Genomic DNA, 138,095 nt, shown 5'->3' with positions numbered 1-138,095 from the left:
ATGTGTAGTTTTAACAACATGTGATGGAAATACATTTTATCTGAATAAAGTATGTATGGAAAGAAAAAGGGTTGGTAGAATTAGGTGGAAATTGCATAGATTATCATAAAGTGTTTGAAATGTAAGTTAACATGATGTTTCCTTTTAATTTAACTCACGTAAGACATTAAATTCATGAGATGTCACAACATTGTGTACATACCTGTATGTTTTGAATCAGAAATGTGAACTTGAATATGAAACTTCAGAACCAAGTAAAGTGTGTTTATCTATATCTTTTATATTCAGCAGCTTTGGGACTTGGGTGTTTTAAGAGTCTTTGAGGACATAAAATTTAAGGAGACATGCATATTCTGATGCTTAGTCAAGGGAAATTTTCCCATCCAGAAGTTATGTGAGCTTCAGAATCCTCACCTGTAAAGAGAAGACAGTACCTACCCCCATACCTGCCAACCTGACAGCTATAACACTTCCATGCCAGGACACAGTGTAGGCACTAAAAACAAAGTCCTATGGGTCAATGCAAGCTTCCAAAGGTCATGTTCACCTGGATTTGAAGTTCTAAAAGTTGAAGACTTACTTATGGAAGGAGATTGTATAACACCCTGCTTGAAGGGAAGAAAGAGAGAGAAGTGCCGAGTCATGCTCTGTAGAGGTCATGGTGGATGTAGGCCCATATGTCCAGGCAGAAAGAGGAAGCTGTGTGGAAATGGGGGTAGAAAATGCTGTGTACTCTAGAATTAGGTTCAAATCGCAGCTCTGGCATATGCTGAAGTTTTCAGGAACTATAGGCAAGTCATTTCCTGTCTAGTGCTCAGAGAACACACATGTAAAATGGGGTTGGTAATGACAGCTACATCCTAGAGATGTTGGGGTACTAAATGGCCTGGTGTACTTACTGTGTTCAGTGCAGGGACTAGTGTGGAGTGAGAAGGCATTAAATAGTCCTTATTATTAAGGAAGGTTAGAAAAACATTACCTAGGATATAAAGTGTTACGGTGGTCTCTAGCTTGTTTTTCATGTTATCCAAGGTTCTTAGTCACATGGAGCATATTCCTAGGTGACAACAAAGATAGGATTCATGACAAAAAATTCTACCTGAGTCCTACAGTGAGCAAGTCACATCACCTTTCTGAGCCTCAGTTTTCTCTTACATAAAATGGGAATGACATTTTACTTACCTCACTGAGAGGATATGAGATTCAATGAGAAAATGCAGGGGGGAAATGTTAGGAAAAGTGTGGGACAAAGGTGAATTATTGATGTGGTGTTGGTGATGATGACAATGACATGAGTTTTTCAATTCTCATCTTGTAATTTGGGGCAAAAATAGAATTTCATAAACCTGGCTCTACTTAAAATGCCCTTATGAAAACTGAGTATGTAAAGGAAACCTATAGCAAATATTCAAGGTCAGTAAAATACCAGAATACTACCTAGCAAAGAATAGCCAGTGTGTAAACAAATATAAGAACTGCCAGCAGAGGGAGGCAGATACTGACACAGGTACAGTAGCCCATTCTTCTCATCCCCAGAGTGGATTTGACAATACAGACGGTGTAGCATCTCTAGGCTGTTGTTTAGCAAAGGGAAGGAAAATTGGGGCAGTGTCTCTGTCTTTAAGAATAACAGGAAATTGCATGAATCATACACACTCATATCCCATTGGCCATACCCCACTGTAGAGCTGAGAATGTATTCTGTGGACAGAAAACCAGGTTTCTAGTTTAAAATGGGAGTTGATGAATTCTGTTTATTTAACAAGAAGAACAAGAAAATAATAAATACTAAGCAAGAGTCAGTCATCTCCACTACTCCTCTTCTGTGAATCCCTCCTTGGCCACCCCATATATGTTGTACCCCTCCATTCTTCTTAGAGCCTTCTGCCCCTTCTCTGCATTAATTTTCTCCTATTAATTAATTTAAAACTTTCATGGTACTTCCTGTGTGTTAAATACAATCCTGAGTATTTTAAAAATATCTTGCTTACTTCTCAAAAAAATCCATATGAGTTAGGCATTATTTTTATTTGCATTTCATAGATGAGGGACAGAAAAGTGTGTTGCTTGACCAATGTTCCAGAGTGAATGTTGATGGAGTCTGGCTGTACAAACCCCACTCCTCAGTCTACTCAGCTACCTCTCATTGCACTTAGCCCAGTGGAACACAGAATTTCAGTATTCACTTATTTATTTTCTGTCTCCCTTACTGGAATGCAAGCTGTAAGAGGGCAGGAACTTTGTTAGTTCCTGGTCCCCACCTCCAAGACACAGTTTATAGTAATGGTCTCCTTCTTCTTCGTCTCTGAGCTTTTAGAACAGTGATTCTCAACCTTCTTAATGCCGCGACCCTTTAATACAGTTCTTCATGTTGTGGTGACCCCCAACCATAAAATTATTTTCGTTGCTACTTCATAACTGTAACTTTGCTACTATTATGAATCATAATGTAAATATCTGATATGCAGGATGTATTTTCATTGTTACAAATTGAACATAATTAAAGCATAGTGATTGATCACAAAAACAATATGTAATTATATATGTGTTTTCCGATGGTCTTAGGCAACCCCTGTGAAAGGGTCATTCGACCCCCAAAGGGGTCGCAACCACAGGTTGAGAACTGCTGTTTTAGAAGACAGGCCCTCTGTTATTTTCACTACTTAATTACAATACATAGTGCTTATTGTTTGAAACTTGAGTATAACAGATTAAAAAACAAAACTAACTCAGAAAGATTGAAATAAAGCAGATCCTAAAATCAATACAAACAGCAGAAAATTAACCCAACCGTATGTTATATTGATAACTCAACCATCCAGACACAGGGAATTAATTCAAGTCTTATTTGAACATAATACCCACTGTGCAACATTAAGGGCGAAAACCATCACAAATAAATCTTGAACTTTAATTAACAGTAAGTATTAACATTTTTCATGTTTTCTAGGTTAGACCAAATGAGTACATAGAACACGTATACAAAATGGGAGACAGTGAGAAAAATACCGTGGTGTTGGCTTCGAGTTGGTGGGATCGCTATGGACTCATACATATTTGCAGGCGCAAAAATCATTAGCTACATTGCTATTTTGCTGTATTTATTTTAATTCCTCTGACATCATAATTCAACAACCTTTGTTGAATGCTTGCCATATTCCAGACACTGTTCTGAGCACTTCACATGATGAGCTATTTTACTTAATCCTCGCCTGTGCACTGTGACATGTACACTTGTTATCGAAGCAATGAGAAGCTTGCCCAAGGTAAAGCCAGAGCTGGATTTTGTCTGACCCCAGAATTGTGCTTATAATCACAATAAGACAAGTTAATATTAAAGCCTTTTAGCCCCATCTTAATGCACTCTCATTCATTTGTGACGCTGAACGAGCTCTGACTTCTGAAAAAAATAAGCTTATTGGGGGAAGAAGACCCACTGGAATCACTTAATTTATCAATAAAAGTATTTGTGCCATTTGGCATAGAGCATATTCTAAGTTGCCTGGGAGGCAAGAAACCTGGTTTGAGACCCTCCTCTGCCCATCCCAGTTGCACAACCTTGTGCAAGCACACTAGGCTCTCTGCATCTCTTCCTTCTTTTATAAACTAAAGGAGCTGGGCGACACAGAGAAGCACAGACTCAGATGTCTACAGGAGTTCATGGGTGACACAAAAGAGGAAAGTGACCTGATGACTTGTGTCCTGTCTGTGGTGGCAGTGACCCAATGTTGCCAGGCAGGTGTGTAGGCTTGAGGTCATCTGATCTTGCAACTCCTCAAGAGAAGCCAGAAATACAGACTTATGTGACTTTTCTCAAGTCATAAATTAAGAAAACATGACATTATGACATATCAGTACGTGGCCCTCAAGCCAATACCTTGTGATTTTTAGATCAGATGAACTCTGACGTCCCTTTAAAGACTAGTTGTAGAAAACAAAATGATCTCTTAAATTGTGATGCTCAAATGCAATTGTCTGGTTTATCTTCTCAGGATTTTTCAAGGTTTCATTGGGATAGTGGACAAGTCCTGGGACATCTCTTGGTCCAACACCTTCTTACCTGTAGAATGAAGTGGCCTCTGGGGAAGAGAGAATGGTGCTAATATATATTGAGCACCTGTTAAATGTCAGGGACTTGTCATGAATCATGTCAATTGTATTAGTCATATTAGTCAGGATTCACCAGAGAAACAGAACAATAGGATGTATATACACAATCTCTTGGCTGTATTCTGATCTCTCTCTCTCTCTCTCTCTCTCTCTCTCTCTTTCTCTCTCTTCCTTAAACCATAGAGTCTATAAATCATCCATGTGTGGAAAGCAATACTGTTTTAGGGAGATTAGTATAGCAACAGCTTGTAGGATAGTCTGAGGAATCTAGGAAACCCCATAAAAGAGAAAACAATGCAGAAAGCCATTTAGGATCAAGGAAGGTGACCTTGGTTTTGACCACAATCCAAGAGACCAAAGTACCCAGCGCCTCCCCTTCCCCACCACATGCTATCCGATACCCAATTAGCTTCCAGCAATTCATGATAATAATTTCCACCTTCCCTAATAAGGGAGGCCCAACTTAAGCAATTTTCTAATGAATACTCTATGATTTCTTTGAAAGTGATGAACATTCACTATTTTCCCGGAAGTCTTTGCTGTGATTTTGTTTGTTCCAAGATCAGAGAAAGTTGAAAACACCATTGAAAGGGGTTAACTCTTTTGGCTTCTCATGACCCATCTCCTTAGTTACACCATGTTCAATTAGGTCAGACAGTGCCACTCTGGATGTGATTTGGCATGGAACCACAATGGCCAGACTCATAATTTGGAAGGCATCAATTTATCTTTACATCTTATACTTTATCTTGGCTTGGCAGAAAGTTATTAGCAACTGGAGAAGTTTACATTAAAATGTCCACATTTTAATTAACTTTCAAGTACCCTTGTTTGAGTTCAGTTAGAAGTGTTTGCCAGAGAGAGGTAGTTAAATACATTTATTTGAGCCAATATAGTAAAAAGCCAAACAAATATGTTTTGGAGGAAGGAATGATATTGTAAAATATTTGGCCTATAATTTGTCCTTTTAGCCTGAGAGTGACAATATGTTGACTTTTTCTCTCCAGTCTGAAGACCAAGTACAGTCAATTAAGAATGAATTCTAAATACACAGGTGGCAAAGAAAAAGTAATGGATATAATTTTTGGATGACAGATTCTAGATTGGAGTAAATAAAACCTCAGGATTTGGTCCCAAACTCTCAAGTCCAGGCTCTGCATTTCTTGATGTGCATGGTGATTTTGTCAGACTCAATTTGGGGAAATCTTTAAGTTCCTTTTGTTGTGTAATCTATCTGAGGTCAGTGAAAAGTACCTCAGAGTTCCCTTTTCTCAGTTTCAAAATGAAAATGATTCATAAAATACTCAAGCTATCTTTTTTTTCCCAGTACAAAAGAATTAAATAACAACTCTGCATATCCCAAATCTTGAAATTCACAACTTGCTCTTTAAACTTCTGTTGAACTGATATATCTTATTTTTGAATGCCTCGGACTTTGCAGAGTGGAGAGAAAAATTCGAGGTTACATGTAATATAAATATTATAGCAAATGTTTTTTGAAATACTTGGTAAAATAAACATCTATTTATTGATAAAATAATTTTTATAACTTTATATAGAATCACAGAACAGCCCTAGCCTGTTTGGCTCAGTAGATAGAGGGTCATCCCCCAAAATGAAAGGTCCTGGGTTTGATTCACATCAAAGTCACATACCTGGGTTGCAGGCTCCATCCTTGGCACTGGTTGGGGAGTATGCAGGAGGCAACCAATCAATGTGTCTATCTCACATTGATATTTCTCTCTCCCTCTGTCTCTCCTTCTCCCTCCTACCTTCTACTCGCTCTAAAAATCAATGGAAAAATATTTTTGGATGAGGATTAATAAAATAAAATTTGGAAAATGTGCTAATAAGAGGAAGAAGAAAATATAACCACTTCTAATTCCATCACTTACAGTTAATTGCCATTTTCATATTTTTTATGTAATGTTGAACTTAATGCCTAAAAGCAAGTCGTTACATGCAAAGTATTAGTTCATTGACTATGTCCTCAAGTCTTCATTATTATGAAATGTATGTACTTATAAATGTGTTTTTAATTGCAATCATAGCATGTGCACTGTTTTGTAACTATCGAGCTAACATATACCTCAAAATTGCAAGCCAAGATGAGTTTTCTGTTTCAAAACAGTGCCCTTGGAAATACTTTCATGACTTAAAACAAGTTGGTAGATGTTTTGCTTTGAACCAACCTAAGGCATATGTGTGCTGTAGGTTAGGTTCCTTAGGAAATGGACTTTGGAAAGGTGATTTGAGAGCAGAAAGTTTATTGGGGTGCTCTGAGATAAGATCACTACTTTGGGAGGGAGACAAAAGAATCAGATTTGGGCAAAAGGAGAAGTCTCACTGAGGAATGCTACTCAGCCTTAAGAAAGGATGAAATCTGATTTTTGAGCAACCCGGTGTTTACCAATTATAAGAATGATATTTTATTCTTCATCTGCCTTAATTCTTTGAATATTCTCAACCTGGGTGCTATTTCTCAGGCCCTTAAAGCCTTAAGACATGTTTATAGAGGAAATTTGGAAACTTCAGAGAAGCGCACAAAAAAAATAACATCCATAATTTCACCAAACAAGGACTACATTTAATATATTTCCTTCTGCTCATTTTTTTAAGAGCCCTATAACAAATTACAATAAACTGGGAGGCTGAAAACAACAGAAATCTGTTCTCTCACAGTTCTGGAGGCCGGAAGTGCAAAATCAAGGTGTCAGCAGAGACATGCTCCCTCTGACACTGCGTAGAACCTTCCTTGCCTTTTCCCCGTTCCTGGTCATGGCTGTGATCCTCGGCGGTCCTTGGCTTCAGCACTCCAAACACTGTCTCTGTCATCACACGGCATTTTCCTCTTCTTATAAGGCCATCAGGCACATTGGATTAGGGCTCACACTAATGACATCTTAATTTGATAACATCTGCAAAGACCCTGTTTCCAAATAAGGTCACATTCTTAAGTATTGGGGATTCTGATTTCAACATTATGAAGGGAACACAGTTCAACCCATAGCATGCATGTAATGGTTACCTTCCCCCCCACCCCAGCACTTAATTTGGGTCAAGAACTATTCTACGCCCTGCATAGAATTTCATCTTTTAAAGTTGTGCCAAATTTTAAGAAAATATAACATAAAAATATCAGCTTCCGGGATAGAAAATGACTCTGAAGTGATTCATAATCTTAAAAATGATTTAAGCTCTATAAAATTTCACTGCTGATTTTCTTACAGTGGAGACTTCTATTTGGTTCAGATAGGATTTGACTTACACAAGTGTTGTTTACACAAAACTTTAAAAGATGGGATCTATTGTGAACAGTAAGGCCCACTTATAATAAAGTTAATGAATATATTGTCTTCTTCTTTCAGGAAGCATGTTTCCTTTTACTGACTTCTGAGAAATTATCAATTGAAATATGTCTGGTCAAGTAATTAGGGAGCAGAGTAAGAGTTGGTATATAATTGTGTGCTGAATTGCGTGGTACTAACTAAACATGACTATGATTTGAAGTCTACATGTCTGTAAATAAAATCTAGAAATTCAAGTTCTATATGCAACTAGAATGGAGTATGAAGAGAAGGAATAAGAATTTTATTATCAATTTAGGAGAACCTGGGATTGTATTCTAATCTCAGCTCTGCCCTTCACTCTTTTTGTGAGCTTGGGGAAGGTAATTAACTCATCCTAACCCTGTTTTTTGTGTGTATTTTTCTTCCCCAAATTTAGTGCTTTAGAAAAATAAGTATTTTATTGGGCACGATTCTGTGGGCTGGGGATCTGATCAGGGGCCACTGGAACAGCTTCTCACTGGCGCCATGTGGTCTCAGCAGGCCTGGAAGATTCGAGATGGCCTCGTCTGGTCCTTAGCTGGAACGGATTGAATGTCTGAGGACTGTTAGGGTGAGTGGACCTCACTCTCCCTGTGGTGTCTACTGGAATCACTCAAATGTCTAAATCTAGATTTTCCTCCAGGTGGTCTTTTCTGTCCACACAGAACACCTGGGCCTCTTTCCGTGGTCGGCTGGCTTCCCCTCTGAGTGCAAGAAGAATCTATGTGGCTTCTTACGTCCAGGCCCAAAAGTCCCAGAGCATCAGACTGGCTGCATTCTATGGGTCATACCAAGTCACAAGGCCAGCCCTGGTTTCAGGGTTGGGAAAACCGACTCCTGTCCTGATGGGAAGAGGGAACCTAGAGATCATCTTTGCGGGCAATCTGCCACAGAAATCACAGTGGGAAGTCAGCCTTTGCCACACTTCTCTACCAGCCTGTCTTCTTTCTGGGTTAAAGTTTAAAATTAAAGAAACTCAAAGCTATCTAAGGAGAGGACAGGGACTTAACAAGGAGAAAAGGGATAATGAAAGAAAAAGAAATGGAACTGAAAAACAATTCTGACAGGCTTGTGCACATTTAAACCTGGGATTGCAAACAGCCACAGCTACCTGTCACTAATCCTGTATCCATCACGGACAGTGCTAATCAACCCCTAACTTTCTAATGAAGTCCATGCACGTCCTTATCATTCTTCTCAAGTCAGGGCTGTAGGCAATCATTGCTGATCTAACAGTTTGAAAAAAAAGAAGAAACCTATTGCCCACACTGGCCCACCTGCTGAGGGCTGGGGGAGACGTGACTATTTTGAATACACTCCACAGGTTGATCCTGATACTCCCTGCCCTCTCCTAGATGGAGGTCACTGCTTCAGCCCCTGAGCTTGGAATTGCTGAGTACCCTTAATAAAGTGGTTCTCCTACAGGACTGTACTCAGTTTTCACAACACAGCTGAAAGATGAGGAAACCGAGACTAGAAAAAGTTGAACAATTTGCCCAAATTCTACAATAGGATAATGGTGGCCCCAACCAATCTCTTTCTACTGTCCATAAAGCCTTTCATGATCTCAGACTCTCAGAATCACAGGCCCTGAAAGCTGAAGTGATGTCATCAAGTCCAAATCTTTGTTTTATAGGTTAGTAAACAGAAGCTCAGAGAATTAAAGGTCTTCCCAATGGTCAAGTCCAATTGGACAGGTTAACTTCAGGGTTAGAGCCCAGGGCTTCTGATTTCTAGGGAATTGATCTTTACCTCAGTTTCAGTGGAGTGAACCAATCAACCTGGCCAACTTCAAACCTTTGGCTCATCCATTTGGCTGATCTGTGCTCTGAAATCAAGTGAGGAAGGAGATGGTTTCTCATGGATACTGACCCACAGCCTGAAATGGCCCCTGTACCTCAATTCCATGATAAAGGCTGTGGAACATTTAAATAAATCTTTAGGTTTAAAATTGTTTTATCCAAACAGATGACAAAGATGTGAAATATATTACTGTGACAAATTTTGTTATTGCCTTTGCTGTAATATTTTAATAGGAGGCATTTCATGCAGTACCTGAGGCATTTTATTATTAAGAATAAAATGTTGCCCTAGCCAGTTTGGCTCAGTGGATAGAGTATCGGCCCAAGGACTGAAGGGTCGGGGGTTCAACTCCAGTGAAGGACACATGCCTCAGTTACAGGCTTCATCCCTGGCCCCAGTTTGGGTGCATGTGAGAGGCAATCAATTGATGTGTCTCTTTCACATAGATGTTTCTCTCTGTCTGTCTCACCCCCCCCCGCTTTCACTCTCTCTAAAAATTAATGGAAAAATATTCTTGGGTGAGGATTAACAACAACAAGAAAAGAATAAAATGTTTTTAAAAATCTGATGAGTATTTATGGATAAACATAACTTCACTAGCTTCTCAAATTTTATCTATTAGAAGTGCAACCTCACAATAGAGAGGTTTCCAGCCTGAAAATTGTAACTAGGGAACAAGGAGACCAGTCAGAGATTGTCGTTTTTGAGTGCTATCGGGAACTGAGCACTCGCCCACTTAACTCATTTAGCCTTTACAAAATCTGGGTGAGATGAGCATTACAAGCCCCAGTTACAAATAAAGAAAATGAAATCCAGAGACGTTTTCCATCTACCTGCATCTGCACCCACATAGTTCTTTCCCAATTATCACCATAGATGATATCGAAAACCACTCACTTGTGCACCAGATCCTATTCCTCTAACCCAGTGGTTCTCAACCTTCTGGCCCTTTAAATACAGTTCCTCATGTTCTGACCCAACCATAAAATTATTTTTGTTGCTACTTCATAACTGTAATGTTGCTACTGTGATGAATCATAATGTAAATATCTGATATGCAGGATGGTCTTAGGCGACCCCTGTGAAAGGGTTGTTCGACCGCCAAAGGGGTCGCGGCCCACAGGTTGAGAACAGCTGCTCTAGCCTATTCAGGGACACCCCCCCCCCCCCAAAAAAAAACAAAACAATAACCCTCTATTCTCTATAACATCATTTTTTATTTGTTTTGCTTTTTGCCATATTATTCTTATCAGCACCCAAACATTCAGTCAATTCTTCCATTTAATCAAAAACTGACATATAAACAGAAAAATTCTTTTCTAGACTCTTGCATTGGTGACCTCACTTCCTAACTCCCCTTTGCAACAATATTCCATGGAAGAGTTGACTAAACTTAATGATTCCTATTCCTTTCCTCCTATTCTCTCTTGAACTCATCCCATCTGCCTTTTGGTCCATTTCTCTACCAAGAGAGAGCTCTTGCCAAAGACCTAATAACCCCCATGTTGCTAAATCCACTGATCCTTTACCTTCCTTGCATTTGACACAGTTGATCATTGCGTTCTCAGTGATACACCTTCTCCCCTTGTCTTCCAGGACACGACACCATATTCCTCTGGTTTATGCCCTGCCTTATTGCCCACTCCTCTCTGTCTCCTTTGCTGCTTCCTATCTTTCACCCAGACTTCTTCACATTGGAGGCCCAGGTCTCAGTCTTTGGACTTCATCTGCTCCCCTGTTTGCCTCTAATCTCATGGTTGGATACCATCCATATACGGATGATTCACACAATTAGTTCTCCTTTCCAAACCTCTTTCCTGAACTTTAGGCTCAAATATGCAGCTGTCTCTTGAAATCTCCACTTGGCTATTGAAGAGCTATTTCAAAATTTGATGTATTCCAAATGGACTGATCCTTATCCACGTCCCCTAAAACTTAAGTCTCAGGTTTTACCTCTCTCAGTTGTTGGCAACTTTCTCCTTCCAGTGGGACAGGCCCAAACCTTTGGCTTTCTCTTTACATACCACACCCTACATCAGGCAGTACAATCAGTTGTACTTTATATATTACCTGTTGTCCCCATGATCCAAGACACTCTCATTCCTTATTTGGATTCTGGCAACCATCTGCTACCTGGTCTCCCCCTTTTGCTCTTGTTGCTTTATAGTACTATATCTTCCACAAAATAGCTAATGATGTCCTTTTAAAATATAAATCAGAACAGGACATATTGGCTCAAAACACTCCAATAACTCCTTATCTCTCTCAAATAAAAGCTGAAAGCCTTACTGAGGGTCTCAAGGCACCAATGTTCTTTTGGACCTTGTTTCCTTCTTCTTCATGCTTGTCCCTTCACGAGTTTCACTGAGCTGTGTACTAGTCCTTAGTACACAAGGCCCTGCCTCAGGGCCTTGACACCAGCTCTTCCCTCTACCTGAAATCCCTTTCTCCCAATCAAGTTTCTTCCATTTTCAAGTTTTCCCCAAAATGTCACCTTCCCACTGAGGCCTACCCTGATAACTCTTTCTAGAAGGGCAACTCAAGTCCTCATCTCCCTCACCTAATTATTCAATGCTTTATTTTTCTTTATGTATTTTTCAGGACAGTATAATTTATTTATTTTTTATGATATTTATTGTCACCCTGCTCACAGTAGGATGCAAGCTCTTCAAAGGCTGTGATGTGACTCTTGTCTGTTTAGTTCTCTAATGTACTCCAACTTCTGGAACAGGGCAGGGCACATAGTAAGTGCTCAGTAAGCCTTGGTTGAGTGGATAAATGAAGTCAATTGTTCTCGTTATCAGCTGTACTCTTAGTAGTGAGTATTGAATCCTAGTCTACTCATCTCCAATGTACTTGTACTTTTCACTTTGTCATAGTGCTCACAGTTCAGCTTGCTACAGCCCAGGTAGTACTGAAAGTGCATTCTATGTCTCTTTTGATCCTAAAAATGATTCTGTGAAGTAGATACTAATACTCTTGATATTTCCATTTATGATACTGGGTTATGACACAGGTAATGAGATAGGACTTCTCTTTGATTTTTGAAATTTAGTTTATTCTTGGGTTATGGGATTTCCTCTCTTGGAATAGATAGGGCACTGACATCGTTCAATAGCCAAAACTATTTAGAAAGATGGACATCAAAAAGCCTTGTTTCCTAGTTATTTAACTTTGGGCCACTCACAGCCAATTTCCTCATCTGCAAAGTGGGGATGAAATTTTCTATCTCATCAAGTTTTTGCATGGGTTAAATAAGGAAACCTATGTAAAATGCCCATCTTGGTGCTGTTCCAGTGTATGTATTCAATAAGCAACAGCGATTTAAACCATTTCAACATGGCTTCCACCATTGGGGCTTTCCTACATTCTAACAAGCTTTCTCCTCTGGATCCGAAACATCTAAATGTACTTGGTGGATGAAAGGAAGACCTTATGTATAGACCACCTGAGATGAACTTGGGCTTGTGTCAGATCCCAGGAATTTAAGAGTGCTCCCCCAGATTATTCTACATGAACAGGGCAGCCAGAGGTAAGGAAGGAAGCGTTAGACCCTTAGACCCATTCCTCCAAAGCCTCCAGTCTAGTGTTTCATGAGGAAAAGTGGAAATGAGGCAAGAATAAGAGGTCTTCACATTGGAAAAGGACTGCAGGGTATAATAGGGTCTAGTCCCCTGCCTTCAGGTAAGCCGAATGAATATGCATTACCTCCACTTTACAGGCATCATGGTCCATTTGGGCTAAATGACGTGGCCTCGTAGGGTGAGGGCAGTGCAAAGGGGATAAAACCCAGGTTTCTGTGAGTACTCGAAGCAGCAGACCCATTGTCACACCTTCAGATGCCTGCAGGGGTGGGCGATATGAATGAATGATACAGGCTGTGGGGACTGTGGCAAAGTAGGGGCAGCCATACTCTGTTCCAGTCCATTGTTGCCATGCTCCCTGTGGTGTTTCTTATTATCTTCAAGTTTTTAAAGAGAATTTAAAATTTTAAGAGATTTTTGGAATGGGAGCAAACAGATTTGAATATGGTGTTTAGCCAAGAGGGGGGTGGTATTTATCTAAGAGGGATTTTCACCACCAACAACAATAATGCTTGACAATAATATAGTATTGTATGCCAACTATACTTTAATAAAATTTTTTTCAAAAAAATAATGTCCTATGTCTCCTTTTGCTCATCTGGCAAAGGGTTGGTTCTGGAAAGCACAGCAGCACATTCTTCATTCAGAACATCCAGGGTTGAGAGAATATTGAACGATGCTCCAGGCCAATGTACAGATGAATTCTCTTAATCACAGCAGTTACTCAGTGGCCACAGGAAAAGGATTAAAACAGATGAGTCACTACTGGGTTCAGTGAGAAGTTGTTTCAATCCTGCCCTAATGATCTGGTGGGCAGAGAGTTTGATGTCCTCACAGCTGTCTTCAGGCTAGAACATTGTTAACACAAGTTTGATCACTTAATGTCTCCCTTCAGATTTCTTAAATAGGGGAGCTCTCATAATCCAAGAATCACCTATGGAACAGTGGGCTGCCAATGGGTCCTCTGATTCACCTTTAAATGTCATAGCACCGTGATTCTTATTGAACAATAAATAAACAGTGATTGGCTCCAGACTAAAAAGTATTGATGGATGGTCCTATCAGCCAGACTTTAGAAACACTTCTCTGAAGTAGTTGCCAACCAATACCAGTGATGTTGGACTAAAACAGCCGTGGGCAAACTACGGCCCGTTTGAAATGAATAAAACAAACAAAAAAAAAGACCGTACCCTTTTATGTAATGATGTTTACTTTGAATTTATATTAGTTCACACAAATACTTCATCCATGCTTTTGTTCCGGCCCTCCCGTCCAGTTTAAGAACCCATTGTGGCCCTCGAGTCAAAAAGTTTGCCCAACCCTGGACTAAAACATGAAGATGAAACCTTGAATCTATGACCCAGACAGAGCTGTCAGGTTGATTTATCCAACTTAAAACAACCAGGATTGGTCGAGAGAAAATGATCTGTTAGTAAAACTTTCATTATAGTTGTTTTAAGAACATGCTATTATTGTAAAATGATTTTCTTACTAAAAATTATTTTTTAAAAGGAAATAAATAAATAAATAAAAACAAGCAAAATACTTGTTTTTTTCCTGTGGGAGACCACTGACCCCCACCATGTCCCTCCCACTAGTATGAGCTGTGAAATGGATGGAACCCATCTTCCCTATCTATTCTTTCCCGAGGTGTGGGCCAGTGCCTGGGTCTACTAGATGTCCAATAATTGTCTGAATGAAATGGCATTTCTCACCCATATATTGACTATCTCTGACTGCAGATTTTGTGTTTGCTCTGGAGCAACTTTGAAGCACAACTCAGCATATTTTTACATTCATAAGAAGACACTGCATTAGATTTTACTGAGAGGTTTTTAGGGAAAATAAGGAAAATTATTTACCTTATAGAGCATTCAGCATTTCACCCTCCAATTCCCCATCAAACAGCCCCCATCCTGATGATTCAGGGACCCTCCAAGAGTCACTTCATTAACACAAACTCAGTTATGGAGCAAAGGGACTTCTTATGAATAACAAAGATTCCTATCACCTCTATCACTATGGAAATTTCAAATGCCAGGAACCAAGAACAAATACTGAATTATTATTAGTAGTAGTACTATTATTATTATATCACAGCCTCTCTCTGCCATCTCCCCCTCCAGCCACATTGCATCAGAAACTCTGCTCAAGCTCTTTCCTTTATCAGAGGTGCACAGGTGTGTTCCCTCACATCACCCTGGTCTCTGCTCAAAGGTTAACTTCACAGGAGGCCATTCTGACTACCATGCTCTCTAGCCCCTTCACTTCACTCTATTTGTCTTTGTAGCAATTATCACTGCCTGACATTCTCTTTTTCCTTTTTTAAATTATGTTTTTATTTTTATTTTTTGCTAATTTTCACCCAAGGATATTTTTCCATTGATTGTTTAAAATGTATCTTTATTGTTGAAACTATTACAGTATCCCATTGACCCCCTCCACTCTGCACCACACCCCCAGGCCTTCACTGTACTATTGTCTGTGTCCATGGTTTATGCCTATATGTATATAAGTTCTTTGGTTATTTATATTTATATGTATTGATTTCAGAGAAGAAGGCAGAGGGAGAGAGAGACAGAAACAACAATAATAAGAGAGAATCATCGATTGGCTGCCTCCTACATGCCCCCCATTGGGGATCAATTCTGCAACCCGAGCATGTGCCCCCGACCAGAAGCAAACCATCAAACCTGGGACCCTTCAGTCCTCAGGCCAATGCTCTATCCATGGAGCCAAGCCATCTAGGGGTCTTTAGTTATTCTTTAGAGAGATAGGAAGGGAGGGAGGGAAGAAAAAGGTGAGAGGAAGGGAAGGAGGAGAGAGAGAGAGAGAGAGAGAGAGAGAGAGAGAGAGAGAGAGAGAGGTGAGAGAGACTCATTGTTTGTTTGTCTCTGGCACATGGCCTGACCACTGTACCACACTGGTCAGGACACTCCCTGACATTCTTTTTTTTTTTTGTAGCAACACAGATCCATCACTCTTATTTAAGAGTATATGGGCCCTCACAGAACCTACCAGAAGGGCTAATTTCCTAAGATCACAGTCTGACCAGCTGACTAGCCCCACTCTGCATCCAGGAGGGAATGGAGAGACTCATCCAGGAGGGCTCTGAGACACCAGCGGAGCTGACAAAGAGGCCCGAGAGAAGTATGGGGGTTCCTGTGCCCACAAAGCTGTAGATATTATGCCTTTGAACCTGCTAGGCTGCAGACCTACTTCAGCCTGTGCTCCAGAACAAGCTGCCAGTTGCCTAGGAAGGAGCTGGAGGGCACATACAGTCTGGTTACTCAATGTTGTCATAGACCTGGATCACGTCCTCATGGTTGCCAAGAGCCTGGATGAGGTGGGCGGCCAGCCGCACCTTTGTGTTGGGGATGAATTCTTGTGCACAGGACACAGGACACAAGCCCAGGGAGTCCAGCTTCTTCCTCACTTGATGCAGTGAAGAGGCATCACAAATAAATTTAAAAATGTTTTGTTCCTCTTTGTCTTCAGTTTCGTTAACATCCTCAGCTCCTGCTTCAATCGCCAGCTGCAGGGCACGCTCTAGGTTCACTTCTTTCTTCTCTTTGTCCTTCATTCCAATCACAATCACCCCCTTTTTGTCAAAGGAGTGGCGAGCTCCTTCAGCCATCATTCCCCCATTCTTGTTCAGGACATGTTTGATGTCTGAATGGCACTTGGGGCCACTGTTAGATAATGCCTCAATGAGCAGAGAAGAGCCACCAGGGCCTCGACCCTCATACAACAAATAAATGTCCTTGGTTTTCTCCGTTTTCAGTGCTGCCTCAATCGTTGACTTGGGCATGTGCTTGTTGCGACACACCTCTAAGATGTGGGCCAGGTGGCTGTTGAGCTCAGGGTTGGGGCCTCCTTCTTTAACCGCTAGGCGGATGCTCTAAGTAAGCTTGGAGAAGATGTGACTCCTTTCAGTGTCCTTGGGACCCTTGATATGTCGGACTTTGGACCACTCGTTGTGCCCAGTGGGGGCTGCGGTGGTGAGGTGCAGCGTCTGCCCCGAGCGGGGCTACAGCCCGGAGGGTGGGGCTGAGAGCCTGGGGAGACGCACGGAAGAGCCGCCTGGGCTCCAGGGCCTAGAGCCCGCAAGCATGGTGCAGCGGTCCAGCTCAGATAGACAGTGGTCCAAGCCGCCATTGGCTCCGACCCTGGGCCAAGGTCAGCAAGAACAGAGAAAGGGCAGCGGCCAAAGTCATCAGCCAGTCCGGTCACCGCCGGAACAAGCAGGTCAGGAGCCTGCGGTCGCCTTCACCTGCCACCGGTGACTCAAGGGGTTAGGCCCACTGGGAGCAGCTGGAACTCCACTATAAAATGGGAATACAAACAGCTGATTGTATTGCTGATTGGTTATTGCTGATTGGTCAGCTGCACTGGAACTCATCTATAAAATGGGAATACAAACTCCCGCGCCCGAGCAGCGGGAGTCCCTGACATTCTTATAGACGCTTTTTCATTTGTTTATTTCTCATCTCCATCCTCACAAAGAATATAAATTCCATGAAGGCAGGTTTTCACCACTGTGTACCCATAGCATCTAGATCAGCTCCTGATACATGGTAGGAGTTCAAGAAACATTAGTTGAGTGGAAGAGTAAATATTTTCCTAGCTCTGACAGACGGATGGCCTTTGGGTCAAGTGACCTGCTTGATGCTACTAGGATTGAGGCAAAGTTCAACTTCTCAACTTTGCATTTCACAGTTGTGGGGATAAGGGTGAGGAGCTCTTTCTAATTCCTTTCCTTTCTCCTTTGCCAGGGAAGGCAAAATTGTAAAGTTCTCTTTTTGCTTCATTCAAAAATGGGTGTTTCTTACTCCAGGTTAGCCAATTGTTCAGAGCTCAGTGGGAAATTTCAACCCTGGCATTCCCTTCCCCCAAGAGGAGTTCTCTCTCTGTGACCTCTTGTGCCTTAAATCAGGACCTAAAAAGAGGAGACACTTGATGCATGCTTGATGATATATAAATGGAGAAATGAACAGGTGAGTGACACATGAATAGAAGACCCTGCAAAACACATCACACATAGATCAACCCATCTACAGTATTTGCTGGAGCAGGTGACTCAGGATCCACTTTCTATCTTCATATTCTCCATCACTCAAGTTTTGTTATGAACATTTTCAAATATCCTGTCCTCTTTCTTCATAGAAAAATGGGTGACTCTTACTTGCCCAAGTTTGGAACCCAGCCCTTCAGGAAACAGTTGAGGGATAAGAGGTGGAAGCTCGTTTTCTTGAACTCCTTCTGAGGTCTGGCCTCTCATGGACACCTAGGAGGTGGAGTCATTTCCCAATTTGTCAACAGTCACCAGCAAGAATGAACATGCAGGCAGTAACAGTCTGAATGGGTGCGCTTCCTCAGGGAAGTGGTCCCTGAAAAATTTCCTCCCTTGGGGCATAGCAGACTTATTCACCCAGGTCATCTGCAAGAAAAAAAGGGTGACCAGACCTCCTTGCAGGTTTTTTTGTGTGCAATATTTAGTATTTAAATTATATGAATATATTTTGTTAACTAATTTTGTCAACTAAAAAAGTAATAGAAAAAATTAATCTATGTTTACATAGATAATCCTCCCTCCTCTGTTGTCTGCCTCAGATACAATTGCTGCTATCCTTTTCTTATGTATCCTTCCAGAGACATATTATGCATATACAAACATATTTATGTAGACATGTCCATTTTTTCTTATGCAAATGAGACCATCTTGCACACACACTGTTACCTTTCTCCCTTGGACTTGATTTCACATTAGCACACAACATGATTGCATTCCTTTTCACAATGCACACCTTGAGTGGATGACTATGATATACCTTGATTCCCTTTCAGGTTGCTTCCAGATTTCACTACAACAGCAATCATTCATTATGTTGATATAATGACTAATCTTGGATAAATGCTGTTTCCCACACATCTGAGTCTATTATAAGGCGAATATCTAGAAATAGATTTTTGGGGTTAAAGGGTTTGTTCACTGACCAGTTTGATTAAATATTGCCAAATTGCTGTAGCAATGATAATACCAGTAAGAGAGTGTGAGAATGCCTGTTTCAAAACACCTTCTTTTGTATTCACTCTTAAGCAATTAGAGTCTCATTTGGAGTCTGTTTTAGGAGACGCCCAAGGCCCAGTTTTTGAGAGTGGGGGAATGATCACCAGTCTAAAAATCAGAGCCACTATGTCCTAGTCCTGCCTCTCTAATGCCCTAAAAGACCTTGAACCAGTTACTTCCCCTCTGTGGGACCCAAGTTTCTCAACTGATGACAAGTCCTTTGAACTAGAGAAGTACTGACTCCAAGATCCCAAATCTGTGAATCCCATCTAGTATGATAATGGTCATTCACCACAGTGTATCACAAGCTCTGATGAAGTCCCATTCAGAGCCAAGCTTCGTGTATTAGGTAGGTGCCTGTGAGCTACAGAGGATAAAGCCTGTGCCTTGACCTTTTTTTTAAATCCCCACCTGAGGACATGCTTTTTACTGATTTTAGAGAAATCCAAAGAGAGAGAGAGAAACATCGATGTGAGAATGAAACATCAATCGGTTACCTCCCACACTCACCCTGACCAGGAACCAAACCCACAATCTTTCAGTGTACAGGACAACGCTCCAACTGAGCCCACCAGTCAGGGCAAGCTTTGACCTTTTTAGATCAATAGCTAGCAAGCCTCAAGGAAGTAGTGAACCACAAGTTACAGCTTATAATCAATGTCACATTGGGAGGTATGGGCCATAGGGACTAAAATTGTTCAGAGGAGGGAGGCCTGACACTATGTACTTGGTGTCATCATAGGATTCACAGAAAGGTGCCATTTACCTAAGATTTTAAAGGTAAGTAGAAATTCACCAGGCAGTGGTGCTAGAAAGGAAGCTGGGGCATAATAGAACAGGGCTCTGGGACACCGGGAAACCCCCATGGTAAATGTGGTTGTGCCTTATCTCTTTGCATCATTGCCGAGAAACAAAAGTGAAGCCCTAATCCCCACCACCAATATTCCTTTTTAGTCTCAGATAATGGCGACTCTATTCTTTCAGTTTAACCTTAAAATCACCTTTGACTCCTCTTGTTCATGACCCATATCCAGGTCATCATCAAATCCTATTGACTCTACAAAAGAGATCCAAAATCCAACTCCTTCTTCCTACTTTCACTGCTCTCATGCAGGTCCTTAGTCGCCATATCTGTCAGCTGCATTGCCATGCATGCCTCTTACCTGGTCCTCCACTTTCACCATGACCCCCTGCATGCTGATCTCAGCATGGGGGTAGAGCAATCCTGATAAAATGGAAGTCCCATCGGATCACTCCTGCAATGGCTCCCCATGCCACCCGGTATGAAGTTCAGTCCTTATAATGACCTATTAGATCCTATAGAACATGACCCTCCACTCCCCTCCTTCAGATCTCATATCTTGTCATTCTTCCCACTTCACTTACATCTTCTCTTCTCTCCAGCCTACCAGCTTCCTAGCTGCTCCAGGTACACTCCAGCTTCAGAACCATTGCACTGGCCATTTCCTCTTCCTAGAAAACTCTTTCCTAAGAACTGCAAGCTCATACTGATACTGTTGTAAGCAAAGGGAAGGCCAAATACTAGAGGCATGTCATCTGGACAGCTTTGCCAGGAAGCTGCAGCTTTACACTCCCCAAGGAGCCCCACAGATCCCTGGGAATGGACCAGGGACGACAATAAACAGATGACCAGTAAAGTTGGGGGGAATTAGGGAACTTGCTTGCTTCAGTCACATCTGGGAACAGGTCATTGGCCAGAATGGGCATGGCCACTCGAAGTGCATGATGATTTGATATATTTAATCCCCTAAACAAAGAAGTTAGCTCTTTTGGCTTTTGGGCTTTTGTGCTCTTGGTTGACTCCTGGCTTGCAGGACTCTCACGCTCCTGCTTCCTGCATTCACCTACATGGCCCACTGCCACAATGGACTACTGGACTGTAACTAGTCTGATGCTGAACTGGACCCAGCTACAACATGGAATGGAAACTCTGGACACTGGTTTTGCTTTTAGCTCTTTTGAAACCCCAATTACACTACTTCCAGGACTGGATTAAGAAAAATGGGACTTTGGAAACTCAGGGATGTAATTCCGGGCAAATAAAAATCACTCATCCCCCCATGTGACTCCCAGAAAATTCTTTTTCTTGAGATATCATAAGGCCTCCACCCCCAGCACTCAGTGGGGAAAAGGATAGCCTACTTCTACCAATAACAATACCCTTGCTATCTTTTCAATGACCTAACCTGAAAATCCTATTATTGTTGCAATCTGCTTTCACCTTCTCTGCACTCTCAATCCCCCTTATCATGCTCTACTTTATCTCATAGTACTTATTTTACTATATAATTAAATTGTTATTTTCTTACATTTATTTTTCATTGCCTATCTCCCCCATCCCCACCCACTAGAATGTCACTTCCATGAGATACAAAGGATAAAGCCTGAGCCTTGATCTTTTTTTTTATCCTCAGCCAACTCATAGATGAACTCAACACATGTTTCTTGAATGAATGAATGAATGAATGAATGAATGAAAAAATCATGAGATTTTCTGATGAGCTGCTATGAAAAGAAAATAGGCTCAACAGTTATCATCAAAATGGGTATTTTCCCTCATTCTGTTTTGCCCTCTGTCAAGGAAACTAGAATGTTCTATTTGACTCTCAGTTGATGTCAACTAATCTGTTATGGAGTACGAGAAGCAGAAAAGCAGAGTGGTTACACCAAGAGCTTTGCTCCCTGCCTCTCTGGCTCAAGGTCAGATGGAGCTCCTGGCTCCAAGGAAGCCAATGGTGGAATTGGTGGGGTGGCCTGGCAGTCACCCTGAAGACCCTTGCCTGGACATACTCCTCCACTGTTTCCACACCAAACCAGCAATTTCCCCCAGGTTTCCATTTCCTCTCTGTGCAGTTGCCTCCCTATGACAATCTTTGCCAGTAAAGGAGAAAAAGCCAGTTTGTCTTAGGGAACAAAAAAAAAAAAAAGCTGGGCTCAAGGCCAACCTTGTAACACATGCCTTCTTGCCTAGTGACTCCCTTCTCCTCCCTTTCCCCCCATAGGAATTAAGGTACCTCCTTTTAAGGGGAGGGGGTTTAAAAAGGAATGAGATGGGTGAGATGAAGGCAAAGATGGGGGTTAAGAGTCAGTGAAGGCTGGTGATGGGTGAGGGTAGAGGTGGCAGCGGGAAGATCGTCCTCCTGCATCCCACAGTGGGCTGAGCTCCATGGAGCAGGTGAGAGCCAGGTACCTGGTGAGGGCAGCAACTGTGCTGACTGGCTGGAGCAAATGGGGCAACATCAGGCTGGTTGTAGAAAGGGGCCTGGGGATGGGAAGGGCAGGAAGGACTGGTCTTCCTTTCCCCTGGTGCTTTAGGCAAGCATGTGAACCACCAAGCCCAGGCTGATGCCAAGTGGGTGACTAAGTCAGCCCCAGGCTGGAGAGGGAAAGGGAATTTAGAAAGAATGATAACTGTTTCCTGACTGAGGAATGATAAAGGTTTCTTGTCCCTGTACCCCCTATCCCATCTTCACAACAGCTTTACGATATAGGGGCTGTTTGTATTCCCATTTTATAGATGAGAAATGGAGGACCAGAGAGGCTAAGAACTGCCCACCCACTATAAGCCAGAAAGTGGCAACATCAAACTTCCATCCCACAGTACATTGCCTCTAAAGGGACAGAACCACTATACTATACATACATATTTTTAGAGAACTATAAGTTTCCATCAATAAAGCATTTTAAAAATTGAAATATAATTGACATATATTAATTTCAGGTATACAACATGATTTCACACTTGTATATATTGTGAAATGATCACAATAAGTCTAGTTAACATCCATCACCACACACAATTAAAATTGTTTTCTAATCATGAGAACTTTTTAAGATCCAGTCTCTTACGCATCTTCTCATCTACCCAAGATTTGCTGAGGGACCCAATTTATCCCAGATTTGCTGAGGGACCCGAAACCAATTTCCCTCATTGTAGGTAGTGACAAGGGAGCCCACACACACCTCCACCTCCACCTCCACCTCCACTTTGGGTCATTCTACCCAAAGCCGCTTCTCTTGCATTCTTTGTCACTGAATCAGCAAGTCAGAAATTTAGAAAGTGTCCTCACAGCCCACCCTTTCCAGACTGTTCTGGGGGCAGAGAGAATGGGGCCCATGAAACCCTTCTCTAAACCACCTTGGGGGTTTTCCTTGGTGGGCTGGGGGATCACTCTTCACCACTTAACTCCCCCCCACTGCCCCGCCCCCCACCCAAATGAACAAGCCAGGACTGGCCAGTCCTCAGCAGGCCCTCTGTGCCAGATGTGATCCACCCTCCGTAAGTTTCCAAAAAGCTGAAAAGACATAAAACAAATGTCCCTTAAATCACCAAAATAAGTATTATCTGGACACTAAAGCTCATATGTCCTACTGGCAGATGCGGATATGCTTCTGGCTTTCACTAAAAGCCTAAATGCTCCTATTTCGGTTGCCTAGTTCATGGCCCACACGTCCCCTTGACTTCACTTAAGAAAGCAAGGACCCTGTCTGGTTAGCTCAGTTGGTTAAATATCATCCCAAGATGCCAAGATTGGGGGTTTGATCCCTGGTCAGGGCACATACAAGAATCAACCAATGAATGCACAAATAATTGGAACAACAAATCGATGGTCTTTCTCTCTCAAATCATTCAATCAATCAAATAAAGCAGGGATATGTATAATCTATTTTCAAATTCATTTATTCAAATGGATTCAAATTTCATAGATTATATCCTGTGAAATAATAGGAAAAATATATTTTGGTCTCTGTCCTCAGTTCCTGGCTCAGAGCTCCTAAGACTTGTGAATTTCTAAGTGAAAGAAGCATTAAGAGCATTTTTTTGCTCTAACATTTGTTTTTTTTACCCCAGTTTCTGACACAGGGCTCCTAAATCCCTTGGAATTTCCTGGGTTATAGGAGTGTCTTTTCTTCTAATGAAGTGGACTCCTGGATGGGGGCCGGTCACCAGAAAAACCAAGACGGGATTAGAAACTTGGAATTTTCAAATCCTCCCCTCCTTATTCTCCAGAAGGGGAAGTGGGACTGAGAATGGAGTTAATGATCAATCAAGCTATGTATGGAAGCTTCCATGAAGTCCCAAAAATATGGGGTCTGGAGAATTTCCAGGTGAGGGATCACATCCACATGGGGTGGGGGGGGGGGGTGACACACCCCAACTTAATGGGGATAGAACCTCCTACCCTAGGGCTTTCCCAGACCTTGCCTTATGTATCTCCTTAACTGGCTGTTCCTCTGTGTCCCTTATTATATCCTTCAATAACCTGGCAAATGTAAGTTAGTGTTTCCGTGAATTCTGTGACATGTGCTAGCAAATTAATAGACCCGAGGAAGGGGTCATGGGGACCTCTGATATGTAGCCAAGTCTGACAGAAGCATGGGCACCTGGTGTGTAGAAGCAGAGAAAGTTACAAATCCCCAAGGCGGGCAAGTTCACTAGAGATGCCATGCTCCCTTGGTGAGGCTGGGCTGGCCCATGTGGGAGAACAGGCAAGTGTGTCTCTGCTCTAAATGACAGGGCAGTGCCAATAGGAAGGGGGGTGGAGGGTGTCTGACTAGGAGTGTGAGGAGCACAGAGTGAATGACCTGCTTTGTCCCCTGGGAGAAGGTTAGGTAACGGATTGGCTGAAGCCACAATTATCTGCTCTGTGAAGAGTGGCAGGAAAGGCAGCAAGACTGAAACAGAAAACACGGATGATTATTTTCACCACCTGCTTCCTTTTGGAAAGAGGGTGATTTCTAAAGGGGGCGGGGATGATCATCTGCCTAAAACCATGCTGTGTGCCAGACTGCAATTCTGAGAGATAAGAGAGAGAACTAAGATGCTTTGCAAAAAGAGAGAGATTTAGAAATATGAAGTGGGGGACAGGGACAGGTTGGAGCCATAGAACAAAGACGTGAGCAGACTATGGTCCAAGGAAGGGGAGATTAAGGGGACTATCCTTGAATGTGGACTGGGAATGCATTTTGCCGGGTGGTATGTGATGCCATGACTCTCCCTCTCGATGACATCCTCAGTAAAATGTAGACCCTCGTGAATGGGATGTTGCAGGTTGACTTTTTTGGAGATTAATCTAAGTATTGAGTCTTACTCTGAGGTGGGCACAGGGGTGAGAACAGGCTGCCCAACGACATGCTCATTTCCACTTCTTTGGCCAAAGAAAGTCCAGAGGCCACATCCAAGTTCAAAGTTTGTTAATTCTACTTTTTTTCCAAGGGGAGGAGTTGTTCATATCCATCTCACCTGCAAGGACTGGAAGCCTCCACAGGCAGGTGGTTCCTATCTATCTCAGTGCCTCTAGTCTAGTGTCTTGGGCCGTGCTTAGTGCAGAGAGGGTACTTGATTAGTATTTATTGCATAAAGGCATCTCTGCAGATTTGCCTCATCATCCCATCACTGCCATACTAAGTCCAGACTGTACCTGGACTATCCCAGCATCTTTTCCATGGCTCCCCATCTTTTCAGGTTCTCCCATTGCAAATGTACCCTGCATTCAATCACCATAGTCATTGATCCAGCACCACTTTGGTGGTAGTTTGCGTTGACTTATCAAACTTTAACTCCTCTGTTCTTCCCTCTTTGGAAACCTTGAAAACCTTAAAGGGCTCCCCACTGCCTAGAATCATGACTACATTCTTCATCCTGAGGTTCAAAGTCACATGGGGTTCTAAGGATGAAAAGAGCTGAGGTTAGTGAAAAGCTTTTGCAGAACATTCACAAGGATACAGTTATTAGTCACCTGTCGTAGTCATTACTCTTACCAGTTTTCTCCCACTCACATATATACAGTAAGAGGGCATTTTTCTGCCCCCCTTAAGCTTGGGTGCAGATACTGGATTTGCATTTGCCAAGGAAATGGGAATGAGTGTCACTAGGTGGAACCTTTAAAAAGCTATGCCTGGTTTGCCATGCTCCTTCTTTTTTGTGAGTAAAGTGACAATGATACTTTGTCAGCCCATCCCTGAAGGAAAACCCCTGGGCTGATCTGAAAGAGGTTCATGGTAGAAGTGGCCATTCCCATCACCACTTCATATGACCAAGGAAGGAAGGAAGGAGGCTGAGAGGCCAAATCACTTGCTCAAGTTACCCTGCTCTTCAAGGGTAGAACCAAGGTCTCCCCAGTTCCAGTGGGAGACCTCGTCACCAGTGTAGACCCATTTGGCTCCTCCAGGAAGACATAGACAGAGTGAAAAACACAAAATCTTTGTTGTCAGACCTGGCTCAAATGCCAGCTTTGCCATATACCAATGACCCCCAACTTCCCCATCTATAAAATGGCAACAGCAGCCTGTATCATACATGTATAGGAAGGGTGGAGAGCCCTGGCAGGCTGTCAAGAAGGACTCGACATAGGTCAGCTCACCTTGTCTCTTTCCCACAGATTGGCTCTCCTCTTTGCCCCTGGATTGACCACACTTGACCTCACTGCTAATTATAAATTCCTCACCATCTCCTCCTCTTACCACTCTCAAAGCCCAGCTTTTGCACCAGCCTTCTCCTGCATGCCTTCCTGCTCACATTCTTTCCCTCAACCTTGGAATTACACCAGCCACTGACATTTAATTAGCCACCCATTTTTAACTGTTTCTCCGGCCGAGTGCTTATTTCCCTAAATATATTAGACATAGAGGGCGTTGACCAGCCTCATGCCTCTTGCATCCTTCCCTGAGCTTGGCCCAGCCCTGGTTCTGACTGTCTTTTATTGAGTGAGTGGCTCTGGACACATCACCGGACCTAATTCAGCATGTGGGGAATAAATGGAGGAGCTCAGAAGGCTGCCCCATTCATGACCACTGGGTGAATGAATTCAACTGCAAATAGGAAGTTACCCGTGAGAATGGTTGGGTTTCCTGAGTAACCCTATGGACCTGGCATTACATTCAGTACCTAGCATTTTCTCTAGTTGTCAGGAGCCGAGGACATGGTGTGTTTGCAGAGGAAGAACACCAACTTTGGAGGGATTCAGTAGCTCAATTGGCAATAGTAGGTTGAGAATGATTTCTAAATAATAACCAAATATGTACCTGCAAGGGACTGTGCTAGGGATTCAGAGATAATCACGGAGCTCACAGCCTAGCTGACATGAGAGACATTCAGCGATCATTTTGTCAACCCTTCTCTTCTCACACATTGTTGCATCACTATTTTCTGTGTATGTATGAGAAGCACCATCATCCTTGTAGGTACATTTGACTCAGCACCTTGCATGGATTGTCACCAGGTAATTCCATAGGCATTATCTCATTTACTTCAGAACACGTTCTGAAGAAGGGACATTATGATTGTTCACCCGAGGCTTGGGTTTAAACCCTGATCCTGCCTCAGTTTCCTTCTCTGAAACACAGATGTCCGTACTTTATAGAATTGCAGCATGGGTCAAGTGAAGAGATGTATGCTCCCAAGAACAAGCCCAGACATCTATCCAAGGACCTCCAGTCCTTGGCAGGCTCTGAATGTGAAGGGCTTTGGGATATTTTTCAAAGAAGCTGTCAGGATTGCTTAAGCGGCTTTTTCTCTTTCAAAGTGAGGAAATCTGTACTGAGGTTCTGGGAACAGGTAGCTACATGGCTCCTCAAACCTTGGCAAGGGGATAATTTGTTTCCTAGTTTGGTTTGCCTTGTGCCTCAGGCAGCATTCGGAGCTGATGGAGAAGCATGCATAGCCCCAAGCTGCCTCCCAACTTGTGTTCATTTGAAGCCTCTTAAAAAGTCAATATTAAGAATCAAGGAGCCATTCTTGTCAACTCTCCTGCTAGATTCAAGTTCATGAGCTTTTCTCATTTAATTCTGAGAAGACATGAAATCACCCTGACACTCAGGGGAGAACACATCATGGGTCACCTTCTTACTTTACTGAAAATACCAACTCCAAATTCATGTCCCAGTGAAATAGATCCCTGGTTGGTCTTTTAAAAATTAGTTACTTCTTTCATTGATAAAGAAATGTTAGGTGGGGCAGGGGCTAGGGCAGCCGTGGGCAAACTACGGCCCGTGGGCCGGATCCGGCCTGTTTGAAATGAATAAAACTAAAAAAAAAAAGACCGTACCCTTTTATGTAATGATGTTTACTTTGAATTTATATTAGTTCACACAAACACTCCATCCATGCTTTTGTTCCGGCCCTCCGGTCCAGTTTAAGAACCCATTGTGGCCCTCGAGTCAAAAAGTTTGCCCACCCCTGGGCTAGTGGGAGAGGAGCATAAGTGTGGTGATGCGGGACATCTGTAATATTGTCAACAATAAAAAATAAATTAAGAAAAAGCAATGTTAATTTGAGAACATATGAAATTACTGTTTTATGGATCAAAAGTGATACCATGTTGACAATTTTATACTGTTCATCCTAACACAAAGCATAGAGAACAAATATTAAAAGTACAAAGGGTACATAGGTCGCTCTCCTATTTCATTCAATCTTCTGTTTTCTCTCCCCAGAGGCAATAGCTACTGCCAGTGATTTGAAAAACAATTTTATACAATTTGAGACATATTTTATACATATATTAATGTATAAACATATGGAAGCATGGTATGCACACTTTTTTAAACACATTTCTTTAGCGGCATTTCTTAGAATAATGCCAACTAACCCCTTCATGGTTTCAACCAGTCCTTATGTATATTCCTGTTGCTTCCAATGTTTTGCTGCTATAAATAATACCATAATAACACATCTTTGTTATGTGCGAATATATGTACATAAATCTCTACAAGGGGAATGAATAGGCTGAAGGGCTTGAGATTGTAAATTCTGAGAAATGTTGACAAGTTTCCCTCAAAATGGGTTACACTAATTTACATTCTCTTCAACAACGCGTTCTTCTTGCTCTGTAGTCGACACTTGATATTTGTCAATCTCATGCCTTCGCTCATGACTTGCGGACATTTGGGGGCTCTAAATAGCTCACATCAATGAACAAAGCTGAACAAAATGGTGATGCTCAGAGTGCTTCCAGTGGCTGCTGGCCCTCAGAGCATGTTCCATCTCTCCTGCATTGTCATTGCATTTGTGGGGTGGCGCCGGGGGTGCTGATGCAAACTCATTTCCCAGACTCTAGGTCGTTGGCTTCAGGTTGGGATTAGCTAGTGGAACAGTGGGAGGGAGGAAGCCAGGACATTTTCTCTCTGTGTGTCTGGTGGCATTTCTAGCCTCTTTGGTTCTTGTTCCCCCAGAGGGTTCCTCCCTCCAGTGTCCTGGCTCCAGCTGCATGCTCTGGCCCTGGGGTCAGTCACACACCTGCTTCCTTTGTCTCTCTAGCACTGGGCTGCGAGTAGGAAGCCCCTGGCTTGAGGCTGCCTCACTGAGCCCTTTTAGCTTTTCTAACATCATTGTAACTGGTTCCCTATCTGCAATCACCACTATTGAACTTTGTGTATTTAATTCCCACCCCACCCCCACCACCTGAACTGGTACACCTGCGGTTGATAAAAATGAGGAGACAGGGCCACATTCTTATACTGTTGGCAGGAATATAAGTTTTGTAACTTTTTTTTTTGGCAGACAGTTTGGCAATATGCTCCAAGAGCTTTGAAAACGTGCATGCTCTTGCCCTGTCTTAGAGGTACAAGTTGAAATATTTACGAATGAAATGATGTGTGTCTGGGATTTGTTTCAAAACAATCCAGGGGAGAGGATAATTGGAACCTTTTCTAGGTGAAGTGAGAATGGCCATGAGTGGATAGTTGTTTAAACTGAGTGAAGGGTACTTAGACATTTACAACATTCATCTCTTTACTTATGAATGTTTGAGTTTTAAAATAATAAAAAGCTTCTTTCAGAAGCACAGTGTTGGGCCTTGCAGTCTGCTTTCTAGGAATTTTCCCTAAAGAAAAAAATCCTAATGTTAAAAAGATTTATCTTTAAGGATGGTTCCTAATAGCATTGTTTATAATAAGAAACACTTAACAACAATCTAATTTTCCAACAGTGGGATGATCCTACCTTAATTTATGTTGCTCTCTTCTCCACATCTGCCAGTCCCAGCTGTCAATTCATTTTTGGCCACATTGCTTAATAATGAAGATAAATAACCAAGCATTGACCTACGGGCTAGAATCCCTAAGGAGCTTCATCAACTGGGTTTTGGGTTCGATCCCGAGTAGGGGGTGTGCAGAAGGCAGCCGATCAATGATTCTCTCTTAGCATTGATGTTTCTATCTCTCCTTCCCTCTCACCTCCTCCCTGAAATCAATAAAAATATATTTTTAAAGAAGAACATAAAAGGGACTGATGCACCCTGTTTACTTAATGGCTTGGCTCCTGCCTGAAGACCACACATGCCACTCTTCTCTCATCAAGGGAAGAAGATTGTGAGCTGTGAAGGCAGAATGGGCTTGGAGACCTGTAGACCTAGGTTTCCCAGGTACAGGCTGTGCCTCTTATAGGCTTTGTGACCCCGGCAAGTTGCTCAGCTTCTCTGAGCTTCAGTTTTCTTATCTAGAAAATGAGGATGATAATATCTATGAGACAGAATTGTTGGGAGATTAAATAAGAAAATGGGCAAAGCCTCCGGCACATAATAGATGATCAATAATGGCTGTTCCTTGTTGCTTTTTGTATTAGAGAAAAAAACCTCACACTTTTTAAAGTTTACATAATTTTTTGGCCTCCCTCCAAAACCAGTCTTACACTTTGGACTTTAGACCATCATTTGTGTTGAAAACTCTAGGTGCTCAAGATGTATTGACCAATATGTGTCTTACAACAACCCTTAACCCTTTGCGGTCCAATTTTATTTTTGGAATTCAAACAGTCTGGTCCAAATTAATTGACGGGATTGAATATTGAACCGGTTTGCGGTGTTGACCTCAGCCTCGACGTTGGGCCTGCTCCTAGCTCCTGGTCTGTAGAGTCAGCCTCCACGTTGGACCGAAAAGGATTAAAGATGGTTTCATTATCCCCATTGTTAAGATGAGCTCATTGGAGCTCAGAAGATTTAAATAATTGACCCAGGGATCTTGGTTGAGAAGCAGCAGAGAGAAACCTCTAACCCAGATCCTGCCAACCCCACTGTGTTAGAAACAAGGCTCCTCCCAGTTCTGCCATCGGCCAGAGCCATGAGTGATTTAGAAGAATCATTAGCTTTATGGGCTAGAAGGGACCTTAAGAGGGCTTTCCCTTTGGTCTGGTCTGGTCTGTTTTCCAATGTTTACATCATCCAGACCAGAGCAGTGTTATTGTTTAATGACCCCTGGAAATGTTTTCCTATTTCAAGACTATGTAGAATTAATATGTATGAGTGGGCAGGGGGGCAAAGGACTGACAATCTATGTAGACTTTAAGGGAAATGCTCCTGTTGTGTGGCCAGGAGGACCATGAGGAGGGCCTGTGATGTTGGGTCCATACTCTTGGGTGTGGGGATAAGGTTTATATGTCAGTTGTGTCCTAGAGTGAGTCTGTAATGTTTGATATTTCTGAACATGTCATGCATGACCCAGTTATTGGAATATAAACACCATAAAAAGAAGGATAATTTTCTTTTTTGTTTGCTATTATTTCCTTCCTCTAGAACCATGCCTGGTACACAGTAAGAGCCCACAGCTTATTAATTAATGTCAGAGCACGTGTACTCACTGTCCCCACTATTTAGAACATCCTTACCCAAAAGCATCACCTGATTTAATGCCTCACTTAATTTAGATCTAGACTCAAAAGTCACCTCCATAGATAGGCCTCCCCTAACCATCTCATCTAAGACAGGTTGTCTTCCATCACTTCTACTCCCTTCTCTTTCTTTACTTTTCCTCTTTGATGCTTGTGTATTTGTGAGCTTACCATTCATTTCCCCACTGGCCCCATGGGGGCAGAGCATTCATCTCTTGTAGATCGCTGTATCCTGAGCTCCTACAGGAGTCTGATAGTCTATGATTAATAAACTGTGTGTTAATTGAGTGAGTAAATGAATAAATACATGTATACTCCATGGGGAAAGGTTAGTATGGTGCCTGGACATAGAAAATGAGAGATAAATGTTGAGTTGATGAAGTTGATGCTGATAATCAAACGGAATCTGAGACTGTCAACTCTGAGGCTGACAATGCTCAGTGTAGGTCCTGGTAAAATGACATTCTTCCACGCCACTGGCCATTCCTCCCTGCCACCAATCCTAAAGAGGCTCTAAAGAACAGTGCTTTTACCAACTCCAACTCCTCACTTTTGTTCTTTGTGGAATTGTGACAAGGCATTGGGGACAGTTAATTCTCTCTTCCCAGCTATAGCATTAAAACACTTTAAGATTCTTCATACTAACATGTAAATTATTGACAGCAGTGTCATCCCTGAACCCCACTACATTCCAGCCATGTGGCCTCTCCCAGCCTCTATAATTCTCTCCTGTCTTTGCCTTTATACATGCTGTTATATGTCTACAGTGCCTCCATTCTACCCTGTTTCCTACCTAAAGATACTCTCTCCAAATTCCAGCTCCAGTATCATCCCCTCCGTGAAGCTCAAGCTGAGTTCTTCCAGTAGCTTCTTCCTCTTCTGCTTTTTTCCTTTCCATTCTTTCCATGGAGCCTTTATCACAGGGCACTGTTCTTATGCAGATCTCTCTCCCTCAGGCTAGAAATGAGCTACTCAAGATCAGGGGTCCTGCATATGGTGGCTGGCAATGGGCAGCTCTGACTTTGCCCGTAGAGGGTGTTTATCCAGCATGTGGACTTGGCTTGGAGACCTCCTACGTTCAAATCCTGCCTACTATCTGTGAGACCCTGACAGGTGTCTCACCCATCCCCAAGGTGTCCCACTTGAAATCAGTACAGTGAGCATCAAACACCACAGAGCAAGGCATGAAAGTGTAAAGATAGGAGTTTGGAGTGGGTCACCTTATGGGATGACTTGGGATGAATGGGGAACAGGAAATCGTTCCTTAGATATTTTTTGCACTGACACGTGGAGGCCTGCTTATGAGTTTGTTGGAACTAGATGCAGAGACACAAACAATGGTTGAAAATTTTTGAAAAATGCACAGAGCTTTATTAATTTTGTTAATTAAGCAAAAGTGCATCACACTGAAATCATCCCTCTGGCTCATTCAGCTCAAAGAGTGGTCATTACTGCTCAGATGCACACAGCTTTGTGGGCCATGGAAACATTGCAGTCAACAACCTCTGAAAATCACACCTAAGGAAATGAATATAAAGCAAATTCCAAAAACAAAAAAATTACAAATTCTGTTTAATTCCTGCACGCTCATAGAAATGTTCGTTTCACAGGGAAATTGGAGAGCTTTACAGCATCCTGAAGGCTTGGACATGCACCTAATGGAGCTCTGTTCTCTTTTGACCTCCTTAACATGATTCACTCTGCACCATGGTGAAGAAGAATTTGCAGAAAGAGCTCCAGGACTCCCCACAGTATTCCAGGGCTGCCTTCTTCTGGTTCATCATGTCTGGGTCCTCCAGACACTCGGGATTGATGGAGGAGTCTGCTGGGCCAGCGAGGGTGTTCTCTTTGACCTTGTTAGGCTCCATGAGGGAGGCCTCATTGGTCATGCTCTGCTCCCTGGGAGAGGGCTCCATTGTCTCCTGGCTGGGTTTCTTCCCAATTAGAGTAGAGTTCACCAACTTCAGATTGGATTCTGGGAACTTCTTTCTGCACACCCTGGTCTTCAGGATGCTCTTTGAGTCCCCACAGATGACTTTCTGAGTGCGCAGGCTCCGGCCGATTTGTTTCCAATAGGCACCCTTTTTGGTCGACTCCAGGCACGAAGTTGGGTTGCCCGTAAAGGAACAGGAAAACTTGTTATCCTGTCGGGTGCAATCGACCTTCAGGACAATGCCCTCCTCCTTCTCAGTCACCACCCATCTGCAGTCGGCCTGGTCTTGGGTGACAAACTTGCCTTTGGTTAGGTGCTTGGGTGGCTGGTTTCTCTGCTCATTCAAGGGCTTGCCCAGCGTCTGTGTTTTTTCTGTGGTGGCTTTGCTGCCACCTCTTGTCTTTACTTCCTTTTTGCCCTCCACCAATAACACCTGAGCGGCCAGAAGGAGGAAGGACAGCAAGGTGAGGCTGTGAATCCTCATGTCTTTAGTTTGGTGGGAACCTGTTTGACAAAAGGCAGGTGAGTCAATGCTGGGCAGCATTTTCGCACTACAGGCTGTAAGCTGACCCTCCCTCCACTCTAGGCCTGCCTGCCTAGGAGTAAGTTCAAGAATCCTTCTGATTTCTGGAATTACTAGACAAGCAGTCTGTTTATTCATATTTCTGCTTGACTGGAGTCTTGAATGTGAAAATTTCCTACCCTTCATTCCTTCCTTCACCACTCTCTGAGCCCCATTCATTCACTCACTTCATTTGCTCTTTCACTCATGCTTTTATTCACTCATTCAACAGGCATTTATGGAGCACCTACTGTATGCCACACACCGGACTATATGTTGAATATACCAAGGTAAATAAGAAAGTTTCACATCTTAAAAACTTAGAGGCAACTCTTTGGGGATTCTAAATAGTATTGATCAGGAGTCTGTCCCAATTGTGTCCCCAGCTTGATCTTGGGCAAGTCACTCTCTCCCTCTGGGTCTCAGTTATTTTATCTGGAAATCAAGGCGTTGCATGAGATAACTGCCCACTCCCCCAGCTCCAATGTGCTGGATTTCTATATCATAGTTCTACATGGAATCAGATGACCACACTATGAGAAAGGACACAGAAAATGACCTGCAAAGTGATGTTTGACCCAAGGTTAAACATGCACGAGGTTTGTACACTCTGAGATGGGTGGGTTTGTGAGGAGGGGCAATTGGGATGAAGTAAGAACCCAAGAAAAGGCATAAAGAAGGGGAGGTCATTCAATTTGACTGGGCAAAGTGAACCGGGGTAGATAGGAATGAATTTCCACCAGAGCATTTAGACTGCTTAGCACAATCCTGGGCATACAGAATGCCCTTAATCAATTATTTAAAAAAAAACACACAAAAAAACCCAAATCATTGAATGAATAGGATGACCTTAAATGCTACGCCAACCTACATGGATTATGTCAGGTGGGCAACAAAACTACACTGAAAAGGAGAAGAAAAATAGCATTTCTGTGCACTTGACCAGTGTCTGAGTCTCACCTGTTGATCCACACAAGCGTGCTCTTTGGCAGGTAATAATAAATCTCTCCAGGTAACAGATGGGGCAGTTAAGTCTCAGACCGGCAAATAAATTGTTCAAGATCCCATGAAGGGCAAGTGACAAAGCTGAGACAGGCAGCCAGAACTTATCTCTATGGTCCTTTATACCACCCTTCTCACCTTCACCTTACTCTGCCTTTCAAAAATATTGGCAAGAAATAAAAGAGCAATCATGAACAGTTCAAGATTTGGTTTGGCTTAATTCACAATGGCAAGATGAATCATATTATTGGTGCTCCGTTTTAAAAGAAAATACTGAATTTTATTTTTTAAAAAAAGGCTGGCCTAGGAAATGGCCCTGATCTCATTTCCAGCCTAGGCATTTTGACATGCTATTAGGATTGAGAAAGGGGAAGGCAGTCATAGGCATGTGGGGTCCCAAAGGAAGGTGGAGCGTGAGGCTAGGTATACCAGATGAAGACCCACTCATTCCTCATGGCAATGGGACCCCTGCTAGGATCCAGACCTCAGGAACTTGAGGTTATGAGGAAAGCTGGAAGTGGGGCAGGCAAGCACACTCTTAAAGGGCCAGGCTCTTACCTTGTTCTGAGTATGCAGATGCAGTGCAATTCCGGGTGCCAGAGCAAGTCTCATCTGCAGTGCAAGGCAGGGGAGGCCCTTTTTATAGGAGCCCAGGCAGACAGGGTGTTCACAGGGCACACATCTGTGCAGCTCTCTTCACACTCCTCCCAGCCACGCCCCTTCAGAGGGAGCCAGCACCTGCAGGGAAAGTTGTTGGTGTAAAGTGGGCGGAGGGTTACACACAGGGCATTAGACCGCGCCCTCCAAGCCCTTCCTCTTCCCCCAGCAGCCAGTTTGGGAGGACAGCTCAGCCTCGCCGAGACCCTCTTTGAGGGACTCTTTGATGCAGCAATATCTCTGGAGAAAGTTATAAACAACAAAAATAATCATAGCTGCCAAGCACTGTGCTAGGTCCATTTTACCAAAATCTCTCTGTTTGTTCTCATCACATCCATTCTATGATATGGGAAGCGGTGATTCACCCCATTTTACAGATGGAAAACTGGAGCATGGAGATATTCAGGTTTTGTCCAAGGTCACACAGCCAGAAGGATGAGGAGCCCAGAGTTAAATCTGGGACTCCCTGCATCCATTGTCTGATATTTTCCTACCTGCCATTCTCAGTAAATGTTGGGTTGATGAGTGGATGAGCTGGGAAACACATCTCAGTGTCTGAGTCTCTGTTCTCACTGAGGCACCTGAAGTGACTATTGGGCAGAGGAATCCAGGGCCTCAGAATGGCTGGTAGGGAGTGAGTTCCTGATCTGGGAATTTCTGCTGAAGAAATTCACCGTCAGGTCACACATGGGATCTTCATTCTGGTCAACCTTTGATAGGCAGTCTCATACCAGAATGACAGAGCATTCACCTAACCCTTGTCACAGCTGTCACATAACCTCTCTGAACCTCTGTGTGCATCTACAGATTGAGGACAATCACAGTACCTCCCTTAGGTTTTCCTACTAAATTATTTATGGGCATAATGTAAATGAGGATGACTTGTTTCATAGTGGGGACTCCAGCTGTATTCCTTAAAAACAGACATATTTCATTTTGATGTTAAACATAGAGAAGGAGACTCACTTGCCAAAGAAGATGTGGACCTCATTATATTTTGCCACCTCCCTTTTCATATCTGGGCACAAGAAGTTGTACTTTTCTTCTTAACTCAGCCATAAGAAGAACAATAGTACACAAATGGCAATAAATGGCAACCGACCTGCCTTTGGGGCTGAGACACTAAAGAGCAGGGAGGACTGTAGCAATCTGGGTAGGTCCTGGTAGTAAGGTCAGCACTCAGCTCCAGTTGGCTGAGAACATGTGGCATTGGGGTTGGTATTTTCAGAAGTCATAATTTTTTTTGTATATAGATTTTTTGAAACAAATGGAGAGTTCTTGAACTTTTAAGAAATGTCCCAATATCCAGATGAAAGTATATGGAATTGAGCTGCCATCTAATTGAAATTTTCTAAAAGTGCTGGCCTGGCCCACAATAAAGACACCAAAAGTCCTAATTGTGGTTGGATTCCACTCAAGCTGTGGATGTTGACTGGTTTACTCAGAGGTTCAAAGGGTCTTTACATAAATGCCATTGGAGGTGGCCATTTCCCCAAGCTCTAAGCCTCTTATAAAATCAGCTCATGAAGAGATCCATCCTCATGGTTCCTACCACCATCTTATAGAACACATACTCCCCAAATAGGCACTCACAGTGTGGTGTTTTAGGAAACAGTGCCACATTTTGGCCACAGGCCAAAGACACTCCCACCTGCATGTCACTGAAGTCAGCGTTGCCCACTCCCACTCCTACGTCATTTGGACGTAGACAAGATAAAGCAGCTTTGTTCCACAGGGAGATATAGATCAAGGTGGCCTCTGAAATAATGAGGAATTCATCTTGATCCTCAGGACGCAGCCAGCTTTTTTTTTTTTTTCTGGAAGAAGACTATAGGTCAGAACACAAAGCATATTTAAAGGAAACACGTGGACTCCAGGATCTTTTCTGAGAATGTTTCTCTAAGCTTTGACAGGGAACATGGGACTTCCCCCTCTGGCTTTCTGTGGACCTTCAGCCTTCCTGTGATCCCATCCCAACTTCTGCCTTGATCTTTCTATTTCAAGCACGGCGGGCACAGTATTAGGCCAAGCTATGTAGACCTTTCCCTGTTGACTCAACCTGTCATTCCAAACTCATTTACACACACACACACACACACACACACACAACAACAACAACAACAACAACAACAAACAAACAAACAACGACAACAATCTGGCCACACTAGGATACTCATCCACCACTTTCTGAATACTCAGTTCACTTGCCCACTTCCTGCCTTTGCTTCTCTGTTCCCCATACTTGGAATGCTCTTCCAGTCTTACTTTGTTAGGCTCACATTGGCTCATCCTTATAGATCCAGCTCAAACAGTGACTTCATATACTGACAACATTCTTTCTATCAGTGTCATTGGCCCCTGATCTTGCCCATGCCTCCACGTTTTTATGGATGTTCATGGAGAGAAATAGACGGTCACCCGAGTAAGTGCTTACAACGCACTGGCATTGTGCTAATGTGTTTTCCCTGTACTATTTCACATCTAGGTACACTGAGAAAATTTTATACTTTTACTACAGGGCACTGGGGAAACTGGACAGGGTTTGGAGCCCCAGAATGACTGTTCACAGCAGGTTCCTACAACCTCCCTATACTCCCAGGATCCAGGGCATCACTGGCTCATGGACAATGGATTACATAAAGGCGCCTCACTTTGTTCACAAGAATCCGTGAAGGAAAGTCCAGCCTGGATCCTTGTGGTACAGATGTGGAGCTGAGGCTTAGGTCACCCAAGAACATGCCTGACACACAATTCAAGAAGAATTAAATTAAGGCCTTCTAATATTTGTATTAAAAAGAAAAAGGAAGGCCCTAACCGGTTTGGCTCAGTGGATAGAGCATCGGCCTGTGGACTCAAGGGTCCCAGGTTCGATTCCGGTCAAGGGCATGTACCTTGGTTGTGGGCACATCCCCAGTAGGGAGTGTACAGGAGGCAGCTGATCGATGTTTCTCTCTCATCAATGTTTCTAACTCTCTATCCCTCTCCCTTCCTCTCTGAAAAAAATCAATAAAATATATTTTTTTAAAAAAGTAAGGATCATTCTTGGATAAATCTTCTCTCTCCCTCCCTCTCTCTCCTTTCTCATCCTCTCATTCATTATATATATATATATTATTGGTTTTACAAAATATTTTCAAGATACTAGTAGTTACGCTGCCCCACATCTCACCCAGGATTCCCTGTTGGTAACCTCTCTGTTGATAATTATTACTCGAGTCCATGTTTTGTTTAAACTTCCTTGCTCTTTATCTAATGTTTTTTAAAAATCATTTCTAAACTTTATATTTAAGAATGGTTTTTGGTTTCCAGCGCAATTGAGCAGAAAGTAAAGAAAGTACACCCCACTCCCATCCCCTTTTGCTCATTGACACTGCTTTCCACCCTGTCTCCATTGTCCACCAGAGTGGTACAGTTGTAGCAGAGGATGAGCCTTCCTGACATACCACAATTACACAAAGTCCATGCTTCTTCCAAGAGTTCACTCTTGGTGTTGTTCAATCTGTGGATAGTCACAAATGTACAATGACATATACTCACCATCATAGTGTCATCGAGAGTATTTTCACTGTCCTAAAAATCATCTGTGCATGTCCCCTCTTTCTAACCCCTGGTAATCACTGATCTTTTTCCTGTCTCCATAGTTGTGCCTCTTCCAGAATGCCATATGGTTGGAATCATACAAGGTAAGTTCATTGATCATCTCCAGGTTTTTCATACCTCTTTTAAAAAGGAAATCATTGTGAAACAGGTTAGACATGATTTAAAGATATCTGTTCCTTTTGGATAAAATTCTGAAGCACACAGATGGCTATGCCCCTCTATACACACACACACAAACATGCACTTACATACATCACACATGTGCATGCTCACCACCTCCATATTTGGGGCAGAAGAAAACATTGAAGAGTGTTCTTTTGGAATTTTCAGTCTCTAACTTATGTTCTTTATCAAGAGTGCTGGTTGCCACCCTAGAAAGTTGGAAAAGTGGTTCTTTTTCTCTGTCAATGTTGCAAGTCACCACTCACATCAGCTTGTGACTTGCTACTTCTGTCATATGAAGAGGTGAAGATGAGTACATGAAAGGCACCAGAAACAAGCTCTACAAAGGCCTGGGAGGGAATCCAGGGACAATGGCACCAGGACCAGAGAGGAAAGGACTAGCACATGTTGTTGGCTGTTTAGGGGAAGTGAGGGAAGTGGGGTGGCCTCTAATGTAATCTTTCATTCTGCTGTCATTCATTCATTTTTCTATTCATTTAAAGAGCACTCATGAAGCAATGAGCATGTCCCAGGGTCTTTCTGTAATGGACTGGAATGCAGCCAAGGAGACATGATCCTTGCCCTCAAAGAGAAGGCAGACAACAGGGGGAAAGACAAGGATGTCAACCATGACAATATACAGGTAATGACTATGGGGAGGAAAGGCTACGGTGCTCTAGGTAGGGTCATCTAATTGAGCCAGGTGCATCTCTCAGGAATTTCTTAAATCCTTCCTGCAGGGAGTGGGATGGTTGTTGAAAAGGTCAGTAATTGGCCCAGTGCCCAAATTGGCCCAACATTCAAATAATCTTTAGGTCATTGAATGTGAGAGGAGGATATGTATTAGGGATGATGGTATAGTTCAATGCAATCAGTTTAAAAGTATAAATTCAATTAATTTGACAAATATTGACTGAGTGCCTATATGAGCTCAGACAGGGTATGTGTCATTGACTAGGTCCTATAGCCTCTAAAGTAGTGGAATGTATTAGCTGGGTTATGCCAGTTGCTATAACAATAAAGCCCCAACTTAGGGGTTTAACACACTGGAAAGTTATTATATATATATATATATATATATATATATATATATATATATATATATATATATATTTGATTTCAGAGAAGAAGGGAGGGAAGAGAGAGATAAAAAACATCAACGAGGAAAGGGGATCATTGATTGGCTGCCTCCTGCACACCCCCCACTGGGGACCAAGCCTGCAACCTGGGCATGTCCCCTTGACCAGAATCAAACCTGGGACACTTGAGTCTGCAGGCTGATGCTCTCTATACACTGAGCCAAACCGGCTAGGGCTGGAAAGTTATTTCTGCTTCACCTAAAGCCAAATGGTTGTTTCCACGGTGGAATATCACCAACAAAATTCAGTTGTTGCCTCTATAATCCCAATCTTGCTAGACTTTGTTACTGGGCATGTCTAGTACTTTTTTCTCAATCTCTTTGGCACAAAATATCAAAGATCAGTTTGCCTGGAAGATCACCTGGACCTGCAAACACTGTCCTGAATTCTCCCATTTGCCACCAGTGTATGGCAAAAGTAGTGGCACGAGCCTTCTTTCCAGATGGTGACTACACTGATGATATCTGCTAATAGGCTCCAAGGGAGAGCAGGGGATAGCAGCTTAGGAGCAGATTCTGACTCATATAAAAACAGGGGTGTTGAGTCCTGAGCAGATCTGGGATCAGCCACCCAAGTCAATTCTTGGGGGTACTAAGGACTGAGGCTCAAATATTGATTCCTGAGACAGGAAAGGAAAAGTAACATGACCAAAAAGGAAAGCCCAGACTGAGTTGGACTATTTGGGGACAGGAGATAATATGTGCCTCATCTAGGTGTTATTGAGCCCTGTGTATAAACTGACCACAGTTTGTAACAAATTTGCCTGGGTAGCAGGTGTGACAGATTTGGCCACACCAAAGTAGCACTTGAGACTGAGCTCTGCCATATTTCTGGCTGTCAGGGTCAATTACAGCCATATGACATCACACCATTCCTGGCAAAGGGCTAATGAACATGCCATTCAATAGACATTTCATATTCCCTTTCGTTCTCAGCTGATGACATCAGCAAGAGATAGAGAGGACTTTGAAAGCGTGACTGGGATAGATAGTGTTGCTGGTCTGATGGCTGGATAGACCGTTTGGGCAGTGTTGTGGACTATCTACATAGCCAGATGTGTGAGAATTATAGCAGCTGGTTCTCAGAGGGGCTGCAACAGCGGCTGCCCACTTCAGTGTGTGCACCTCTGTGATGGGAAGCAGCAATCAGTGATTCAAACACACATCTCTCATAGGTGAGCGACAGGGTCCTCACCACCCATCCTGGCACTCAAAGTCTGTGTGCAAGCTACTCTGGGAACACATGGACTAGGGTCAGGGATGGGTAGGAGCAGCAGAGCTAAGGGTTGAAATTGAGCAAAGTTAATCATTTACCATGCAAGCCTTCCCCTGGAATTTGCAAGCCTTTACTAGACACCAGAGTTCCAAAAATAGTTACTTCAGACAGATTCTGTCAGTGCCATTCTTGTCGAAGTGGCAGACAGAGATACTCCTACTATACCTATTCCCTTTCCTTTTCTCTTGGAACCAAATGGAGACTCCCCTTCTGGACATCACACATGTAGGCTGACTAGCCTTTGCTTGAAGCCCTACTGACAAGGAGTTACTGCCTCACAAGGAAACTCGATCTGCTATTTATTGAAAGCCTACCATGGGTGAGTGACATGGGCTCCACTGTGAATCTATCAGTGCCAGGCATCATGCTGATCATCACACCCACCCAATGAGGTGAGGGCAATCCTCGCCCCATTTACAAGAGGTGATGAGGCTAAGGGAGCTCACATTGCTTCTCAAGGGAGAGCCATATTGAACTGAGGTCCATTTTTCCTCTAACACATGGTGGGAAACCAAAGGAAATCAAGACAGGAGCTTTGTGCACAAAGTGTTAGCGATCTAGCTGGGAGACAGCAATGCAATAAATGCTCATTTAGAATAGATATGTGAAAATCACTGATCAGACCTAGGGGGGTGCTGGCAGCAGTTCAGGAAAGGCAGGAGGGCCTGTAGGAGCCCCTACATGAGAGGAGAGGAGTGGAGACGGACATTTCAAACTGATGGTCAGCTTTGGGGCTAGTGGTTAGCCCTGGACATACTCTCAGGACTGGCTCTGCCTTTTGCCTTCCCTCCTGCAGAGGTTAAATCAGGGGTCCTCAAACTACGGCCCGCGGGCCACATGCAAATACAAATATTGTATTTGTTCCCGTTTTGTTTTTTTACTTCAAAGTAAGATATGTGTAGTGTGCATAGGAATTTGTTCATAGTTTTTTTTTAAACTATAGTCCAGCCCTCCAACGGTCTGAGGGACAGTGAACTGGCCCCCTGTTTAAAAAGTTTGAGGACCCCTGGGTTAAATAGACACAGGCTGCTTTGCAGCAATCCATTGTTTGTGATGGGGCATAGTCGCATTTCCTGGGCTATAGACCAAGACCTGTCCTTTATGGTGATTTGCAATATAGCTTGGCCAAGTATACTGTGTTTTGGACTCACCTGAAAAGCTTATTAAAATACACATTCCTGCCCAGCCAGCGTGGCTCAGTGGTTGAGCGTTGACCATGAACCAGGAGGTCGTGGTTCTATTCCCGGTCCGGGCACATGCCCAGGTTATGGCTTGATACCCAGTGTGGGGGTTGCAGGAGGCAGCCAATCAATGATTCTCATCATTGATGTTTCTCTCTCTCTCTCCCTCTCTCTTCCTCTCTGAAATCAATAAAAATATATTTTAAGAAATACACATTCCTGGGCCTCACCCTCAGTGTGTCTGGGTTGGAATCCGAGAATTAGTATTTCTAGAGCTCCCCACGTAATCCAGTTGCTTTGTGCCCTCAGGCCACACTTTGAACAGTGCTGATTCACATTGCATTTCATCATCAGAAAACACTGGATACCTATCTGGTGGTTTTAGATTGAAACGTTAGGAAATGGTCTGTGCCAAACCCACCCTAGCCTCTGCTGTCCATGTGCTAGGAACCAGGAGCCGTGGGATGGGGGGCTTGGATCCTCTTCTTACCTGGACACTTAAGGGCTGTGTGATGTTGGATCACTCGCCTCTGTCAACTTCAGGCACTCAGTTTATCAATAAAATACAACTGCTGACCTCATAGAGATGTGGTGAGGATTATATGAGGGGGCAGGTGAAAGGCGCAGGGCCTTCATAAGAAACAAATGTGAAGGGAGAGGCAGAAATCAGAGTGCTAAGTCCACAAGCCAAGGAACGCCATGGACTGCCTGCAATCATCAGGCTCTGAGACTGGCATGGATTCCCTCGGGCCCTCTAGGGGAAACCAACTCTGATCGCATGTTGATTTCAGACTTCAGATCTCCATAACCAAGAGAGAATGCATTCCTGTTGCTTTAAGCCACTCAGTTTATACACTTTGTTATAGCCACCCTAAAAAAATAATACAGTGCCTTAAATGGTAACTATTTTTTCAAGAAGAAGATATTGAAATAAGAAGTTTTTTTTTCAATAAGAAGATTGGAGTCATATTTTGGAAACCATTCTTTTATTGTTCACGCTCATATCTGCTATTTGTGAACTTCTTCCAACTACAAGTCTAACTTTTTGTGCAATGAAATGTGACAAAATTCATGTCTGGTTCCAAAGGCTAAACTGAAAATGAATGAATGTGTTACACATTTAAACTCTTAGGGAAGACTCAGATGGCGAAAGCCCCTCTTCGAAAGGTGGAAAGCAGGGGCACACTTTGTGCCCTGGGCCCATGAGGGCATGTTTCGGACGCTACCACCAAATCTGTAAACTCCTACAGGGCGGTTTCTCTTCCAATACTTGGAGACACTGCAGACCGAGAACCGTGCAGTTGGATCTGTTCACCAGCTTTGCTCATAGAGGGTTAGAGGCTGACCTGTACATACTGCAACACAAACAAACATCCCCCAAACACCGCATTATCTCTAAGACGAAGTTGCGACATCATGGATTACAGAGACAACATATAAACGGTCATGTGACCACTTGTTAAATCTACAAAGGCAAATGTGCTCCCTTTAAGAACCAAATATTAAAGCAACCGTTTTATATATTTGCATTTAACATACACTTTTCATTAATTCAGCAAGTATTTCTTCAGCATCCATATGCCAGTCCTCATTTTTAAGAGCCATCGGCATTTATTTTTATCTGGACATATCTATTGTTGTTATGTAATTTTAAGACATTATTAATTTAGCTTAAAAAGTCCATTGCATAATAATAAAGACCCCCCGATCCACCCAGTCCCATCCTAAGAACACGGTTTAAAAAAAGAAAAGGCTTACTTTTTCATGGGTATATTTTCATCACTATAAAATACAAAAAAAAATACAATTATTTCTTTTAAATTACTATCATAGCTCAACAGCTGTACCGCCCGCCCCACGTTTTTAGTCTAATATGATGTTGACGGAACCAGTTCAGGAGAAATACAGATTGAGAAGGAGATGAGTGATGTGAAAATGAAGTGTACAAGGTCGCAGATCTCAGAGTGAAGGGCAGACCACAGGGTCGAAATGCAAACTAGTGAAAACAGCTACAAAGTCAAGTGCCAACTCCCCGAGACAGAACTGCAAACAAGAAATAAGAAGGCTGGTTAAGGAATCTGAGGAGAGTAAGCAAGCAGGGAAAAAATAGTTAAATCAAGCCCGAGAAAGTTGGTACAAAGAAAATATCTGAACAGAGATGACCCAGTAATTAAAAGAAAAGAAAAGAAAAGAAAAAGAAACAAGTTTCATCTCATCAGAGCTCGTCTTTAGCAATCTCTGTGTGGGCAGCAGCAGAGGAAGTGACCCCCCAGCCTCTGCAAGTCGCCTGCTCCTACTTACTCTTCGTAGACATCCTCCGAGTCCATCCTCCGATAGTACTTGGCTAGCTTCACAGCAATAATTATAGCCGGAAGTAGCAGTATGGTAGCTTTTCCTATGCCAAACCAAAACAAATTCTAGGGAAAAGGAGAAAACCGGGAGGATTACATGCATGAAGATGGGAAATGGGAAACAACAGTTACTTGGGGAAAAGAATTCTATTTTGCAGTTTTTAGAAATGAGTTCTAATTTCATTCATTGAAACCCACTGATGAACTTGATAGGAGCCAGCCACCGGGTAACACGCTACAAATTATTATAATTCATTAACCCTTTTGAAAAGCTTGAAGAAAAAGTAACAGAGAGGGTAAGTGAGGGAGCCAGGTTGGCTTCTAGGACATGCAAAATAGCTGTGAGCCAGCCCCCTGTGCTGCCAAGGATGCAGCATGGACAGCCACAGGCAGGGGCTCCAGTCCCCTTGGTGAGTTGTTCTGATGTTACAGTGACTAGAACCTCTCTGGGCTTTGTCCCGCCTCTGAACCGTGGACAGCAGCATCCTCACCCTATGACAATACTGTGTGAAGAAGACATAGCAATGCTTAGTGTGCACTAGGTTCTCAACAAACAGTCCATGTTTATTTTTTTTTAACTTGTATGACTCTAGAGAGAAAGAGGAAGGGAGGGGGGGAGAGAGAAACATTGATTTGTTGTTCCACCTATCCACCTACATTTTTTTCATTTTTTAAATCCTTACCCAAAGGTATTTTTCCATTGATTTTTAGAGAGAGTGGAAGAGAGATGGAAAGACAAAGAGAAATATTGATATGAGAGAAACACATCAATTAGGTGCCTCCTGTACACCCCCCCCCCCCCCGCCCCCGGCCACAATCTGGTCCGGGTACGTGCCTTTGACTGGTACATCCCCTTTGGTTTGCAGGCCGATGCTCTGTCCGCTGAGCCAAACCGGCTAGGACTATCCACCTACATATTGGTTGGTTCTTGCATGTGCCCTGACCGAGGACTGAACCCACAACCTTGGTGTATCAGGACGATGCTCTACTAGTAACCAACTGAGCTACTCCATCAGGGCAACAAATGGCCCATGTTTAATTGAGCCAATATTTAAGGTAGCTGGTAAGCTGGATTCAATCCTGTTTTGTCTAAAAAGCAATGTTAAAGTATTTTTTTAAATAGTTGCCAATATCCCCAAGTCAGATTTCATAGAGAAATCTGGACTCATGTCTTTTCTTGAAAAGTCTGAAGTCATGTCTCATAACACCGAGCCCTTCCTCCCGCATGGCAGCATCGGCTGGGGCTGAGCGCTGGTTCTTCCTTCTGGAGGATGTCAGCCTCAGTCTGCCACGGCCACACCACTGACTTTGACAGCCAACGTTGTTTAAACTTGCTCAGCAATCAAAACTGAATCAGCTGCACCATCAGATGATGCTGTGTGTGCCCAGACAGGGTCTTTCATGTGTCCTGCTTTGTGAATCTACAACCCGCCAGGTCCCAGAAGAGGTTCAAGTATTCATCCTGTGCCTTAGGCTAGTCCTGTAGGCAACTCTAGAGCAGTCCTCCCAGTCCACCGTGAGGCAAAGGCAGCTTGGGTTAAACGACAACCACCCAAAGCCACCAATGACTATTCCTTTCCAACTATTCTGGACAAATAGTTTTCTTCACGCGAGTCTCCTACCTTCTGTGAACACCGTTCTAGTAAGGAACAAAGAATCACAGCTAAGTCTTGGACTTTTCTAGTGAATTAGGTACAAGAACATATTCATTTCCGTTTTAGATTTTAGGTCTAAATGTAACACACCTGAGCAGAAAACTATTTTATGTTACAGTGTGTAGTACAATCCTGGGGGGAGGAGAATCAAAGATAATGAGGTTGTCGCCTGTCCTTATTTTGAAAGATGAAATTCTCACCATGGGTTTGGTAATGTAGTTGCACAGAAAGACGTCAAAAGCAGAATTGAAAGCAGTGGCCACAGGTTTGCAGGCTGCGATTTCCTCCATGATCTGAGGGGGAAAGAAACACAGGCAGACTCTGAGCCAGAGCCACGAATGCATGAGAGCCAGGCATGCCGTGTTCCTCTGGCCTGTTTTCACAAGACCGATCTCTGTCCGCTAAGATTCAGAGCTGAGAGTTGGAGCTGAGAGCCGGAGCTGAGAGCTGGTTTCTATGGGTGAGTTCGAAGACATATAAAAGTATGTGTTTGAAAGCAAGGCACTGAGTCTCTCTGAGCCTCAGTTTCCAGTTTGGAACAACAGGACCCATCCTACTGGACCCCTGAGAGAATAAAAAAGTTCACGTGGGAGAGGATGCGGAGAAAAGGGAACACTCGTCCACTGCTGGTGGGAATGCAGACTGGTGCAGCCACTATGGAAGACAGTATGGAGTTTCCTCAAGAAGTTAAAAATGGAACTCCCATTTGACCCCGTGATCCCACTTCTAGGAATATATCCCAAGAAACCAGAAACACCAATCAGAAAGGATATATGCATCCCTATGTTCATAGCACCACAATTTACCATAGTGAAGATCTGGAAACAGCCTAAGTGCCCATCAACAGATGAATGGATTAGAAAACTGTTGTACATCTACACAATGGAATACTATGCTGCTGTAAAAAAGAAAGAATTCTTACCATTTGCAACAGCATGGATGGAACTGGAGAGCATTATGCTAAGTGAAATAAGCCAGTCAATGAAAAAAAAATACCATATGATCTCACTCATTTATGGATAATAAAGACCATTATAAACTGATGAACAAAAATAGATACAGAGGCAGAGCAGCACTGAACAGACTGTCAAACTACAGCGGGAAGACTGGGGAGGGTGGGGGGGGCGGCAGGGGTGGGTAACAGATCAACCAAAGGACTTGTATGCATGCATATAAGCATAACCAATGGACATAAGACACTGGGGGGTTGGGGAGGCCAGGAGAATGTCAAGGGGCGGGGAGGAGGGGCGGGGGGAAGGAGACATATGTAATACTCTTTGTAATACTTTAAGCATTAAAACAAAAAAACAAAAAACAAAAAAGAAAAGAAAAGGGAATAGGACTGCAGGCCTTCCTTCCTGCATGGACCAGTGAGCCACCAGCAGAAAATGAACAGCGCGCGTGTGTAAGCTGCCCTTGATTAACCTGGGCCTCTAGCTCACACCCCTAGGCATTTGCTCGGGGACTTGCATGGTGATGGAAGGAATCAAAAGTCTGCCATCCTGAAGCTGCTTTTTCAGATACTGATTTTAAGCTGTTTATTAAGAAACAAAAGACTAAGAAAGAACCTTTGACCCTCCGCACCCCCTCTCCTGAGAGTCAGACTGAGAAGCCTGCTTCCCGAAGGAGGTCTTAGGATGCTGCCTTAGCCTAATGAAGCATGGTCAACAGGAGGGTTCAGGCAGGTGCCTGGCAGCTCGGTAGCCCCAGTGCCCATTGTTTCTGAGTCAGCCAGCAAGAATTGTCCTGCCACGTGGGTTCCGATCTTCCTCAACTACCTGTGAATCGCCACTTCTGAAATCTAATACCCCATTCTCTCCCTTTTCTCCTTTGTCCAAAATGCCCGGCATACCCAATGTTGGACTTTTCATGGCTGTATCATGTCTACGTGAATTCCCCATGCACATGTATGAAACTCTGATGTTCCTCCTGTTAAAAAAAAATGTATACCTGTCCAGCGAAGTGTCTCAGTCTGAATTCTTACCTGACCCCTTTGGAATCTGACAAAGGATGTGGGAAGAAAATGGAAAGCTGGTTAACTAATAAGTGCACATTTCAGAACCGGGGCCAGCAAACTTTTCCTATAAAGGGCCAGAGAGTAAATAGTTTAGACTTTGCAGGTGAGATTGCCCAACTCTGCCATGGCAAAAGCAACCACAGACAATATCCAGACATGGGTGTGGAAGAGTGCCAATAAAGTTTCATTTACAAAAACAGCAGTACCTGCTGACCTTGTTCTAGAAGACAGAAAACAATGTACTCATTAATGAGGTGAAAGTAAATAAGTTCAGTGAATCCCAGACAGATGCTCCAATCCCATTGACTTAAAAGAGCTACATTCATTCATTCACTCAAAAAACATTGGAATATAGACAATAGAGAGTGTCTTATTTCTCTTCCATCTTTGGTTGGCTCACCTATAGACCTTACAAGGCAACCCATGTTAATAACCTTATGTCTCTCCAAGTTCAAACAACATTACACACTCTCTGTATAGGCTTCTGTTAGTTTTACAGAAAGTGGGGTAACAGCTTATATTCTGTATGTTTTTCTGCATCTTGCTTTTCTCTCCAAGTCTCGTGGTGTGGCTCTGATCATTTTGTACAAATGGCCACTTAATATTCCCACAGTGTGGCTCGCGTATAACACAGCCATTCCTGTCTAGACTCGCTTTGGTTCCGGAGTGTTTGCTTTGTATTACAGGTATGAATGTGACCCAAATGTGGTCCCTTGGTCTAGTGGAGGAGATGTGCAGTGGCGATGGTGGTGATAACAATAATGCATTTCCTCCACCACCACTCACTTGGATGCTGGCACTGAGAAGATCCCGAGGCCCTCACACCTGGGGCATGGGAGGAGGTGTCAGCACACACATCAAGAAGCTGTCTCTTAAAGGAGGACCAGGTGCATGGCCCAGCAACTGCAGGAGAGTGGGTACCAGAGGCAGGGATTGGCAAGGGGGATATGATATGCAGAAGGAATCGCATGGAGAAATGTGAACATTTGCCTGGCCAGCATGGCTTAGCTGTTGAGTATCAATCAACCTATGAATGATATGTCATGGTTCAATTCCCAGTCAAGGCTCTATCTCCAGTGGGGGCCGGGGGGGCTCAAGTAGAAGGCAGCTGATCAATGATTCTCCCTCATCATTAATGTTTCTATCTCTCCCTCTCCCTTCCTCTCTGAAATCAATAAAAATATATTTTACAAAAAGAAATGTGGAAGTTTCAGGGAATCAAGCAGTGGAGTGTGGCTGGAATGTGGGGTAGGGCAGAAAAGAAGAAGATGGCCAGGCAGTTTTGGCTCATATGGTGAAGGGTCAGGGATAGGATTTGAGAAGCGCAGGGCTTCTCAGGCGTAGCCCAAATTTTCCCGAGTTACTCAACTTCTTCAAGCCCATTTGGCTGGCAGCACCCACCCGAGTTAGTCAGCTGCAAGCATTACCTTCCCCCAATGGAATAATCCTCGAGGGAAGCCAGCCCAGAGCTCAAGATGACAAAAGGCATTTTTCAAGACACCATATTCCACAAAAGTTGGGTGCTGGGAGCAATGTGCTACCTTAAAACCCCTGGAAACTTTGCTCTTCAACTTTTCTGATATATTCATGGAGATATAACAATTGTGGAGTGAATTGCATTCCCCAAAAGTTCACATGTTGAAGTCCTAACCCCAGTACCTCAAAACTATATTTGGAGATACTATCTTTGAAGAGACAAGTCAGTTGAAATGAGATCATTAGGGTGGACCTTAATCCAACATGATGGGTGCCCTTACAAAAGAAGAGGAAATTTGGACAGACACTCACAGAGGAAAGACCAAGTAAAGACACAAAAAGAAGACTGCTATCTACAATCCAAGAAGACGGGCATCAGAAGGAACTAACCCTACCAACACCTTGATCTTGGAGTTCTGGTCTCCAGAATTGTGATATGATAAATCTCTGTTGTTTAAACCACACCTAGCTGACTACCCAACAATGTCCTAGGCTCAGTGCTGCCCATGGTGTGTACAAACCAAGCTCCAAATGGACTCTATCTTAGGGAGCTCATGGTTCACTCGGGGAGACACAGTCAAGTGTGGCAAGGATCCCTCTGAGGAAGGTGAGCCCAGGAAGCTGCCGGGGGAGACAAGAAGGGGCATATTCTCCAACCTGGTGGTTGGCCCAAGGAGCCACCCAGTGTGCATGGCACTTGTACTGTGTCTCATGGAGCCTCCAGTTGTGGTCCCTGCATTCAAGGTCTTTTTCTTTATCTCCCACCAAATTACTGGGAATTTTATTTTTAAAAAAATATATTTTATTGATTTTTTAGAGAGAGGAAGGGAGAGGGATAACGAGTTAGAAACATCAATGAGAGAGAAACATCGATCAGCTGCCTCCCGCACACCCCCTACTGGGGATGTGCCCACAACCAAGGTACATGCCCTTGACCAGAATCGAACCTGAGACCCTTGAGTCCACAAGCTGACGCTCTGTCCACTGAGCCAAACAGGTTAGGGCAGGAATTTGATTTTTATTTCCTTCTGATTTTAACCTAGAAAATGACTGTTCTAACACATGACTTTCGTATGGTCATGAAAGAGAAGCTACTTACAGCGATCTTGGCCCAGTTCAGATAATATTGAAAATATGAAACGATTATATCTGCATACTCCTTACTTTCCTAGAAAGAAATCAAAGAGTAGGAAAACTGTTAGGATGATACTCTACTGAGTCAGGTAGTTATGGTCACATATCTACTTATTGGCATACTGATTCTTTTTTTATGTCTTTTTTGGCCCCAGCCATTTTGGCTCAGTGATGAGAGTGTCAGTCCTCAGCCAGTCAAGGGCATGTACCTGGGTTACAGGCTCGATCCCCAGTCTTGATTGGTGTGTTTGCGGGAGGCAACCAATCGATGTGTCTCTCTCACATAAATGTTTCTCTCTCTGTGTCTCTTCCCATCCCTTCTACTCTCTCTAAAAAAATCAATGGAAAACTATCCTTGGGTGAGGATTAACAAAAAAAGAAAAAAAAGGAAAAGAAAGAAAAACTATTTTTTAAAAAGTCTTACTTCAATAATAATAGATGGAAGATCGTTTGTGATAAATTTCTGAGAAGAATCCAAAGCGTCAAGAATATTGGTCACTTTCACCTGGAAAACACAGCAACAATCAACATGGTGTCAAGTGATAAAAGGGTTTCATCAGATAGTTTGAGTATTGATGTGAGTGCTGTTAATTCAATCCCACGCCACCACAGCTTGTAAGGCAAGGGGACCATAGAACCAGCTCAACGCTCTGAGGTTCAGGAGGAAGGACATGGATATGTAGCAAGCATTTGAGCCAGATACTGGGCTAGGTCCTTTATCTGAATCACATCACTGAATACTCACAAGGACAAAAGGAAGGTATTGTTATGCCCCTTCATAGGCGAGGGGGCTGACTCTGCCCAGTGAACAAGCTGGGAAGCCTAAGACCTGGAATTTGAACTTTCGCTCCAAAGTCCACATGCTTTGCACTGTCACACAAATAAGAGCAAGGCCACTGCCTACCCACAGGGCAGCTTGGTGCAAATTAGAGGTGCCCAGAGACCTCAGTGAGTCGAGAGTGGATTTCTGCCCCCACCTGCCCCTCTTGAAGGTCAGTGCATAGCTGCCTGTTGTCACCCTTAATTCTGAAGTGTGTTGGGGTGGCACAGGATCTATATAAGGTCACCAGTCTGTCTTAGATTCCCTTGGCATGGGACACACACTTATGAAATGGTAACCATGACTGAAGGTACAGGGATGGTCCAGAGCAGAGTAAACCTAATAGTCTTCAGAGGAACTAAGTCAGACCTTGGTACATCAACAAAGAGGCAGGCTCAGTGCTGCCCAGAGAGAAGACCAAGGGCCACCTAAGGAGCTCACAGTTTACTGGAGCAGTGGGGTGGGCAGGTGAGACCCAGTCAAATATGGCAAGAATCCCTATGATGAAGGTAAACATGCAGAGCTCCGAGGAAAGCCCAGAGAAGGACATGAAGTTTTCTGTGGTGGGGCTAACCTTCAAAACCTTCAGGGCAGCCCATTGCATTAAATGAGGAATATTCCTGAGCTGCCCATTGACATGGTGGCTACAGTTGAATGCAACACAGCCCGGGAGCTCAGTTTCTGTTGTGGAAATGTTTCCAACTCAGAGAGCCCCTGTGGTGAACTGTATTAGTTGGTCACAGCTGCCTGGTGATGACAGGCATGTTCGTGGGGCATGCTTTGGCCAATGGACGTAGAGGAAGTGGCCATGTACTGGTTCCAAGAAATGGCTTAAAGGGCAACCTGTGTTCCCATTCATCCTCTAAATTCCTGTTCTGCACTCAGAGGACATGAGGCAACCCAGACAGAAACTGCTACTCCAGGCTGGTCTCTAGGGAAGGCAATGTATGGAGAAGCCTACAGTCCACCCAACAGTGAAAGTCTGTGGTGAGAAGGCACTGAGACCTGAAGGCTCTTTGGTAGGCAGCATTATCTTGGTGAAAGTGACTGGTGCATCTTCTAAGTCTGCATCCTACACATCCAAGTGCAGCTTTCCCATGGGCCTAACCTTGTGCCAAAATGAGGTTTGTACTGATAGAAGTACTTACCAAAAAATCATGGTAGGAAAACCCGGTTTGGCATTTAAAATAAGTGAGTCATTGAGACTTTTTAAAAATGTAAAGTACCTGAAAAAGCAACATCTCTGAAAGTCTGTATGCGCTTTATAATAAGACCCATGACTGAAAAAGAAAACACATCCTTGCCTTCAATCCACTGCCTCTTTGTTGAAGCTCCTGAATTTGACGGTGTAGTTCTTTCTAGTAAATAAACAGAGGCAATAGTTTCCAGCTTATGACACGAAGCAGCAAGATCACACACCTTTTGCACCCCCCTCACCCAAACCCAACTTTACTCTGAAATGGGTCATTCTGAAAAACAAAACAAAAAAACCAGTCTCCAGTACCGTGTGCCGCACACACCTCTATGTGGGGAACTGGGAAACCAGGATGCATATTCTAGAGCCGCAAAGGGCAGCGCACAGCATACAAGTCTGTTACTTAAAGTAAAGCTGCCCAACACGAGTGGTTCAAGGTGTATGGTTTAGAACAGGGACTGGCAAACATTATCAGTTTCGGACCAGATAGTAAAGAGTTGAGGCTTTGCGGGCCATGCCCTATCCCAACCACTCTACTCTGCTCTTGCAGCCAAGAGCAGCCACAGATCATCTGTGAATAAGGGAGCACAGCTGAGTCCCAATAAAATTTTTGTAAAAGAGGACAACAGGCAAGCTTTGGCCCACAGGCTGTGGTTTTCAGGGCCAGAGTTAGCTAACTTCTGGTTTACACTGTGGGTCATGAGTACAGAATAACTTGCCTATTTGTAGACAGGTTGCTCCAGCTCTGAAAAGACCATGGAGCCCTGAGTCTGCTTGAAGGAAGGCATTTACGGGACATGTAAAACCCAGCTTTTAATGTGAACAAATTTGGCCCAGCCAGTGTTGCTCAGTGGTTAAGTATTGACCTATGAACAAGGAGGTCATGGTCTGATTCCCGGTCAGGGCACATGCCTAGGTTGTGCGTTCAGTCCCCAGTGTGGGGCATGCAGGAAGCAGCCAATCAATGATTCTCCTCATCATTGATGTTTCTATCTCTCCCTCTCCCTTCCTCTCTGAAGTCAATAATACATACACACACACACACACACACACACACACACACACACACCTATGAACAAATTTGTGCTGGGCATAAACAAGTATGGCAGAAAATTGTGATGAGCACAGCACAAACATTAAGAAAATTCAGTAAGAGGATTTTGGGGATACGCTAATGAATTAAAAAGTTAGAAGAAAAAGAGAGGCTAGTTCTAGTAGCTTCTGAAGTTGAGGTCAAGTGAGCTAATATGCTTCTCCAAATAGCTCAGCTTCTCGGCCTGAGGCCAATCGAATTTGACCCTTGTGACATGCACACGTGTCCTTGGGCCACAGGAAAGCCCACCAGTGGAATGGGCTGTGGTCAGTTTGCAGGGAGATGCCAGAGGCTGACTGTTACCAGTTGCAGTTCCAAAGGCAGGGCCTTGATATTGTGAATGTCTTTGATCTTGATTACGTTCCTTGTCAGGGACTCTTTTAAGACTCCAGGGGGCTACAGAGGGAAGAAATAAACACAGATCAACCCCATTTTTCCAGATGGCAGAGCACTTGAATGCCCAGCCCTTGTGCCATGGTATCTGTGGGCCTGGGAGCTGCCAGGAGGGGCCTCACGAGCTATGAGTTTTAAGCCACATTCATTAGCCATCTTGAGCGCCTTGGGCTGTGTTCCCACTCTCCCACCTCCCGTAACAGAGCTATAAGTCACTTTATAGTACCCATGTCCCTGTTTTGCAATGAGAAAACCAAGGCTTGGCTGAGCCCATCTTCTTGAACTCACACCTCAGTAGGGTTTACTGTATGAAGGGGTAAAGGTCCTCCTGCCCCCGTCTCACAGGTGAGGAAATTAGGACACAGATGGGGAAATGTCTTGCCCAGGGTCCCACAGTTAGGAAGTGGCTGAGTCAGGATTTCATCTGGGTCTTCCTCCAGACCCCAGGTGCTCCCCCCATCCCCCTGCTGCCAGCCCATGCTCCGCTGCTTCTTGAAAGGGACCATTTTGTCTCCAGCCAGCAGAGCAGCCAATGAAAGGGATGCTGATGAAGGAGGCTCGAATGGGGACACTTGTTTTTTTTTCCATGTATTTTCATTGACTTCAGGGAAGAAGGGAGACGGAGAAAAAGATAGAAACATCAACGATGAGAGAGAATCATTGATTGGCTGCCTCCTGCACACTCCTCACTGGGGATTGAGCCTGCAACACGGGCATGTGCCCTGACTGGGAATTGAACCATGACCTACTGGTTCATAGGTCGACACTTAACCACTGAACCACGCCAGCTGGACCCCTCAGCCATGTCTTATTAGTGATATGGAGGACCACACGGAATCTCCTCCCGTGCCCTTAGTTAACATCCCCTGCGCTGCATGGAACACGTATGCAAATGGGTTTGGCAGAGGAGGGATTGCTGAGGAGAAACAGAGCCAGTGATAAATCCATTACGGGCACCAGCACCAAGCACTGGCTTCGGGAAGAGCTGCGTGCACCCCAAGGCCACCATGGGAGCCTTCCCACGCTCACAGATTTTTGGGCCATGCGGCTGTGGCTGCTGATGGAAACTTGAAGAAGTGTTTGTCAAGAAGGGATTATCTGCCGGGCTAGTGTGGCTCAGTGGTTGAGAGTTGACCTATGAACCAGGAAGTCACAGTTTGATTCCCGGTCAGGGCTCATGCCCAGGTTTTGGGCTTGATCCCTAGTGTGGGACATGCAGGAGGCAGCTGATCAATGATTCTCTCTCATTGTTGATGTTTCCCTCTTTCCTCCCTCTCCCTTCCTCTCTGAAATAAGTTAAAATATTTTTTTAAAATAAGGGGTTCCTTGTGGTGTGAGGAATCGCTCAGTAGCTCCCCTATCAGCCATGTTGGCATTGGATATTGACAGTGATTTCAGAATTTAACTGGGCCTTCGGGACTCACCAACTTGTCGGCGTGTTCTTTTAAACCACTTGCATATGTTAAGAGATTCACTTTGGTTAACGATTTACCTGTCTGAAAAAAAGAGATTAAAAAGAACCATGTCATGACTATGGTTTTTTAAAATCTTAATAACGTCTAATAGGCAACAGAAGGAACATGGTCCATAAAGTCGGGCAGACACTCATGCATAGTGTCTGCATTCGTCTTTAGACCCATGCGACCATACTATGCGACCACCTGGAGAACAGAAATACTGATTGGCACGTGCTGTCACGCAGATGAACCTCAAAAATGGTGACCTTAGCCCTGACCAGTTTGGCTCAGTGGATAGAGCATCAGTCTGCAGACTCAAAAATGGTGGGCTACATGAAGGGGTCAGTGAAGGCCATTAAACACAAAGGTCACATCCTGCAAGATCCCACTCATAACAAATTACCCAGGACAGGTAGATGCATAGAAATGGAGCACAGGTTGGTGGCGACCAAGGGCCAGGAGGGGGGATGTAGGGCAGCTGCTGAAGGGACACAGGGCTCTGTTTTTGGGCGATGGAGGTGTTCTCGTGCTGGACAGAGGTGGGGCCTTGTGTCCCAGTGCGATTATCCTGAACACTAGCGATTGTTCACTTAAAAATAGTTGCTTTTCTATTATGTGAATTTCATCTTAATAAAAAAGTAAATCAAAACAGACTAAAAAAGACTTGTGTTCTAATTTCCCCCCAAAGACCACTTGTGGACACATGGGTCACACATACCTCAGTCAAGTAAGTGTAATAATCGATTTGCTCCACTCCCGAGTCACTGAAATCCAGAAGGTTTCTTTTTCCTTCTTTTTTGAGGATAATGTCATCAAGGTTCACGTTCATCTTTGCAAATTCATTGTTCATGTATCCAATGTGCTGTGCAATAAGAAGTCATAAGTAAGTCCATTTTTCTCCAAAAAAGTCACAGAGGAGCAATGAAATTACACCAGACAGACCTGGCCAGTGTGGCTCAGTTGGTTGGGCGTCATCCCTTTACCACTGAAAGGTGAAAGGTTGCTGGCTTGATTCCCAGTCTTGGCACATGCCCAGGTTGCGCGCTCCATCCCCCACGGGGGCATGCAGGAGACAGTCGATCATTGTTTCTCTCCTTCTCCCTTCCTCTCTCTCAAAAAAATCTGTTTCTTTTCTTTCTTTTTTAATTGCAGGAGCCCGACCAGCATGGTTCAGTGGTTGAGCATTGACCTATAGACCAGGAGGTCAGAGTTCAATTCCCCGTCAGGACACATGCCCCGGTTTCGGCTCCATCCCCAGTAGGGGGTGTGCAGGAGGCAGCCAATCAATGATTCTCTCTCATCATTGATGTGATATCAATAAAAATATATTTAGAAAAAAAATTACACAGGACAAAAAAAATACACAGGCACTTGACTGGCATTTCTTCTTAACTCTTCCCTCCCCTTGCACCCCTTCCCTGCCTCTTTCCTTATGCCCTATGCAGAGTGCTATGTGAGGAGGTGGGGGTGCAAAGCAAAATAACAGCATATCTTTAGTCTCAAGGACCTCAAAAGGCAGAGGCAATATCATAATAAAGGCACAGGACCTTCACCAGGACACCAGGGATGGGGGAGAACCTTCTAGGAGAGGAGGCAGGGAGGGCGAAACAGAGGAGGTGGCTTCTGAGTGAGCCTTAACGAAAGAGATGCTGAAAGGGGGCAGGCAGGCTGCATCCGGGACAGAAGGCACAGGCACTGGACTCAGGTGGTTGGGGAGCATGCATTTATGGGAGCAGGGAGGATGGCCTGGGGTCGTCCTAAGAGCCAGCCGGTAGTGCCTGCGGTGTGTGGTGCCCGAAGATGCTGGGACCTCCGCACCCACCGCTACTCATCCTGGCACACAGAGAGAACGTCCAATGGCAGGCATGATGGGGAAATGTGTGGAGGGCATTTATTTAGGCTTGGTTACAAAATTACATTTTTATTTATGTATATAGGCAAGGTATATTTAGGGAATATAATCAATACAAAATGTGTATACTGTAACCCCCTTTTTAAAATTTTTTAATTTGTTTTGTTAATCCTCACCCAAGGATATTTAGAGAGAGCAGAAGGGAGAAAGGGAGGGAGAGGGAGAGGGAGACACAGGCCTATTGGTTGAGACACAGCTGAGAAACCCAGAGGGCCTGGAGGTGTAGGTAGGGAAGTGGGGATGGCCTTGAGAGATAGCACCCTGAGCCTGGGCAGCTGAAACTCTCCTGCTCCCTCTGCTGGTCAGAAGGGGCCATTCCATCCTGTCCCCTTCCATCTCTGCTCCCTCGCTGTCCTGGGCCCAGGGCCAGCCGAACTCAGGAGAGCCCATAGCTCTCGGTGCCTAGCCCCCCTCCAGGGACCTGGCAGAAAACGGTGGCCAGTCTTATAGAGCCAATCTCCCTGCAAAGCAAGTGGGGCTTGCTCCTCTCAGAACACCAAAGACAGAATCTTTCCCTTGGAGGCCCTGTTAGGGGACAATCAACTGGGGGTACTCATGCCTCAAGAGAGACACCAACTGGTGGGGAGGGATGCAAGTGTTTTGGAATTAGAACATACGAAGTGCCACTCCAAAATGGTTGATTTTATATGAATTTCACCCCCTTTTGAAGCAGCAAAGACAAGTGGATTGGGGAAAGAGCCACGGGAATGTCCTGGCTGGTTCCGAGTGCGTACCTCCTCAATGGTGAGATGCTTACTGACATTGTAGACATTCTCCAGCCGCAGGACAGTGTAGATGCCTTTGTTGTCTTTGCAGTCGCTGTGGGGATAAGCAGAGCGACCATGAACCAGCGAGGCAGCTGTGCCACCCGCCCCCCGCCCGTCCACTGCCAACGAGGAAAAGCAGGGGTAACAGTCTCTGTTTAATCTGTGAACAAAGTGGCCACTGGGGGTCCACGCAGCAGGCTGTCACCAGCGGCGGCCTGGACCCCCGTGGTGCCCACCGTTCCTGACTTCGTTCCCCACTTTACAAAATGTCCCATTTGGAAACAGATTCTGTAGGATCGGTAAATATGTTCTTCTGTCTGTCTCCCCTGTGTTCTTTCCAGGTCTATGAGGAATAACACATTAATACAGCGGAAAGAAAGAAATTCTCATTTAAAAACACCCTAGCCCAGCCTGTGTGGCTGGGTGGTTGAGTGCTGACCCATGAACCAGGAGGTCAGGGTTTGATGCCCGGTCAGGGCAGATGCCCGGGTTGGGAGCTCAATCCCCAGTGGGGGGCACACAGGAGGCAGCTTATCAGTGATTCTCTCTCATCATTGATGTTTCTCTCTCTCTCCTTCTCCCTTCCTCTGAAATCAATAAAATATTAAAAAATTACATTTAACAAAAAACAAAACAACACTTGCTATAAGTAGGTGTTACAAGGCATATCTTGGGCTTTATTAAAAGGTTCTGTCAAACCTCTGCCAGCCCATCTCTCTCTGTATCCCCAGGGCCGAGCTTCACTCGCTAAACACCTGGTTGGAGACATATTCTAATGGCAGGATGGAGACACCCAGGGGGCTACCGACAGGTCAGGATCCTTTGGCTAGAAACCTGACTTGGCCTCACCTCGCTGCGCTTCCTTAAAATGAGAAAACCACCTCCCCTGAGCCTCATCTGATGCATATTTCTGTCACCCACACAGCCACTTCCTGAGGGTGTGTCCTCCCTGTGCTGCAGCCAGAGCCCTCGAGCCCTGAGAGGTGCCTGGAGAAGAAACACTCCGCATCCCTAGGAGGTGTGATAGCCCTCTGTAGAGAGCCCCAAGTAGGCTGGTGCTGCTGGAACAGAAAGCTTGATGTCCTAACAGAAGGAAGACTAGAGTTCTGCAGGAGCCAGAATCACAAAGAACGTGGTCTTGTCCTCTCCACATAGGGATGGTTTAATCGTGCACAGAAACACCAATGGATTGATAATGTCTGCCTAGAACAGTGGTTGGCAAACTCATTGGTCAACAGAGCCAAATATCAACAGTACAACGATTAAAATTTCTTTTGAGAGCCAAATTTTTTAAACTTAAACTATATAGGTAGGTACATTGTTATTAACTTAATTAGGGTACTCCTAAGGCTTAGGAAGAGCCACACTCAAGGGGCCAAAGAACCACAGTTTGCCGACCACAGGCCTAGAACCTGCTGTTGAGAAAGATCCTGAGATGTCTCTGGGCTGAGTAGAAGACCACAGTTGATTAGCAATGTCTGCCAGGAGGGCAAAGTGAAAGGATGGTGAACACATGTGCCACTCACTCATCTGCTGTCTCTGCTAGAGGAGCTGAGAGACACTGAAATGTCATTCCTATTGCACAGCGAGGAAGTGTACCGTCTACGATCACAGAGGCCTGGTGGCAGAGCCAGGACTGGAGCCCAGGCAACCCCCGCCCCACAGACTGGCCCTTGAGCTGCATCACCATCTGCACGTATGTGGTTTGGACCCACCCACTGACTTTGTGTTACGTGGCATTTATTTGGGGCAGGGTGGTCCTTGAACCAGAGTTTTCCCAGGGTCCTGCTATGAATTTTAAAGTCACTTTCACCAGTGTGTCCTAGTGATCCCTGCACAGGAGGACCTTAAAGCACCACCATTCCAAGGTCTAGAAGGTTCTCAAGGGAAGGATCAACTTCTTGGTCTTATTTCTAGTATTTCTTTGGTAAGACTAGAGAACAGTTTAATTCTGAAACTGGCAAGTCTGATCATTAAAGTTAAAGACACTTGGAAAATAAAATTATCATTCGGAAAATAAACAACATTTGAACCAGCAAAAAAAAACCTTATACCTGTAAACTTTTTCAATAGTGAGATTAACATCCATATTGTTAAGTATCTTGCCAGAGAGATAGTATTTCCAATTCTCATTTAGTAAATATGGTGTGTCCATAATCTAGAACAAATTTTAAAACTTTTTAAAAAGAAAGGCAGTTTTCTGGGGGAAAGTCAAGGCGGGAGGGGGGGAAGGAGACATATGTAATACTCTTTGTAATACTTTAAGTGATAAAACAAAACTTTTAAAAGGGGCAGTTTTGCACTAACATATACACATATAATAAAAACAATGTTATGTTAAGTATATTTTAGGGATTTTCATGTCATGATGCTCCTCACTGATGTGCAATTTAAAACTATAAAACAATAGTGTGGTTGGAATAAATCAAACCACCACGGGTAGCATCAGCAGAAATTATTGAAATTACTTTGGAGAACACTACTTTTTAGTAAAACAAACACATTAGAAATGACAAGAACAGACCATTTTATTAAGAGTAGATAATAGAAAGGCACAAAGCGGTTGACCCAGCTCCTCACTACTTCTCTCTAGACAAAATGAATTAACACTCACACATTCTCTGACTTCACATCATATATATTTAACATGAGCTAATTCATGCATGGCTGTGTATGTGCTTGAGGAGTGGAAATGGTTTAGAAATATCCCCTACTTTTTAAGAATTATTTTAACGATTTAACACAATATGGAAGATAATAAAGTTTAGTTTGATGTGTTGTTACTATTTTTTTATCAAGAGTCCATGTGAGGATAATATGACAAATCTATGCTCTCAATTTAGCTTTTCTCAACCAATCAAATCATTAAAATACCATGACAACAACTGATTAGTTTAATAGCCATTCACCTGATTTTGTGACAGATCCTGAATTGGAAAATATATATAATAAAACAGGGAAACATAAATATGTTTGAAAAATCAGAATCTGGAGAAAAACATCGGAGATCCAAACTTAAAGGGCAAACCTGAAAACCCGAACGTCCTTCTAATTAAATGAAGCTAAATGTGAAATGCCCCCCTAGACTATGTAGAAGTTGGGTTTCGAGGGAGAAAATGAGGCTTGAGACCCACTTCCAACTGCCTCGTCATATTCTGCCAAGAACAAACTATCTTGCCAGGAGGCATATAATTTATCATCCCCTTCACTTCAAATATATGGTCTCAAACCATCTGTGTGGGCAACTGTCATCTGGGAAACTCTTTAAAATGTCAGAAACTTCCTGGGGTTTGGAGGCACCCAGGGATTTATCTTCTGATATTTCCAGCCACATTTGGGAACTACTGCTGAGCAAAATTTTCTTCTCCCCAAATATTAATGTCCCCATTGATACACATGCTTTGATTCCTGGTATGATTTCACTTACAAAAAATAATAATAATAACAGCATATATTTTTTTTTTGCTCTGATAGAAGGAATATCAAATAGAAGGAATCTCAACTTTTTGAATAAAAACAAAACTACTCATCTTTTTGCACTGCTCTTGAAGAAACCCAAAGTTTTGGCTCAAGCTCTGCCTTAATGGTAACAAAAACCTCATTTACCTGGAATAACTTCCTGTTTCGGTAAGGTTCACAGACCAATTTTTCCATATTTACACCAATGACAAAAGTAAGAACCACAAAGAGCATCGATATCCAACAAAAGAAGAAACTAACTCCAACCCCACTGCAAAAAAAGAAAATAGAGTTAAGAATTCTATAAGGAATTATTCATTATTCAATATTACCTATCAGTAATTACTGACTCTATACTCAATGTAGAAGAGGAACCTGCATCTTCAGCTGTTTACAGGTCAAATGAGTCAGCTTACCCAGGAGTGAAGACAGAAAGTGGTCAGCACAGTGGTCTTTCAGTCCTGGGCACAATATGTACTTAGGGAACCCTTAAGGCTTATTCCTGGTCCACTTGCAGCCAGTACCATGGTTCAGACATGGGCTCTGAGTTACTTGAGTGAACCAAGACTTTCTGCAGAGGACACTGTGAGTGGGGAGGTTCCAAAGCAGGAAATGTGCCCTTGGGAGTCTGAAGGGGGCCAATATGGCTCTGCATCCAGGGCACAGAGTGTGGTGGATGGCAGCTTGAGAGGCAGGTAGGCATGTACTGCCAGGGAAGGGAGGGGCTTTACGTTCAAGAGAAACACAATGCAACTTCTCTCTGGAGAAGAATACTCTTGGCAGAGCATGAAGTTTCTAGAGTTTCAAAGGGAAGAAGCTATATGACCATATAGATCAGTATCTGATAACAGGTCAATCTTTACCAAGTATCTGGTGACTATACGGATGGATGGATGGATGGATGGATGGATGGATAAATGGATGGATGCATGGCTAAATAGAGGGGTGGATGAATGGATATGAATATAGGAAAAAACAATGGGAATAAAGAAAGCAAACGTGGACATAATTTTCATAATAGCTGCTTTAAAAAGGAGCCCACCATAAACAGCATGTTTAAGCTTATCTATCAAAGTGCAACTAATTTAGAATTTTCTTTGACTTTTTTACTCTTGATGAAATTTCCCAAATTGATAAAAGTATAATCAACCAACACACCGCTGGAACGCAGTGCTCAGCCCAGAGGACCACCATGTCACCTACTCTCCTCCGAGTTTCCACCCCTCCACTGGCAAGGAAGAGCAAACACTCACACCATGAGGAAGGTGCCTCCGGTGTTTGAGACGCAGCCTCGTGTGGTTGGGGTGGCATTCTGTTTATAGCCAAGCACACCACACAACAAGCCCAGGTAATAAAAAATCATGATGAGAGTCAGAAAACAGCAGATAATCAAGCAACTCAGCCACCTGGTGAAACAAGCACAGTGCTATTATACATGAAAGAGGTGACATCCTCATAACACAAAAGCTGCCATACCGGGGCAGAAGTAATTGAGTATAATACTTGGCAATGAAATATTAGAAGCCCTTGTTAATTCCTCAGAAGGTGATGTGAAATGATGCCTTCCCACCGCTAGTCTTCCAACCCAACCAATAAGAAGCCTTAATTTTTATCTTGGTTTTGAAGTGTTCTCGCTCCATGGTCATAGGATTATTTTCTTCCTTTGCTTCACTTCTGTGGAGCTCATAAGCAGGGTTTGCTCAACTTCTCCAGGGCTACAAGTAACAATGAGCCTTAAGACTTTTACATTCTTTCAGGGTTCCTAACCCTGGATGTACTTATTAGAATAATGAGGAGGTGTAAACAGATCAAGATTATAGTCAACAGACAAAGAAATATTGAGCTCTTTTCCCAGGTATTTCTCTAAAATATTTTGTGACTGTACAGATGTTTGGTGGGCATTGTCTCCTCCACAGAACCAGAAATTCTCCTCACAGTAAGTGCATTTTAGAATTTTACGAGCATCCTAAATCAAATGCCTGCAGAAGGCAAATACCAATTTTGTAATGGTCCTGTGTGACATTTGAGGATAATGGATCCTCAATTAGGTCTTCCTGGCAGTCCTAGAGTGTACACAAAGCTTTTCCGGCAGCTGAGGCTAAAAATGCTTCCCAACCTTTAAAACACTAAAAAAGAATTTACTTGTGAGACAAAAGCCTTTCATCCAATTAAAAGCAATCTTGATCATTATAATAATAGCCACCTGCATTCCTTCTATGGCATTTGTTCCAGATCCTAGGGGACACATAATTCAATAAGCCATGGAATGTGGCCTCAGAAATCCTTTTCTGTTAATGCATGCCTCATTGGCTTAGTTAAATTTCTTTTTAAAATGAGCTGATGGTCTCTGGGCAGGGGGAGCAGATAACTGTACCCTTCTTTCCATTTGTGAAACTTTAACGAGACTGTAAGTTCACTGAGAAAGGGTCTGTCTTACGTTTGCCCTGATACCCACTGGGGTGGCCTCGCCCCACGGTAGGAAAACGGTCTGTGGATCACAGGGCAATAATGAAGAGACAGGCAGAAGGGGTTGAAAATGCACCTCTGACAATGCTGTTGCTGCCTTAAGTGAGTCACTTCCTTCCCCAGTTTTCGACAAAGCGAGGCTATAAATAGAACACAACCCAGGGGACGTTTGTGCATATTATACAACAAGTCATGCGTGCGGTGCTCGTGGGCCTGCTGTAACCGTTCCCTAATGGCTAGTGATTATTGTTATGGTTTATCTTATGCTCTTGCATAACAAATAACCCAAATAGGAATGAATGTCTCTGGAGTGTCCTTGGGTTTGGGCAGTGAGAACACTTCCAGGGGTGGGTCATGGGGCTGAGCCTTTCAGAGGGGAAAGTGCTTCTCAACAGCTCACCTGATCCTCTGAATCCCTCAAGTCTCCAAGTCCTTCCCTCCCCGGCCCTTGCTCTGATATTCTGCCCGCACCTCCCAGGGCCAAACCCCATCAGTACCACTTTCTAATGGGCAAATGGCTGCTTACCTGAGCTCTTGGAAGAACTGACTGGGTTTAGGGATGCACTTTCTGCAAGCACTGACCTCTCCATATTTATTTTATAAACCAATGATGGAAAGAATATTACCCAACTGCCCTTGTCCTTCTTAATTAAAGTTTTAAAATCCTGGTACATGCCTCAGATAATTATCACTATGATTCTAGAAGTCACTAATGACATCAAAAGTGCAACTTATTAAAAATTTGGCTCAAGAACTTCAAGTCTTCAAGTTAAATAAAATATGGAATGCATCCTGAATTTGAAGGTCAGCTCTGCAGAAACTATGCTCATGTTCTTCATGTAGTTTCAATTGTATTTTATTTTTTATTTTCATAATAAATTTACTTATAAGGTTTTATGATCTGTGATTTTTTTTTCTTTTTTTTTAAATCCTCACCCAAGGATATTTTTCCATTGATTTTTTTTAAGAGACAGTAGAAGGGAGGGAGGGAGGGGAGAAAAAGAGAGAAACATCGATGTGAGAGAGACACATCGATTGGTTGCCTCCTGCATACTCCCTGACCAGGGCCAGGGATCGAGCCTGCAACCAAGGTATATGCCCTTGACCGGGAATCAAACCCAAGATCCTTCAGTCTGAGGGCTGACTCTCTAATCCAGAGGTCCTCAAACTTTTTAAACAGGGGGCCGGTTCACTGTCTCTCAGACCGTTGGAGGTCCGGACTATAGTTTAAAAAAAAACTATGAACAAATTCCTATGCACACTGCACATATCTTATTTTGAAGTAAAAAAAAACAAAATGGGAACAAATATAATATTTGTATTTGCATGTGGCCCGCGGGCCGTAGTTTGAGGACCCCTGCATCACTGAGCAAACCTGGGCAAGGCTGTGATTTTTTTCAATTATAGTTTACATTCAATATCATTCTGTATCAGTTTTAGATGTATAACATAATGGGACAATCATACACTTTACTGAGTGCCCCCCCCCCAATGAAGGGATTAAGAAGTACAAGTTGGTAGCCACAGAATAGTCACAGAGATATAAATTACAGATAGGGAATATAGTCAATAATATTGTAATAACTATGTATGGGACAAGGGGGATCCTTGAAATATCATAAAATTTCCATTGTAGTGTATGTCCCAATGAAGTGGACAATTCAACTTTTTGAGTGAGCATCAGCTCGGGTGAATACATTGGGTTATGGTCTCTGTACAACTTGCTCTCCTAAGATTATCTTGGTTATAAGGTCAAATTTACCGCATAACAAGCTTCGCACTCCTAGTTTACCAGCTCAAAGGAGGCACTCACCTGTATGGCTCATATTTTTCCACCCTGGGCAATTCCCGGTAGATGTTACTTTCAAAGTTATCGATGGGATCCAAGAAAATTGACAGCTTTTCCTGAATGGGAACCTTTTGTGCTATCATTTTGATGTTTAAACCAATGTAATTCAAGGTCCTTTTGACAGCTGGAAACAAAAACACCTCAGTCATGCATTCCTAGAGGAAACAGAAGCTTTGTTTGGGCACCAAAATGGAAAAAACTTGAACCACTTTCCCTTTTTTCAGTGTTATGTATGCACTTGAAGTATGAGAAGTTCTGCACCGAACAGGAATGTAGCCACGACCATCAAAAAGCAATTACTTAACAAAACAGCAGGCTAGGGGCATGGACTTTGAGGATATGGTGCTTAAATCAAGCCAGAGTTTTCTTCCCACTTATTTTATTTTACCCATTTTATTTATTTATTTATTGTTTAACTTATTTTTTTTAAGGGTCAGATAATTAAAATGTACTGTGTACCTACCCCAGTCCAGGCACTTTTATCAATATTAACTCATTTATTGAGATAGGTATGCTTATTCCCATTTAATACCAGTGACCCTGGGGCTCATAGATGTTAAATACTTGCCCATTATGTCTTTTTCAGAAAGCACTGGAAATGGAGTTTATCTAACTCTACAGCTTCTGTTAAGTGACTTCCGGAAAACAACTTCATAACCTAACAATTCCTTCCACTATGTGCCGGCATCAGAAACACACCAATTCTCTGGGGCTGAGGTTGTGAACAAGGGACTCCAGGTGGTATTTTTGTTAAATTTTTGTGTGGCTCATGCAAACTGAGCCTTGTCAAAGCACATCTGTGTTTGCTACATGCAAAAAGCAAGAATATCCCCAGTGGTCAAACAGTCCTCGTTAATCTCCACCCTAATCTTTCAGAGAGGAGGTTAAGTTCTAGCTTTCTGGAAAGTGTCGCTAATGACCGGTCGAGAATAAAGGCTACCGGGGGTGCAGGGTGTCCCCTGGCCTGGCATTCTCACAAGGTGTACTGAGGACAGACAAGGCACTTAAAATCCTGTTCCTGCGATCTCCGCAGCAGCCAAGACAAGGTGCACAGTTCTCTCGAGGCCATCTGGGTCTCCTGGTGAATTCTGGGAAGATGGGAGCATGGTCCAAAATGGAACTACATAAAAGTGGTGGGAACCTTTTTCAAAGTGTGTTGCTCACAATATCACTGCATGTGGCTCAATGCCTCCTGCAAACAGCTTGCATGCGAAAAGCCCCAGGATCCTCGGCAAGGTGACTCCATGGGCCTCTTTTTACCTCTGGGATTTCTGGGAGTCTGACAGATGAGATCTATGGACTCCCCCTCTCCTATGGATGGTTCCCTAAACTAAGAAGTGGGCCCCTGTCTGCCTCCCAAGCTGTCCTGCCCTGTCACACAGCACAGCTCCCCAGCCTTGCGAGCTCCAGTGCCCTCTCTTAGCAAATACCTCCTTTAGGCCTCAGAAGTCGCTTCCTCCAGGAAGCCTCCCATCAGCCTCGCCCCACCCCAGGGACCTCAACATGTCACCAGAGTGTGATGAACAGCACCTGTACACATGCCCAGCCGAAGGGGCAGCAGTGGCCAGGCCTTAGTCACTTCCCATCTCAGAGCCCAGCAGAAACCTGGCACACAGTAGGTGCTTAAACGGTGTGCACAGGACAGGACCAAATGGTCAAACCAGGGGAGCTGAGGGTTTCTATTTGTTTTGGATGAGCAGTGAATACTGCAGCTGATGAAGTGGCGCTCGCCTGGATCTGGGAAAACTCTGGCTTGTGTTTAGGCGACGATGGTGCGTGCAATGGGCCTCGCTCGTGCACTCCACACACCGTGCTTTGCCAGACTTACAGGGGAAGCTGCATGGATTGGCAGGAGAGGTCCAGGAAGGGGAAGCAGAGAAAGCAAACAGAGATCAGTAAGTACGTGGCTATCAGAGGCACGGCATTGGTCAGCCTTAGGATGCTGACATAGCAAAGTGTGACTTTGTCTTTAACATCGGAGTATTTTTAGGCGAAATATTAGACTGAACAAAAAAAAGAAAACCCACAGGGCATCTAAAGCACTATATAATCGGGGGCGGGGGGGAGAATTTTTTTAAACCACAAGTCTTAATGGGTTGAAAGAATAGTATTAGGGGGAAAAAAATCAAGTACCTCTAACACAATATTTCAAACTACTTGGTCAACAGATAAATAGAAGCACTGAGAAAATGATTTGTTTAAAAGAGAAGATAGTTGGCCTGCCCAGTGTGGCTCAGGGGTTGAGCAATGACCCTTGAGCCAGGAGGTCAAGGTTAGATTCCTGGTCAGGGCTCATGCCCAGGCTGCTGTGGGCTCGATCCCCAATAGGGGGCGGCAGGAGGCAGCTGATCAATGATTCTCTCTCATCACTGATGTTTCTATCTCTCTATTCCTCTCCCTTCCTCTCTCTAAAATCAATAAAAAATATATTTAAAAATAAAAATAAAAGAGAAGATAGTCTTACACAGCTTCAGAGATGTCTCCTCTTAGCAGACAACCCAGGTTTATGCCTACCCTAACCTCAATATAACGTGATTCAATCATTCGCAACCAGTAGCATTCACTCAACCTCAGTCTGTCTCTCCAAACTGTGAGCGACCTTCAGAATCTAGATACCACTACGTCAGCATCAGAAGACAAATAAACATCTTCAAAGACAAAATAAATCCTTATACATAGTATTCTTTTTAAAAATATCAATTTTTAAGTTCTTTTAGGAAATATAATAATCTACAGCTTTTGCCCCAGTGATAACAATCAGAATGTGACTCCAAGCTTTGGCTTCTGGTTGCTCTGATAGCTCACCCTGAGGGCTCATCACTGCAGTGTGGCTTTCAGCCAGGCAGCTTCCCGCCAGCAGGGGGCGATGTCAATTAGTGCTCATACAAGGATTATTATTTTTTAAATCAATGTCAATTGTGAATTTGGTACCATCAAAAAACTCTGATATTCCTTTAGTTTTCTAGGTCTTAGTGAGAGAACATTTTTTTCAAAATATATTTCATTGATTTTTTTACAGAGAGGAAGGGAGAGGGATAGAGTTAGAAACATTGATGAGAGAGAAACATTGATCAGCTGCCTCTTGCACACCCCCTACTGGGGATGTGCCCACAACCAAGGTACATGCCCTTGACCGGAATCGAACCTGGGACCCTTGAGTCCGCAGGCTGATGCTCTATCCACTGAGCCAAACCGGTTAGGGCGAGAGAACATTTTTTTAAGAAGGACAGAGAACAATGGAATTCTTAGTAGATTTCTTTGTGCTAACCACCAATGCTTAATGAGGAGAGATACAAAATTATTTCAGGCTGTGACTCACCTGGTGGTATTTCCGTGGTTTGTTTTTGCACTCTCTCGGGTATATTATTAATGGATTGATAGCTCTAAAAAACAGTTCAAAATAAATTGATGTGCATAGTAAGTAGAACACCAGGAACCGGTACTCATTTAGCACAGAGCAGAAAAGCAAAATACAAATGTAACATTTACCTTAAGGTGGAAATTATCATTATGTGGTCATTAAAAGTCTCATAAGATTCACCGTAGAGGGGACTTGCTTTCAGCTGTACCCAGAAGATTATGCTAAAAGTTTTTAACTTTTCACTTTTAACTCATGTTAAGTTTACATGTATCTACACCATACCACTGTTTCTCAAGTGGGGACAATGCTCTCCCCCAAGGGGACATGTGGCAATGTGTAGAGACATTTTGGCTGTCACAGCTGAGAGGTGCTGCTGCCATTGTGCAGGACGGGGTGAGGGTACTCATAAATACCTTGCAATGCATAGGAACAGCCCCCAATGCAAGGAATTTCCCAGCCCCACACATCCGTATGCTGAGGTTAGGAAACCCGGATCCATACAACGCACCATGTGCAGATGCAGATTCACAGATAACCCACATCTGCGAATTTCGAAAATAGCATCTTCTTTTCCAATGCAATCACAACGTGAAATTGGGGGCCTAGGCTCACAGAAAACAATAATGTCCTTCAAGCCCAGCTTCTGGAGAATACACATTGTAGTGAGGCAAAAACAAAAACGAAGACAGCCTTGCCCAGCCAGATTGCTTGGAGGCTAAATCCGGGGCAGGAAAATGTCCTTATTTCCCCAAGTCACTCAAGGAACTATCCAGCCTCTTCCCTGGAAGGGGCTTAACTTGTGTTTCTGTGTGTCAGCTGGTGTGTGTCGCCACCTGCCTGGGAGCACTGCAGCGACTGTAACCTGTTCTGAACGCAAGGTCTGCGTCCCCTCTAAAATGCAAATGTTGAAATCCCTCCCCCAGAGTGATGGTATTAGGAGGCGGGCCTCTGGGGGTGATGAAGTCAGGAGAGTGGAGCCCCTTGAATCGGGTTGGGGCCCTTATACAGGAGCCCCAGGGAGCTCTCTGCCAGGTGAGGAAAAGGACCGGATGACAAGGACCCAGTGAGAAATGACCGCCTGCCACCTGGACGGGTCTCTCACCGGATCCCGGATATGCCGGCGTTCTGATGGCAGAATTCCTGCCACCAGAACTGGGAGAAATAAATGTCTGCCGCGAACAGCCGCCGGGCCTATGATGCTCTTTTATGGCAGTGCAACCCAAGATGTAAACTTGGTGAGGTTTCCGGTGCCCCCAGGTTCCACTGCAGCCTAGCAGCATCGATGACATAAAACAACATCCCAACTGAATCTCACTGCTTTTCTTCTGTTACCTGTTTTCGTACGCGTTAGTCTGCTCGTTAAAATAAGCTACTGTATGTTTCCCAGATAACATACCATTTGGACCAGGCTGGATAGATTTGTCTGAAGAACACCATTGACGTTATTAATTTCGTTATCCAACAATCTGAGCTGAAATGTGTAAGGCAAAATATAAGACAAGGTGGTTACCCCCGAATCACTTGTCATCTTATATCCAAGTTCCAAGCCTCTATATTATAGGGTATGATCTATATTTTTGGGAACAACAGAGTATTGTGTGGGGAAAACACATTTAGCACAGAATGGCCTGTATCAAGCACTAATTTTAGATGGGGGAGGTCTCCTGCCTCAGGAGGGAGAGAAATTGAACATAGACTGAATAGGTGTGACCTCAGATTTTAGATACTGAATATCCTATATAATAAAGATGTAATATGCAAATGGTCATTACGCCATGAAGTGTAACGACCTACCGTGGAATGACCGGATCACGGATCAGCAGGAGGGTGGGGCAGAGAGACACAAGTGGGCAGTGGAGAGCTACAGGAGGGGACAGGGCAGCAAGCTATGAAGGGGTCGGGGGGAGCTACTGGAGGGCAGCAGTGAGCTACTGGTGAGCTACTGGTGCATGGATTCATGCGCAGGGCTACTAGTTGTTGAATAAACAATCTTTTCAAAAACACATTTAAAAGTAATACAGTCCGTGGTTCTCTTGGTGCATGATCTGGAATAAATTTTTCATTTTACATCATGCATAGATTTAAAGTGTCCTATCTCTTACCAATACCAAGACAAATATCCTGTACCTCCCGACACGGTATACTGAAGACACAGTATCACTTTTGTGATATCCTGACAAATGTGCATACTTTAAATCTAATCATGAGGGAACATCAGACAAATATAAATTGAAGGTCATTCTGTATAATAAAAGCCTGTAGTCTTAAAAAATGTCAATGTAGTCCTAGCTGGTTTGGCTCAGTGGATAGAGCATCGGCCTGTGGACTAAAGGATCCCAGCTTCACTTCCAGTCAAGGGCACATGACTGGGTTGCGGGCTTGATCCCCAGTAGGGGGGGTGCAGGAGGAAGCTGATCAGTGAATCTCTCTGATCATTGATGTTTCTATCTCTCTCTCTCTCCTTCTCCCTTCCTCTCTGAAATCAATAAAAATATATATTTTTTAAAATGTCAATGTCATAAGAAAAAGATAGACTCAGACACTGTCTCAGACTGAAGAAACTAAAGAAACGTGAAAACCAAAGACCACATGTGATCTTGGACTGGACCTTAGACTGAAATGAGAAAAAAAGGCATTTTGAGAAAAATTGGCAAAATCTGAATATACACTGTAGGTCAGATGGTAGGATTAGGTCAATGGTATATGTCCTCATGTTGATAACGGTATTACTTGCTATGTAAGGTCAGGAAATATTTAGGGTAAAAGGGCATAATGCCTGCAACTTTCCTGCAAACAACTGAGAAGAGAACAAAATGCCTATCATTTTATGCATATCCTAGAGGCCTGATGCATGAAGATTAATGCAAGAATAGGCCTTCCTTCCCCTGGCTGCTGGCATCTCCTTTGCTCCGGCCCCGAGTCGCCTTTCGGCCTTCCCACACTCCCCAGAGGCCCAGAGCAGCTGGGGTGGTGCGGAATGCCTGCATCGTCGTCATGGCAATGTCCTGGCCTGGCCGTTGCCATCTTTGTCATGTCAATTTGCATATTCCCTCCTTATTGGCTGTGGGCTCCGCCATCCTTGGCGTGAAGTGATGGTCAATTTGAATATTCCATCTTTATTAGATAGGATATGACAATATACCTAGACAGATTATAGATACATAAGTAGATAAATGGATAAAATGATATAATCAAGCAAATGGAGCCAAATGTTGACAACTGGTGGATCTGGGTAAAGGGTGTAGACAGGGGTTCCTGGCACCATTCTAGCAGTCTTTCTGCATGTTTGAAAATATACCAGAATTAATCATTTCCCCAAAAAGGACTCAATTTATATGCCAGTACAGATCCTGAGCTCTAAAAGACTGTTTGATGACGATGAAAGTGACTGTAGTAGCTATGAAGACACAGATGCTGGACGTGAAGTGTGTAAGTAAAACTGATGCATAAAATATGAAAATGAGAAAAATGTAGCTAAATTAAAATATTGATTTATGCCAATGTGGTATGTATCTATATCACTATCTCAATAAATTAAAGACCATGAGCAGATATGATTATTTTATCTATATCCCAGAACTTTATAAATTCAAGTTGCTCCAAATTCTTTTACCTAATCTTTTTTTTGGGAATATGAGAAATTACTTTATATTTAGGCACATGTAATCACTATACCAGGCACATAATCCCAAAATACATTTTAGCTTTTAAAGGTCTATAAAAATGCATTCTAGACAAGTGCTGGTGAGGATGTGGAGACAAAGGAACCCTCTCGCACTGCTGGTGGGAATGCAGACTAGTGTAGCCACTGTGGAAAACAATATGGAGTTTCCTCAAAAAAATTAAAAATGGAGCTCCCATTTGACCCAGTAATCCCACTTCTAGTAATATATCCAAAGAAATCAGAAAACACCAATCAGAAAGGATATATGCACCCCTATGTTCATAGCTAAGATTTGGAAACAGCCTAAGTGCCCATCAGCAGATGAGTGGATTAAAAGGCTGTGGTACATCTACACAATGGAATACTACACTGCAGTAAAAAAGAAGGAATTCTTATCATTTGCAACAGCATGGATGGAACTGGAGAACATTATGCTAAGCAAAATAAGCCAGTCAGAGAAAGATAAATATCACATGATCTCACTCATTTGTGGAATATAATGAACAACATAAAATGATGAACAAAAACAGAGCCAGAGACACAGAAGCATCAAACAGACCGTCCAACCCAAGAGGAAAGGCAGGGGAGTTGGGGGTGAGAGATCAACCAAAGGACTTGTATGCATGCATATGAGCATAACCGAAGGACACAGAAAGTAGGGGCGTGAAGGCATGTGCTGGAGGGTGGGAGCAGCTGGGGAGAGGTCAATGGGGGAAAAGGGAGACTTATGTAATACTTTAAACAACAAAGAATTTTTTAAAAAATGCATTCTGCTTCCTTTTCTTTTTTTAAAGTTGAGTTCATTTTCCTGTTTTTTCCAACAAGACAACTCTCAAGGGGGGGCTTCCTACTACTTCTTCCCTCACTGCGGCCATTCCAGTGGTGATCAGGTGCCAGGAAGATGGACAGAGCCCAGGCGCTGTGCATGGAGGCAGGCACCCACGTGGAGCCCTGCCCAGATGCCCAAAGACTCTGCCTCGCACGCGACGAGGTCGCCCCCTCACCTGGCCCAGGTGGGTGTTGTTGTCCAGCTGGTCCAGAGACATTCTGATGGAGTTGCACCTGGCATGCTGGGCGGGTACGGAGCACACGGGGTCCTTGAGGGACTGCTCCAGGTCTCTTTTCACATCCCGCAGGCCTTTGTAGATCTCTTCAGATGATTTCTTTAACTCCCGTAAGTTTTTGTTCACGGACACCAGGAGTACTTTGGTGTCTCTGATCTCTGTGGGAACATAGTTCACTTCAGGGCAGAGGCACCCACAGGCTGCTGCGGCAGTACGTTTCCCATCTACAAACCTCCTAAGTGCTCCTGGGAATGCCCCCCCCCTTCCCCTCCCACCCCCCGGGAGCCTTCCACCGCTGGCTCCTCCGCCAGCCCCTGTGACCAGCTTAGCCTTCCCGCTTGGGGAACTCGATGGGGACATCTGGATGTGGCAGTAACCACTGGACAGGGCGTGGCAACCTCAGGAAAAGGTGTTGCTGCCCCAGAATCACCAGGCCTTGAAGAGGCCAGCCCAGCCCCAGCCGACATGGCTCAGTGGTTAAGTGTCGACTTATGAACCAGGAGGTCACGGTTTGATTCCCGGTCAGGGCACATGCCCGGGTTGCAGGCTCGATTCCCAGTGTGGGGCGTGCAGGAGACAGCTGATCCATGATTCTCTCTCATCATTGATGTTTCTAACTTTCCCTCTCCCTTCCTATCTCTGAAACCAATAAAATTTGTGTTTTTTTTTTAAAGAGGCCAGCCCAGACCAGCTAGCATCTCCACCCCTGAGCAGTTTTCACCCACCTTACGCTGTGGCTAGTCAAAGAGCTGGAAGAAAGTGCAGAGGAACAGGGAAGAGTATGGTTTTGGATTCAGGCAGGTCTGGGTGCAGACCCGAGCTTCCCTATGCACAGACCGTGTAACTAGAAGCTGAATCCTGAATATTTTGCCGGCAGATTCCTCAAATGCTGACACCGCCACCATGCTCATCAGGAAATGTGGGGATCAGAAGGACCCGACTGAACCTCCTCGATGACAGCGAGACCGTCTGTCTTATTTTAGGGGCCCCGCAGCCTGGAACACATCCTTAGACATGGAAATCCCTAATACTTGTTTGCAACCCTGATTTCTCTGGTGCGCAGAGCTCCGCACTCATCACCAGGGAAGTAGCAGATTACAACTCTTTTCACAGTGACTGACGGCCCCAGCAGGACAAGGTGGGGAATTTCAATAGAGGGCATGCTCTTCTTCTGAGCGAGTAGGTCTTCCAGGCTCACAAAACACATAGCGGAGCCGCATGCGGGGGTTGCTAGGAAAGGGGGAACGCCCTTGAAAATGTGTTTTTCCAACTTTCCTGGGCTACCACATGAGCGTGAGTGCTAAAATAACAGCAGCAACAACAACAACAACAACAACAACACACACACACACACACACACACACAACACACACACACACACACACATTTAAAGCTTCCATGAATCAAAAGTAGTTTGAGGTCTCATCTGATCCCAGTTCTGCTCCTACCGTGTAATAGCACCCCTGGCAAACTCCCCCACCTCTGGGGGCCTCTGTTTCCTCGTCTGTAATGGATGAAGCTGGTTGGGTCATCTCCTGGTCCCTAGGAGAGTCTGTCGTTCTACGCTGTGCCCTAGCAGGTTTGCCCTTAGGAGATGGCATTGCCCATGTCTCCATGTTGGAACCTCAGCTTTGATGAGACCTGGGAGGCTTCCAGGATGGGACTGTATGCCCCTGGGTCCCATCTCCTCATCTGCACAGCAAACCTTAAAGTCTGTCCCACACAATCTTCTCTCTTGAATGGTGCTCCCGGTGTAGCGGAACAACATTTGAGGTCATCACAATATTTAAGACTTTATCCGTTTTTCATCTCTGGGCCTCGGTGTCTCGTGTCTTCCACCTCCCTCCCAGAATTGTCAGCAAAGGATGGAACTGGTACCCGCTCACATTAGAGGCTCAATAAACAGCTACCATAGCAAAACAAGAAACAAAGAACACGGCTGCCACTAGAAACACACAACAGAAAGCACATGAGCACACCCAAACACATTCACATCACACAACACACACACACACACACACACACACACACACCTTGTCTTCACGTTGTGTGGTTAATTAACCCTCACGGTTTACCTGCGCACTTTGACTTCAAGAAGAGTTATTTTAAGGTAAGAAACAAATGACAACAACAAAAAGTGATGGATGGTAACATAAACTGGTGGCCCAGAGAACACGTGTCCGGTTGGGCACCATCCATAGACATTCTGGGTTATAGGAACCATTTTGAGGACTGAGGTGTAAATATACATATTTTTTTCCAGGGTTTCGAGGCATTTTTATGTCTGTAAAACATCCAGTGGGTTACAACTCTGGGAGTCATGCCAGGCCTGCCAAGATCACTCACATCATGTATCTGAAGTGAGTGAAAGAGATTTCAGGTTCTCCACTTTAGTTCATTAACATTTTGCCAGCTCACAGCACACTGCCTTTACAGATCCCGATGGGCAGCTCAAAATGATTTGCTCAAATAACTTTGCATGTTCCTGCTCTCTCCAGAGGCTACCAAACGCATAAGGCTGCAGCGAATGTTTAGGAAAAATATTGCTGAAGCAGTTTATTAAGCACATTTTAAATAGCCCAGGCAACACCCGAGGCTAAAGGTTCACTTATTTGGCCCGGCTACACAATAATAGGACTTTAATACTTTAATACCAATACATGAGGCACTGGAGAGGAAAATGAATGTGTTTTAATTGCCTTTGATCCAAAGAGAATTACAATTCAAATATTAAAACTTGGCCAAACCACGGGGCAAAAGTCAGGTTCCCCGCCAACCACATGGCATTGTTCATCCACTTTAAAAATATATACATATTATATTATATATATATTATACATTATATTATATATATAAAATATATAAAATATATATATATAATGTATATATATATATATATTATTGATTTCAGATATATCAAGGAGGGGTATCCATCCTGTGTCCTTCCTGCCCTTGTCCCACCCCTGCTCTCGGCCACTCAGGGTGTGGCACCTGGAGAATCATCGCTGATGGTCACTCTACCAGGAATCAAACTGTGACCTCCTGATTCATAGGTTGATGCTCAACCACTGAACCATGCTGATGGAGCCATTCAGAGTTTGGGAGCTGGAAGAGATCTTGACAGATAAATATTCCAAATGCACAATTCACAAAGGGCGTGGGACACAGGGACGCCTGGTATCCTCCCATGGCCACACCAGTTCTTGACTCCACATTCCTCTCTCTTCCTCCCATGACACTGTGAGGTCTGGCCTTGGACAGCGTGGAACAACCCTACATCTTCACACTCCGAGTGGACCCAAACACCATCTGGGCTGGTCTGGGCAACGCAGGCTTTATAACCAGACTGGGGTCTGAGTCCCAGCTCCACCTCTTCCCAGCACCCTGACCTTGAACTAGATAAACCGACTCTGGACCTTACTGTACTGAGCTGGTAAAAGGCAGGTGACAGCACCCACCCACAGAGTTGTGAGCACCTGGCACATAGCACAGACAGTTTCTCAACGTCTGGAAGGGTCTGGGAGGTTGTTTTGTAAGTTGCAGTTTATTAAAATCAGTATATCTGTTCACTTACACTGTCAACTGTGGTGACTTTGAATATATTATGTATAATTTCACTTTACAGAACTTGTTCTTTCGGGGGCAAAGGAAAGAGAGTAATCAAGCCGGTCTGGTGTAGCTCAGTGGTTAAACATTGGCCTATGAACCAGAAGTTCACGGTTCGATTCCCAGGCGTGGCACATGCCTGGATTTTGGGCTTGATTCCCAGTGGGAGCAGGCAGGGGGGCCTGCGGGAGACAGCAGATTGATGATGTTTCTATCTCTCTATCTTTCTTCCTTCCTCTCGCTCTAAAAATCAATAAAAACTGTTTGTTTGTTTTTAAAAAGGAGTAATCAATAGACCCCAAAACCTAAAATTCCATGGGCTACTCATCTTCGATAGCAGCGGCCAACTAGCTTTTCTGGGAAGGTTAGACAGTAAATCTTCCATGCTTCGTGGGCGCTGGGCCCCTGCAGTAACCACCTCCACCATCCTGGAGAGAATGCAGCCACTGATGTTGCCCAAACCAGCGAGCTCACCCGCGTTCCAATAACGTCACCAACAGAAACAGGCGCCTGTCCCTGTCCATCTGCCACTATTGTTTCAAGTGGCCTGTAGGCCATCAGTACGATGACCATGACACAAGCTTTAAAAAAGCATTATATGGAGAAGAGGTCAATGAAAAAAAAAGGGGGGATGGACATACGTAATACTTTCAACAACAAAGATTTAAAAGAAAAAAAGGAGGAAAAAATTAAACACTATTATTATGCCCAATCTGCCACTAGTATGCCCTGTTTTTTGGAACAGCACAGATGGTGGCGGTCGCCCCGGGTGACAGGAGGGGGAGAGGGAGCCTGGGAAGCCCGAGCCTTTGGGGGAACATTCCCTCCGTCACTTCGGCCTGTCACAGCACTCACCTTCTGCCATGGCCTCGACGTCATCAAGAACGGGGAACGTTTTAAGTTTTACGTGTTCCTGAATGTCGCCTCCTAGCAAGGTCTTAATATCTAAATGCAAACAGGCATAAGGGAGTGTGAGGGGCGCCCCGTGTCCTTCCTGCCCATGTCCCACTCCTGCTCTCGGCCATGCAGGGTGTGGCGCCTGGAGAATCCCCTTTGGTTTCTCCCCCCGTGAATGGCCCTGAGGCCTCTGCCAGACCAGGGTCCCTCCACCCTGGCACCATTGCCATGAGGGGCTGCATAGTTCTTTGCTGAGGAGGCTGCCGGCTGTTTGTTCTGTGCATTGTGGGATTCATAGTGGCATCCTTGGTCTCTACCAACAGAGGCCAGTACCCCTGCCGACCCCCTCACCCAGTTGGACAACCAGAAATGTCCCTGGATATTGCCAAACGTAGCCAGGAGCACACAGCCCCAGGTTGAGAACCGCTGCAGCCTTGCGTGGGAGCTGCCTGTGGGCATGCAGGGAGGAGCGGGCTCCCCCCCGCCCAAGCCCCCAGCTTCTCCGGGGCCTGTTTCTATCTTCAACAAGGAACCTGACAGAGACCCACTCCTCCCACCCCTGGGGCATGGAGGATGGGCCCTTGTGACTATAATGAAATAACAGCCTTCTCACCCTAAAGGCTCGGTTTCCATCCTGAGCAGCACACTGCAAACTGGCACTAACTCTAGGGAAGGACTTTTCCGTTTTCCCCTCCTTTCACACAGAAGTTGTAGAAACAGCATAGTTCACCTGCGTCTGTGTTTTATGGGAGGTGGCCGTCGCAACCTCCAGCCAAAACAAGCCCACACGAAAAACTCGAGGCAACTGGAAATGTCACTTACTGTCCAGATCTGAGACGGCCTTTTTCTTTGTGGTGTTGTACTGGTCCAGCACGTACTTAATTTGCTAAAATAAAATAAATAAAATACAGATGATGTGTTATAGAATTGTACACCTGAAACCTCTATACTTTTATGAACCAAGGCCACCCCAATAAATTCAGTAAAAATAAATAAAATAACATGAAACTTTCTCATCTAAAGTCCAAAACCACAATTAAAAAAAGAGATCTAACATACAAAAATTATCCTGAATCAGGCCGGTATGGCTCAGTGGTTGAGCATCAACCTATGAACTAGGAGGTCACAGGTTCAATTCCCGGTTAGGGCACATGCCCAGGTTTCGGGCTCCATCCCCAGTGTGGGGCATGCAGGAGGCAGCCAATCAATGATTCTCTCTCATCGTGGATGTTTCTATCTCTCTCTCTCTCTCCCTCTCCTTTCCTCTCTGAAATGAACAAAAATATTTTTTAAAATTACCTCAAACCAGAACATTTTTAAAAAGAAAGTAGGCTCTTGGAGATGTTTACATTTTCTGACACCCAGACTTGTTAACGACACTCCAACGCGTGTTGGTGTAAGAAACATGATTCCGCCCTGACCAGTTTGGCTCAGTGGATAGAGGGCCGGCCTAAGGACTGAAGGGTCTCGGGTTCGATTCTGGTCAAGGGCATGTACCTTGGTTGCAGGCACATCCCCAGTAGGGGGTTGTGCAGGAGACAGCTGATCGATGTTTCTCTCATCGATGTTCCTAACTCTCTATCCCTCTCCCTTCCTCTCTGTAAAAAATCAATAAAATATATTAAATTAAAAAGGAAGAAAGAGAGAGAGAGAGAGAGAGAGAAAAGAAAGAAAGAAAGAAAGAAAGAAAGAAAGAAAGAAAGAAAGAAAGAAAGAAGGGAAGAGGGAAAGAAAGAAAGAAACATGATTCCTTAGTTCTCAGGATGCTGGGCAGTGGCTCTGTGGCTGGTTGGGCCGGGACCACATGGCTGGGACACGGGGGCTACTCCCTCCATGTGGCCTCTCATTTCTCCAGCATTCAGTCTGGGTGTTTTCACTGTGGTTCCGGCAGTGAGAGAACGGGGCTGGAGGCTCGGGGCTGCGAGAAGCGTAAGCCTGACACTAGCACAAGGTCACGTCTGTCTGTCTGCTGAGTTCTTTTGGTCACAGCAAGTCTCAGAGGCAGCCCGGGTTCGACGGGTGTGAACAGTCCCGCCTCTGGAAGGGAGGGATGGGAGAGAATCTGGGGCCACCGGGCACCTGCCACACCAGGGCCCCTGTATCCAGGGCTGGTCCTGAGCTGCCTGTGAGCGCTGCTTGCTCTATCTTGGTGTCCTGGCGGTCTCCCCCCACACCCTCACCCACACCCTCACCCTATGCTGCTGTGTTAAGTAACTGCCGCCAACCTCCTCGGTGAAAATATGTCAGTTTTTTAAAAAATATATTTTATTGATTTTTTACAGAGAGGAAGGGAGAGGGATAGAGAGTTAGAAACATCAGTGAGAGAGAAACATTGATCAGCTGCCTCCTGCACATTCCCTACTGGGGATGTGTCCGCAACCAAGGTACATGCCCTTGACGGCAATCGAACCTGGGACCCTTCAGTCCGCAGGCCGACGCTCTATCCACTGAGCCAAACCCGTTAGGGCAAATGTGTTTTTAACTTTTCATTCCTCCAGCTGCTAGAGCAAGGGTAAATACCTCACTGTTCGGGGCCAGGCATGTTTCCGCTGCAAAATGACTACACATTTTCTGCTCTGTTTTTTAAAGCCTTCTTTAAAGCTCTTCATGTTTTTTGAAGTAGACACACTTCCCTAAAAGTCATATCACCACCCTCCCGCGTTTCTGAAAGCAACCCCAACGTGCACCAGCCACGACTGCTACGTATTTAATTTTGCCAACATTTTAGGGGGGAAAAGGATTCACTTTGTAGTCTTTAGAGTGACAGGTGAAAACGTTCTGAATTTTTGTTCACAGATTGGGGAAATGAAACACTTGCCTCTGTGTAATGCTGTCAAGTGATGGATAAAATTAGCTTCTCTAATCTCCATATTTAAAAATGCCTTTTAGGTCCAACCACATATTTAAAAACTGAGACAGTATTTAACGTGAGTACTTTTCAGGCTGCACTGGAGGCGAGGAACACCTGCTGTGTGAGGACACAGTGGGTTCTGCGGGCTCCCATGACCAAATCCAACGTGCACTCGCTTCTCTCCAGCTGGGACCCGGAGCTCAGCCACGTATATGAGGGCTAATGTCTGCTCAGACATTTTGTAAATCAATGTTCTGAATAGGCAAGTCAACCACGTGTTACTGGGACATAGGAAAAAGGTGCCTTTGGGCATGATGATCCCGGTCCCCAAAGACAACGTGTGTGTGTGTGTGTGTGTGTGTGTGTGTGTGCAGGTGCACATGTGGGTCCACTCCCCAATCTATATAGATATTAGCAAGTGGATGTTTATAAAGAACAGAGGTTTCATGACAAAGGTACCTTCATGCGAAACAGTGGAGAGTTAACTACACTGCCAAAAAGTGAAGGATAACGGTACCCAAAGATATTTTTCTATAAAAAAAAAAGTCATGAGACCCTTAGAACAGTTAAGCACTTTTATGATGTGTACTATATTTTATGTTACCTTAATAAAATAAAATGACATCAATTTTGAAGTCATGCTTTTGAACTGTTTTAGACATCACGTTCTGGGCGTTTATTTCTTCATCTACAACATTAAAAGATGACACCTGTCTACACTGATGCGTGGGTTTCCTGAAGGTCTGAATGAGATTTCAAATAGACACAGGAACTCCGCAAGGCCCCGAACGCTACGCACGGCGGGATACACAGACGGGCTCTTACCGGTACAGTCACGTTCTGGAGAGTCCTCAGGTCTCTGAAATTGCTTTCGGCCAGTGTCCGGGCCTTTCTGATGTGAGTCCTGAGGTAGTGGTTTGCCATGAAACCATAGATGATACCAATGCTGTGGGGAAAGCACGGGAGAAGGAAGAGCGTTTCCCAGGTGCCCGCCCTCGGCGGATGGCCAGGTGCACGCAGCACGCTGACGGGGAGGGGCAGGACCCTGCTCCCCACCCAACACCCCCCTCCACTGCTGCAGCCTCCCGCCATGATCCCATGATGCACCCACCACCACCACCACCACCACCACGTGGGCCCCAGAGCAGAACCCCGTCTGCTCAGGGAAGACACAGAGCCACGTAAAATGCACTGCTCTGGTAAATAGTGACTCGAATAAATGGGACAACGTTCATGATACACTGTGAGGGAAACAGAAACTGACAAAGGGTTCAAGGCAGTAGTGTGTGCAATAGTCACTTTCATACAGATGTGATTGCAGGTACACACCCTCCGGTGCAGCGCGCATACACACACACACACACACACACACACACACACACTCACGCCTCTGCTCCCCCAAAGAAGACTATCAAGCAAAATACCAAAATGATAAGACTGCTTTGGGCTTTCTATCAGTGTGGTTTCTCTAATTATCTCTGGTAGCTTTTGTATTGTCTGGGTTGAAAAGAAACATGAGTCACTTTAGCCGTAAAATGCTGTATGAAAGCTGTGAACAATAATGTACGTGCTGTACCATCCCATTTCACGTAAAGCACGGAACCATGCAGGGTGATGCTGCTTAAAGTCGTGGTTATATTTGGGGAGAGGTAGATAATGATGTAATTGGTGTGTCCACTTCATAGAAACTCATGAATATGTATTTATGCCAGGGACTCTTTTCATGGTGGAAAACATACTTCAATAAAGACTTTCAAAAACAGTATCTGAAAGGCTCCTCTACTTGAAAATACAACACATTTTTCAAGCCAAAAAAGGTCTACATTTAATCGTTCTTAGGGCTTTTAATGTTGACTAGTTACTAACAATCTCCTGACTTAAATTAACTTGACCAATCAGTTTGTTTTTATGTCAAAGCCTTAGTTAGAACATGAAAATGTCACATTTAAAAATGGCTAATTACCAAGGCTTTGCTAAACGTAGCCACTAGGTGGCAGTAAAGAATTATATGAACATAACAACAGACCAATTTACCTACAGAAGTCAGTAACAAAACTGTTAAGTTTGCCCTAACCAGTTTGGCTCAGTTGATAGAGCATCGGCATTTGGACTCAAGGGTCCCAGGTTCGATTCCGGTCAAGGGCATGTACCTTGGTTGTGGGCACATCCCCAGTGGGGAGTGTGCAGGAGGCAGTTGATCGATGTTTCTAACTCTCTATTTCTCTCCCTTCCTCTCTGTAAAAAATCAATAAAATATAGTTTAAAAAAACTGTTAAGTTTGTAACCATTCAAAATAGAAGGTAAGGATAGAACAAAGTCTTGATAGAACAAAGTTTTGCAAATAATGGACAAACTTCGGGGAGAAAATCCTGATGCAGAATATCAATACCCTGAGTCTGCACCAAAAGCGATGTCTCCGGCTTTACGCATTCATATATTCACAGGTAGGGAGGCCAGGTGTCTGTGTTTGCATCAAAAGTTCCGTGTCCCCAGGGGACCTCAGTCTTGGGAACATGGAGACAGTCATTCACCCAGTTTATAGTCATCATTCATTCCAATTGGGGAGCATCCGTTCATCATCGGTCTCACTTAAAACATTTCCCCATAGCAGTATCACATTAGTTAGTTTCCCAAACTATTCCAAAAAAAAAGTCTGTAATGCACAATATTCAACAATATTTCTCAGGTTTACCGAGTCCCAGTGGAATGTGTACTAGAGTAGAAACACAAGATTTTGCCACTATTATTACCCGTAACTCGTACTGTGTGAGCTAGAGAAAGCCACTCTTCTTCTGTGAGCTTCCGTTGGTATCACAAAATTGAAAACTAGAGAAGTGCTTGTCAAGCCATGGGGAGAGGGGTACTGGATGTCTATGAATTTTATTTTTAAGTGTGAGTTCGTGCTGATGGTAATCCATCCATCTATCTATCTATCTATCTATCTATCTATTTATCTATCTATCTTCGGTGCCATTTGGAATGACCACCTTATAATCCATTGCTGTCAATCTCAAGTCTGCATTGGTATTTATGAGGCCTACTTCATACCATAGCAATAACAGTTAAGTGGTGCACTCATGCCAACTAAAGTCAAATGACCCCAAATAATGACTTTGGAGCAGCGTGGTCAGAAGGGGAAAACAAGTTGAGTCATAACCATGTATTTGGAGCTTTATTTATCATGCCAACTTCCAAGCATCCATGACAAGTCAGGGTCGTCACCTACATACACCTGCCCACGACATGGTTTCCGACTGGGGCCCTTGCTGTCTCTCCCCAGCATGTCCGAATTATTTGTCATTCATCATGCTCCAGACCCATCGTGCCATAGAGGAAGTCAAAGTGGACTTGAGAAACAACAGCAAGTCCAAGTCCTCTTGGCTTTCACTGGCTCCCCACCCCCATGGAACCTGGAACTCCCAGAGGGCTCTCCTGAAATTCTGATGGTCTGTTTCTCACTTCATACTCTATTTTGTCTTTATTTTTACCTGTGCTTAATTTCTCTAAAAAGAGATGAAAACTGCTTCTTTGTCAATTTTGCATAACCCGGGGGCCTCTGACCTGTGGTGGGTTCTCTGTGAAGGTGCTTTTAGAGACTGGACTTTGTTTCATTTGGTCCATTTAGAAGATTAGCCATAGGTCTGGAGTGTCCAAGTCAGAAACTGTCTTTGATCCTTTATTGAATAAACGCCTTTACTTACAAGATCATCAATCAGTAAAATGAGTTGCAATATGACACTGAATTTTAATGCAGCATGCAGTATTTCAAAAGATCCACATTTCTGCTGATCAATGATGGGCCCAATGAAAATGAAAGCATTGGTCATTTTTAAAAAACTGTACTAAACAGAATTCTGGGATAGAATTCAGCAACTGTCAAAGCTGACTTTTAGACCCATGCCACATTGTAAATTTTATTTGTAAATTAAGCATGGAAAATTCAGATGCCTACCTGGGCAGGCAGGAAGCGGGAAGGCACGGAGTGTGGCAGAGACCTTTGGGAGCTAAAGGTGGAAGGTGGGGGTGGGGCAGATGCCCTGCGGCCCTAGCAGGTGCCCCCAAGATGACAGACCAGTACTGCCAGATCTTCCCCCAAATCTGGAAATCTGCATTCTTATGTAAAAATCTCCCATTTTAAATAATAGCAACTATTCAAAGAAACAAGAAACTTTAAATACCAGGAAAAACAACTGGTTTCCATGTGTAATCTCTAATTTGAAACTTCTATCTAAACACAAAAGCTATCAAAACATGTACTTTTTTTATGCAGTACAATAAAATCTCTTGAAATGTTTAACAGAAGATAAACATGTTACTTTTATGGCAAATTAGCATTGTATCTTCTGTATTTTGTGATGGACAGACCAATTTTGTCATGTATACACTTAAAATTAAAGACTTAAAGCTTTTAAGGAGTAAGGCCACACCTTTGAAATTCATAGTAATTTATTTTTCTACCAATTTCTACTGGCTTAATGAAATTAGCCAGTGAAAGCCAAATCAATGTTTTTGGTCTCTATCTGATCTCTTATTTTTTTAAAGATAATTTTTAAGTTTAAAATTTAAATAACTAGCCTTCTCATTCACGTTAAGAAAATCTCATGATTTTCACACAGGCTAGTTCAATTTCTCTTCTGGAACCTTGTGGCCTCCAAGCCAGGAACGGACAATGACATCCTTATGAAAAATGAACTTTGGAAAATGGCCATCTTCCTGAAAAGTGACCGGGATTCCATTTTCACCAGGGTAATTGGCCAGAGCTGACTTATCACACTCAGAAACCTAGACATGTGCTGGAGAAATACAGGCCTCGGTGCTCCTTTTGGTTGTCTATAACCTTTCTTGAAATTCGGAAAAATGCAGTGGCGACAAGTACAAGGGAAAGAAAGAAGGGGAAACTTGGCTTTGTCCGCCACGAGGCACATCTGCTTCAACAGTTTGCAGCGAGAGGTGGAAATTCCATCTCTGGCTGATGGTCACACAGACTGACGTAAACACATGTCAGCGTGTGTGGAATTGTAGATGCGCAGCTGCCTTGGTGAAAACCCACACACAGGGAGAAGCTCACCACATATAGTCCATATCACTAGGGGTGCCTTCTCCTTGACACCTATCCATTTCTCAATTAAAAAAGAAAAAATACCTAATTTTTTTAATAAAAAAAAAAAGGGTGAATGAAAAATTAGAGCACTCAAGACTAATTTACACATCAACTCCATTTTTAATTGTGACACTTCCTACAGAGACACAAATAGAATTGAACTTGATAAAAGGCAAGTGGTTTCTGAATTAAAAAAAAAAAATCACATATAAAGATCAATTATCAGCAGTACCCGTCTCTGCTGAGGCCATGTAAGCCTGCCGCTAACAGCTGCTTCTCTGTCCTTTTCTGCCTCCTGCTTTTGTTTATCTGCCTTCCCTCTTATCTCATCTTCTGCTGTTGGAACATACTTTCCTCTCCTTCCTACCTGATCACAATGCAGAAAGCTGTGTGTTCCCCTGGTCTCCGCACTTCTGGAATAACTGTGATTACTTATGGTTAACACAGCTATTATTCAACTCATGGTGTTGAAGAGACTTGCAAATGAGTAGGGGTTTTTAAACAGAAGACATCAAAATAGCTTTTTCTAGATTTAATCATTCAAGGTAAAGAAGTTTACACTTCCAGTCTGTACTTTATTAAACAAACCTATCTCAAATACTACTTTTCTATTTATAATTCATATATAAATTCAATGTGTGCTGTGAGATAAAAGTTTTAAAAATGTCACGTAGCCTCAAGTAATTGGGGCTCCTTGGAATCTCGTTTCTCAAACTTAATTCATCCCAGAAGGCTGTTCAAGAAGCAATTTGTTTGAACTCTGAATCATTTCTTCCCCCCATTAGAAATAATGTAAATTGAATTAATCCTTTCCAGACCCCCAAATGACTCTCTGTTTTAACCTTTCTTATATACAGTACATGAATAATGTACTGTTTAAGCTATAAATATATACTACTTTTCTGAAATTTATTGAACCACCGCCTACTAGCCTTAACTGAATTTTTCATATATCACTGTCTCCAAAATACTATCACACTATCACCTGCTAACGGCTGTTCTTTTATTCAATCAACAACAGTTTTTCTACCTATTCAATTGCCTGGAATTATTGTTTTGTGAGCACTTTCATACCCTTAGCAACATTGGAACTCTTGATGGCCTCTTTATGTTTTAAAATTGTGCTAATCATGGATTAGCAAAAAAAAAAAAGCATTCTCTCCTTTGTTTTTAAACAAACATGAAGGGGTTGTCAGGTTGAAAGCTGAAGGTTTGGTTGACAACCAAGACATTTTTTCTGTGAACAACTTGGTCGAGAACCGAATTGTTCGAGATGTTTGATTGTACTTCATTTCTGTGGCTGGCAGTCTGGTCGAATGAATGAGGAAATGTGGAATGATGAAGAATATCACAACCAGGGAAGGCAGGGGCCAGTGTCATAGAGCACATTCCTCAGCTGAAGAATCTGATTTAAACTCTTAACAAAATGTCACCATCCTAAAATAAAAGCAGGATACTTCAGATCTGCTAGTCAGTTTGAAAACTTTCAGCAGTACAAGCCACAGGAAAAAACATCCTAAATTGGGACGTGTGCTCCAGACTTCAAGAGAGGGGGGTGGCTTAATTGCAAATTCAAGAAACTAGATATAGTGTTAGAAAGTTCATTCCATTCTCCAATATTCTCCAATTGCAAAACTCAGGGACTGTGCCCATCCTTTAAGATCTCCCTGGACATGCAAATCAACTAGCAAATACTTGCTCTGCCGTCCTGCACGCTGCCTGTCCCCAATAGCTATTTAAGAGAAGGGAGATGGCTCAGTGGTTGAGCATGGACCCAAGAACCAGGAGGTCACAGTTCGATTCCCAGTCAGGGCACATGCCTGGGTCATGGGCTCAATTCCCAGTAGGAAGCGTGCAGGGCAGGAAGCAGCCAATCCATGATTCTCTCTCATCATTGATGTTTCTCTCTCTCTCTCTCTCTCTCTCTCCTCCTCCTCCTCCTCCTCCTCCTCCTCCTCTCTTCCTCTCTGAAATCAATAAAAATGTTGTTTTAAGAGAACAGTGTGTGTGGGGGGGGGGGGCGGGGGGAGCCACCTTTCTAGGGGGTAAATGCTTCCTGCAGTCTAAGGTTCACCAGAATGTCTTCAAAGTGAAGAAACATAGAAGGGCTGGCTGAGCACGTAGATTAGGGCAGCTTGATGACAAGGCTAGCTGCTGGTCACAGTGACATCTTTCTGAGCCATCCTGGACAAACATTTTTGTTCTCTCTCTTCTGTTTTTGGAGGGTTTTGTTGTTGTCGTTTCATTTTAAACTAACTCACAGGCTTAACAGGTAAAACACGAGACAGTCCTCCTCCACCCAAAACCCAGGCAGCTGCGGCCAGAGATTCTACTCGCCTCATAAGCACACAGAGGATCAGGAGGGCGAGGGCGTAGTATTTCCTCCGGAAGGGCCCGTCCCTCCTCTGTCGCTGGTGCATTTCTCCGCCACACCTGTTGAAGCGGCGGCACAGACCGAAGCAGAGCCCTGCCAGCGGCATGACGATGACAAAGAGCAGTCCCAGGACGGCCCAGAAAATAATCCCGATCTCATACTGGATGACCTGCAAGTCAAGCAGAAGAATCAGCATGTGCTGGAACCCAGAACAAGGGGAACAGCCCCCTCGTGAACACGATTCATTTTCTTTAACCTGTTTGACACTCTGAGCTCATATTCCCACTTTGAAGCTCCTCTTGAAACAGAGGCAGCAGAGATGTGAGCGACGAGAACACGAGGTCAGCTGTTTCTATCCTCTTTCAGCTCCTGAGAAAACGTCCAAATACAGGGTCAAGATGCAAACGGTTTTATTTCAACCCCAGACATGTTGTTTTTAAGTGGTGTACCAATGTTGGCAGAAGTGCTTGCGTAATGAAGACATGTAGGGTGTTTTTTAAGCAGAAAAATAGGACCAGTGGAAGTTATCGAGGCTTCAAAGCAGTTAGATTGAATCAATTAATGTCAAGTTCATGGTCAGTTACAAAAGAATCTGGAATACACTGAAATTTAGAAAACAGGATCAGACTTTCTGAGCCAGATGTGGCCACTCAGTTTCCCCACCCACACACTGGGAATAACATACTCTGTATGGTCATCGTGACCATTGCGGGTAACGTAGGAGTAGCAATAACGTGCCAAGTACAGTACCAGGCATGGGGTGGAGACCTACTAAGTGGCACTGAGAGCCAGTGAGGCTGGGTACGGCTGCCTGGGTCTCAGACAGTTACTAGATGCCTAGATGCTTAGCAACTGGCACAAATTCTAGATACAAGCATGTGACCAAACTATGTTTCCATAATCGTTCCTGATTTTATTCTAGGAGACATAAAAATTTGTGCAACTGCATCACGAAACTTCGTCTCATTCCAACTCACATGCAGTTACGTTTTCCATAAAACAAGACATTTTTGAAGAATGGCAGAAAATTATAGGTTGGCAGTTTGCAACTAAGGGGCCAGCTAGCCACTTAGCAACAGATTCTAGAGCCAAGCTGAGCCAAATGAATGAAACATAAGTGTTGGTCCCAGGAGCCAACATGATGTTTTTAGAGAGAAGGCTGAGCTTGGAGTTAGAAGACGGGCCTTCAATCCCGGCAGGGGCGTCTGGTTCCCTGAACTGGAAAGCGTTACAGTAGCACCAACCCCATAGCACAGTGTGAGGGACACACAGTTAATGGTTTAATGGGAAAACAACCAGCCAACTGCCCAGCATGCAGCAAATACTCAACTCCTATTGGTTAACTCTGGGGGCAAATGCTTAAGAGTATTTATTAAGTCAGGGGCACATGGCACTCGAATATTATCTATTTAGATATTGAGGTTAGGATGCTAAAAGAAAAAAAAAGTGGCAAAATTTTGCCACATTCTTCAAGTACCTGGTCCTAATTAAACTAAGGCCCATGACAGGGAGTCTTCATTGGCTCCCTTGAGGATTTGCATCATTAGCCAATTGAGAAACCAACCCCAAACTCTTGTTTATACATTTTGCTATAGTTTCTCAGCAAATATTCTAAATTACTTACTATTTTTCAAGGAATTTATAATCCTTTCTGAGTCTTAAGAAACACTGAACCCAAACCCAGGAGAGAAAGTGTATTGACATGTTTTAAATATCCTCTCCTTAGCTCCAAACACAAATTTTATCTTTGATACACAAGCTTTCCTATGTTACTAAATATTAGGTCGGACAGCATAAGGACAGATGTCATTTCATGGGCCTCGATGACATTCTGAAACACCAGGATCTCTGGGGCGCTTTGTGAACTGCCTTGAAGGGAAGATCGGGATCCGAATTTGCCAAGATGGGTCACTTTTCTCCCCTGAACTACTACAACTGAAGGACGATTAAAGACGATGGCAGAGACCAAAGAGAAACCAATCATCTAAAGACCATTACGGTGGACATGACAGTGAAGGAGAGGAAGTTCTGGAAAAAGCAATACATTGACCCAACTCGCTGGCTTTAGACAGAGCAATGGGGACGAGCAGACAAGGACTTTACCTGCAGAGTCAACACCACGCTTTCTGGCTGTGGAGGCCACAGCAGTGGAGTTTGTGGGAGGCGGAGGCAGCATGCATCAAGAAAACAGAAAAAGTTGCGTGAGAGGTCAGCCGCAGAGAAAAGTCGGGTGAGAGAAAGACCAACACAAGGCAGACATAGAAACCTTGAGTGCTTGTTGGAGGCAGAGTGCTTTGGCAGAATCAAGTTCTGGAACGTACATTTGAATCACGATTGGATTTCTGGGGAGGTTTTGAATAGGTACACTGATCAGGTATGGAGAGGGGACTGGGAAGGAAAGATGCAATTGCTTAACACACTACCCATGTGGCCTTCGTGAAATAGAGAAGTGGCAGCTGCCTAAAGCCCCGGAGCCAAAGGCACCACCTCCCAAAGTATCTTTTCTAAAATAAAAACCCGGTGGTATCATTGCCTCGCCTAATAGCATCCCATGGGCCTCACCATGTTTAAGTCAGACTTCTTAATGTGGCCCAGTAGGGTTACCCCTGGCTTCACGGCCCCATTTGCCCCGACCACTGCAGTCTCCAGAAAGCACCTGCTCTCTCCCTTCCTCACTCTGGGCTCCCTCATGTTGCCTCCTTGTCCAGAATATCATTCCCATTATGCTTTCCCACCAAAACTAAACATCCTTTGTTGTATGCTCCTCCTCATCGAGATAGACTGGGATTGCTGCCCATCCTCCTTCATGCTGCCTTGGAGTCCTTTACTTGGCCTTTCACAGCACTCACTCCACTTGGGGTGACTGGCTGTACGCTTGGGGGCATGGAGAACAATGACAGCCACACTTGCCATCCTCTCCCCAGTGCCCAGCCCGGGACCTGGCATACAATAGTTGCCTATTCAGAATCAGATAAATGATGAGTTGAGGGACTAGGAGCCATTGCCTAAGACCAACAATTTCTAAACAGTGGCCCAGAGACAGGGACTGGTCAGCGATGAAGGTGGACCAACCCTCAGGGAAGTCAAAAAATAAAGATGTAATGAGTTTCCCATAAAGCAAAATTCACTCAATTTATAAGACTATCTTTTTTTGGGGGGGGGGGGGCATGGAGGAGGTGAAATGTGTATAAAAGGAAACGAAAGTTATTATGGTTGACTTAATAAATGTCCTTATGTGGCAAAATGAAATTAGGTGGCTCTAGGTCATTCCCCAGATTACTTTTTTGAAACTGTCTGGTCCAAGAAATCCAAGTATAGAAACTATTGTTTTAGATGGCAGATTTCCACAGATGGGAGAGAAGAATGTGATGGTATTAACTTTCAAATGAGATATCCAAAATGTTGGCGTGGGCAGTTCAGATACCTTTGCCTCCAGGGTCACATGGGGCATGCTGAATGACCTCAGCCAGTGGAACCTCATTTCTTGAACTTAATCCCTTCCAGAAGGCTGTTTGAGAAGCGATTTGTTAAAAAAACAGAATCATTTTTTCCCCATTAGAAATAATGTAAATTGACTTAATCTGTTCCAGACCCTCAAATGATTTTGTTTCAACCTTTCTTATATACAGTACATGTCTAACTTATCAATAAACACTTCTTTTCTTAAATTTATGCAACCACTCCCTACTAACCTTAAAGAAATTTTTCACATATCACTCGCTACCTCCTAAATGCTATCACCAGTTAACTGCTTTTCCTTTATCCAAATCAACAACAGTTTTTCTATCTACTCAATTGCCTGTGATTGCTCGTTTTTTTGTTTGTTTTGTTTTTGTGATTGCTGCTTCGTGAGCACTTTCACACCCTTAACAACATTCGCACTCTTGATGGCCTCTTTATGTTTTAAAATTGTGCTAATCACCAGCAACAAAAGCATTCTCTCTTTGTTTGTAGGAAAGACGCTTTTTGTCATGCTGAGCTATCAGCATGGAAGGGTTGTCAGGTTGAAAACTGAAATTTTGGTCAACAACCAAGACTTTTTTTTCCTGTGAACAACTTGGTTGAGAACCGAATTGTTTGAGATGGGAGACATTCAAGAAAGGAGGTTAGACTGTACATCAAATCTCTGGCTACCCCCTGAAGGGCTAAGGCGAGAAAGTCCACGTATCCAGACCCCTTGACATCCAGCATCCAGACCACCGGGTCACGGAGAAGATCACGACCTCAGACCAACCCAGAGGCCAAGGACACAGGGTTAGTCTCGAGAACGTGACTCTCCTGTAACAACGCTGACTGTGGCTCTCTCCTTTGGAACACTTCTGGGGTTTGCTAACTGTGTTCAGTCTGCAGACTCTAAGACCCATGAATACATCTTTGTCATTTATTTATAGCAAAACCTCCAGGCTCTTTTTGAGTCTCTTCAACAGCTATTGGTAATTAAGGATTTAGGGAGTCAAAAGCTATACCCGAATTTTGACTACATGGGGGTTGGCACCCCAACCCCCACATTGCTCAAGGAACTTCTCCTCTGTTAGCTAAGGAAGTAGCATACTACTGCCTTTACGGAAATTTTAGTTTTTAAATAACATACAATTTGAAAGGTGAAGGTTTCTTTCAACGCTCCTTTTGTCATTTTTGCTGTAGTTCAAATGAAATTTATAAGGTGCTCCAATATTCCACAAAAGTTCATCAAAAAAGGTTTCTAAATTCAGATTACATAACCAGTTGCTTAAAGATTTACTTTTCAAGTCAGTCAAAATTTTTTCATACTTATTTTAATAACAAGTACATCAATAAAAATTACCTTCCCATAATCCATTGAGAGTTCAAACTTCTTTTGTAGTATTTCTCTTACAATATCTGGGGGGGAGGGGGGGAGAGACAGAACAGTAGCAAGATTAATTTTTCAATAAAAGTATAAAATGTATATTTAGAGAATAAAAGTCTATATATATATATATATATATTCACAAATTATTGTACCTCTCTATATTAGTGTATTCTTAGAATTTTATTCCTATTTCTTAATGCAGGTAAATAATTGAGCTGATGAGGCTCTTAACCATAGCAAAGACTGAAGGGCACATACAGTTGACTTACTACTTTGCCAGTGGCAGAGTAGAGAGCTGCTATTTTTAAGAGTTTTCAGTTTCTCACAATACACCTTAATATTTATCAGCAAACCACAAACACTTTATTAAAAGTCACTGATAAAATGTTACACAGATTCTTCATTATTTGGAACCACAAGTGCAATTTCTTTTCTAATAATTTCACATATATAATATTTTACAAATGAAAGGCTTCTTATCATGAACCTAACCCAAGAGTTCCAAATCACATGAGACATCCTTCCCATCTCATCTCCAAACACTGCATAGGACCCCGGAAATTTCAGTTACGCAAAACTGGACTTTTCCATGCATGTTCAATTTGGGCTAAATTCTCACATAGGTTAAGAGCCACTTCTTCTAATTCACCAATCTAGTAATTATGCACAACTGGCCCTGGATGGTGTTGCTCAGTGGTTAGAGTGCTGGCCTGTACACCGAAGGGTTGCAGGATTGATTCCCGGTCAAGGGCATGTACCTAAGTTGCAGATTCCATCCTTGTCCCCCGCCAATGGGGCAAGTGCAGGAGGCAATCAATTGATGTGTCTCTCTTCTCTTTCTCTCCCTCCTGCTTGTCCCCTCCTTTTCACTCTCTCTGAAAATCAATGGGAAATTACTAATATATTTCACTAAGTCAAACAAATTTGGAAATTTCTGGTTATTTGGATAATTTGACTTAGTTTACCTTTTATCAAAAAAACATGTTTAAGGAGCCAACTCATTGCATGAAACTGTTTAAATCTGATTGAATCAGCCCGGTACGTGTGATCAGCTCTGATAGCTGAGAGATTAATTGAAAAAGAAAAAGCAGGGAAGCATGCCTTAGACCAGCGGTTCTCAACCTGTGGGTCGCGACCCCTTTGGCGTTCGAACAACCCTTTCACAGGGGTCGCCTAAGACCATCCTGCATATCAGATATTTACATTACGATTCCTAACAGTAGCAACATGACAGTTATGAAGTAGCAACAAAAATAATTTTATGGTTGGGTCACAACATGAGGAACTGTATTTAAAGGGCCAGAAGGTTGAGAACCACTGCCTTAGACATTTTATTTTAACTTAAGGCATAACAATCAATACACATCTCCATCATTTGAAGAGAAGCTGGGGTCCTTTTTTGAGAATAGAGGTGAGTTAAAATGGCATCTATGGTAATAGAAAGCTCCTCAGTTATTTAAAGGCCGACTTGGGCCAACCACCCCATCTCCAAGACACAAGCTTAAGGTTGATGAAAATGGTGTCATCGCTGACAGTCACACCACCTACACACAGCATGGGTATTTCAGAGAAAGCACTGGGTGATCATAGAGCCTCCCTCAAGGTACAAGGGGACCTGGCTTATTTGATTCTTCAGTGATAGGAATGGGAAGAGGGCTAGGCTTTTCTCTAACTAAACACTCCTCCCCATCCTAATCTCCAACCATTGGGATCATTGTGTCAGTCAGGGCTCTGTAAAGAAACAGAACCAGTAAGAGACAGAGATGGAGACAAGGATAGAGCTACAGATAAGCTAGAGCTAGAGATACATATAGAAAGCTTTATTTTAAGGAGCTGTGGGGGATGAAATCTTTAGGGCAGGCTGGCCGGCTAGAAACTCAGGCAGGAGTTGATGCTACAGTCTTGAGGCCGAATTTCCCCTTCTGCCGGAAATCTCAGTTTTTTCTCTTAAGACCTTCAGCTGATTGGATGATGCCCACTCAGTATAAAAAGCAATGTCCTTCACTTCAAGTCGACTAATTAGAGGTGTCAGCCACATCTACAAAATACTTCCACAGCAACACCTGGATTAGAGTTTCATTAACTCGGTGGGAACTACAGCCTGGCCAGGTGGACACAGAGATCTCACCAGCGCTCCACCAAGGCTGGCATTGTTCCCCGCAGAACAGGGATGCCCAGTAAGCGAGCTGGAGCAGAGCGCACCTGAGCACCCCCGGTCAGTACCTATGACCCAGCAGACTCACCACCATCAAGGTCCACTCCTGACCACCCAAGCCCCTGCTGAGCAAGGGGCCACATTTGGGGCCCAATTAGTGCAAGAGCGGGACCTCACATAGTCTCTGAGGACAACTGATCTTGAATGGTGGCCCTTAACCACCCCCCAAAACTGACATATGTTATGTGTGCTGAGTTTAAAGGGAGGCAATCAAATGGCTTTTGAAAAGATTTCCAGCGGAAAATGGCAGAACTACACTAACTTGTCACTTGTAAGGTTAGGTGGCTCTTCTCGAAGAACGCATTCAGCAAGCCCGTCTTCCAGCAGCCCAGCTTCGTGAAGGGTATTCTCTGTCCTTTGCCGTTGGGGTGAACACCATCTGCCCACTCCTTGGCTCACATTCTCCTGTGGCTAATGTGGGTGAGGCTGAGCGTGAAGAAGTGATTCTGGGGACCCAATATGATGCGACTACCTTGGGTCCTAGAGTCCACCAAACCCCGGACAGCCTCTTTCCTGTAGGCGTGGCTGGCCAGCCTGTCTGCATCTAGTGCTCCAGGGACATGCACTTTTCACCTGCACCTCACACAGCCACCGTCCTGCACTCTCTGTTTCACGGAGCCCTTCATCCTGCAGTTCAAATTCTCTGTCAACATGACTGAACTCTTTGGTTTGGTTTTTAATAAAGAAATTGAGGCTTCAGACCTTTAGAAGCCATGCCGAGTTTGTTAGAACTGTCAAAAGTATCCCCATGCCTCCAAGTGTCTGATCAAGTATTCCTTTATTTAAGATGCAACCAGGCACCTTGGCATGCTTTATTCCTCCGTGACAGCTGTCAACACGTGGCTGTGTGAGCCTCCTCCCTAGAGGACTGATGCATTGGTGTACATGGGCTTGTCCCAGAATTAACCGTGGCACTGACTCTCTCTCTTGAAGAAAAATGCTCGGAAAAAAACGCTGCTAGGGAAGCTATTCTTGTGAAAATATCTGGGACCAGTCTGGTCCTTATAGCTTTCTCCAGACACATGTCCACACCAATCCACCAATCGTGAACTGGGATTTCATTTTATCTTTACAGCAGGTAACCAAACCTGTTGCTGGCGAAGTTGCCCTTAAATCACCTCAAATTCTTTCAATGGGAGCAGGTACCCCCTCAGTCGCACAGGTAAGGGAGACTTCTGGGGTCTCCTAGGGCTTGGAATCCTTGACACTGAGTGCCCCATAAAGGCTCAGGGCCCAAGAGCCTCCCTAGGGCTGGGAAGGGGCCCAGGACCTGGGACAGGCAGGGCAGCCTTGCCACCAGTGACGAATCCAGGGAGGGGGCAGAAAACACAGCCAAACCATCCATGGATTCCCGTGGTATTTGGTTTCCTCCCCTAAGACATTCCTGGAAAGTGTAATTGTTTCTGTGGAAAATTCGCTTGGAGGACCTCTGTAAGGAATGTGGCCTGAATCACATTATTTCTTGGTCTGTCCTGGGTCCAAGTGACCTCACACACACTCCTATGAGAATGGGGATCGGCTGAATCCTATTCTCAGCTGCTGACGGTCACCACCCGCAACAGGGAACAGAAAGTGGGATAGGAACAGAGTGAAGGGAACCTCTTTTTTTGGGTATACTTTGAGCTTACTTTTAATTTTTAAAAGAATAAAGTTTTGTAAACAAGTAACTTTTATTGACATACTTCTCTATGCTCCCCTACCCACCCCTCCAAAAAAAAAAAAAAAAAGAACAAAGAGAAGACATAGTTCTAACACTATCAAGTTACAAATTCCACTGCCTATAAGTGTTCATCAGGTTTTATATCTTGTGTACGATATGTGACCTGGAGCCATTTTTACACTATTTCAGTTTTTAGTATTTGTCATTTAAAAAGGAAAAAAAAAAACTGGGGGGAAAAAGGAAACTAAATCAGCAAAAATTTAGATGCTACCCAATAAGTAATCATCAGAAAAGAAATAATGAAGAATTCAATATCTGGAAGAAACTCAGTTTTTCCCCAAGAAGTGTTTGGTTCAGACAAAATATACTCTAGTGTTTTGTTAAGGCCCCAGAACCAGCTTCCGGTGACCCTGTGTCCATCCCTCCCACTTGGCCAGCTGAGCTCTGTGCTCTCCCAGTCTCTCCTGTTTGTCTCCAAACCACTTTCTGCTGGTTGTACTTGCTGCAATTATACAATTTACATAAAGATCATGAAAACAGATAAAACATGACTACCCAAAGCAAAAGTTGTTGTTTATTAAATTCCACATTGAATGTTTTTAAAACTCAGTAAAGAGGCATTGTTTTAAAAATTAAAAAAGAGTTGCTGGATTCGCCCAGCTTGCCTGGCTCAGTGGTTGCGCTTCAACCTCTGAACCAGAGATTACGGTTCGATTCCTGGTCGGGGCACATGCCTGGGTTGCGGGCTTGATCCCCAATGTGGGGTGTACAGGAGGCAGCCGATCAGTGATTGTCTCTCATCATTGATGTTTCTATCTCTCTCTCTCTCTCCCTCTCCCTTCCTCTCTGAAATCATTTAAATAAATAAAAAAGTTGTTGGATTCAACTCTTTGTTGGGGAGGAGGGATCGAAGGACAAGTCAAAAAGCTCAGAGAGAAAACAAGGAAAAACTAGGGGGAAAATATCAGCCTGAGTTCACAGCACAAAGCCCTGTTACATGAATAAAACCCAAACTGGAAACCATGAAAGTTGTGTTGCTGGGGAAATCCTATCCGGAGACTCACACTAACCAACACTGAGAATATCCAGGGGGCAATTAAGAGGTAAGATTCTGCAAAACAACGTTCCTCCCACCAGCAAGGAGAACTATCCAGATAACAAGTGACAGTGTCGCTTTTCCTGGGCCACCCAAGAGCTGAGGCTGTGAAGCAACTAATTCCAAAGAGTGCCAAGCAGGAAAGAAGAAATCACCAAAAATGTTCACAAGCTCTTAAAGGCCAACTGTGGGCTGACATGTCCATGTGGAAGGTTCTGGAAGGCCCAGAAACAATGAGTTTACATTTGCTGGCAAGCCTCCACTGGGTACTCATAAGAGACACTGGGGCAGGGCAGACACCTGGAGAAAGTCCCTGCATGGTAAGGATATGAAGGGGTGATGGGCTGCAGCTGAGAGAAGGCATGAAGCCCCCCGACTAGATAATTCTTGCGGGTGGGAGGAACGTTGTTTTGCAGAATCTTACCTCCTACTTCCCCCCTGGACATTCTCAGATGAAGCAAAAGCCCTAAAGCCCTAAAGCCACTGGGAGAGAAGCAGTGGATCCTCTGTGCCCCATAGACAAGGCAAAACCCTATGCTTCTAAGGTGCGCGTACATGCAAAAGCCATCTGTGGGGAAGAGGTTGGAAACGCTCCTGCCTGTAGGACACAGGGAAAGACTCACGGCTGCTGGGGAAGCAAAACCCCCCTGCGTCTGGGGAGGGAAAGCAGTGGTAGGCATGCCACCATTGTGATCAGGGCAGAAAACTCTCTCCTCCCCAAGACAACACAGATTCCAGGCAAGCGTTTGGCCTCATGCGTTCCTCCTTTGGTGACCTTAATACCACCTACCGATCAAATTGGTATACCTGGCTATTTCCCTTCACAGGACTATTAACATTCCCATTCCTCATCCTCGTTTTTGGCCCATATATTCTGTGTCATTTTTCATCTTTGCCTCAGGACCACTTTTGAGTCTTCACCAACCAGTCTCTTGGGGAAATCATGCTCCTGTAACCCCTTGCCCCAAACATGAGGAATCTATACAGTGTTCCGGCCAACTAAAATCAAAGTCCATTCCCCCATGATCTCGACGACCCCCTCAGCAGGAAGTAACTATGACCTCCGTCCCTATTCCATAAAATAAAAATACTGGAATGTTAGGTTTGACCAAATAATTGAGTCAATACCCCTCCCCTGGGAGCTGACCTCTAGGCCACTTCACAACCGACATTCCCTTTCGCTTAGACCACATTTCACCTGCTAAGACCATTATCTTTCCTCTCTGGACCCTCCCAGAGAGTTCCCCACTGGGAAACCCCCGCCTAGAATCCTTTAAAACCTCTGACTCTCCATCCCTGGGTGATGGCACCATTTTGGGACTCAGCCCATCTTGTCTCCAGATGACCTAACAAATTTGTAATCCCTTACCACCTTTGGCCTCCTGCATTTCTCCTTTGGTGATCCTAACACCACCTCCCAAAGCCCCCACTTTATCCTCCTAAGTTAAAACTTGAGGTCCTCAGCTGACTTCCCTCTTTGCTAAACCCTTACAAGTTATCATTCACACGTGACATTTAATGATCTCTGGCTTACTCATTGCCTGGACTCTTTATTCTGTGTAAACACATTTTGTTTCCTCGCCTAGAGACTGTCCATTCCTTAAGGCAGAAAATGTTCTGTCTCCCACATAAAACGCATAATCTCTAATCCAGTGCTATGGATCTGTGGCAAGTGTGAGTAGAAATTGCATGTCCTAAACAAGACAGTTAAATAAGATCCCAGAAGATACCATAAGGCCAGAGTATTTTCCTTGGGGGAAAAAATCTAGAAATTCAAACATGGTAGTGTTCTTAAGAAATTTCATTTTTGGCCCTGGCCAGGTAGCTCAGTTGGCTATAGTGTCATCCTAATACACCAAGTTTTGGGGTTCAATCCTGGTCAGGGCACATACAAGAATCAACTAAGAAATGTATAGACAAGTGGAACAACAAATCAATCCTTTTCTCTCTCAAAATCAATCAATAATTTTTTTAAAAGATTAAAAATAAAAAAGAAGCCTCATCTTTCTTGTTTTAAAAAATTATGTACCTCAGCTTCTTTATTAAGCCCCAAAGGGGGTGGAGTTGAGAAATCAGACCTCTTGTAAATGAAAAAAGAATCCAAAATCACCATTATTGTTGAATTTGAAAACCCTAGCCTTTCCAGTGGTACATTAAACATCAGACAAAATCTGATTTTCTTATAGCTCTAAGTCCTCAATTCAGTCTGATTTTAAAGTTGGCAACCTTTTATTTTTTTGTCTCATTTATCATCATTTAAAAAATAATTAAACCCTCAAGCATAGTCAGTCTTAAATAATCTACATACATAGACCAGTGGTAAGTATCTTCTGTTTTTCTTATAGGCCATGTCTTTATGTTTAGATTCTATCTGAGAACATAATGTGATTTTAACTAAATAAAAAACACCAAAAATAACTTGGCCTTGGGAAAAAAATCTAAAAAGCAGTAGAGCAAAATGTAAACATAGGTTACCTTTGGGTGGAGAACACACCCTTTTTTACTTGTTTCTGTGCACTTTGCATTAACACATACTACTTAATTTTTTGAGGAAACTCCATACTGTTTTCCATAATGGTTGTATTCCCACCAGCAGTGTACTAGGGTTCCCTTTTCTCCACATCCTTGCTAGCATTTGTCATTTGTTGAAGAATCATATCTTTTGATTAATAACTCTACCCAGGGAAAAGAATTCTAAATGCATTACTAGCCCTACAGAGAAACTGGAAATAAAAATAGGGAGCAATGAGTTAGTTTCCATGTGATTCCATCCATTCCCGTGGTGAACTATGAGGTCACTGGCTGGTGGAGGAGGGTTCAGGGTAGAAGTTTGAGAAGAGAAAGAATGCAAGTAAGAAATTGAAACAACCTGGCCAGTGTTGCTCAGTGATTGAGCATTGACCTATGAACCAGGAGGTCACAGTTTCATTCCCAGTCTGGACAGATGCCCGGGTTGCAGGCTCAATCCCCAGTAGGGGATGTGCAGGAGGCAGCCAATCAGTGATTCTCTCTTCATCATTGATGTTTCTATCTCCCTCTCCCTTCCTCTCTGAAATCAATAAAAAAAAAATTTTTTAAAGAATGAAATATTTTTTTAAAAAAGAAGTGGAAACGGAGATTGATTGAGAAACAGGTCAGAACTGTCAGGAGCGTGAGCGTCCTGGATCTGTGGATACACGTCTAAAGCAAGTCCGTGGGCACACAGCAATCTTTTCTAGGCGCGTTCAGTTGCTCCGAGATAGAAATGAGAAAATGGGGCAAGGAGGTTTGGGATTTTGCCAGAAGAAAATCAGTGAGAAAGGAGGGCAAGGCGATGTTTATAACAGAGACTGTGGGTGCTGACAGAGTGAAGATGAGGGGGTGCTGTGAGTGAGATCGGGGACACTGAGTTGGAAAAGAACAGGCTAGGAGGCTGTTCCATCTGAAGAGGAAACCTATGCAGAGACTCGGAGATACGAAGGAGCCAGTCGCCCACTGAGAGGATGCAGACCATAAAGAAGGAAGGCACAGCACGTGCAAAGGCACCAGGGTCAGGAAGGAGCATCGAGAGATTCTAGGAGCTAAAAGGCCTTGTGACTACAGCGCAGTGAGCACATGGAGTGCACCCAAGAGTATCCACCAATGTACACAACAATAGTGAGTGAGCATTGCACTGTCCCAGGCTCTGGAGACATGGTATTGAGGAGGACAAGAAAGTACAGCCCCACCTTTCAAGATGTTTAAAGTCCAATAAGCAAGACAAATATTTACTATAATGCCACAAGATGTGCTACAAAGAAAAAATGAAGTAAGGTAAGGGAGTGGGGACAGGGGTCCTGAATTAGACAGTGTGGCCAGAGACGCTCTCTCTGAGATGACACTTGAGCAAAGGAGTCAAATGACATGAAAAGCCATGCAGAAGGGTCCATACTAAGGGTCTGAGGCAGGACATCATGTGACATGTTCCAGGAAGAGCAGGGAGGCCAGCTGGTGTCACTATTATGGTCGTTAGGAAACTACTATGTATACCCCTCCGCATCGTCTGTGAAAGTTAAGGGGCCACTGCAATGGTCCAGGTGATGGGCAGCCTCAGCGAGGACAGTACTGACCGAGAGAAGTGGGCAGATTTGATAGACACCTCCCGGTAGGACATCTGGATTTACCTGCGAGCAAAGTGGTCTTTAAGAAGACTGGTCTGCTCCCTGTCATTGCAATGCAATACTGGGAGACACTCATTTCTGAAGTTGCTATTAACTTCAATTTCAGAGTAGATGTTCCTTTCCACTCGGCTTTATTTCTATCACACCAGTTATATGTGCAATGGCTCTTTACAGAAATGCAATTCCCTGCAACGCAGGCATCTCAGGCATCCATTCATTTTGCACCACCCTAGACTTGGCTGCATTAAGCACAGCACGCCACAATCGATCTCCTTCTTGGAAGCCTGCTGTCCAAATCTCATTAGGCTGAGTTTCTGGGTCAGCCAGTTGCCAAGAGGGTATTAAAACACATACAACCTCCTCCTCCCCGGGATTGAAGGCGATTTACTTCTGATCAGGTTCGGAGAGAGCCTTCGTCTCAATTAATAAACATGTCCTATTGAATCAGTGATGCCATCCATTTAAAATATTTTAAAATGATAATCCGAGAACTTACTGATTCCCACAGGAGGCCACAGATGGTAAAGAAATGCCACACACCAGTAAACAATTGTTTCACCACCTTTTGGCTCGAGTGTTGACTAAGAGGCTTGTTCCCCACAGAGTTACTAAACAGAAGCCTGTGTCTGCAGCTGCTCTCTGTAAACCAGTCTCCCCTCCTGTCCTTGCAAGGCTACGGAGACTTCTTTCCCCTGGACTGCTGCCCTGGGAGTCCTCTCCCGCCCCCTCCTCTCATTCTAAATTCGTTCTTTTTGTAATCCCACCCAATACAAATTTGGCTTTTAGGATGTTTATATGTTTTAATGTATTTTTATTGATTTCAGAGAGGAAGGGAGAGGGAGAGAGAGATAGAAACATCAGTGATGAGAGAGAATCATCAGCTGCCTCCTGCACACTCCACAGTGGGGATCGAGCCCGTAACCCGGGCATGTGCCCTGGCCGGGTTGGAACCGTGACCTCCTGGTTCATAGGTCAATGCTCAACCACTGAGACACGCCAGCCGGGCTTAAATTTTATTCCTATTCTACCTACGCTAACAGGGATGTGTATAAAATTAAGATAACATGGATAAGAAGAAAGAAAAAAGAGAAGCAAGCCCACGGACAGAAGATGGAACTCTTGTGCTCCATGCAGGGACTACCTGGCCCTTGGCTCCATCCCCACAGTGTTGGCTTTTGCAGCAAAAGAACACAGGAAGCAAGGGGCCATTCTGTGCCCACTGCTTAGAGGGGAAGCCAGTGTTCTAAAATTTTCCAGAAGCCATTTAGAATTAACTGCTCAGGCCGATGGCCCAGGAAAAATGTTAAGACTAGAAACAAGGGTTTTTCCACGTGCTCTCACCGAAAGGAAACTCAGACATAATCAACAACTGTTTCAACAACATTCTAAAACAGTAGCTGAGGGAACATTGTGCAATTCCAGAAAGCAAGGGGGAGGGTTGGGGAGGAGGGCTCCTTGGGAATCACCCCAGGTGTGCTGCTCCCAGCTCAGGAGAGAGCCAGAGGATGCATGCTGACCAAGGACCACACAGCTGGAGACTGGGAAGTGTTAAACAAACGAACTATAACAGCTCACGCTTAATCTTTGTCATTCGATCCTTTCCAAAAGGTAACATTTACTCAGTTGACAGTAGTCCAACTGGGTAAAACAAAATAGAAAGTATAAGCTATTAGAAAACACCACATTTCAAAATCTACGGGATACAGCCAAACTGTTCTCAGAAGAAATTTTATGCACTTAAATGCATTTATTAGGAAATGAAGATAAAAATGGGTACTGGAAATATTGGGGGGAACACTTCGTAAAGTATATGATTGTCTAATTATACTGTATACTTGACCAATACAAAATAAAATAAAAAATAGAAATCGCCTGGTATTTCTGAGATAAATACTATCTGTCACCAAAAATTCTGTCTTACTACATTCTGGGACTTAAATTCACAAAAGCCCTGGGAAGAGAAGTCCACCAATAAATTATAAGCCAAACTCTTATGATAAAAAATTGAGGGAGATGTAATCAAATGTTTAACTCTAAAAGTTACAAAAGAAAATGAAATAGACTTTCAGGTTAGAAGGGAAGAATTACTAAAGATAGATTGAACAAAATGAACATAAGTTTTCGTTTAAAAGCACGTTAGGAGCCGGTAAAGGCCAGCCCTTAATTCTGGAACTCATTCCTGTTCCCGTGGGGAAAACTTATTTATAAAACAAGCAGTACAATGTCTGAAAAGGCACCTTGGAAATGGTCTAAGAGTCACTGAGCAACACCTGGACTAAACCTTTCTATCAAAAGCTTCCAATCTTTCCACTTGATTCCCTTCCTGGACTCCTAGGAAGTAGAAGAATTTACAAAGCATGTCCCACGAGGTGCACTGTCCAGTCCCACTACAAGGCGTTGTGCAATAGCCCAGTGTAAGGAGTATACATGACAGGAGAATGATGCTGAAATCAGACAGGTCTGAATTCAAATCCCTGCCTCTGCCCATACACAGGCTGTGTGGCCCTGGCTAAGGGAGCTCGCCTCTCTGAGCCTCCATTTCCATGTAGATAATACAGAGATGATGCCCACCTCACAAAACACTGGGCAACATTCAGTGAGATATCTGTGCATTGCTATTGTAGGACTAAAATGGTTCAGTCCCTATGGAGTGCAACGAGGCAATAGCTGTTAAAAGTGCAAATTCACAAAATTATAAACTGACCTGGCAATGCTATTTTTACGAATTTATCCTACATACAGACTTGCAAATGTGTGACATTACTGAAGTTCCTTATAATGGTGCTTGTGACAGAAAAATGGTGAACACTAGTTAACAAGTAATGAACTACTATGCAGCAACAAAAAAATAAAAGCTCGAGGAAGTTCTTTATGTACTAATATAAAATAAGGACCAATGTGTATGTTTAAAAAGAAAGTCACGTGTCAAATAAAATAGACAACATATTGTCATTTGTGGAGAAAAGACCACATACACATATTTGCTTGTAGAAAATATGTCTGAAGAGACACAGACCCACGAATGCACACAGGAAATCTAAAAACCGTGGTTGGGTGTCTGAGCGTCAGAAAGGGAACAGAGTGTCACACTGCATACCATTCTGTACTTTTAAGTTCTGAGTGATGCAAGTATGGCACCTCCTCAAGGAATAAGTGTTTTAAATTTGGTGAGCTACTTTAACAAATCAAAGTGGAAAATACCAATAATTCAACTGAAAAATAAGCAAAGACAAGAACAGGAAGTTTCTTTGAAAAAAAAAAGAAAGAAATTCAAATGGAAGAAGGGTGTGACTCACTTGTGATTAAAGACACACAAATTAAAACATGACATTTTTTTTTCCTGTGGCATGTCAACACTAAGATTCTTAATCACCAGCATTGGAAAAAAGTGTGGGAAAACAAGTATTTTCATATTTTAATACTGGGACTGCAAATTGGTGCACAAATCAGACAGCAATTTTGTAAATCAATCAAAACTCTGCAGGCACACACCACTTGCCACAGTAATTCCTTTTCTAGGGTCCCTCCTATTGGTTGAACTTGCCCAACTATGCAAAGCTATGCATTCAAGAGTGGTCATTGTAATAATGTTTGAAAAAAAAAAAAACCACAAAAAAAACTGGAACCCAAATGCCCACCAATATACCAGTGAAGTGCATTGTCTTATCCAGGGGTCCTCAAACTTTTTAAACAGGGGGCCAGTTCACTGTCCCTCAGACCGTTGGAGGGCCGGACTATAGTTTAAAAAAAAAACTATGAACAAATTCCTATGCACACTGCACCTATCTTATTTTGAAGTAAAAAAACAAAACAGGAACAAATACAATATTTGTATTTGCATGTGGCCCGCGGGCCGTAGTTTGAGGACCCCTGGATCAATGGAGCAATGCTTAGCAGTAACCAAGATGAGGGAAAAGAACTAAAATGCCATTGCTAGGGAATGGGATAAACACAATGGGGCTTACTCAGACAAAGGAACATCATAGCGCAGTTAAAATGAATGGGTTAGAAACCCTGGGTTTCAACATGGGTAGAAACCAAAAACATAACAGTGAGTTAAAAAACAAAACAAAACAAAAACAGACACAAAACAGTGCTCTCTCTTTATATAGTGAGTACATGAAAACGTGCATGAGAGAACCCGAGCTTCTGTGGATCAGGGAAGGAGGGATGGAGGGAAGACAGGAGAGAAACCGGAGCAGGAACGTGGGAATGGGGATTCCAATTTCGTCACTAAGGTTTTCTTTCTTTTATTTAAAGCAACTCACTACATGTTCATTCTGGGAGAATTAAATACACTATGGGTGGTTTATGTATTTTTTTTCTCTGTACTTCTCTGCATTTTGTGAAACTAAAGAGAAATAAAATGGATGTCAAGAATAATCTATCAGATATGTTAGGTTTTAAAAGCAAGGGGCAGAAGAGCATGTCAAATAATTTCTTTTGGGGGGAAGTGTGTATGTGTGTGCGTGCGTACGTGCGTGCGTGTGTGTACGAGTGTGTGTATAAAACATTTGTGGATGTTCCTTCCCCAGAACCTAGAACAGAGCCTGGCACTTGGAAAGCACACGCTAAACATCCACTGAATGAATGAGCGAACAAATGGCTACATGAAAGCCTTGTTAGCAATCACTACCTTTCAATGTTTCAATGTGATTTGCCTTTTATGTACATGTATTGCTTTCATATTTTGAAAAATTTAAAAACATAGTTATCTTTATAACTAGTGAGATGATTTGAATTTAACTCAATACTTAGTCCTTCTCAGTTGAGGCGTCCCCAGGAGCCCTGGTCCCCCTTCCTGTGAGCCCACCAGACGGTCCTCACCTCACAGCTGCTCCTGCCCCTGAGCTCCTCACAGATACTTAATTACTGTGGAGTCCAGGAATCTTGTTGGCTAAAATATTATAAGCTTGAATTTTTCCATGAAAGTAAAAAAAAAATCAACAATCTTGGAAATAAAGTCTCAAGTCTTGGAAACATAAATAGCTATCACAAAATCCATACACTTTTAATTCTACGGGAGAAATGGAGCCGCCCACGGCAACTCCCCAGATGTAAAGTGAAGGGTGTAACACGAAGCATTGGGATTTGAAGAAAGCAGAGATGCTCTGACAGCTGACAATAGGGAAATTAAAAGTAATTGCAAACCTGACAGCGAGGGAAGTTTTAGAAGAAAATGTAAAAGCAGAGCAACACCCTCTGGAAAGGCTCATGGCCCTGAGGGTGTTACTATTTTGGTAGCTCAGTGGTAGCATCGTGACACCAGTATTTCAGGAAAGTACACACAGCGAATACTCAACCTTTGTTGAAAGAATAGAGGGAGAAATTTGGTGGAGTGGGACAGTTAATCTCTATAAAAATGCAAAAATACTACAACTAAAGCCAGCAACTACGAAGGATCTCAGATGTGCCAGGCACGGCTGGCACCATTACGTTTATAAGCTGAGACTGCAAACTATTGCAAGGCAGTGTGAAGCATGCAGAAGTAAACTATATAAATGAAACTGAAATGGTACAGACAAAACAATGAGATGAGGGACCAGGCTTCCAAAGTATGTGTCACATGAGCAAAGTTTTCAGAAATAACAGTTTGCCAGGAGGAACGTGAAGGACAAGAGGCAACAGAACAAGGAGTCTCATCTTGAGCAAACTTAGGTCCTCACATCAGGCAGGGACTGCAGTGAACAAAAACCAGGAATTGTCCATGCAAACCCCTGAAATCGCTAGTGTCCAGCAAACAGTGGCACTTTTCTTTTGAGTGTTGATGAAGGTGAAGGCTACATGATACAATTGTAGAAAGGTGGAAAAAAATCATTTGTATTATTTCTTTCTCGTTTCTTTTATTCTTCAGCATACGCAGTTGAATCCATCAGTTCAATCAATGGATGACATGACTCCGGTATATAAATGTACAGCAGATACTCTACTTTCCAGCTGATCAGGTTACCTGGCCATCAGTTCCTTCCCTACAAGACATGGCTGCACACAGTCCCTAATGGGATGTGCCCTTGGCCGTCTATATGTGTTTTCTGTTCATTGTACACTTAATGGATGGATTCGCTTGCTAGATCTGCCCTAACTGAGTACCACAAATGGAGAGGCTTAACCAACAGAAATTTGTTGTCTCATAATTCTGGGGGCACGAAGGCCAAGATCGACATGTTGACAGAGCCATGCTCCTGCTGAAGGCCCCAGGGAGGGAACAGTTCTGGGTCTCTCCTAGCTTCTCTTAGTTCCTTGGCTTGTGGCAGCATAACTCCACTATTGTCATGGCATTCTGTGGGTGCTGTCTCCAAATTCCCTCTTTTAAGAGGACACTAGTCATATCAGATTAGGGGCCCACCCTACGCCAGTATGACCTCATCCTAACTAATTAACTTTGCAACAATTCTATCTCCAAATATGGTCGCGTTCAAAGGTACTGGGGGTTAGGATTTCAATATGAGAATTTCAGGGATGGGAAGAGGAACAATTCAACCCATAACTCTGGGTTTGCTCCCAGGCTTCTTCCTGCCTCTTTATGTATAATAAGTAATTAAATCTTACATAAACTGAAGAAATAAGAACATAAAAAGAATGAGCATTAAAAACGACGTCAAATGGTCTATTAAGACTTAATAAAAGCCAGTCAATTGGATGAAATTACATGTGGGTAAACTGTAAAAGCCCGGGGAGAAAGCAACAGACTACAAATCTAGAACACTGAGCTCCAAGTGTTCTGTGCATTTCAAAGAAAGCAAAACAAACAAGCCAAAATTAGAGAGGATGCATTTTGGGTGGGTGCTGTTTGTATCAGAAACATTAATCATAAAACTTCAAACAAATAACTCATAATAAAAATAATTTTAAGCCCTTGGCCCTACATCAAAAGATTGGTGAAAGAATGCCTTAGGGTCCTTGCTGAAAACCTGCTTGTTTTTGGTCAACATCCTTATGGGAACCAACTTGGAGAGGTGCCCACAATACAATGTTAAGTGAAAGACTCAACCTATAGAATATGCAAACTATCCCTCTTTTTCTGAAGAGTTTCAATATATTTGAAAACATGTTTGCAAATGATTTTGAAAGGATTAGACCTGTTATGAATGAATGAATGAATGAATGAATGAATAGGTGTAATAGGTTTTGTGGGCTAAATCGTGACTCCCAAAATGATGTGTCGAAGTCCTGAGCCTGGGAACCTGGGACTGTGACCTGATTTGGAAAAGGGGTCTTTGCAGATGTAATTAAGTGAAGGATCTTGAAATCATTCTGGATATAGGGAACACCCTAAACCCAATGACGGCTGTTCCTATAAGAGAAAGGCAGGGGGAGATGTGAGCCAGGGACGCAGACGATGGCCCTGTGAAGACAGGCAGAGACCAAAACTCCTGGAGCCACCGGAGGCTGGGAGAAGCAAGGAAGGATTCTCCCCAGGAGCCCTCAGAGGGAGCATGGCCCTTCCAATAAACTTGACCCTGGACTCTGGCCCTTGGAACTGTGATCATTTGTTTGTGATCACCCAGTTTGTGATCATTTGTTATGGCAGCCCTAGGAAGACAATACAGGGAGGGTCAAATACAAGGCCAGTGTTCTAACCACTGAGCTTGGAGCCTGCAGTCAAAGAAATACTTCTTCTTTAGTCCATGTGATCACCAAGACCTGAGGTTAATTTAGAGCAGCGATTCTCAACCTGTGGGTCGCGATCCCTTTGGAGGTTGAATGACCTTTTCACAGGGGTCGCCTAAGACCATCCTGCATATCAGATATTTACACTACGATTCATAACAGTAGCAACATTACAGTTATGAAGTAGCAACAAAAATAATTTTATGCTTGGGTCACAACATGAGGAACTATATTTAAAGGGCCAGAAGGTTGAGAACCACTGATTTAGAGGCTTTTAAATGAATATCTATTGTATTCGTTCATATTTTATTTAACAAACACTAATACAGCACTTTGTATATATCAGACGCTGTTGTAATTTTTCCATAAAAATATTTATTTAAATATTATGATGACCAAAGAAATACTATTATTATTATTTCCAGTTTAGAGAGAGAGAACTAAGAGTTTAAGTAACTTGCCCAAGGTCACAGAGCTAGCAACATCAGAGCCAGGATTCAAACCCAGGCAGCTCTTCCCCACCGCCCGGTGTTAGGCTCACTTCTGAATCTAGCCCCCAGCCAAGCAGAGAGTGCGCGCCAGGCCTGCCTGGAGCCATCTCTCCTGGTTCTGTCCATCCTTTATGGTTCTGACCCAGAACTGCCCGTGCAGCTACTTTCTAGCTACTTCTCCAGGAGCAGATTTTAGGACTTCTCTCCACTCAACCCCAGAGGACAAGCAAAACTTAATACCATGTGGACTTCACCCAGCGGCTGCTGGGTAGCCTCCCTTTATTTGCATTTGCACTAATCTCTCATTTCCTGCAGGTATTTGAAGTCCTCCTGAAAGGACATTGCTGGAGACCACGAAAACAGGAAGCTTTTCTCCTGGTGTCTTTTGTGGGACAGGCCCACATTTCCCAGAAGGGCACACCCGCCGCCCTGTTTACCGAAGGAAAAGCCAGGAGCACACTTCAGCAGGACCTTGCAGACAAGCTGATGGGAACGAGCTGACAGGACCAGTTTTTTAGTTTAGCTGAAGCAGCTGTACTGCAAAGCGGAAGGTGTGGAAGGAGGATCAGAGGAGTCCCCGTCACAGCCTGCAGACACCGCTGTCCCCTCCCAGACAACGCCACCCCTCCCTCATAGGCTAGTGGCAGACTGAGAAACCCGTCTCCAGGGCTAGCTGTCTCTCCTATATTCCCCGGCTTCCCTTGGGGATAATTTATTTCCCTTTTATTTGATCATGGTGCTCGTAAACTGGGCATGGGTCACTGTGAAAAAAAGAGTAATTTTTTGCACATTAAAAGTGTGCACTGCAGAAGATCACGTGCATGGGTGATGACCAATGGCCTTTCCAGTTGGATGCGTCTGTGATGAGTTTGACAGAAATCGTGGCCCAGATCAGAGCCATTGTCATGGGACAAGCAAAGAAAATGCCCCTGGCCAATGGGTCTCTGGAACCCTCAGGAATGGAACATTTGAGATTGTCCCTCATTTTAGAGAATGTCCCTGGGGACATGTAAATGCCGTCCATAGGGCAGGTCTCCAGGGAGGCAACAGGGAGTGGAGCTGGGGGATGAGCCGTGTGGGCATCACAGGACCCTCCGTCACACCTGGCTCAACCGCTTAGCCAGCAGCATGTGTGACTTTGGAACAGTCCCTTCACCTCCCCGAATCTCAGCAAAATAAAAGTGGCAGCTGTGAGCCTGGCCTCTAATCTCCGCCTCTGCCAGTGAACAGCAAGCGGACCTGGTCCGGTTAGCTGCCTCTAGGCCTGAACTTCCTCTTCTGTAAAATGGGAATAACAGTACCTCCCTCATAGAGGGCTAAGGTGTTCAGATCCCTGAATGTAAGCACTTCATAGCTGTTGGCTGTTGCAACTGGTAGAATAAAAAGAGATGACAACTATGGCCTGCCCAGCATAATGAGTGACCTGGGGAGGTGGAGTGATAGATATTAGTTCTTTCCCCCCGTGACCTTACATGGCCGGGCCAGTTGCCAGTAGAAGTCACATGATCTAGTGGACAGTGCTGGCTTTGTCTGAATTAAGAACACACAGGTGTTGGATATAATATAACATCCTGATTCTATGTGGATATTGGCATAGACACACCTATTGGGCTGTGGGACGGGGCCACCCTTTCCTGGGAACCGCCTCCCTCTGTGATGCCATGTGGAGTTGTGACGTTGGCCACAGGCACTCAGTGGGCCCGTGGCTGGTGGCTGGCTCAGGAAGGACTGGAAGTGGGAACTAGGACTGCCTGAGAAAAAAAATGCCCAGCCACTCTCCAGGAAGCTGGCCTGAAACTTATGTGGGCAATCTGGTTCTCCACCTGAGGCTGCAGGAGTGGGGGAGCCTAGAGGTGTGGTAGGGGGAGGAGGAATGAAGTGGCTGCATACAGCAAGGAGCCAGGTGGGGGGGGGGGGGGGGGGGCGGGGCAGAGAGTCCAGAGAGCGTGCAGTCCAGTCCCTGGCAGCTGATCCCTTTTTAATGAGGGCAGGAATGACATAGCTGCAGTCCTGATGATAAACTCTTTTTTTTATTGCCTTAGCAAATAGGTTTCAGTTACCTGCAGCAGAGAGAGCTCCCACATAGCCTAGCATCCTGATGGCATCTCAAATTCATCAAGCTTCCTTCTCCCCTCTTCCCACTCTCCCTCTTCCCCAGCTCCCCTCTCACTCCCACGAAATACCAGAAGCAAATCAGATTAGCCTAAAACGCTGTTAGAAGCAGACCAACCATCCTATAATCTAATTTAAAAGTATACCAAACCAAGGTGGGGAATAATTTTATAGAATTGCTATAAAAATAAAAGCAGATGAGACTTTTTTTTTGCTTGTTTCATAACAATGGCTGATCTGGGCCATGATTTCTGCCAAACTCATCACAGACGCATCCAACTGGAAAGGACATTGGCCATCACCCATGCGCGTGATCTTCTGCAGTGCACACTTTTAATGTCCAAAAATTTACTCTCTTTTCACAGTGACCCAAGCTCAGTTTACAAGCACTATGATCAAATAAAAGGGAAATAAATTATCCACAAGGTCAGCAGTGGAATATAAGAGAGACAGCTTGTCCTGGAGACAGGTTTTTCAGTCTGCCACTAGCTAGTTGCGTGACTTGGACATGTAATAACATCCTGACTTAGTTTTCCAATCTGTAAAATGTGTATAAAAAATAGAAATAAGACCACCATCATCTGCCTCTCCCAAGTTGCTGGGAGATTCAAATGAGCTAACACTTGGCAAAGTGCGTCCTCCGGCAGATACAGGGACAGCAGGAGCGAAGAAAGAAGCAGAGAAAACAAAAGCTGTTAGATGCAGCTGTTCCCGGGGAGGAGCCAAGACCACTCAGTAAACTGGCACTGCATCCGAGCTCTGGCTTCTTCACCCAGTTCTTCCACCGCGGGGCTCACGGGAGACACAGCCACCTGACTTCAAGAGGAATGGATCTGCTTCTTAGGAGGCAACTCCCTGGGGACTGCTCCCGAGGGAGCAGCAGCAAGGACGTTTTAAGGTGCCCTCCTGGAAACACCTTCGTTTTCCCATGTCCCCTCCTGATGCTAATCTTGAGGTCAAATTTGGCCAATGTTTTCTCTCAAATAATAATATTAATAGCAGCCACTAAAGCCTTACAGATAAATCCTATAAAATGCATTATGATGAGAGTCATAGTACATCTATGAGAACAGTGTCTGAGAATTAAACAGCTTGGTCTAGATCACCCAGCAGGTAACAGGCAAGAGCTAGGATTTGAACGTAAAGTAGATCTGGCCTCCGTTTCCCCCACTGTGTTTACCTCGTTTTAGTTAGTTTGTTATTACCTCCCCCTGGACCCACTGTAGGAGTCTTTATCTCCCTGTGACCTATCCTAGCTGCTGCTGTCAGATTCTTTTCCCCAAACCCAATTCCGTTTCAATCCTGGTTCACAGCACCCAGCCAGGTACACCACAGGGGCCTTCAATAGTTGCTTGTTGAGTGAATGAAACCTCTGCTCATGCTGCCTTAGCTTCCTTCCCTCTACAAAACACCTCGACCTGCCTGTCAGGGTCCTTCAGCTATGGCTCCCCAATCTTATTTCATGACAACCACCTCCTGGGTCCACCATGAGCCTCGGTCTCCTCCACGCTCCAGACATGCTGTTCCCTCCCTGGAATACATTTTCCTCAACACCCCCGGTCATCCTGCCATCAACACCCTTTCTAAGTTGAATGAAAGGACAAAGGATTCTCTTCTTAGTGAGCCCACACCCAGGACACTATTACTCTTGCAGCTTCAGACCAGGGCAGGTCTTTATAAAAAAAAAAAGTACACCAGATTCTAGAGCACACTCTGCGTCACATAAAGTCTTCCTGGTCTATCTAAGCTACTCTTTTCTTTTCCCAGGAAGTTAAGTAGGCCTTTGTCACCAGTCCCAGCTAAACAAGACCTTCCCAACTTGTATTTTAAGGATACAGCATTGTGTTTCTATTTAGAGAGTTCAAAATACAAAATTAAAAAAAAATTAAATTGTATTCCCTTTTGGTTGGACACAGGATGTAAGAGTAGAAAGCTTCCCAGTCCGATGGCAGAGAAAAAGGGAGGCCAGCCTCCAGGGCCCTCTCTTCCTTTTCCGTTCCTGCACGGGGACTTGGCATTCAAAACACTTGTTCTCTTTCTAATGAAAGAACATACCTATGGGATGATGTCTTCCGTGAAGTTGCTACCCCATAGAAGCCTCTCCCTAAAGACTTCTATTTTGGTGAGTACATTAAGTTAGTTAAGTTTATAAATAGGAATCCATCTCTTTTAATTTTATTATTTTTAATCTTCAATTACACCGACCCTTATCTATGATTTGGCAATCATGAAACGCACTGGCCCCAAGTGGAAAAGCCAGGCTTGTCTGGTGTGTGTCCTTTATGCTGCAAAGTACCTGATGGGCACTTTGAGACTATTATAAACTCTAGTAACTGGGTGAAAGTATACAAATAATGGAGATAATGGAGTGTTGGGGGGGGGGGGGGGGAGGCGGAAATCAACACTCCAAGAAGTTACCTGCTAAATTCCCGATTACATTCTTTTAAAGAGCCCTAACAATTTCTTAAAGGAGCAGTCTGCTCTGGTCTACTGTGGAAATGTCTGAGAATTTCTTTCTCTGAAACAATAAGTATTGAATAAGGTCTAGGGAACCAGCAAGGCTAACTCCCTCAGATTACACTGGGATTTCAATTCTTCAGACGCCTCCTTCTAGACAAGCAATTCTCAACCTGTGGGTCGCGACGCCTTTGGGGGTCGAATGACCCTTTCACAGGGGTCGCCTAAGACCATCGGAAAACACATATATAATTACATATTGTTTTTGTGATTAATCACTATGCTTTAATTATGTTCAATTTGTAACAATGAAAATATATCCTGCATATCAGATATTTACATTACAATTCATAACAGTAGCAAAATTACAGTTATGAAGTAGCAATGAAAATAATTTTATGGTTGGGGGTAACTACAACATGAGGAACTGTATTAAAGGGTCGCGGCATTAGGAAGGTTGAGAAACACTGCTCTAGACTAATAATGACGCTGGAGTTCAGACCCTTAGAATGCACTGGAAATAGGGTATCTTTTAACCTGGTCATTTGAATGAAGACTCTTTAAAAGACTGCTTTCCCTTGTAAAATAAGCATGAGGAAGCCTCCCTCTAAAATCTAAAGGGAGTGAAATAAAACAACATATGGAAAGAGATTACAGGATTAACACATTACATGATGACACCGGGTTGCCTCACAATCTTTCTCAAGGAGTCATTGCAAATTCATAACAACTCAACTCTATGTCTCTTACATAAAAAGGAAGCCAGTGGAAACACTAGTAGGTTACTGTTTATTCAGTAATATTTATATCGAGCCTACAAATAAAGAGATGTCTATTAAAAACAGTGAATTTGTATTATAAGTAAATAAATAAACTTGGCTTATTTTCGACTTATGTCTTTGGGATTTCCAAATTTAGTCTTGTGAGCAATGACATAAACAGTAAGGAGTCTTCAGAACTCTCCTCAATGACAAAAGGGCTCAAAGTAATTTATGTCATCAAATTAGAATTTAAACTTAACAAAAAATTGAGAACTACACTTAAAACTGTTTCACTTGCTTAATCTAAGAAAAATAAATGTAAAACCATTTTAATATAAATGTATTTTAATGAAAATCCATAAACTGCCCATAATATAAACAAGTGCTGAAGTTTACTAAATGCATTCTCTCTCTCTCTCCCTCCCTCCTTCCCTCCCTCTCTCTCATCTCTTTTGAACAATAGCTGACTAGCTAAGGAAGACGATAAAGATTACTACAAATTTTATAATTTTAGTAATCATGCTAGTGTTCACATCTCTGTGGTTTAAAGAACAAGCTTAGGATAGATCTAACATTAAGCCAATAACAATTTAGACTGCCAAACCTTAGTAACAGATTCTTTCCACAGACTATTTTAATTTTCATAATCTTGTATGAAAACACAAACCCCAAAGACTTTGAGGATAGCCGAGGAGGGTAAACAGTGGTAAGAAGGCCAAGTAGTCACATATACAAAGACTAATAGCACCATATGCCATGAGCGTCCCAACAAGCGCCATCCCTCCTTTCCTCACAAACTCTTAGAACTGACACACACTTTGTCAGGTACAAAGGTTTGGTCAGGCCTTTCCCTGCCTGAAGCAATATCAAAATTGCATTTTTTTTGTTTTTTGTTAATCCTCACCCGAGGATATTTTTCCATGGATTTTAGAGAGAATGGAAGAGAGAGGGAAAGACAGAGAGAAACATAAATGTGAGAGAAACGCATCAATTCATTGCCTCCTGCATGTACCCCAACTAGGGCTGGATCCAGGGAGGAGCCTGCAACCAAGATACCTGCCCTTGACCTGAATCAAACCTGGGACCCTTCAGTCTACAGGCCTGTGCTCTATCCACTGAGCCAAATCGGCTAGGGCCAAAATTGCATTCTGTGGTGGGCAGAGAAGAGTTAAATGTTTAAGCCATGAGGAAATTATTAACTTCTCAGTTGATGACAGAGAGTTTGCATTTTTACCCTAATTTTTACCTTTGGTATGTACTTGAGAATAACTCATTGATCCAGCCAATATGACTATAGTCTGTATTGGTCGTCTTGTCATTAATAAACAATGTTGAGTGTGTGCACCCCACTGTGTGGAGACCAATCCCACCTTTCCCGCAGTGGTCACTTACCCTTTGGGAAAAAGTTGGGCTGCACCACGTAGAGGAAGAAGTGCACCATTTTAAAGAGACTGCCAATGGACCTAGGTGTGTAATAATAGTCTTTGGTCTCATAGGTCGGCGTGGGCAACTGAAACTTCAGATCATCGGCACTGTTTGGGGAGGACGAGGGCTCCTCTGAAACGGTTCTCTGGCAGAGCCCCAGCAGCAGCAGGACGCCGAGTGTCAGGGTCATGGCTAGCAAGGTGCTCCACGCATGAGGTAGAAGTGGGGGCCTCCCGCCTCAGAGGTTCTGGGAGCCGTGGGTAAGCCAGGAGCACGGATAAGCCAAGAGTGTGCGTTTCTGTGTAGAAGAGGCGCAAGGAGGGGAGGACTAGCCTGGATGGCATGCACGATCTCCAGTGGGGTCAGTCACTCAAGGCAGCATCCCTGGAAGAGGGAGAAGAGGCATCGGTCACTAACGCGGAGGCGGGCCTGCACCAGGAGCTGCCCAGGAGGAGGCTGTGAGGCTTTAGCAAGCCCATCTGCCTAATCTGTGTGGGGGCGGGGCTCAGAGGCTGCCTCAGGGCCATGGGACTTGAAAGTTCCATGCAGGACCCTCCTCCGCAAAGGGCCACATACCAGGTAGTGTAGAGAAGGCTGTACGGCTTTAGAAATTAACATTTATTGAGCACTTACTACATTCCAGACACTGTTGTCCTTGCTTTAGAGGTAGGATCTTGCTTAAGGCATTATCCCATTTTACAGATAAGGAAACTGACTGAGGATTTCCTTGGTGACTTGCCTGAGGGAACAGCTGAGCCCAAGGGGCTAGACTCCGAGGTTCTCCCTACAGATTCCTCCCTCTCAGGCTCTAGAGACTGCGGCCCCAGCAACAGACTGGATGCTTTCTTTTTTCTCAGAGTCTGTGTTGATTTCCTGGTCTCTGGAGACAAATCTTACACTGCCTTTTATTCTGCTTATTTGCTCACTGATCTCAGTTCAAACATCCTCCCTCTATCCACCTAAAATCCAAACTGAAAAAGCAGGGTCTCAAGGCAAGGGGCCAAACTCTTCAAGGCTGGGTGACATTGGAATTTATCTGTCTCAAAGGCTCACCAGGTAGTCTTGATGGAAATCTTTGCCCCCAAGTCACCACCTGATCAACTAGGGGTCCAAGCGATAAGAGGCAAGGCAGAAGGGGACTCCTGCCCACCCCTGAGAGAGGGAGAAAGAAACAGGGATCCTAAAAGCTGCTACCAACCCAGTGTCTACTGAGAATGCTTAGTGTGGCCCCTGTTCTCCTTGTGTTTCCGTCCCCAGAACTGAACACAAGGCAGGGCACACAGTAGGGGCTCTGGAAGTGCTGCTGGATATAAAATAAATAAGCCAAAACAGCTGACTTGCTTATATCATTGCATGAGGCTAGTGAGCTAAAACAGAACCCACCAGGTGAACTGGGATGGCATCAGGAACCCCGGGTTTTATTTATATAGAAGATGTTAGATAGGCAGGAGCAGAGCAAGCACGATGGGCCAGGTACAGAAACTCACCAGGGCAGAGAGCCTACCAAGGGGCAAAACTGGGAAAACAAGAACCTTGTCCTCAGGGTAAGCGATCCTCCCCTAGCATATCAGACCCCCTGACCTTCTCCTCCCTAAAGATAACATCTAGGCCTCAGTTATATTTCAGCTCCAGGCTCAGGAAAGCAGCAAAACCAGAGAAGTGAGGACAAGTGACACGTGGCTGCCTCAGGATCAGCTGCATTGACTAATGACCCCCTACCCTGGCACTGACCAATCAGTGGAGACCGTGACCCTGAAAGAGCACCCCTGGGAAGCTGATGAATATTCTATTAAGACTCTCCCCTGAGAACTCCCTTAAGATTTCTACCTGCAAGAGAGAGATAAATATTCTTAGGACAAAGAACCCAGAGTGCGCTCTCCCCTAGGAGAGCACGCCAGCGCCATTCCCATCCTCCTTCTTCCCTCTAAGGCAGCGGTTCTCAACCTGTGGGTCGCGACCCCTTTGGCAGTCGAACGACCCTTTCACAGGGGTCGCCTAAGACCATCCTGCATATCAGATATTTGCATTACGATTCATAACAGTAGCAACATTACAGTTATGAAGTAGCAACGAAAATAATTTTATGGTTGGGTCACAACATGAGGAACTGTATTTAAAGGGCTAGAAGGCCCGTGGGAGAGCCAGGAATAAGCAGACTTGCAGGCTCCCTCCGTGAAACACAAGAAAGGGAGGTGCCAAAGGAGATGCTGCTTCTCGTTGCTGGGGAGGTATAGGGTGTCCCAAAATTCACTCAAGATTTGAATTTTGCGTGAGCATTAACAACAACAAATAAAAGCCTAATTTTACTTGGTTTATTGAATCAGATTCTAATATCTGTTGCCTTTGATTTCAATCCCTTCAATTCGATAAGCATTACCAAGTACCAATTATGGCCCAGGAGCAGGGACAATGAAGACCAATGAAGACCATGGCTTTGCGTATGTACCAGCAAAGCAGTGGAGGCCATTTACCCAATGTGCTATTCCATATATAACCCTATACTGTATACTTTATGAATCAATAAAAAATTTACAATTTTTAATTATAAACCTGTGTTTTCTATCAAAATTACTTCTTGCATGAATTTTGGGACACCCTATAAGAGTGTCGGTGGGTGTCTTTACTCCTTGCTCCAAAGTGGAGGTTCCTCTTAAAGTTTAGAATATATTTGAAAGAAAAAAAATTAAAATCTCACTATGCCTGAAACACTAGACAACTAATAAAAGCCAAGTGCAAAAGGAAACGTTTCCATCCCCGTTTTAATCGGGGTGTCACAGCTGTGTCAAGAGGCCCCGGGTGCGTGCCTATCAAACCACATGTAGCCTGAGAGCAGCTCCCAGAACTGCCCGCAGAAAACCCAGGAAAACCTTCATGGACCAACAGCTGCATCTGCATAAAGGGGGTGTTTATTCAAAACACAGATGATCAGAACTAATTTCTAGAGACGGGGCCACTGATCTGCATATTTAACAAGCTCCCAAGGCAAATGATTCTTAAGACATCTCAGGTTTGAAAGCCAGCACTGTTTCTGACAGCTGCCTGGCTCATTCCTGCCTCTGTCCCAAACGCAATCTCGGGACAACAGAAATAAGGCAAAAGCTCCCAACCGCCCGGCCCATAGTGTATGGAACTGACCAGCTGCTGTGTGGGGTGCCTGACTTACTTATCTCTGTGCCCATGCATGGAGTCAGGCACACAGTAGGTGCTCAATAAAGACTGCTGAAATCAAATGGACTTACAATAAGATCATTTTACCGATTTTGAAATCATGCCAAGCACTTGCTTATGAGCAGTCCTGTGGCCTCTGGAAGGGAGGCGCTGGGTTGCTTATGGCTACTTCCTGCAGCACAGGCAGCCACGGTGTCCTCACTGGCGTTACCAATGGGAGAACTGGTCTGCCCTCCTGGGGGCCATACTTCCTGCTGGGATCCTCACCTTTACAGGCTTTGGACACTGCTCTCTGGTGCTATCTCCTTGCCTAGGCACTAGACTGACCAATAAATGGGCTGTAGATTCCTGGTTTTCACTCCAAATGAACTGAGTGCAAACTGGGGAAGGCGCCCAAGAATGTGAATGTCGAGCAAACACCTCCCATGAGTATGAGCCTGGCCTCCAGAGTTGGGCACTACCACAAACCCTGGTTTAAAAGCAGACATGGCCCTAACTGGTTTTGCTCAATGGATAGAGCGTCAGCCTGTGGACCAAAGGGTCCCAAGTTCAATTCTAGTCAAGGGCACATACCTTGGTTGCAGGCTCCTCCCCGGCCTGGGATCGGTCAGGGCTCATGCAGGAGGCAACCAATCGATATGTTTCTCTCATATAGATGTCTCTCTCTGTCTTTCCCTCTCTCTTTCATTCTCCCTAAAAGTCAATGGGAAAGCATCCTCAGGCGAGGATTAACAACAACAAAACAAAACAAAACAAAACAAAACAAAAGAAATGAAAGCAAACATGGTGACCATCCAGCTTCATTTTTTCTTTTGCTGGAACCTTTGCTGGGATGTCTGTTAAAAGGATCTCTGCATAAATGTTTGCCATCTGGGTTTTGGGGGTAGGAACGGGTGTGGTGGGAGCTGCCCAACTTCTGAGCCCACCTTTGCCAGTCTCTCACTGCAAGGCCAGCTGAGGCCCCCAAATTGTGCACTGGCACCCGGGTAAGTCAGGCTCAGCCAATCAGATGCTTACTCCTGGGTTTGCACACATGGAGCACCGCATGGAGGCAGAGACTGTTTCTACCCCATTCAGCAGCCACCTTCAGAGCTTCATCGTGGTGAGAGCCACGGCCATAGAACAACCAGGAGCTCTTCCTGTCATTTCTCGGAGCCACCCAATACAATTATCCAGAGTTGGCTCCTATCATTTAAAAAATATATATATTTGTATTGATATCAGAGAGGAAGGGAGAGGGAGAAAGAGATAGAAACATCAACAATGAGAGAGAATCACTGATTGGCTGCCTCCTGCACACCCCCACTAGGGATCGAGCCTGCAACCTGGGCATGTGTTCTGAGCGGGAATTGAACCCTGACCTCCTGGTTCATAGGTCGATGCCCAACCACTGAGCCATGCTGGCTGAGTGGCTTCTATCATTTGTAACAAAGCAAATTCCAAGGGAGCAAAACCTATCTCCGTCATATTTTAAACAGTTAACGAAACAGTGCTTGGTTTACAGTTTTATTATTTAACCTGCCCTCTGATGCACTTGTTTGCATCATTGCCCAAGACTCACAAAACAGTCCAGGGTGGAATCATAAGGAAGCTCGTAAAAAACATTACGAGACGCATTAAGGAAACAGAACAAAACTAAAGGGCACTGCTGGGGAGACAGTGGGGCTGGAGGCTGGAGTCCGCCTTATGAGCTCCGTGACGGTCGCTTACCCTCTCCACCGTTCCCTTTGCTCCTCTGTGAAATAAGATTGCGAATGGTGCTGGAGGGTTAAAGACACAACAGGCTCAGCACCTGGCACACAGCTGGCAGTCAATGGTGGGTCTGTACTGCTCCTGCCAGCACCAATACTCTCACCTAACAAGACAGGGCAGCTCCAAGGATATTGAAAGAGAAAATTCCCAAGTAAGTGAAAAAAAATAAAATAAATATTAAGTTGCCCATACTCCCGTTTTCTGGCCACACACACACACACACACACACACACACACACATCAAAATGCAGTTTCATATAGTTCAACCTAACGCATGGCCACAGTTGTTTGAGTCTCCACAGGCTCTGTTGCAGCACAGGGCGGGGGTAGGTTTAAGGACCCCAACCGCACACCTTATCCTCACCAGGACACCCACCGCCCACAGGAGCCCGGGAAAACCTTATAGGAGCCGGGCAGGGAGGGCAGAGAATGGTCAGCAGCGCTGGGGCTGCAGGCGCAACCAGTTGCTGCAGGAAGCCTGGGACCCGGCGCTCCCCTCCCATGCCGCCTGGTCGGCCCCCTTCGCCCCGCTCCCACCTCCCCCGGGACCTCAAAATAATGGGACTGGACTGCAGGGCGGGTTGGGGAAGCTACTCCAGGAATCCGCCGCCACCTGGGGGAGGGGGTTGCCCGAGTAACTTGGCTGCCCGGAGGCGAGGCTCCGCAGCCCGGGTTGGCACGGATCGGGGTCCCCAAGAAGAAAGGGGCCCGGAGCGGTGTATCTCCCACCCAGTCATCGGATCCCTCACCCCTCTGGACGTGGGCTTTCGAAGAAACTGACCTCAGCCCGACTCTCCGACTCTCATCCGGCGCTTCCTCTGTCCACGCGTCCCTTTGATGTCCTGGCCCCGAGCCGCACCGTCCGGGGCGCCCCAGCACCTAGTTCTCATCCCGAAACCGCTGCGGTCCCGGCGCGCGTGGAGCAGCCCCAGAGGGCAGGGGAAGGCTGCAAGTCCCGGGTTAGTGAGCTCCCCGCGGAGGCCGGAGACGGGTCCCACTGCACCCCGGAGCTCCCCCCCTGCTATGGTCGCTTGCACAGCGCATTCCAGGGGGCAAACCAGAGAGAGGTGACCCCTTCCCGTACCCGCAGGGAGGATCAGTGCCCCGCGCGCCCCCCTGACACACACACCCCAGCACCCCCTCGCCGCAGAACAGCGCCCAAGCCCCTGAGGAGCCTCCCGGGGCCTGCTGCCCTCCCGAGATCCACTCCGTGGCCTTGGGGGTCGGGGTCCTGGTTCTGTTCGCGCTCCCACCGCCGGCTCGCGCCCGGACCAGGGACCACAGCTGCAGGCTGGCCTCCCGGGGATGGAAAGAAGACCCGCCAGGCAGCCTGCAAAGTTTGTGCGGTCCACGCCCTGGCGGGGTGCCAGGGCCACCTCGCTCGCCTTGTAGCCCCTCTGGCTCCCCGGCCGCTTTGGGGGTCCCATCACCTGCCTAGGTGCCTGGGCGCGGGGTCTTGGGGAGCTGGGAGGTGAGGGGCGCAGAAAGAGCTGCTCAGTTCCCCATTCCCCGCCCCAGTTTTCTAGAAGGGGATGCGCGCAGCCACCCACCCCACCCCCCGGGGTCCTCAGACGGTTCCCAGGCTCGGGGTAAGGACTTGGTCACTCACCCTGCGCCCCGTCCGCTCCCGCTCCGGCTCCGGCCAGCACCGCCCGCGCTGCCCTCCCCCCGCAGCCCTGCTCTCCAGCCGGCTCAGGAATGATTTATGTGGGGACCACCGGGGAGGCTTCCGGAGAGGCTAGGGAGGAGGCAGCAGGACAGGAAGACGCCTGCTCCGGGGGGCGCTAGCGAGGCGGGGGGGGGGGGCGGGGGTCTGGGGGACCTGTTGCCGCCAGCCCTGCTCCCGTAAGTCCGCCTTTAAGTCCCAGTTTCCTTAAAGGTTCTCACCTGCCGCGGGACAGCGCGTGCGGCCAGGTGCCTGGTGGGGACCCTGCGGGGGATTTAAAGATACTAAGCCCGGGGTTCGGGACGCGCTCCCATTGGACCAGCGGGGCACGAGGCCCCCGGCACGTGGACTGCATGGGTTTCCTGAGGCGGGAGTCCCGCTCGCCCGACCGCCCTGCGCTCAGCACCCAGCCTCCTCCACCGGCAGAGCCTCGGCTGGGCTCGGGTGCCACAGCCCTTCTCCAGACTCCGCCTCTGTCTGGCTCCAACTCTGCCAGGTGGACTCTCTCAGCCGCCGCAGGCTTTTACCAAACGATTTACCAAAACAAAACAACACCCAAATCCTTGGGTCCCTTAGTATGTACCAATCACAGTGCTAGAAGCCTGAGCCATAAAACAGCATAAAGCAGTGGTTTTCAACCTTGGCTGCACATTAGAATCACCTGGGAATCTTTTTAAAATCCTGATTTCTGGGCCTCATCCTCCGGAAATTCTGTTTCTTTGATACTAATGTTGTGATCCCACCCCATAACAAAGAAACAGAATTTCCGGAGGATGAGGCCCAGAAATCAGGATTTTAAAACAATTCCCAGGTGATTCTAATATGCAGCCAAGGTTGAGAACCACTGGCATAAAGCCTCATTCCCCCATGCGGGCATACAGGCATCGCTGACCGGGAAACACACCGCGCCTTAATCAATCACTTCATGCTCCTCTCTCTGGGCTGTGAGCTGCCCGCCATCCCCACAGCCTTCACCGCTGCCTGGCTGTGCCTGAGGCACCTTCCCCCAGGAGGTTCTCACTCCCCGCTCCCTATCTTAATTGAGAATTCTAAGAGGAAACATGAGAAGCATGAAGGAAAGCGCTTTCAAGATGTGGCTAGTTCACTGTAGGTGTTTAACGTTTGTAACATGGATAGCTAGATGGATGGACAGACAGACCACTGAATGATGGACAGGAACATTAACTCAGGGCACTTTTACTTTCTCCAGAATCTACCAAAACAAGTGCTGGTGCCTGGCCAGTGTGCCTAAGTGGTTAAAGAGTTGGCCAGCGCATAGAAGGGTGGCAGGCTGATGTGTGGCCCAGGGAGCCAGGGAGGGGAGACGGGGGACCAATCCATGTGTCACTTTCATCCCTCTCTCTCTCTCTCTCTCTCTCTCTCATTCCTTTCCTTCCTCCCTTCTACTCTCTCTAAAAATCCATGGAAAAAATATCCTTGAGTGAGTATTCAAACACACACACACACACACACACACACACACACACACACCAGGTGCTGGCAACTTTGATTTAAAGTTTAAACTCATCCTGAAAGTGCATCTTTCCAGGACAACTACTACTACTTCAGGAAACTTCTGAAAGTTACAACACAGGCATGGCAGAGGCCTGATGGTCCCCTTCTGAGGCCCCCACTGGTCAGAGGCCCCAGCGCCCCTGCTCAGAGGCCCCAGCACCCCTGCTCAGAGGCCCCAGCGCCCCTGCTCAGAGGCCCGAGCACCTCTGCTCAGAGGCAGCCTCTCAGGGTGGGGCCCAGAGGTGAATTCTTCCTCCGGAGAGCAGCCAGCTCTGACTGACCTGCCTCAAATTTTGGTCCTGACCTTTTTCACCCACAACAGTAGTAGTAGTGGTGAGTGCTAAGGCTTAGTGGGTGTTCTCTATGAAGGAGGCAATGTGCTAAGTGCTTTAAGTGCATTATTTTATGTGATCTTAGCAACAGCGGCATCACACTCTCTCCATCTTAAAGAGAAGACTACTAGTAAAATCCTCTCAGTCATTTGTCCAAAGTCCCAGAGCTGGTCAGTGAAGCACTAATTCTGAACCCAGACCTGGCCTCCAGAGCCCTAACACACGAGACACCCAATGATAGGTGAAACCCTCGAGACCTGTGCTCGCCAGTAGACAATATGCTCCAGCTATTTTTTATCCATTTTCATTACCCCCAAAGCCTAGCCTACCTAGGCCATCGTAGGTGTTCAATCGGTGAATGAACAAATAATAAACACAGGGCACAATATTAAGATCTGATCTGAGCAGTCTTGGGCAGGCAGTGACCGGGCCTCATGATTCGTTCGGTCCCAGTTTGGCTTAGGGCCCTAACCCTACAGTCCTGCATTTTTAATGCATCTGAATTTCTATGCCATCTGTTCTATGCAAAGATAAAAGGGGGTGATGTTATGTCCATACACACACGCAGTCATTAGATGCAAAAATTAGGTCTCCCTTTCTGAAACTGCTCCTCATTTTTCCTGCCCAAATGAAATCTAAGCATGAGGCACCATGGCATCCCAGCTAGAGGCAGGAGACTCACTCCAGTTCCATCGCTAACTGCCAGTGTTACAGACCCCCAGGCCTTCACATTCCTCACTGGACCAGGAGCCCCGGCTCAATGACCACCTGGGGTTGGAGGCTACCATTAGGACAGTGTAGATACAGGACGTCTCTGTCATCACGGACAAGTCTGCTGGGTAGTAGACTTGTAATTTTCCATAGTAAAGGAAAAGTACACTACCACAGGGATAAGAAGATTGAGTTTCAACGAAGTCATCAGGGTTCTGTGACATTGGAAATGAGGTGCTGATTGAGATGAATTATTGTCAGATTACCCAACGCTTGGTCATTCAACAATCCAAACTATGTCTTTGACAAGATGTTTCTTATGAAGGACTTTGGGTATTTTTATCTGAGTCACTAAGACTAAAACAAAATAGGTTAGAAGTATATTACTCTAGTTAATCTGACAATTCCTACCACAAACAACTATGTTAAAAAAAATGACCAACAAAAATAGCAGTTTATGACCCTTCAGAAAAACAGGATTGGGCGACATCCAGTCAAGATGGCAGTAGGTAAATGCGGTACCCTCATCCTCCCACAACCAGAGCAAAATTACGAGTAAACTACAGAACAATGATCATTCAGAACCATCTGAAATCTAGCTGAATGAAAGTCCTACAAATACAGATTTAAAGAAGCCACATGGAGACTGGTAGGAGGTGCAGAGACTTGGAAGAACGGGGCCCATACCCACATATGGTGGACACAAATTGGGAAGGATATCTTGGCTGTGGGGTTCCCCCTAAGGATTCAGAGTCCCAGCACTGATTCCAGTGCCAGGAAGAAAAGTCCCCACAACTGCTGCCTGTAAAGACCAGTGGGAATTGAGGCTGAGGGAGAAGGAGAGCTGCAAGAGCCCCAGGCATTCCTCTTAAAGGATTACACACAGACTTACTCAGATTCATATCCTCTGACCTTACAATGCTGGGGCAGCAGTTTGAAGGGCACCAGGGATATATGGGGAGGAACTGAATTGTCTAGCATCAGGATGAGGGCTAAAAGGGAGGCTTTCGAACCAGACCTGGCCTGTGGTCAGAAGTGCACTGGCATAGGCCATTGTTCCTTTTCTAAGCCCTCCCTCCACAGAGCTGGCAGGCAGGCACCATATCCGAGTCTCCATCAACCTGGCTAACACTATTAGCCCCACCCTGCTGATTCCCTGAGACCCCATACCACTCAACTTGTGGGCCCATACAAACTATTTTCAGTGGCTTTTCCATACAAACAGCTTGTCTTGGCTCATACTGCAGACTTTCCTAAGACCTTTCAAAAAAGCAGCATCTGGACTTGGCATGGCCCATACCTCTCGCTACGTGGCCCTAGGCCTTGCACTAGTGGCAGCCAGCCTTCGTTCACAGCTTGGCCTCTCCTGGGCACCTCCATGCCCAGCACAAGTAGCAGCCATCTGCAGATTGCTTTGTAGCTCATGTTTGGTGTCAGATGGGTATGAGATATATTGGGACTATCACTGAGTAAGTTATATGATGTCTAATTACTGGGGTGTACACCTGAAACTAATATGATATTGTATATAAACTGCAATAGAAAAAATGATTTTTAAAAAAGAATGCAGAACTAAAAAGCATGTGCATTTGTAATTTTTGACGGCTATTGTCATAATTTTAAGGGATCCTCTACTTTATACTTCTATCTGCAATATATTAGAATTCCTGCTTTCCTACATCCTCATACACATATTATGTCATCAAACTATTTGATGTTTGACAATATGAGAAGTAAAAATACTATTGCCTAAATCTAATTTGCATTTCTCTTATAGCAAGATTGAACATCTTTTCCTATAGATATAACAGCAATAAGATTTTACCTTTTTCCTCAAAAAATTAAATATGGAAATGCCATTTGACCCAGTGATCCCATTTCTAAGAATATATCCTAAGAAACCCAAAACACCAATTAGAAAGAATACATGCACCCCCATGTTCATAGCAGTGCAATTTACAATCACTCTGATCTGGAAACAGCCCAAGTGCCCATCAGTAGATGAGTGGATACAAAAGCTGTAGTACATTTACACCATGGAATACTATGCAGCAGTAAAAAGAAGCATCTCTGACCCTTTGAGACAGAATGGAAGGAGAGTATTATGCTAAGTGAAATAAGCCAGTCAGAGAAAGACAGGTATCACATTGTCTCACTCATATATAGAATCTAATGAACAAAATAACCTGATGAACAAAATAGATCCAGAGACATAGGAGCATGGAACAGACTGTCAAATCTCAGAGGGAAGGCAGGGGTGGGTTGGTAGATGGGAAGAGATCAACAAAAGAAATTGTATGCATAACACATGGACACACATAACAGTGTGATGAAAGTGGCGGGGGCAGTGGGGAGGGTGGGTGGAGGCAGGCTAGAAGGGGGTCAATGGGGAAAAAAAGGGGATATATGTAATACCTTCAACAATAAAGATTTTAAAATTTAAAAAATATATTATCTTTTCTGTGAACTTTTCTCAACTGCTACTTTATATGTAAAAGCTTTTCAAAATGAATGTTCTCCAGTAGCGATCATATCATTTCTATCACTGGGCCAAAGATGATCCCAAGCATAAAATTTTGTTGCCCTTTAGGGTAGTGACAAGTTTTGCAACTATTAGCAAAACTTCATGCCTGGCCAGTGTGGCTCAGTTGGTTGGGCATTATCCCATGGACCAAGAGGTCACTGGTTCAATTCCTGATCAGGGGACATGCCCAAGTTTTGGGCTCAATCCCAAGTAGGGGGTGTACAGGAGGCAGCTGATTGATGTTTCTCTTTCCTCCCTTCCTTTCTCTGAAATCAATTAAAAAAAAATCATGTCAGAAATTTTTTAAAAATTCCTGATTGCCTATATAAATGTCTGTTCTTCAAAGGATCATTTGAACCAATCATAACATCTTACTGGTTCCTTCATTAACTAATAATGAATTGAGTAAAATCTTTGACATGTTTTCACTATATATTTGCATGGGAATCATGTTTTCAGTGATTGAAAATTATAATGTAGAAGCCCTAGTGGAGCTTATGATCTCTAGGAAGGCAAACAGGAAATTTTAAACATTATTTTTTAAATTAAAATGCAAGTAAGTGCTAGAAGTAGAAAATGCATAGTTACCTCTAAGCCTGCCCGTCACTGGACTGAGATTCTGTAAGCCTCACCCCAAAGGTTCCTGTTAACTTTTCTTCCAATCCCCTTCCCACTCAGAACAATCTGGGACTAGAGGCTCTAAGGAACTGCCAGGGACAAAGGCAGATCATTCAAAAGTTAGGTCGCAATGGCCTTTGATTGCTGAGAACACACAGTAGTTTGTTCTTTCTAATTAACAATCTTAGAGTCGTAATGATCAAGCATAGTGGCTGGGATGTAGGCTCAAATGTTTACAAGGTGTGGTTCGCACCTCCATCTTGAGACTTTATGAGGAACGACCTCACCCAGGAAGGATGGGGAGGCAGAATCATGGAGGAAGGGTTGGCGGGTGGAGTATTTGTGCGTGAATTGTGCTTGGAGGTGGATAAAACAGAGAGGCTGACTAATCTCTACCTTCCCATTATCTGGGTAAATCCGAAGGAGATTTCCAAACTGGTTTTCATTATGGGAGGAAAGAAAATTACAATTGTTCCAGACCAGGGAATTTTAGCCTTAGCACTCTTGATGTTTTGGACTGGATAATTCTTTGTGGGGTGCCTTGTAGGTTCGATAGCATCCCCGACTTCTACCCACCAGATGTAAGCAGCAACCCCTCCCAAACTGTGACCACCGAAAATATTCAAAATCTAGAGTTTGATTTTTTTTTCTTTTAAGTCACACGAAACATTACTGAGTTTGGGCGTATGTTCTCAGGTATATTAAAGAGGCGTCCCCAGGGTCAGTTTTGGCAAAGGCTGAGGACTGTGGTCAAGATCTGAAGCACACCGGTGCATCTAAGCCAACTGACCTCTTAGGTTGTCAACCTGTCGCCACATTGATTCCACGTCACCCCCAATGACAGCTTTCCTGGAAGAATTGCAAAATGAGTCATTTCAGGAAAGGAGCTCACCTCCAGTGTTCCTCCAGTGGGACAGTCACAGGCATCCTGTGCTGGGGGCTTGCTCTGAGTCGAGCCTAGCACTTGGCTATGCTTGAGCACAGAAGCATTCAGAAAACAGAATCGAGGGACTGGCAGTTCTATTTCCCATGGCCTCATGAGAAAGTACCTGGCACATAAGAGGGCTTCCATAAATCTCCGAAGAAAACAGAGGAATAAAATGAAACTGTAAGTTTAGAAGAAGACAAATAAATGTGCTAGCAGTAGGAGAGTGCTGAAAGATGAAGTGTGCCCAGGGCAGTGCAGTGTGCTTGCTGCTGCCATGCCTTGGCTGTCTACTATCTACCAAGCTATGAGCCGAGTGCTTGCCACACACTCTCTTATTAAATTGAGCCCTCCTGTGGGAGTACTGTTACCCCATTTTCCAGAGAAGGAAACTGAGTTTCACAGACCCAGGCTGATCTTTATTAGTCTCATAAGAAGACTAACAGTTATCATTCATCAAGGCCACCATCACTCTAAATATTTCATTTACGATTGAAGATGATCCCCTCTGATCTAAAGGACTCAAACCCTGAAACCTCTCATGGAGGCAGCCAGGGAAGAGGCTCCATGCCTCCTCCTCCATCATCCTCAAGACCCCAGCTCCCTGCTCCATGCGGTGAAATGTGAGACAGACACAGAGACAGTACACGGCTCAGCCCCAGATGGCAGCCTCAGAAGGGCTCCATGCCCCTTCCTCTATTACATGTCACTGAAATTTTAGATTCCCACAAACTGTAAGTTCTGCAAGGGTGGGGTCTTTATCTGCTTTGTTCATTACAATACCCCCTGGCACAGAACAGGCACTCAATCAATACACACTGAGGGAATAATACTGTATAATAAAAGGCTAATGTGCAAATTGTCCCCTCAGGAGTTCGACTGGGAGACCGGGGGTTCGATTGCTCACTATGACATGCACTGACCACCAGGGGGCGACATGGAACATGGTGGGTGACCAGTGGCAGCGGCGGGGCACTGAGGGAACAAGGGAAGGAGGAGGCGGGGAGGCCGGGAGGCGGGGAACCTGATTGGCCCTGATCACTGGCCAGGCCTAGGGACCCTACCCATGCACGAATTTTGTGCACCAGGCCTCTAGTGTGATATAAGCACCCTCATCTGGGTTCAAATCCTGCTTTGCTACTTGTTGGCTGAGTCACTTTAGACTCATCACTTTGTCTCTCTGGACCTGTTTCCTCATGGGAAATGGGCCTTACTGTGCCTATAGCTGCCTCCAGGGGTTTTAGAAAGAAAGTGAGGTATAAATTAATACACAAAGAAAATGAAATGTGATCATGAACAGAGGTCTTGATACCTAGTAGGTGCTAATTTCCTCTTTCTTCTCTCTCTTTCTCCCACCCGTTCTTCTACAAATATTTATTGAGTGCCTCTTCCTGTGCCAGGCATCACCTCAAGTGTTCAGGTCACACACAGCAGGGACCACGGCGGGAAGGCAAAGCTTACCGGCTAGTTTGGGAGATCAACAGAAAAACTTGAAAACAAGTCAATCGAACAGATCACTCCTGGTGGTGCTGAGCAAAGGGAATGACCAGGGAGGTGAGAGGTGTTGTTTCTGAGGTCGTGTCCCCATGTTAATGTAAGTGGACATCTCTTTTGCTCTGGGCCTGTGGACCAATGCTAAGTGCCAACTGGGGTCAAGAGCTGGATGTTTTAGAACTGACTCTGCCTTCTACCAGATACATGGGCTTAGGGAGCCAGCTCATACCTCCGGGCCTCAGTTTCCTGACCAAAGAGTGGGATCTCTGAGAGTCTTCCCGTCACCTCACAGGCTGTGATTTGTTTTAATCCCCTGAGGTCAGCTGTGTCTGAACAAGTCTGTGATTCACAGGGACCTTAATATTTTACTCTAGGAAACAACTGTTAAGTTACTTGTTAACAGACACACTGCCATGCCGTTGGGCAGCTCTGGGAGCCAGTCCATGCTGAGTCTCACACGAAGGCCAGGTGCTGTCACTCATTGTTAATGTCTGGCTGTCATTAAGAGGCTCATGAGAGCTTAGGGTAAGCTCCCCACCTCCCTGCCTCCTGAGTCAGCTTTGATTCTGCGCCAGCCCTCAGGATGCCCCTCAGAACAGCACACACCACGCATGGTGTCTCAGAGGCCTTTGCAATAATCATGCATCCAGGAGGCATTGCTCTGCAGTGGCGGTTCCAGAAGCCTTTTTTTGAAAAATATGACAAATGTGTTCCCTGCAGGGTCAGCTCCAGGTGAAGGTGTAGTCCAGTGGTTCTCAACCTTCTGGCCCTTTAAATACAGTTCCTCATGTTCTGACCCAACCATGAAATTATTTTCGTTGCTACTTCATAACTGTAATGTTGCTACTGTTATGAATCGTAATGTAAATATCTGATATGCAGGATGGTCTTAGGCGACCCCTGTGAAAGGGTCGTTCGACCGCCAAAGGGGTCGCAACCCACAGGTTGAGAACCGCTGGTGTAGCCGGTATGGGAGGAAGAATGTGGGCTTTGTGGCCAAACAGTCTTCCGCGCACACCCCACGTCTACAGCGTTGGTTTGGGCACATTGTCTGATCTCTCAGACTTTCAGTTTTGCCATCGACAAAATGGGAATAACAGTGCTTGCTTTACAGTTACTGTGAGGATGTTATGAATGGACACCATTAGTGCTCCTGAATATTCCCTCCGACCATCTTCTCCGAGGCTGCTCCTCCGTGTTACACTCGGGATCTCTACCCCACCAGCTTTCTCCTGTCTCCATCCCAGCTTTTCACTCTCCACCTTTCCCCATTCTCTCTCTGTCCCATGTGGGTCCCTGAGGGGTTCAGAGCTGTGGAAGTCTCTCTTTCGCCTTGGTGGCACCCTCTGATAGAGGGATATAACCACTAACGAGTTAATTTCCTCAAAGTGAACTTGTCAAGTGTCAAAGTGTCTCCTCTTCATCTCATCCTGTGGCTTCCTCCTGCCACTGTGATCACGAATGACAAATAAACCTCCATGAGGTTTAAGCTACTGCTGCTTTAGGTTTTATGTCACTCACAGCCAAATTTCCCCATAACAATAAAACGCCAATGCATCACATTCAATAGAAGATGGGCCCTAGCTGGTTTGTCTCAGTGAATAGAGCTTCAGCCTGTGGACTGAAGGGTATTGGGTTCGATTCCAATAAAGGGCACATGCCCAGGTTGCAGGCTCAATCCCCAGTATGAGGCATGCAGGAGGCAGCTGATCAATGATTCTCTCTCATCATTGATGTTTCCATCTCTCTCTACCTCTCACTTCCTCTCTGAAACCATCTGGCCTTCCTGTTCTGAGCTGCCACGGAGCTGGATTGGCTGTATCCCCCGAGGAGACGGGGTGTGCCACAGCCCCCATACATTGTGGCTGAGGAGGTCAGCAAGCCTTGGATCTAGTCACTGTCCTACTGCCCCTGGACCCCGTGTGGTCACAGGGCCTGGGTGTGGCCTTCACGCCCAGGTGGCGCCGAATGAATGCCAGACCATGTAATGAATCGGGACCATTTTTTAGGAGCAGAAAAACAAGGCCCTTCCTTAAGCCTTGACTCACGGCTTCTTTTCTCCTGACCCCGACACAAACACAGTCACATGCTGCTTAATGACAGGCATACGCTCTGGAAAATGTGTCATTGGGCGATTTTGTCACTGTGTGAACATCACAGAGTGAACTTACACAAACCTACTGCACACCTAGGCCGTATGGTAGAGCCCGTTGCTCCTAGGCCACAGGACTTTATGGCAGGCTACTGCACGGAATACAGTAGGTAACAGTAACCCAATGGTAAGTATTCATCTACACATAGAAAAGCTACAGTAACAATGCGTTAGAAAACATAAGAACGGTGCACCTGTGCAGGGCACTTACCATGAACGGAGCTCGCAGGACTGGATGGTGCTCTGGGTGAGTCAGGGAGTGAGCAGTGAGTGAGTGTGAAGGCATAGGAGACACTGGACACTATTGTGACTTTACAAACACTGTCCCACAAGCCTCCCTCTGCTTCCTCGGACAGCGTCAGAACTAGAACATGGAAGCCATTAATGCTACTTCATGAACAGGGATGAGGGCTGGATTGACTGGGAAAATCCAGGAGAAACCAGCTGAGTGAGGTTTGAATCGCCATCACAGTGACTGTCAGGCAGGAGTGAAAGGTGGCCGGGGGGTCAGTAGGAATCAGAAATCAAGATGGAAAGGTAAAGGGATGTAGGATTTGTCATGGCAACGTGGTTTTGGCTACTGCATGTTGAGCAGTGTCAGGTTAGGGAGCTTTGTGGAATTCATTAAAAAACAAAAGAGGGTGCTTAACATGGAATGAGTGTAAAACTGTGAGGACTGTATTTTGACTTTGGAGATTGGCTTTTGTTTTTGCTGGCCTTGTCTAGCACAGAGGGCCCTGGCATTGAATTGAGGAAGAAGTAAACTTATTTATGCTTTACATCATTACAACCTGAGAACATTCCCAACTACAGGGACAGACTGGCTCCAAGTGACCGTAGAAAGCTTTCACTAACATGGCCCTTGATACTCAGTAAGGTGGCCCCTGTGAACCCGTGTCCTTGCACAGGACCTTGGGTCCTCAAGTAGAACTTACAGCCATGTGCTCTGAGGACCCTGAGTGGGATCCGGGGCGGGAGGGGGGGCTCTGATACCCTCTGAATGTGGAGCACTGGGGCCATGCTCCTCTGTGCAGAAACAGACCAGCAGCTGACTGACTGGGACGTAACCTGTGCACTCAAAACTGAGATGCTATGAGAGGGGATCTAGCTCCAAGCCCCACAAATATTGTTCCCATCAGAGAAAAAAATCTTCCTGAACCACACATCCTTCTCTCTCTCTTTTTTTAATTCTCACCCCAGGATATGGTTTTCATTGATTCTAGAGAGAAGATGGGAGAGGGAGAGGGAAGGGGAGGGAAAAGAGAGGGTGAAGGGGAGAGAGAAAGAGAGAAAGAGAAAGAGAGAGAGAGAGAGAGAGACATCTATGTGAGAGAAACATTGATTGATTGCCTTCCATACGTGCCTGATGGGGGATCAATCTCGAACCCCTGACCCTTCAGTGCATGGGACAATGCTCTAACCAACTGAGCTACACTGGCCAGGGCTCCTTCCATTTCTTACAGGAAACTCAGCTCCTTCATGATCTTATGGGACCATTGTCATATATGTGGTCTGTCACTGACCAAACTTCGTTCTGCGGCGTATGGCTGCAGGCCAAGCATGCATGTGGCCCGCCAGCCACGAGTTTGACATGCTTGCTGTAGGCTGTTTTATCTGGGTGTCCCCAGCAGAACGGACACAGGATCGTGCAGAAAGCCTGCTGACCTCCCTCTGCCTGCAGCCTGCCTGTGAGATTCGCAAAGGAAGCAGGTTGCAGTGGGAGGTGCAGGCAGTGTGCTGGGAAGGCTCTGTCCTCCTTCCCTCTTCCTCAGAACTCCCAGGGCCTGGCAAAAGCCTCCCTGAGCAGGAAGAGGTGTAAGCTGCCAAGAGTCTATAAAACCACCTGGCTCCGGGGCCTTGAACCTGAGGCTCCGGGCAGATTAAGGGTTGGGACATGGGTGCTGAACTTGTATGCAGAGAGGTGGGGGTCTCTGTGCAATTTTGGACAGAGGATTTGTTGCCTTTTCCCCCCAGATTCTCAGCACTGACCTGTGTCAACAACCTACCTACGTAAACATTGGGCGTGCAGGTGAGAAATAACTCACCTAGGATCACAGCAATCTCAGATCTCAGCTTGGACCTAGCTCAGCCGCCTGCCCCTCCTTTGACCTCCATTTGCCAGGTCACTGAGAACTGTTTAGAGCAAAACCAGGGGCAGAAAACTAAGAGCAAACGCAGAAACAATAGAAAGCAAGCTTAGAAAGGCACAATAAAACCAAAGGAAACACCCCATCATGTTAGCCACTACTGTCTTTGGGAGCAACGAGGCGGCGAAAGTCTTTCACTTTTCTGTTCTTTTTAAAATTTTCTGCAATTCCAGATATATATATATATATATATTTTAAAAGCATTTGCTACTTTATCATTACGAGAAGAAAACTTTCTTTGAAGGAAAAAAAATCACTGTAATTATATATAAAGGTATCTCTATCCAACCCATTTGTGT

At 44.4% G+C, this 138,095-nt stretch overlaps 2 protein-coding genes and 1 pseudogene across 8 annotated transcripts; all 3 read right to left on the bottom strand.

Moving 5' to 3' along the window:
• Positions 1–16,078: 16,078 nt before the first annotated feature.
• LOC139007520 (translational activator of cytochrome c oxidase 1 pseudogene) lies at positions 16,079–16,984 on the bottom strand (annotated as a pseudogene).
• A 15,875-nt stretch (positions 16,985–32,859) lies between these two features.
• On the bottom strand, positions 32,860–40,445 carry FGFBP1 (fibroblast growth factor binding protein 1). Its single transcript, XM_070399099.1, has 2 exons — positions 35,577–40,445; positions 32,860–33,958 (listed from the first exon to the last, which is right to left on the bottom strand). Exon 2 carries the CDS (start codon positions 33,936–33,938, stop codon positions 33,207–33,209), a length of 732 nt encoding a protein of 243 aa, XP_070255200.1. The 5' UTR covers positions 33,939–33,958; positions 35,577–40,445; the 3' UTR covers positions 32,860–33,206.
• A 3,548-nt stretch (positions 40,446–43,993) lies between these two features.
• On the bottom strand, positions 43,994–124,628 carry PROM1 (prominin 1). 7 transcript variants are annotated; one of them, XM_070399035.1, is made up of 26 exons: positions 124,494–124,624; positions 118,760–119,176; positions 94,799–94,854; positions 92,098–92,124; positions 89,958–90,163; positions 83,345–83,465; positions 80,491–80,554; positions 79,627–79,716; positions 75,106–75,323; positions 71,834–71,908; positions 70,396–70,459; positions 67,041–67,200; positions 64,015–64,167; positions 62,909–63,032; positions 61,357–61,460; positions 59,270–59,354; positions 57,342–57,485; positions 56,591–56,662; positions 55,077–55,169; positions 53,790–53,843; positions 52,090–52,170; positions 51,631–51,699; positions 47,239–47,331; positions 45,334–45,449; positions 44,791–44,814; positions 43,995–44,387 (listed from the first exon to the last, which is right to left on the bottom strand). In XM_070399035.1, exons 2-26 carry the CDS (start codon positions 118,980–118,982, stop codon positions 44,357–44,359), a joined length of 2,547 nt encoding a protein of 848 aa, XP_070255136.1. In that variant the 5' UTR covers positions 118,983–119,176; positions 124,494–124,624; the 3' UTR covers positions 43,995–44,356. The 7 variants fall into 7 exon arrangements, with proteins under 7 accessions (XP_070255170.1, XP_070255136.1, XP_070255162.1 ...); XM_070399069.1 differs by lacking the exon at positions 47,239–47,331 and having other exon boundaries at positions 43,994–44,387; positions 124,494–124,628; XM_070399061.1 differs by lacking the exon at positions 79,627–79,716 and having other exon boundaries at positions 124,494–124,625.
• Positions 124,629–138,095: the final 13,467 nt, after the last annotated feature.

The sequence above is a fragment of the Myotis yumanensis genome, unplaced genomic scaffold (assembly GCF_028538775.1).
Source record: "Myotis yumanensis isolate MYYU_CA2020_CCGP unplaced genomic scaffold, mMyoYum1.0.hap1 SCAF_1, whole genome shotgun sequence".
NCBI classification, from domain to species: Eukaryota; Metazoa; Chordata; class Mammalia; order Chiroptera; family Vespertilionidae; genus Myotis; species Myotis yumanensis.
The sequence above is the reverse complement of the archived record's forward strand: the minus strand, read 5'-3'. Positions and strand labels throughout refer to the sequence as shown.

Excerpts from the sequence above, each read along its gene's own strand:
- FGFBP1 (XM_070399099.1), bottom strand. The coding sequence starts at position 33,938 with ATGAGGATTCACAGCCTCACCTTGCTGTCCTTCCTCCTTCTGGCCGCT.
- PROM1 (XM_070399035.1), bottom strand. The coding sequence starts at position 118,982 with ATGACCCTGACACTCGGCGTCCTGCTGCTGCTGGGGCTCTGCCAGAGA. Across the intron at positions 71,909-75,105 it reads ACAACACCCACCTGGGCCAG|CTCAGATTGTTGGATAACGA; the intron begins GTGAGGGGGCGA and ends TACACATTTCAG. Across the intron at positions 67,201-70,395 it reads AACCACGGAAATACCACCAG|CTGTCAAAAGGACCTTGAAT; the intron begins GTGAGTCACAGC and ends TTTTGTTTCCAG.